This window comes from Hypanus sabinus, chromosome 2 (genome assembly GCF_030144855.1).
Source record: "Hypanus sabinus isolate sHypSab1 chromosome 2, sHypSab1.hap1, whole genome shotgun sequence".
Taxonomy (NCBI): Eukaryota; Metazoa; Chordata; class Chondrichthyes; order Myliobatiformes; family Dasyatidae; genus Hypanus; species Hypanus sabinus.
The window spans coordinates 19740310-19884488 of record NC_082707.1 but is presented as its reverse complement, the minus strand read 5'-3'; the positions used below and the strand labels follow the sequence as shown (position 1 = coordinate 19884488).

The 144179-nt window shown below is 43.4% G+C and overlaps 1 protein-coding gene and 1 long non-coding RNA gene across 3 annotated transcripts; one reads left to right on the top strand and one right to left on the bottom strand.

Moving 5' to 3' along the window:
* Window positions 1–74792: 74792 nt before the first annotated feature.
* On the top strand, window positions 74793–123782 carry LOC132406755 (arylacetamide deacetylase-like). 2 transcript variants are annotated; one of them, XM_059992706.1, is made up of 5 exons: window positions 74793–74904; window positions 104221–104443; window positions 106905–106974; window positions 110687–110858; window positions 120256–123782. In XM_059992706.1, the coding sequence occupies exons 2-5, from the start codon at window positions 104257–104259 to the stop codon at window positions 120865–120867; spliced, it is 1041 nt and encodes a 346-aa protein (XP_059848689.1). In that variant the 5' UTR covers window positions 74793–74904; window positions 104221–104256; the 3' UTR covers window positions 120868–123782. The 2 variants fall into 2 exon arrangements, with proteins under 2 accessions (XP_059848689.1, XP_059848681.1); XM_059992698.1 differs by lacking the exon at window positions 74793–74904 and adding an exon at window positions 75575–76125.
* Window positions 123783–123873: 91 nt separating this feature from the next.
* Window positions 123874–140510, bottom strand: LOC132406751 (uncharacterized). The gene is made up of 4 exons (XR_009516232.1): window positions 140385–140510; window positions 133082–133239; window positions 126214–127437; window positions 123874–123997 (listed from the first exon to the last, which is right to left on the bottom strand). It is a non-coding gene; the product is annotated as an uncharacterized LOC132406751 (long non-coding RNA).
* Window positions 140511–144179: the final 3669 nt, after the last annotated feature.

Here is a 144179-nt window from a genome sequence, read left to right as displayed (position 1 = left end):
GTTGTCTAGTCTGCCATGCTGCTCGACTGCCGTCTTATGTCAAGAGGTCTTGCAGCTACCTGCTGCCCACCAATGGGGTGTTTAAGTACTTTCTTTAGGTGCCGATAAATGGACCAATAAAGAACAATTCGGGTACCTCTCTCTCCCACTTAGCTGTTGCCCATTCCAGAGCGTTACTGGAGAGCAGGGAAATAAGATGTAACATGCTGTACGGTTTCACTGATAATGTAATGGTTTCTCTGTAGCAGCAATGTTTGGGTTATGACTTGAGATAATGGGATTTGGAATGCTGTTGCTCTTTCTTGAGAGTCTGGAAGATAAATTTTCGTGGTCTTTTGCCAGGGAGAGATGAGGAGAGATGACGCGAATGGAGAGATTTGGTGGACCGCTGTCGGATGGAGTGGTCTTGGAGCATGGGTCTGAAGGGCAGCAACGATTGGAGGGGGCCAATGGTGGATGATAGGCTTATCAGTGAAATCTAACAGTGCGCAATGGACTGTTTCATAAGAATGGGTCCTTTTTCTTTTATATTCTGTTTCTCTACTAACCATGTAAGAATTATAAAGCTTAATCGTTTAATCACATCTTTGCACTGTTTGTTATTTCTGGGTACTGATTTGTAACAGGGGACACATTGTGCAGCATCCACCCAAACGAGATCTCTTAAGTTTGGCTGGGCTGGGGGCTATCACCCCCTATATTAAGCCGCTAGCTGAAGCTAGAGATACAAATGTAAGCCACTTTACTTCGTTCAGTGAGAAACTTGTGCAGCCTCAGTTTGAACACCAGAGAACACTGGGTTATAAATGTTTGTTATGACTCGGCTCTCCAGAGTAAGCAAATTCAGGGAGCTCTCGGCAGTCTCCCTTTGAGGTCGTGGTGTACCTGATTCCTGGACTTCTGGATTTTTCTTGATAGCAGAGAGAGTCATGGCCATTTCTTGCAGCTGCTGCAAGAAAGAGTCATTCAATGCAGAAACCAGAGGCTGAGGAATGAATTCTAGTTCTTATTTTTGCCAGATCGTCATTCTGCTATTCTCCTTGTCATTCTTAACCCTGTGTGTTCTAATATTTATACTGTTTTGACACTAGATAACATCATCGACATAGGATGTTTTCTGTCAACCTATGCTGGGACAAAGTAATTCACACAGATGGTCTTTAAGCTCCTGAGAACAATAATGCAAATAACGTAGCTGTAGTTCCCTGGTTTAATGTAAGCCAATGAACATAACCCCATTTGTCTTGCATTTCAAGATCTCTGATGATCTAACCTGGTCCCAACGTATTGATGCAGCTATCAAGAAGGCAAGACCATTAGGGCTGAATTAGGCCATTCAGCTCATCAAGTCTGCACTGCCATTCCATCATTCTGATCCTAATCTCCCTCAACCCCATACACCTGTCTCCTCACCATAACCTTTGATGACCTGTCTAAGCAGGAAGCTATCAGTTTTCACTTTAAATATGTCCACAGTCTTGGCCTCCACTGCTGTCTGTGGCAGAGAATTCCACCAATTCACTACACTGGCTAAAATATCCTCCTAACTTTTGTTCTAAAGTGTTGTCCCTCAATTTTGTGTCCTCTAGTTCTGGACACCCTAACCATAAGAAGCAACCCCTCCACATCCACTATACCTAGTCCTTTCAACATTTGCTAGGTTTCAATGAGAACCCCCTGCATTCTTCTAAATTCTAGTGAGTACAGGCCCAAAGTTGCCAAATGCTCCTCATATATTAACCCCTTCAATCCCAGAAACATCCTTGTGAACATCCTTTCTCCAATGACAACACATTCTCTCTGAGATATGGGGTCCAACACAGTTGACAATGCCCCAAGTGCAGCCTGACCAGTGTCTTATAAAGACTCAGCATTATCTCTTTATTTTAAAATTCTATTCCCTTTGAAATAAATGCCAACAATGCATTTGCCTTCTTTACCACAGACTCAACCTTTAAATTCTGAGAATCTTGCGTGAGGTCTCTGAAGTCCTTTTGCACCTCTGATGTTTAAATTTTCTGCCCATTTAGATAATAGTTTGCACTATTGTTCCTTTTACCAAAATGCATTATCATACATTTCTCAACACAGTATTCCATCTGCCACTCTTTTGCCTTTTTTTCAATTTGTCTAAGGCCTGCTGCAATCGCATTGCTTCATTAGTACTACCTACCCCTCCACCTTTCTTCATATCATCTGTAGACTTTGCCACAAAGCCATCAATTCCATTATTGAAATCATGGACAAACAATGTGAAAAGTAGCTGTCTCAATACTGATGCCTGAGGAACACCACTAGTCACTGACAGCCAACCAGAGATGTCCCCCTTTACTCCCAGTCGCTGCCTCCTACCTGCTGGCCATTCCTCTATACATTCTGGTACCTTTCCTGTAATGCCATGGGATTTTATCTTGTTGAGCAGCTTCATGTCTGGCACCTTATTAAATACTTTCTGAAAATCCAAGTAAATGACATCCACTACCCCTCTTTTGTCCACCCCGCTTGTTACTTCCTTGAAGAATCCTAACAGAATTGTCAGGCAAGATTTCCCTTTACCAAAACCATGCTGATGTTGACTTACTTTATCATTAGTCTCCAAGTCCTTAATAATGGACTCCAACACTTTCCCCAACCACTGAGATTAGGCTAACTGGCCTATAATTTCCTTTCTTTTGCTTCCTTCCTTCTTAACGAGTGGAGTGACATTTGCAATTTTCCGCTTCTCTGGAACTATGTCAGAATCAAGTGATCCTTCAAAGATCATGACCAATGCATCTGCTATGTCTTCAGCAACAACTTTCAGGACTCTGGGATGTAATCCATCTGATCCAGGTAACTTATCCACTTTAAGACCTTTCAGTTTGCCTAGCAACTTTTCCTTTGTCATAACACCAGAGGGCATAGGTACAAAATTAAGGGAGGGAAGCTTAGGGGAGACATCAGGGGTAAGTTTTTTTAGACAGAGGGTTGTGAGTGCCTGGAATGACTTGCCAGGGATGGTGGTGGAGGCTAAAACATTAGGGGTATTTAAGAGCCTCTTTGACAGGCATATAGATGAAAGAAAAATGGAGGGTTATGGGGTAGTGTGGGTTTAGTACTTTTTTAAAGGATTATATGGGTTGGCACAACATGGAGGGCTGAAGGGCCTGTACTGTGCCGTAGTGTTCTATGGTTCTGTGGTTCTAACAATGGCACTCACTGTTGCTCCTTGACACTCATGGGCCTTTGGTACACTGCTAGTGTCTTCCACAGTGAAGAATGATTGTAAGTATTTATTAAGTTCATCCTCCATTTCTTTGTTCCCCATTACTACCTCACCAGCATCATTTTCCAGTGGTTCAATATCAACTCTCACCTCAGTTTTACTCTTTATATAATCGAAAAAACTTTTAGTATCCTGCATTATATTATTGGCTAGTTTGCCCTCATATTTCACCTTTTTTCTTGTTATGGCTTTTTAACTTGCCTTTTGTCGGGTTTTAAAAACTTCCCAGTCATCTGACTTCCCACTCAGTTTCGCTACATTATATGCCCTTTCCTTGTTTTTTATGCAGTCCGTAACTTTACGTGTCAGCCACAGTTGCCTACCCTGCCATCTGCGAACTTTTTCTTCCGTGGGATGTATCTATCCGGCAGCCAAATTTCATTAGGAATTTGAAGAGATTTGGTTTTTCACCAAAAACACTCAAAAATTTCCTTAGCTGTACCTTGGAGAGCATTCTGACAGTTTGCATCACTGTCTACCGCAAGAAGCTACAGAGAGTTGTAAAATTAGTCAGCTCCATCTTGGGTACTGGCCTCTGTAGTATCCAAGACATCTTCAAGGAGCATTGCCTCAGAAAGGCGGCGTCCGTTATTATCAGCCCTCATCACCCAGGATATGCCCTCTTCTCATTGTCACCGTCTGGAATAAGGTACCGAAGCTTCTGCCCCTCTGCCATCCAGTTCCTAATTGGACATTGAACACATGAACACTGCCTCACTTTTTTAAATAAATTATTTCTGTTTTGCACTATTTTAATCTATTTCATATACATATATGAGCTTACTGTAATTAATCTACTTATTTATTTTTTATTTCTCTATGATCATGTAATATAGAGATATTATGAAAATATCTTGTACTGCTGCTGCTAAGTTAGAAAACTTTATGGCACAGGCCAGAGATAATAAACCTGATTTTGATCCCTTTGGCTAGTGTCGCAAGGTTTGACATGGTCACTTCACTTTGTGTAACATCTCTTAGCAGACAATCCAGGTGTCCATTTCATTTCAAATAGATTACTACTGGAAATTTACATTAAGAACCAAAGAATGGTTTATGTTCACAACGAAAGTTCAGCAAGGAATATTTACCCGTTGTAAACTGTGGAACTGCTTTGTCAAGCACCAATGCTCTTTCTACCAAAAGGACCATTTTCAAGCAGCCAAACATTTTAATTCTGATTCCCATTCCCATTCTGATATGGCGTCCATGAGGCCACCCTCAGAGTGGAGGAGCAGCACCTTATATTCCATCTGGGTAGCCTTCAACTTGATGGCATGAAGATAGATTTCTCCTTCCAGCAAAAGAAATTCTGCACCCTTTCCCTCTTCTTCTATCTCCCACTCTGGCTTCGACCTCTTCTCACCTGCCTATCACCTCCCCCTGGGTTGCCTCCTCCTATTTTTTCTATAATCCACTCTCTTCTATCAGATTCCATCCTCTCCAACCCTTTACCTTTCCTACCCACCTGGCTTCAACTATCTATTCTCTTTTCCCTCCCTCTGACCTCTTATGCTGTACTCTTCCCATTTCCTTCCCGGTCTTGATGAAGGTTTTTGGCCCGAAACATCGAACGTTCATTTATTTTGACGGGTGCTCCTGACCCACTGATTTCCTCCGGCATTTTCGTGTGCTATTTTTGTTAGAAATTTTACTTTATCATGAACAACTCTGACCCTTTGGAAAGGGTATGCTGCTGTTCGTAGGAAGCTGAGGTTAGTAATAAACCTCTTGGGCCTAAAAAATGAACAACCAACACAAAACAAAATTGCATTGGGAGTCAGGTCGAGTTAAAGAAATTACCAGCCCATCCTTTGATTTTCACAATCCGTTCCCTTTGAGTAAGAAAGTGATTAAGAGGATGTTTATGAGTCCAGCTGCGTTGTAAAAAGGCAGACAGAGGAGAAAAAGACTTGTATCGCAGTATGCCACAGTGTAATGTTAACAATAACCCCTTAACAACAAATTGCTTTGAAATGCAGAGAACATTGCAGCAGCAGCTTAGAATAATTTCATTCACCTAAATCCTGTAAATTTTTAATTAGGCTTTTTTTTTGTTACGATTAAAGGAACTCATGTTAACCAAGGCTTGAAGGAACAGGCTTGATGAGGGACATGAGACCTTTACAATTAACATAGAACAGTAGAGCTCAGCAACAGGTCTGTTAGCCCACGATGTTGTGCTGAAATAATTAAGCAAATAACATCTACTTAAGCTAATCCCTTCTGTCTGCACATGATTCTTGTCCAACCATATTCTAATTTTCATGTGTCTGTCTAAGCTTCCCTTAAATGCTCCTATTGTTTGTGCCTCCATCACTACCAGTGGCAGACAATTCTCAATCTACCTCCCTAATTCCCCCTGTATCCCATGCAGCCTAACCTAATAAATTCCAATGTTGTAATATTACACTATAATCTCACACCCAGAGATCATTTTTAAAATTTAAAAGAAGATTTTTTTTTAGTTAATATGTGGATTGTATTTTAGAAATATAGAAAACCTACAGCAAAATACAGGCCCTTTGGTCCATGAAGTTGTGCTGAACATGTCCCTACCTTAGAAATTACTAGGTTTACCCAAAGCCCTCTATTTTTCTAAGTTCCATGTACCCATCCAAAAGTCTCTCAAAAGACGCTATTGTATCCATCTCCACCACCATTGCTGGCAGCCCATTCCACGCACTCACCACTCTTTGAGTAAAAAAACTTACCCTGACATCTCCTCTGTACCTACTCCCCAGCACCTTAAACCTGTGTCCTCTTGTGGCAACCATTTCAGCCCTGGGAAAAAGCCTCTGACTATCCACACGATCAATGCCTCTCATCATCTTGTACACCTCTATCAGGTCACCTCTCATCCTCCTTCACCCCAAGGAGAAAAGGCCAAGTTCACTCAACCTATTCTCATAATGCATGCTCCCCAATCCAGGCAACATCCTTGTAAATCTCCTCTGCACCGTTTCTATGGCTTCCACATCCTTCCTAAAGTGAGGTGACCGGAACTGAGTACAGTTCTCAGTGTCAGCGTCGCCGTCTCAGTGTCTCCTTGTGGGTATGCAGTGTTCCTTCAATTTTTTGTTTACCTTTTATGTCTAGTTGTTTGTCTTTGGACTAGTTCTGGTTTTTCACTTGGTTTTGCAGGTGTCTCATTGGGGGTCGTGGTGATTGGTAAACTCTCTTTGTATTTATCACATTTATTTGGTTTGGGATAATTTAATTAGCACAGTAATTTCAATGTCTTGCATTCCTACATGCTCCAGGGTGTATTCCAGAGGGGCATGCTAACCTCTCTTTGCTTGGTCTTTGGGTTCCTTGTCTGGTGTCCATGTGAGGAAAGCAAAGGACTTTCAAACTATAGCAGCAGTTTTCAAAATGATGCAAGTTTCCGACAGAGAAAATAAGACACAGGCGTTGGTACTGCACAGGACTGGAAAAAGCTGCAGGATGTTGCAAACTCTGCCAGCTCCATCATGGACACTAGTCTTCCCAGCATTGAGGACATCCTCAAGAGGTAATGCTTCAAAAAGGTGGCATCCATCATTAAGAACCTCCGTCACCCGGGACATGTTCTCTTTGTATTACTACTATTTCACAGGAGGTACAGGAGCTTGAAGATACACACTCAAGGTCTCAGGAACAGCTTCTTCCCCTCCACCATCAGAAATCTGAATGATCAATGAACCCAAGAACACTACCTCAGTAGCTTTGCTCTTTTTTGTACTACTTATTTGTTATTTTCTTTATGTATTTCTCATTTTAGTTTATAGTTTTTTTTTATAATGCATTTCAATGTACTATGCTGCAAAACAAGAAATTTCGTGACAAGTGTCAATGATGTTAAACATTATTCTGATTCTGTTTTTGGCAGAGGTCATTAGCAAAGGAAGTCAACAGAATGTGATTGTTTTGAAGTGCGAAGTTGCTAGGATCTAGAAAGAAACAGAAAGCATAAGGCCATAAGACATAGGAGCAGAATTAGGACATTTGCTCCATTGAATATACTCCAACATTCCACCATGGCTGATTAATTACCCTTGTCAACCCCATTCTCCTGCTTTCTTCCCATAACTTTTGACACCATTACTAATCAAGAAGCTATCAACCTCTGCTTTTATTATACCCAATTACTTGCCTTCCAGAGTAATCTGTGGCAATGTAAATGTCAATATCCAGGAACATATTTTATCACTTCTTAGTTTGTTTGTGGTAATATTATGTCATACATTGTGTGTGGGTTATATGTATTGTGTTGTACACCTTGGTCTGGAAGAACATTGCTTTGTTTGGTGATATACATGTAAACGGGTGAATGATAATAAACTTGGAGTTCCACAGTTTCACCATTCTCTGGCTAAAGAATTTCCTCCTCATCTCAGTTCTAAAGGGATGTCCATCTATTATGAAGCTGTGCCCTCAGGTCCTGGTCTCCCCCATTATAAGAAACATCTTCTCCATGTCCACTCTATCTAGGCCTTTCAACAACCAATAAGTTTCAATGAGATCCCACCTGATTCTTCTAAGCTCTAGAGAATAAACTACTCAGGAAGTCAGGCACAATCAAAATTGCTGCACTAGGAAACATGTATTAATGCGTCATCGCAATGACTTGTTTGCCTCAGAACATAAGTTAATGCATAACTTATTGGAAGCAGGTTCAATAGTAAAGGAAGCATTTATCCATTTAAATAATTAGATTTACATAAATTGTTGTAAGGCAGAGGAATGAACCCATTCTGTACTGGTTGTTTCTAAAACTCTATGAAATGCTGAAGTAATTGTCAGCATGACATTCCTAAACTACAACACTGCAGGTATCACAGCCAAAGCAAAAAAATGTGAACCATACAGTTACTGTTGGCATGCTCCACTCTACTTCACAGAGAGTTTGGACCTAATTGATAGACAGAGTTATTTAAAATAAAGTTTGACATTTTAAAACAATAATCTTAGTACTGAAATATAAATTGAGTAAAGCACATTCCAAAATATTAACATAAAATTTTCAATAGTTTTTAATGGTTTGCAAATTGTGCTGTGTATTACTTTCTAACATAATGCTGGCTGTAGTGAGCAGGAATTTGGCAACAAATCCACTTATTTAAGCAAATATTTTCTGAATCTGCCTTCATCTATGGTTTTGCCATCTGTGCAGAATTATTACTGATGTTTTTTTTCTTATTTTCACTTCAGAACACCAGATTTCATTTTCACAGAGAAGGCACGCAGGCAGTTCTACTTTGTTTGGAGTTTGAGGAGATTTGGTATGTTACGTATTTCTACGGATTACAGTGGAGAACATTCTGACTGGTCACATCACAGCCTGGTAGGGAGGCTCCAGTGCACACGATCACAACAAGTTCAAAGGAGTAATAATATTCCTGAACGCAGTGGTGTGAGTCCTGAGGCTCCTGTACCTTCTTCCTGATTGTGACAGTGAGAAGAGAGCATGTCCTAAGTGGTCGTGGTCACTGATGTTGGATATTGCTTTCCTGTGACAATGTTTCATGTAGATACGTTCAATGGTGGGGAGAGCTTTACCTGTGATAGACTGAGCTGTACCTACTACTTTTTGTTGGATTTTCTGTTGACAGACATTGGTGTTTCCATAGTCGGCTATGATGCTCTATATACATTCCATCACACGTCTATAGAAGTTTGTTAAAGTTTTATATGTCATGCTGAATTTTCGCAAACTTCTCAGGAAATAGAGGTGCTGCTGTGCTTTTGGCATAATCGTTGGCCCAGAACAGGTTCACTGAAATAATAATATCAAGGAACTTAAAGTTGCTGACCCTCTCCACCTGTGACCCTCTAATAAGCACTGGCTCAAGGACTAGTAGGACCATGCAGAGGGCTATAGATTCAGCCTGTTCTTTCGTGGGCACAAGGCTCCTCATCCTCATCATTGAGAACTTTATCAAGAGGCAGTGCCTCAAGAAGGTGCCATTCATCATTAAGGACCCTTGCCATTAGGACATGTCTTCTTCTTGTTACTATGATTGAGGGTCCAAATTCAAAGGCTCAGAAAGGCCTTCTTTCCCTCCACCATCTGATTCCTAAGTGGCTTGTGAACCCATGAATTATTTTTGTTGTTCATTTCCGTGGGGGAGCGGGAATGAAGTGCGAAGCTGGGAGATGATAGGTGAAAAGGTAAAGAGGGCTGTAAAAGAAGGAATATGATTGGATATGAGAGTGGGACATGGGAGAAAGGGAAGAAGGCAGGACACCAGAGGGAGCTGATGGGCAGGAGAGGACAAAAGAAGAGTAGAGCCACAATGGGGAATGAGAAAAAAGAAGAGAGTGTGAGGGAGAAATTACTGGAATTTGGTGAAATTGAGGATCATGCCCTCAGATTGGAGGCTACCCATATGGAATATGAGATGTTGGTCCTCCAGTCATTGTGGCAGTAGAGGAGGCTATGGACTGAGTTGTCAGGATGGGAATGGGAATTGGAATTCCATGGATGGCTACTGGGAAATGGGAAATCCTGCTTGTTGCGGGCAGAGCAAAGGTGCTTGAGAAAGTGGTGTGCCAAACTAATTCCATGCTGTAACTTTCTTTGACTCTACGAGCATATTTTATGATCTGGGATTCCAGTTTTCATTAATGATAATGACTTGTAACTCAAAGAAATTGTGGGTTCTTGTTCTTGTTTAGGACAATGGGAACCATCACTGGGGTTAGTCAGTGATGCAACTGACAACGTGAAATGGAGCTTATGATATCAAGCCAGCCTGAAAAGTGGTCTATTTCTTGTAGCCAAAACATTTTTATGAGCAACAAATGCCCCTTTGAATTATAGATAGTATTAATTGTGACCAAATGTCTCTAAAATTAATTACCTGAGCAGATTCATTTATCTTTATTAATTGGTTGGAACTGAATTGTGATATGAACTGTAAGTGTAATTGCTATTACTAAGGTAAAGGTGCTTGGGAAGCTGAAAGGTCTGAAGGTCGATGAGTCATCTGGAATAGATGGACTATTCCCCAGGGGTTTGAAAGAGATGGCTAAAGAGATTGCGGAGGCATCAGTCATGATCTTCCAAGTATCACCAGATTTTGTAATGGTTCTCATGAGGCAGTTGGGGGGGAGGGGTGCAGGATCTGGAAACTTACAAATGGCACTCCTCCCTTTCAGAAGAGAGGGAGGTAAAAGGCAGGGAAGTACAGGCCAGTTAGCCTTACTGTAGTGGTTGGGAAGATGTTGGGTGTCCATTATTAAGGATGAGATTTTGGGCTACTTGGCAACACATGATAAAATGGGCTGAAGTCGGAATGGCTTCCTTAAGCGGAAATCTTGCCTAACAAATTTGTTCGAAATCCTTGAGGAAGTAGCAGGCAGTGGGTGTTGTTTAATCGGATTTTCAGAAGGTCTTTGACAAAGCGCTGCATATGAGAATGCTAAACAACATAAGACCCCATGGTATGACAGGAAAGATACTAATATGGACAGGAGATTGCCTGACTGGCAGATGGCAAAAAGTGGGAATAATGAGGCGCCTTTTCTGTTTGGCTTCTGCTGACTAGTGGTGTTCTGCAGAGGTCATTGTGGGTAACATTTCTTTTCGCATTTTATGTCAATGATTTGGATGATAGAATTGATGGCATGTGGCTAAATTTGCATAAGATGTGAAGAGGGGTGAAATGGTGGGTAGTGCTGAGGAAGCATGTAGTCTGTAGAGGGATTTAAACAGCTTAGGAAAATGGGCAAAGAAGTGGCAAATGAAATATGGTGTAGAGGAATTTATGGTCATGCACTTTGGTAGCAGGAATAAATAGTTTATAAATGGGGAGAAAATTCAGAAATCAGAGGTGTAAAGAGAGTTGTGAGTCCTCATGCAGGGTTTCTGCAATGTCACCTTCCCAGTTGAGTCAGTGGAAAGGAAGTCAAATGCAATGTTAGCATTCATTTCTGAAGACTACAATATAAATGCAAGAAAGTAATGCTGATGCTTTACGAAGCACTGGTCAGAGCACACGTAGTGCATTGTGAACAGTTTTGGGCCTCTTATCTAAGAAAGCATGAGCCGGCATTGGAGAGAATCCAGAGGAATTCATGAGAAAGATTCCTGGAATGAAAGGGTTAAAGTATGAGGAGCGTTTGATGGCTGGGCTTGTGCTCACAGGGGTAATGGGGGTGGGGGGGTTGGGGAGGGGGAGGTCAACACACTGAATATTGAAAGGCCTGGATAGGATGGATGTGGAGAGGATATTTCCTATAGCTGTGGAGTCCAGTACCAGAGGGAACGTCCTGAGAAGGAACGACTCTTTAGTAAAGAGATGGTGACCAATTTCTTTAGCCAGAGTGTGGTGATTCCTTAGTACTCATTGCCACAGATGGCTTTGGAGGCCAAATTATCGGGTATATTTAAGGTGGAGGTTGATAATTTCTTGATTAATCAAGGTATCAAAGGTTATGGGTGGAAGGCCGGAGAATGGGTTTGAGGGGGATAATGAATCAACCATGATGGAATTCCAGACCAGACTCGATGGGCCAAATGGCCTAATTCTGCTCTTATATTATGGCGTTATGCTGGAAGCTCTCAGCAGGTCAGGCAGAAAGACAAATAGAATTAGCATTTCAGGTTAACGACTGTTTCTCTTTCTACAGTTACTGCCCGATCAGCTAAGTACCTTTGTAATTTTTTGCTTTTAAGAGAAGAAACTTTCTGCCAAATAATGCTAGAAGAGGTAGGATGATTTAAATTATTTCTACCACTGGAATTCCTATCAGCCCTATAGCCTCCTGTTGAAGAGAGGCCTCATAAATCTCACGGAGAATTATCAGGAAGCTGTCTTCACAAGAGAGGAAAGGATACGAGTCAAGGTTCATCGAGCAAAGTCTTTTCGCTTTGGAGTGACAGAGGATGAAAGGTGACTTGATAAAGGTGTATAAGGTGATGAGAGCATTGACAGTGTGGAAAGCTTGTTTTTCAGACTGGAAATATCTAATATGATGGGACATAATTTCAGGATGATTGGAAACACTATAGGGTTAGATGTGAGGGGTAGTTTTTTTTTATACAAACACTGATAGGTGTGTGGAAAGTGCTGCTAGGGGTGGTGATAGAGGTAGATACATGAGGCACTTAAGACTCTTAGCTACACACATGGATGATAGTAAAATGGAGGGCTATGTGGGAGGAAAGGGCTAGAATGATCTAGCACTAATTTAAAATGTTCAAACATCATGGGCCGAAGGGTACAATACCGTACTATTATACTGCTCTACGCTCAGTGGGCATTTTAATAGGTACCTCCTAAACCTAAAAAGGTGGCCGCTGAGTGTATGTTCTATATTTTAACACTTCAGTAGAGGACCTCAGGATACTTTGTTGTGCACATTATCTACTGTGAGGCAAAGTGAACCCATGTCGGTGACCTCCCACCTGGTACTGAGGCTAATGTTACACTGAGACAAGCCTTGGCCACTTGGAATTGGCTTTTATTTCTGATCATGTGGCTATAAGAGCTTATTCTTATTCACTTTCTTATTCTGGCTTCTTCCATCTTCTTTTCCAGTCCTGAGGAAGGGTCTCAGCCCAGATGTCAACAGTTTGTTCATTTCCATAGATGCTGTCTGACCTGCTGAGTTGTTGTAGCACTTTGTGTCTGATGCCACAGGAAAGCTTTTCAGAAACTGGAAATAGTGTAGTTGAGACTTATGAGGATGTTAGACACCAGAGATTCTGCAGATGCTGGAAGTAGCACATACAGAATACTGGAGCAACTCAACAGGTCAGGCAGTATCTTGTGAGAGGACTAGAGTCAAGGTTTTGGTCCAAGACCCTTCCTTAGGACTGGAAACTTTGTGTATTTTAGTACCATTTGAGTAATATGGCAAATAGTGTTTGATTAAACTCTGTTTGTTGTTTATATCATGAATTACAGGTTATCTAAAAAAAGTACGTAAATGAACATCATCACACAACTAGGTTATTAAGATGGCGCCGGTATCTGACGACTCTGCGTGTGCTCTCCCAAGCAAACTGCCCTCCACACTATCCTACACCCGAGAAACCCTTCTAAACCTCCAACTTGCTACATCTAGCAAGATCAACGACACCCGGGTGAAGTTACTGACCAGCTGGAGATCACCGACGTGCCAGAATTGCTTCTTCGACTCCGGACTGCACCTGGACCCGATTGTCGAGGCCTGGTCCGAGGTCCACCATGTTCCCGGAGACCCAAGGCCTGCTGCTGTGTCAGAGCGCCTGGAGACATGGCCCATTCTGACCAGCACCTCTCCGAAGCAGGAGACCACACAGAAGAGACAGAGACCTCAAGGTACCCCAGACGCTTCCCCGGAGCGACCACTGTAGAGCCCTGTTGGTGGCGATCCACAAGCTGCCGGAAGTGAAGCCTCCACCACCGACCTCAGAAATCGAGCCTGGGGCTTGGCTGGAGCGGAGGCCTCTGCAACCGTGACTCAGTTCACCGACTTGTTTCAGCCGGCAGCCCTGCCCTCCGGGACTAAATGTCGGCTTTGGGGCCCGACCCGATCGTCAGCCCGGGCCCCTGACAGTTGGAAGTGGCAGTGGAGCCTCCCCCGTCACTCAGCCCGACCTGGAGCGCCCGACAACGCGACCAACCGATCGAACCCCGCGGGACGTGTCCACCAACCTCAAAGTGCTGCCAAGAACACACTGCATCGATGGAAACCTGAAAAGATACACAATTTACCGAGGAGGCGTGGGAAAAGAGCTGGGATGCTGGTTAGATTGAAGTGGAGGGGCTTTAGGATCCCTCTGCCCACCATGCTACTAGCTAGTGTGCAAGCCATAGAGAACAAGGGGAGACTCACCTACTGCCGGGAGACGCAGAACTGCTGTGTTTTCTGTTTCACAGAGACCTGGCTGTCCCCACCACCCCCGACTGTGCCATCCGACCAGAGGGATTTTCGATCCATCGGATGGACCGCACGGCGTCTTTGGGCAAGACGAAGGGAGGTGGTGTCTGCCTACTGATCAACACTGCGTGGTGCTCAGACACATTGGCACTGACAAGCTCCTGCAGTCCGGACCCAGAACATCTGTCAGTGAAGTGTCGTCCCTGTTATCTGCCACAGGAATTCACCTCGGTCATACTGACAGCGGTCTACATTCCCCCCCAGGCGGACGTGGAGTGTGCTGTGAATACACTGTATGCCAACATCAGTGAACTTGAGACCAGGTATCCGGAGGCTTTGCTTTAACCAGGCCAACCTCAGAAGAGCGCTGCCAAAGTTATACCAACATGTCTCCTGCTCCACTAGAAACCCAAATATACTTGACCACTGCTACACAGCAGTCAAGGATGCCTACCGTTCCGTCCAACGACCTCACTTTGGAAAATTGGACATCAGGCTGTGCTCCTCCTCCCGGGTTACAAACAGAAACTGAAGCGGGAGGTCACGGTGTCAAAAGTGGTGTCGCGTTGGACAGAGGAAACGGTTGAGTCCTCCATGACTGCTTTGAATCGGTGGACAGGTTAGTATTCAAGGACTCGGCAGCTAACCTCGATGAGTATACCTCAGCTGTCAGGGACTTTATCTGGAAATGCACAGAGGACTGTATGTCTCGTAAGATGATCTGGGTATTCCCTAACTGGAAACCTTGGATGAATTATGAGGTCCAGTCCCTTTTGAAGGCCATACCTGCGGCTTTTAGGTCTGGGGATACCAGTCGCTACACGGAATCCAGGCATGAATTCCAGAAAGCCATTAAGGGCACTGAGAGGCAATATCGAGCCAAGTTGGAAGCCCAGGCTAACCAGAGGGATACCAGTATACTATGGCAAAATCTAAATGAGATCTCTGGGTGCAAAGAAAAGGCTGGGAATATCAATAACTGTAGCGCTTCCCTTCCTGATGAACTTAATGTATTCAATGCAAGATTCGAACAGAAGAGGAGCGTCCCGTCTCCTCCGGATGAACCAGACCTGGTGGCATCAAGCTTCATCGTCATCGAGGAAGGCATTAGAAGAGCCTTCCTGAAGATAAATCCAAGGAAGGCGACGGGCCCAGATAGCGTCCTGGGATGGGTTCTCCGGGCCTGTGCAAGCGAGCTAGCTGGAGTGTTTGCTGACATCTTCAACTGCTCCCTGCTTCAGTCTATGATCCCCTCATGTTTTATGAAGGCAACGATAATCTTGGAGCCGAAGAAAAGCAAGGTGGCATGCCTGAATGACTATGGACCTATGGCTCTGACATCAATTGCTATGAAGTGCTTCGAGCAATTGGTTATGGCACACATCAACCATAACCTACCAGTCAACCTCGACGCTTTGCAATTCACCTATCGGAGCAACAGGTCAACGGCAGATGCCATCTCTCTCGCACTACATTCCTCCGTAGAACTCCTGGTGAATAAAGACACATATGTAAGGCTCCTTTTCATCAACTACAGCTCTGCCTTTAATGCCATCATTCCAAATAAACTGATTCCTAAGCTCCAGAACCTGGGTCTCAGCACTCAGATCTGCAGCTGGATCTTCAACTTCCTCACTGACAGGACCTAGGCTGTAATGATAGGGGACAAGCTCTCCTCTGCAATCACTCTGTGCACCGGGGCCCCACAAGGCTGTGTACTCAGCCCCCTGCTGTACTCACTGTACACCCATGATTGTGTAGCCAAGTTTCCATCGAACTCAATAAATAAGTTTGCTGATGACACCACAATTGTAGGCTGTATCTTCGGTAAAGATGAGTCTGAGTACAGAGAGGAAATTAAGAACCTGGTGGCATGGGGCAAAGACAATAACCTATCCCTCAACATCAGCAAGACGAAGGAATTGGTTGTTGACTTCAGAAGGAGAAGCAGACCGCACGACCCCATCTACATCGGTGGTGCACAGGTGGAACAGGTCAAAAGCTTTAAGTTCCTCGGGGTGAATATCACTAATGACCTGACTTGGTCTAACCATGCAGAGTCCACTGCTAAGAAGGCCCACCAGCGTCTTTACTTCCTGAGAAAGCTGAAGAAATTTGGCCTGTCCCCTAAAACCCTCACTAATTTTTATAGATGCACCGTAGAAAGCATTCTTCTAGGGTGCATCACAACCTGGTACAGAAGTTATCCTGTCCAAGACCGGAAGAAGCTGCAGAAGATCGTGAATATAGCCCAGCACATCACACAAACCAATCTTCCATCTTTGGACTCACTTTACACCACACACTGTTGGAGCAGTGCTGCCAGGATAATCAAGGACACGACCCACCCAGCCAACACACTTTTTGTCCCACTTCCCTCCGGGAGAAGGTTCAGGAGCTTGAAGATTTGTAAGGCCAGATTTGGGAACGGCTTCTTTCCAACTGTGATAAGACTGCTGAACAGATCCTGACCCGGATCTGGGCCGTACCTTCCAAATATCCGGACCTGACTTGCACTACCTTACTTTCCCTTTTCTATTTTCTAATTATGATTTATAATTTAAATTTTTATTGTATTTAATTTGATTTGTACTTCAGGGAGCGCGAAGCGCAGAATCAGATATCGCTGTGATGATTGTATGCTCTAGCATCAATTGTTTGGTGACAATATAGTAAAGTAATAGTAATAGTAGCTACTTCATAAGTGCACACCTCTCTCAAAGTAAAACAAAAGTAAGACACGCATCTCCTGGCTCCATGTATTTCATTAGTTTTATGTTTTGGAGTTACAAAATATAACAGTGGAGATGAGAATGGGATTGAAAATGAACTCAACATGACTACTTATTTGCTAAAGCAGAGCACATATTCTCGCAAGGGAAAAAGAGATGTTTGAGTTTCTAAAAAGTGCAGAGAGATGTTCAAGTTCAAAAGGAAAGGCAGGAAACAGGCGAATTCATGGGTTCATAAACAGTCTGTTTCATGTGATAATGATTACAGATAAATTTTAAAAGAGCCGAAATGGCTGGCTACATTGAAAGAATAGATATGTTTGATTGTACAACGGATAACTGGCTGATATATACAGAGTTAATTGAGCTCCACTTTAAAACAAAATAAATAGCCAATTAATAGCAGGTGCCTGTATTACTGAATGTAATTAGTGGAAGCATACACAATTTGCTTAGAAGTTTATGTGCTCCAGCCAAACGAACCAAATTGAACTTTGCTGATTTCACGAAAGTAAAGATAGCACACTCAGAGCTGAAGTTATTGTTGATTGCAGAATCCTTTAGGTTTCATAAGTGGAATCAAAAGGAAGAGGAGTCCATTTTAACATACATGGCTGAATTGAAGAGATTATTTGAGCATTGTCAGTTTAGTGATGGGCATTGAGTTTGTTTAGGTTGCGGAATCTTACCAGAAAGCATTCAAAAGCAGCTCCTAACTGAAACAAAACTCACATTTGAAAGAATAGTTGAAATCAATGCTTCAGTGGAAACAGCAACCAGAGATGAAATTGAGTAGCAGTCAGGAATGAAAGCGAGCATAAACAAAATTGCAATGTTTAAATAGAAACCAGTCTGGCATAGCAAATTGTGTTTCTGTTCTGGTAACTTAATGTCCAAAGATACGCATTGTATCAAAAACACAGACAGGAAAGCAGAAAGGATGGTGCTGCTAAAATATGAATTCAAATCATAAGAAAGAGGTAACATATGGTTGTTGAATCATTGTAGAGCTAAGATATTGCAAGGATAGAAAGACCCACAAAGGGGGTAGTAAAGATGTGGTTTACAAATTTCAATGGAAAATTTAAATTGCATGCTGAAATAGCAATGTTACAATAGTCATAGTGGATTGAAAAAGCAGGTATATTGGGAAAATCAACTTGGTACTGGATTCTAAGAGGGTGAATTTCTAGAATGCCTACAAGCTGGCTTTTCAGAGCAGCTTGTGGTTGAGCCCACCAGGGGATCAGCATTTCTGGATTGGGTGTTGTGCAATGAACCAGAATTGATTAGAGAGTTTAAGGTAAAAGGCTCCTTAGTGGGCAAGTGATCACAATACAATCAAATTCACCAGGACATTTGAGAAGGAGAAGCTGAAGTCGGATGTATCAGTATTACAGTGGAGTAAAGAGATTTACAGAGGCATGAGAGAGGAATTGGCCAGAACTGATTGAAAAAGAACACTGGCAGAGATGACAGCCAAACAGCAATAGCTGGAATTTCTGGAAGCAATTCACAAGGCACAGAATGTATATGTCCCAAAGAGAAAGAAGTACTCTAAAGGCAAGATGACTCAACCGTGGCTAACAAGCCAAGTCAAAGCCACCATAAAGGCCAAAGAGACAATATATAATAGAACAATAATTAGTGGGAAGTTAGTGCAATGTGAAGCTTTTAAAAATCAACAGAAGGCAACCAAAAATGTCAATGAGAATGTAAAGATAGAATATAAAAGTAAGTTTGCCAATAATATTAAAGAGGATGCCAAAAATTTTTCAGATACATAAAGTGTAAAAGAGAAGCGAGAGTGGATATCGGACAACTGGAAAATTATGCTGAAGAGGCAGTAATGGGGAAAGAGGAAATGATGGATGAACTGAGCAAGTATTTTGCATCAGTCTTCACTGTGGAAGCCACTAGCAGTATGGTGGAAGTCCGAGGTGTCAGGGGTTATGAAGTGGGTGAAGTTATTATTACCAGGGAGAAGGTTTTTGGAAACTGAAAGGTCTGTAGGTAGATAAGTTAACTGAACCAGATGATATATACCCCAAAGTTATGGAAGAGGTGGCAGAAGAGATTGTGGAGGCATGAGTAATAATTTTTTAAGAATCACTAGACTCTTGGATGGTTTAGGAAGACTGGATAATTGTAAATGTCACTGCACTCTTCAAGAAGGGAGAGAAGCAGAAGAAAGGAAATTATAGGCCAATTAGTCTGGTTTATGGCTGGGAAGATGTTGAAATTAATTATTAAGGATCAGGTCTCAGGATACTTGGAGGAAAATGATAAAATGGGCCATGGTCGGCATTGCTTTCTCAAGGGAAAATTTTGCCTGACAAATCTGTTGGAATTCTTTGAAAAAATAAAAAGGATGGACAAAGATGATGTTCTGTACTTGGATTTTCAAAAGGTCTTTCACAAGGTGCTACACATGAGGCTGCTTGCAAGCTACGAGCACATGGTATTCCAGGAAAGATTCTAGCATGGATAATGCAGTGGCTGATTGGCAGGAAGCAAAGAGTGTGAATAAAAGGAGCCTTTCCTGTTTGGCTGTCAGTGACTAGAGGTGTTCCACAGGGTTCTGTGGTGGGACTGTTTATGTTATATGTCAATTATTTGGATGATGGCTTTGTTGCAAAGTTTGCTGACAATATCAAGATTATCTTGATAGAAGAGGCATGTAGTTTTGTGGAAGTAGAGGCTACAGAAGGACTTATACAGATTAGAAGAATGGACAAAGTAATGTCAGATGGAATACAGGGTTGGGAAGTATATGGTCATGTACTTTGGTAGAAGAAATGAAAAGGTCAACTATTTTCTAAATGGAGAGAAAACACGAAAACAAAGCTGAGTTGGAAGGAGACTTTGGAGTTCATTTGCAGGATTCCCTAAAGCTTAGTTTGCTGGTTGAATCTTTGGTGAGGAAGGCAAATGCAATGCTATTGTTTATTTGAAGAGGACAAGAATATAAAAGCAAGGATGTAATGTTGAAACTTTATAAAGCACTAGTGAGGCTTCACTTGGAGTACCACCAGCTAGTTTAGGATTCATATCTTAGAAAGGATGTGTTGAAACTGAAGAGGGTTCAAAGGAGATTCATGAAAATGATTCCAGAATTGAATAGCATTTCATATGAAGAGCGTTTGATATCTCTATCCCTGTATTTACTAGAATTTGGAAGAATGAGGGGTGACCTCATTGAAATCTAACAAATGGTGAAAGGCTTTGATAGAGCGGATGTGGAGAGAATGTTTCCTATGCGGGGAGAGTCTAAGACCAGAGGACACAGCCTTAGAACAGAGAAGATGAGGAATTTCTTTAGCCAGTGAGTGATGAATCTTTGGAATTCTTTGCCACAGGCAGCTGTGGAGCCCAAGTCTGTATGTATGTTTAAGGTAGAGGTTGATAGATTCTTGATTGTTCAGGGCGTGAAGGGATAGAGGGTGGAAGGCTGAGAGGAAAATCGGATCAGCCATGATGAAATGATGGAGCAGACTCGAGGAGCCAAATGGCTCCTATATCTTATGGACTTATGGTTTTGCGCCAAGACTCTTCTTCAGGACTGAGATGGAAGGGGTGAGATGCCTGAATTTGAAGGTGGAGGGGAGGGGTATGGGGAAAGAGGCTGGCTGGAAACAGAATCAGAAGAATCATAATCAGAATCAGGTTATTATCACTGGTATGTGTCGTTAAATTTGTTAACTTAGCAGCAGCTGTTCAATACAATGCATAATATAGAAGAGAAAAACCTAAATACAATAATAATAAATAAATAAGTCAGTTACGGTATATGTATATTGAATAGATTAAAAATTGTGCAAAAAACAGAAATAATATATTCAAAAAGTGAGGTAGTGTCCATGGCTTCTATGTCCATTTAAGAATCGGATAGCAGAGGGGAAAAAGCTGTTCCTGAATTGCTGAGTGTATGAGAAAAGGGCATGCCCTGGGTGCTAGGGGTCCTTAATAATGGACGCTGCCTTTCTGATACACCGCTCCTTGAAGATGTCCTGGGTACTTTTGTAGGCTAGTACCCAAGATGGAGCCGACTAAATTTACAACCCTCTGCAACTTCTTCCAGTCCTGTGCAGTTGCCCCCCACCCCCATAATAGACAGTGATGCAGCCTGTCAGAATGCTCTGCACAGTATATCTATAGAAATTTTTGAGTGTATTTGTTGATATACCAAATCTCTTCAAACTCCTAATGAAGTATAGTTGCTGTCTGGCTTTCTTTATAACTGCATTTATATGTTGGGACCACGTTAGATCCTTAGAGATCTTGACATCCAGGAACTTGAAGCTGCTCACTCTCTCCATTTCTAATATCTCTCTAAGGATTGGTATGTGTTCCTTCGTTTTACCCTTCCTGAAGTCCACTATTAGCTTTTTCATCTTACTGACGTTGAATGCCAGGTTACTGTTGTGACACCACTCCACTATTTGGCATATCTTACTCCTGTACACCCTCTCGTCACCACCTGAGATTCTACCAAGAATGTTTGTATCATCAGCAAATTTATAGATGGATTTTGAGCTATGCTTAGCCACACACTCATGGGTATATAGAAAGTAGAGCAGTGGGTTAAGCACACACTCCTGAGGTGTGCCAGTGTTGATCATCAGCGAGGAGGAGATATTATCACCAATCCATACAGATTGTGATCTTCTGGTTAGGAAATCAAGGATCCAATTGCAGAGGGAGGTACAGAGGCCCAGGTTCTGTAACTTCTCAATCAGGATAGTGGGAATGATGGTATTAAGTGCTGAGCTGTAGTCAATGAACAGCATCCTGACATAGGTGTTTGTGTTGTCCAGGTGGTCTAAAGCCAGATGAAGAGCCAATGAGGTTGCATCTGCCATTGACCTATAGTGGTGATGGGCAAATTGCAGTGGGTCCAGATCCTTGCTGAGGCAGGAGTTCAGTCTAGTCACGACCAACTTTCAAAGCATTTCATTACTATAGATTTGAGTGCTACCAGGCAATAGTCATTAAGAAAGCTCACATTATTCTTCCTAGGCACTGGTATAATTGTTGTCTTGAAAATGATGGAATGAGTTCCCGGTCGCCAAATAGTTTAATTCCGTTTCCCATTCCTTTTGCAACATTTTAATTCATGGCCTCCTCTTGTGCAAAATGAAGCCACCTTCATAGTGGAGGAGCAACACCTTACATTCTGTCTCTGTACCCCACAACCTGTTGGCATGAATATCGGTTTCTCCTTCTGGTGAAAAAAAATTCTTCTAATCCCCTCTTTGACATTTCACTTCTCACTTGTCTTTTACTCTGGATTCCCTGCTCCTTCCCTTTCTCCTGTGGTCCACTCTCCTCTCCTGTCAGATGCTTTCTTCTCCAGCCCTTGACCTTGTCCACCCACCCAGCTTCATCTCTCACCTTCCAGCTAGCCTTTTTCCCTCCCTCCAACTTTTTATTCAGTCTTCTTCCCCACTCTTTTCCAGTGCTGAAGAAGTATTTTGGCCTGAAAATTTGACTGTTTACTCTTTGCTGCCTGACCTGCTGAGCTCCTCCAGAATCTTGTTTGTGTTAATCAGTCATCATAACACTTTTGCCTCTGGATCAGTTGTTGCAAATTCATCTCCTTTCTTTCAGGTTACCTCACTGAACTCAATTGTGACCAGCTAATGTAAAAGATGGTGCCAAACTAGTTAATAAATTTTAATTTGATTAAGCACATTGTGCATTATATTCTACAATGTTTTTTTTACAACCTCAGCATACTTATGTCTGAACTGATCTCAATATATGTGATATTGTATAAAATTGTGATTGTCCAATATTATGAGGGATATAGATAGTGTAAATGCAAGCAGGCTCTTTCCATCGAGGTTGGTTGAGAGTAGAACTAGAGGTCATGGGCCAAGGGTGAAAGGTGAAATGTTTAAGGGGAATATGAAAAGGAACTTCTTCACTCAGTGGTGGGTCATCATCATCATTATGTGCATTTCAGATGACGTGAACGATCACAATCTAGACCAGGATTGACCTTGGCAAATCTTTTCTACAGAAGTGGTTTGCCATTGCCTTCTTCTAGGCAGTGTCTTTACAAGACGGGTGAGCACAGCCATTATCAATACTCTTCAGAGATTGTCCGCCTGGCATCAGAGGTCGCTTAACCAGGACTTGAGATATGCACCGGCTGCTCATACGACCATCCACCACCTGCTCCCACGGGCTTCATGTAAACCTGATTGGGTGGGGCTTTAAGCAGGTCATACACCTTGCCCAAGTGTGACCTTCGGGCTAACAGAGGGAAGGAATGCCTTACACTTCCTTCGGTAGAGATGCAGCTCCACCACGCCACTCAAAGGCGAAGCACATCACTTCAATTTCAATATTTAAGAGAAATTTGGATAGGTACATGGACGGGAGGGGTACAGTCTGGGTGCTGGTCGATGGGACTGGGCAGATTAATAGTTCTTCAGACTAGCTAGGCCAAAGGGTCTGTTCCTGTGTTGTAGTGGAGTGCTGCCAATCTTTGTTTCAATAGTTCTTCATTGATTCCATTGTGCTTCTTCATATTTACAGTGAATACCTGCAAGAAAATAAATCTCAGGGTGTTATATGGTGACATACATTTATTTTGATAATAAATTTATTTGAACTTTGATTTTTTTTAGTTTTCTGTGACTCTGTCTCTATGACATCAGTAAACTAAAACCAGTAAGATTGGAGATTAAGAATTAAGGATGGTGCGACTTAAACTTTAAAAATAACCAGTGGCTGTTCGATGGTCTGTAATAACTTTTATTCTTTAGTGCATGAATTCATAACTGAGCTTGGTTGATTGATGTTTCAATATATTAGAGGAATGATGTAAACTATGGATGGAAGTTGGTCCACCAGAGCTTTGCACACGACAGACACCGTAAAAGCTAATTTTAAACAGCTGCTTGGAGCCATACAGAGCTCTGAGAGCTGGTAAGGGAATGAACGCCCTCATGCAAACGACTGCAGCACAGTGCAAACAAGGTCGTTTAGAATGTATTATCCAGGAATGTTTTGCAAGCTGACTGCTACAACTGTCAAGGCAGGATGATCCAGGATGTTTCATCAAAGACGCTTGTTTATTAGAGCTCCCAGACTGGGCTGTGGAGGAAAAGTCTTTTCAATTGCAGTCAGTGTGGGGAGATCCCTTGGATATAACATGATTATTTTCTGCAGGGTTTGATTCCCATTCATCACATAACAAGATGACAGATATGGTTGACTGAAACCAATTGGACTCATCTAAATGGAAAGAATCAACAGGGTTGCTTGATTATTTCATCAGCTGTACATTGAATTACTCCATAGGGCTGGTTTTAAGAAACTCTTCCAGGAAATTATTGCATATGTATATTACTCTTCTTCTGAGGAATTTCCACCTTTTGAGACATCAACAATTCTCTTCATTCTTTGCAGTTTTCTTTATTTATTAATTGTGGGCATTGTATTTATTGTCCATTCCACATGGCCACTGGCTTATTTCAGAGAATAATTAGTTCGAAGTTCAGTGTGCGTATATGTCAAGAACTATCCTGAGATTCATTTTTCTTGCTGGCATTCACAGTAAAACAAAGACATACAATAGAATCAATGAAAAGCGACACACAAGTAAAGACTAGCAAGCAACCAATGTGCAAAGAGAAGACTAAATGTGTAAAACTACAGAAAAATAAATGCATAAATAAGGTGGGAGAGGGAAAAGGGGATGGGGAATAACGAAGGGGCAGAAGTTTGAGAAATCAATGTTCATGGCATCAGGTTGGAGGCTACCCAGACAGAAGATAAGGTGTTTCTCCTCCAACCTGAGTGTGGCCTCATCGCGACAGTAGAGGAGTCCAAGGAATGGGAATGAGAAGCGGAATTAAAATGGGTGGCCACTGGGAGATTCCGCTTTTTCCTGGTAGACAGATCCATTCACCATTCCCCATTCCCTTTTCCCTCTCTCACCTTGCCTGCTGATGCACCATCAATAACTCTTGGAGATGTGAGGCGAGATATAGGCTTTTATTGGCTGGAAGAAAGAACAAGCAGCAATTGACCACCACACTGCATCCTGGAGACTGAGGCCAGGGCGGTGTCTCCAATCACCTTTATACCGGGGTCCGTGGGAGGAGCCACGGGAGCAGTTAGCGGGGGGGGGGGGGGGGCGTGTCCAGACGTGTTATATGTAGTTCACCACACCTGACCATCTCTTTCTCCTCCCCCCCTTTTCTTTCTTCCAGGGCCTTATGCTCTCTCCTATTAGATTCATCCTTCTCCAGCCCGGCATCTCTTTCACCAATCAACCTCCCAGCCCTTTACTTCACCCCTCCCCCACCTGGTTTCACCTATCACTTTCTGTTTCTCCCTCCCCCCACCACTCTTTTAAATCTACTCCTTTTCATTTTTTCTCCAGTCCTGCTGAAGAGTCTCAGCCCATAACAATGACTGTGCACTTTTCCACAGATGCTGCCTGACCTGCTGAGTTCCTCCAGCACTTTGTGCGTGTTGATTAGATTTCCAGCACCGGCAGATTTTCTCCCGTTTGCTTTTGATGGACTCTGGTTGTGCTTCAATGTGGTTAGAAAATACCAGCAAGTAGCCGACTGCAACTTCAGGACTTCTGTATTTGTACACGCATGTGAGGAAATCACAAATCACAAACAGCCACAAGGTGGGAAATGTCAGCAAATTTGTCCACACTTCCTGGGAAATATGACAGATTTCTACCTCAGAAACTGCTTAAAATTTCTCATTCTATTTATTGCTTTGTATGAATGCACCAATTCACAGCATCACAGGAGGCTGCAAGACTCAACAATCTCCATCATGGACAAACCACTCGCCATTATCAAGAATATCTTCAAGAGGTGATGCCTCAAGAAGGTGGCATCCATCACTAAGGACGCTCACCATTTGTGACATGCCCTTTGCATCACTACATTGAGGGGGTGATACAGGAGCCTCAAGACCGACAATCAACAATTCAGAAACAGCTTTTCCCCTTCACTATCAGATCACTGAACGGTTCATGAACCCCGAAACACCACCTCACTATTCCTTTTATCATAATGTTTATTTATTTTTTGTAATTTAAAGTAATTTTATATTTTTGCATTGTATTGCTGACACAAAACAACAATTTTACATCACAGAAATTAGTGATAATAAACCTGATTCTGATATTGTTCTTTATATATTCATATCCATAGAACACTCCAGCACAGTCATAGAACACTGTGGCACAGAAACATGTCCTTAAGCTTATCTAGTCCATGCCAAAGTGATATTCTACCTCGTCCCATCCAGGGCCATAGCCTTCTATTCCCCTCCCATCCATGTACCTGTCCAAATTTCTCTTTGATGCTGCATTCACAATTAGGCTTATTATAACTGGAATGTGTTATGAAATTTATTAACTTAGCACCAGCAGTTCAGTGCAATACATCATAATGTAGAAAGAAAAAAACCCTTTAAAAATAAATGTGTATGTATGTGTGTATATATATATACACACACACATACACTCACATACGCACACATACACACACACTTAAAAAGATGCAAAAATAGAAATAATATATTTATATTTTTAAAATTGAGATAATGTTATGGGTTCAATATCCATTTAGGAATCGGATGGCAGAGGGGAAGAAGCTGTTCCTGAATCACTGAGTGTGTGTCTTCAGGCTTCTGTACTTCCTACCTGATGATAACAGTGAGAAAAGGGCATAGCCTGGGTGATGGGGTTCTTGAGTAATAACACGGCCTTCTGAGTCAATGCTCCTTGAAGCTGTCTTGGGTACTATGGAGGCAAGTATCCAAGATGGAGCTGGTTAATTTTACGATTTTCTGTAGCTTCTTTTGGTCCTGTGCAGTAGCCCCTCCTCCCCATACCAGACAGTGAGGCAGTCTGTCACAATTTCCTCCACAGTACATCTATAGAAGTTTTTGAATGTTTTATTTGACAAACCAAATCTCTTCAGACTCCTGACGAAATAAGGCTGCTGTCTTGCCTTCTTTATAGCTGATATATTGAGACCAGGTTAGATCCTCAGAGACCTTGACAGCTAGGAACTTGAAATTGCTTACTCTATGAGGATTGGTTTATGTTCCCTTGTCTTACCCTTCCTGAAGTCCACAATCAGCTCTTTTGTCTTACTGACATTGAGTGCAAGGTTGTTGATGAGACCCACTCCACTAGTTGGCTATAGATGGCTTTGAGCTGTACCTAGCCACATACTCATAGGTAGAGAGAGAGTAGAGCAGTGGGCGATGCAACCACCCCTGAGGTGCCCCGCTGTTGATAGTCAGTGAGGAGGAGGTGTAATCACCAGTCTGCACAGATTGTGGTCTTCCGGTTAGGAAGCAAAGGATCCAATTGTAGATAGAGGTACAGAGGCCTAGATTCTGTAACTTATCAATCAGGATTCTGGGGAGGATGGTATTAAATACTGAGTTATAGTCAACGAACAGCATCCTGACATAGGTGTTTGTATTGTCCAGGTGATCTAAGGCCGTGTGAAGAGCCATGGAGATCGCATCTGCTGTAGACCTATTGTAGCGATAGGCAAGTTGCAGCGGGTCCAGGGCCTTGCTGAGGCAGGAGTTCATTCTAGCCACGACCAGCCTCTCAAAACATTTCATCACCGTTGATCTGAGTGCTACCGGGTGATAGTCATTAAGGCAGCTCACATTTGTCTTCTTAGGCACTGGTATAATTGTTGCCTTTTTGAAGCAAGTGGGAACTTCTGACCGCAGCAGTGAGTGTCCCTGAGTATGCTCACCAATTGGCTGGCACAAGTTTTCAGAACATTATCAGGTTCTCCATCCAAACCCACATCCGCCACTTTCACTGGCAGCTCATTCCACGTCACCAGAAATATACATTGGTCTTAAAATTTGCAAGTTTTCAAACACTTTATCTCCATTAATCCACATATACAGTAAAAAAAACAAATCATTCTGTTTACTTATAAGATTCAGAACATTTCTGCAGTTTTTCCTTTTACTAATATTCCATGAGTAAACTGTCCATAAGACGTAGATTCGAGATTCAAGTATATTTATAATCAAAGAATGTATAAATTACACAGTCTTGAGAGTTGCTTGGCCACAGGTAGCCACAAAGCCAGAAATCCAAAAGAAACCAATTTAAAAAAGAAAAAGAATAAAAATAAAAGATCAACACGATGCACTAGAGAAAGTAAAAATAAAGGTACAAATCATGCAAACAATTGAAGTGAACAACAGCAGTTCGAACCGAAAATGAATCCTCAGATCTGAACCCCAGGAGAGCCTGATGCCTCGCCTATCAGTTCATCATATTAGCTGGCAAGGAGTGCAGCAGCTGGGGCAGTCTTCATAGCCTCGGTGTCATAGGAGCAGAATTAGGCCATTCGACCCATTGAGTCTGCTCTGCCGTTCCATCACGGCTGATTTTTTAATCCCTTTCAATCCCATTCTGCTGCCTTCTTGTTGATGCAGATTTTAAATTGGACAGGAACATGGTACGGTACTGTTTGGAGGGACAGGGATCAAATCTGTGCAAACGGTACTAGGTCTGATGGGTATTTTGTTCGGCATAGACCAGTTGGGCTGAAGGGCCTGTATTCATACTATATGACCCTATGTGCTGTCTCTTCTGGCCCTACTGAATTTGAATGACCAGCAGTCTTCATGTGGAATGGGGCATTCTTAAAGCTGAATGGCCTATTCTTACTTTTTTTCTTGGTTTCAGTCATTAAAACAAGGAACATACATTCTTTTACCTTATTGAAATGCAAGTTTTATTGTTGTCCTCAACTTTCAATCTATTTCACAACTTAACAGCAGAAATTCTGTTATAGTATTAGTGAAATCTCACTGAGTAATGCCACAGAGGAGATTTTCTCCTTGTTTAACTTGGCATTAGCGCCAGAAACTCAGGCTTTCTCAAAATTCATTTCACGGTCTGGTACTCCGAATGCTGTGATCTCAGCTGTGTAAGCCAGCTACTAACCAGTTGCACAGGGGAGATGACAAGGGTTGATTCAAGTTTCTATCAGTTTATCTAGTGCCTCCCCAGAAGCCGGCAGACACCAGCCCAAGGGTCCTGATCTCCTGCTGACAGCCCTACTCAAAGAATTTTGAGTATTAATAACTCACAGGAGGCGTGCAATTGGAGATCAAGTTAATAGTGCAGAGGTTACCATAAAACGGAATGTTGGCTGTAAGCCAAATAATGTAGAACACAGGGCACAATAGCACTGTACAGGACCTTTGGCCCATGATGTTGGGCTAACCTTACAACTTACTCCAAAATCAATCTAACCCTTCCCTCGTACATAATCCTCCATTGATCTACCATCCTCTGCATACCTAAGAGTTTCTTAAATGCCCCTAATGTATCTGCCTCTATCATTAGCCCTAGCATTTCATTTCACACACCCCATTACTCTCTGTGTAAGGAATTTAGCTCTGATAACCCCCCTTATACGTCCCAACAATCTCCTTAAAATTATGCCCTCTTATATTAGCCAGTTCCACCCTGGGGAAAAGTGTCTGGCTGGCCACTCTATATATGCCTTTTTTTATCTTGTACAGCATAAACAAGCCTCCTTTCATCCTCCTACATGCCAACAAGAAAATCCCCAGCTCACTTAACCTGTCTTCTTGAGACATGCCTGATGTAAATAGTTGTAACAACACTACACAAGTACGATAGTATTTCAGAGCATGTATCAATAGTCTATAGGCTGTATTACAATCCAACAAATCATGCATGTACGTTTAGATTAAGTAACATACAAATGAAACACAACCCCATTGTGAATTTTGTTTGAAAGTTGAATTTGTCTTTGGGACACAGAAATGCTTAACACTCTAATTAGAAGCATGATTGCTCGCTATGCTATTTTACTCAGACAGTCCCGCGTCTCAAACGTCCCTAATGCATCTGTCTCTACCGGCAACCCTGGCAGCAAATTCCACGCACTCACCACACTGTATTAAAAAAATTACCCCTGACAACCACCCCCCAAACGGATGCTCGAATCGTTTGTGATTCTCCAGAACTTCAGGACTTCCAATGTTTACGCAGTGCAGAGCTGTGATCTCTTGAGATCCACTGCTGCGATCACCTCACAGCCAAAAGGCAGAGTACAGAGGTTCATTGATACAATGCGCGAGACAGGGAGAGCTGAGTTACAAGCAGAGGTTGCATAGACTCCGACTCCATTCCTTGGGAGATGGCAGACGGAGGGATAGCGGGATAGAAGAATCATGAGGAGCAGGGACAAGGTGGAAGCAGATAGTCTTTTCCCCAGGGAGAGGGTGCTAAAAATGTAGCCCTAGAGGCATTAAGGGTTGATGCTTTTGCGAAGAGTGGGGAGGGAGGGAGGGGTTTCAATGTTCTACCATTCATTCTATGGGGTCCCTTGTTTTGTGGATGTCTGGGAAGAGTACAGATTTCAGGTTGTACACTGTATACATTCTCCAATATTAAAAGAACCTAAATCCAAAAACAAGAACGAATAGGCTTATGATAAGAGGCGAGATATTTAGAAGGGCCAAGTATGGGCAGTTGGGATTAGCTTGCTGGGTAACACAGATGGCATGAGTGCACTGGGCTGAAGGGCCTGTCTCCAGCCTGTATGAGTCTGGCTCCCCATTCTTCTGCAGGTCCTGGTTGTACAGTGTGGCACAGTACAGGGGCAGCACGATGGGCGAGTGGCCTGTGGGTGGCATGATTGCAATCACTGCACAGTCCAGCACTCCAGCAGTAACCCAGTAGTGTTTGATTCCCGCCATTCCCTGTAGGGAGTTTGTGTGTTCTCCCAGAGACCGCGTGGATTTTCTTCGGGTGTTCCGTTTTACCTCCATGTTCCAGAGGTGCGGGATAGGGTTCATGAGTTGTGGGCTTGATGCGTTGGCGCCGGTGACGCTTGTGGATGACATCCAACACATCTTGCTGATTTGATTTGATGCAAAACGACTCATTTCACTGTATGTTTTGATGTTTCAATTGTATATGTGACTCCGCAGGGACCCACAAGGGAACAGATACAGCAAGTTTCAAGGAAAGAGATTTCAGAAGCTGGAATATGGGGTAAAAAATAAACGACTTAAGGAACTGAATGGGTCAATAAGCATCAGTGGAGAGAAATGGACAGTGACATCTTGGGTTGAGGCCCTTCATCTGGAGTGAAAGGTAGTGGGGAGATAGTGAGTGTTAAGAGGTGAGGGAAATGTGTGGGGCAAGAGCTGGAGATCCAGCTGAGGAAGGGTGATAGGCAAATTTATTTAGTTATTGTAGGAGGGGAGAGAGGCAATAGTGACAGAGTGTGAGGGAGAGAGATAATAGACAAGACAGCCAGATAACTGGCACATCAATCCTGAGTTGGAGAGAGGAGGTGGCGCACAGGTCCGGGAGCAAAGTTTAAAAGGGGGAAGATTCGCAGGAACTCAGCTATAAATGACACACCAGAAGTGTTATTGAGGGCAGGGAAGGAAGACACTGCCTAATGGAGCGGTCATCAAAGGAGCAGTCTGAGTCAGGGTGGTAGGGCTTTGGCGAGGTAAATGGACTTAGTTTTTTCCTTTGAGGAATATTGTGAGGAATAGAGAGCATGTCTGTAGGGTTAGTATTTTGCTCTGGGTGTCAGATGTGGGAATATCCTGGGAATCTTCCAGTCTCCCAGACGGCCACATCTGCACCAGGTGCACGGAGATGCAGCTCCTAAGAGGCCATGTTAGAGATCTGGAGCTGTGGCTTGATGACCCCAGCTTATCAGGGAGAGTGAACAGGAGATAGAGAGGGACTGCAGGGAGTTGGGCACCCAGAGGCTGCATGAGTTAGACAAGTGGGGGAAGTGGAGGGAAGGGGAGGGACAGGATGGGCTCAGATAGTACAGAGCACCCCTTTGTCCATCCCCCTCACTAACTGTTATTGTGTTTTGGGTGCTGTTAGGGGGCGGGGGCATGACAGAGGACGACCATGGCGATCGGGTCTCAGGCACTGAGCCTGGTTCTGTGGTGCAGAAGGGAGAGAAGATGACGAGGAATGCGGGGATTCCAGATTGAGGGGAACAGACAGGAGGTTCTGTCAGCCTGTTAGTGATAACCGCATGGTGTGTTGCCTCCCAAGTGCCAGGATACAGGATGTCTCAGATCGGGTGCAGAGTACCCTGAAGGGAGAGGGTGAACAGCCAGAAGTCTTGGAACACTTTGGTACCAATGACATCAGCAGAAAAAGGGAGGAGGTCCTGAAACGAGAATTCAGGGAGTTGGGTAGGAAACTGAAAAGCAGGACCTCCAGGGTAATAATCTCAGGAATGCTGCCTGTGCCACGTGCTAACAAGCACAAGAATAGCATGATCAGGTATATTAATGCGTGGCTGAGAGACTGGTGTAGGGGGCAGGGCTTCGGGTTCCTGGATCACTGGGGCCTCTTCTGGGGGAGGTACGACGTGTACAAAAAGGGTGGGTTACACCTGAACCCAAAGGTTTCCAATATTCTAGCAGGCAGTTTTAATACAGCTGTTAGGGGAGGTTTAAACTAATTCGGCAGGGGGATGGGAACCAGAGTGATAGTGTTGAGGAAGGGGAAGACAGAAATAAATCAACGATAGTGTGCAACAGAGATGATAGAAAGGACAGACAGGAAATGAGGCATAATAACAACCAGTGGGATGATTTACAGGGCAATAGATGCATGGTGCAGTTAAAATAGAAAGCAACAAATACTGGACTGAAAGTGATATATTTGAATGCATGCCGCACAAGAAATAAAATAGATGATCTTGAGATTCAGCTACAAATTGCCGAGTATGATGTTCTGGCCATCTCTTAAACTTGGCTAAACAATGGCTGCGATTGGGAGCTGAATGTCCCAGAATACATGGTGTATCGGAAAGATAGGTTAGTAGGCAGAAGGGGTGGTGTGGCCCTGTGTATAAAAAATAATGTTAAATCATTAGAAACGGGTGACATAGGATTGGAAGGTGTAGATTCTCTATGGGTTGTGTTAAGAAATGTCAAGGTTAAAAGAACCCTAATGACAGTTGTATACAGGCCTCCAAACAGCAGCCAGGATGTGGATTACAAATTACAGCAGAAGGGAGAAAAAGTGTGTCAGAAGGGCAATGTCATGATAATCGTTGGGGATTTTAACATGGAAGTGGATTGGGAAACCAGGCCAGTACTGGACCTCAAGAGAGAATTTGTAGAATGTCTAAGGGATTGGCTGTCCTGTATTGGGTGTTGTGCAATGATCCGGAGGTGATAAGAGAGTTTAAAGTTAAAGAACCCTTAGGGAACAGAGATCACAATACGATTGAGTTCACTTTGAAATTTAAGAAGGCCAAGCTAAATTCCAAAGTGTTGGTATTTCAGTGGAATAAAGGAAATCAAAATGGCATTAGAGGGGAACCGGCCAAAGTTGACTGGAAAGGGACACTAGCAGGAAGGACGGCAGGATATCAATGACTGGAGTTTCTGTGAAAAATGAGGGAAGTGCAAGACAGATATATTCCAAATAAGGAGAAATTTTTGAATGGAAAAAGGACACTACTGTGGCTGACAAGTGAAGTCAAAGCTAAGGTAAAAGCAAAAGAGAGGGCATACAAGGAAGCCAGAGCTAGAGGGAAGATAGAGGATTAGGAAGCTTTTAAAAACTTGCTGAAGGAAACTAAAAAGGTCATTAGGAAGGAAAAGATGAATTATGAAAGGAAGCTGGCAACTAATATCAAAGAAGATACTAGAAGCTTTTTTAAGTATATGAGGGATGATTGATAAGTTCGAGGCCTAAGGTAGAAGGAGTCAATTTTAGAAAACCCAGCACATTTATTTTTCAACATAGTCCTCTCCTACATTTACACACTTAGTCCAGCGGTCGTGGAGCATATGGATCTTGGACCTCCAGAAAGTGTCCACAGTCGGGGTGATTGATAAGTTTGTGGCCTAAGGTAGGAAATGAGTTATACAGCTCTCGTTACATGCACATGCAGTCCAACTCTGAGTGATTATGCAGCAAGGCTGAAGTTAATAACTCATCAGGGGTGATTGATAAGTTCGTGGCCTAGGGTAGAAGGAGATGTTATTCTTCAAATTTTCTACATAATTACTCAAAGAGCTGAATTGCATGTGAATGTAACGAGAGCTGTATAACTCATCTCCTTCTAACTTAGGCCACAAACTTATCAATCACCCCTCATATAAAGGGTAAAAGATAGTGGAGGGTAGATATACTCCTCATCCCTTCACACTGGCTATCTCCACTCTGCAGCTTAAGGGATGTTTATTTAGAATGGACATTGAGAGGAATTTCTTAAACCAAAGAGTGGTGGTTCTGCAGAATTTGTTGCCACAGGTGGCTGTGGAGGCCTAATCATTGGGTATGTTTAGGGTAGAGGTTGATAGATGCTTGATTGGTCAGGGCATGAAGGGATACAGGGAGAAGGAAGAAGACTGGGGCTGAGAGGGAAAATGGATCAGCCATGATAAAATGGCGGAGCAGGCTCGGTGGACGAAATGGCCTAATTCTGCTCCTCTGTCCTCTGGCCTTACTTTACTGAAAGTTAATCGGAGTGCCAAAATCTAAAACAAAGCATTCTGTGTGTTCTGCATTACAACGGACTCACAGCGGTTGTCAGACTCTCTTTCCTCTTGTGGGACTGTTTCTCACCTCTTAAAGGAATATCTGATCCCAAAACTATGCACTTTACCATTTGCATCAACTTTGTGTCAATAATTAATAACACTACCTACCTTGTACACTTTTTTTTGTGTGCAGAATGATCAAAATGCCGCAGGCGAACAGGAAATACTTCCACAGTGTGCTCAGTGGAACAGAGTAAGGCCAGTGTGTTGTTGGATGATTATTGTCTTCCGTCTCCACAAAGGCTGCCGCTATTTATATTTATTTGCTTATGTATTTAGTAATATAACACAGAGTAGGCCCTTCTGGCCCTTTGATCCATGCTGTCTCAGTGACCCCAGAACCTGGACAACTAATTAACCCATTCAGTACGTCTTTGGACTGCGGGAGGAAACTGGAGATCTGAGGGACCCCCCCCCCCCCCCCCAAACCCCACCATGCAAACTCTTTGCATTTGAACATAGAATGCTTGGGAGGATTTTCCTTGTCCTCTGCTGCCCCAGTGTGGCCAACACAACAACTCTTTTCAAAAACTAGCTCACACAAAATACTGGAGGAACTCAGCAGGTCAGGCAGCATCCATGAAAAGGAATTAGTGGTCGATGTTTCAGGCCAAGAGGTATCATTGGAGCTCTTATTACTTCTCATCTTCTCACCTGCCAGTCACCTCTCTCTAGGTCCCCTCCTCCTTCCCTTTCTCCCATGGTCAACTCTCCCTTCCTATCAGATTCCTTCTTCTTCAGCACTGTTCAACTCCTAGCTTCTCATGTCATCCCCCTCCCCAATCCAGCTGGTTTCACTTATCATCTTCTAGCATGTACTCCTCCCCCATCTTTTTATTCTGGCTTCCTCCCCCTTCCTTTCCAATCCTGATGAAGAGTCACGGCCCAACACATTGACTGTTTCCTCCTTTCCATAGAGGTTGTCTGACCTGCTAAGTTCCTCCAGCAACTTGAATATTTTACTATGCATTTCCAACATATGTAGAAACTCTTCTGGTTTCAAAGACATACCACAGATTCTGGGGATCCTGAGCAACAAACACCCCCTCCCCCCCGGTAGTCCATTGGAATCCGATGACGATGTCCACCCCTTTAACGGTGAGATCTTTGATGACTATACAGTCCAATCCTGGACCCACAAGCTCTATTGCAGGTGGGACATGTATATGTGGTAGTGGTGGTGGTAGTGATGGCAACGATGGTTGCATTTCTCCTGGCTCTCTTCTGCTGTCTTCTGGTTGTTCTTTCCATCTCCAGAATATGAACCCCATCCCTACACAGCTGTTGCAAAGTGTTACGGTCAGCAGCAACATCCTCCTGGTCCTCAGGTCTGATCTTGCGCTTCCTTAAAGCATTCTTCATCTGATCCTTATAGCGTTTCTTCGGCCCTCCAGCTGAGCGTCGACCATAATGTAGCTGGCCGTATAACACTCTGTGGGGTAGCCGACATGGGGGCATCCTTATCACGTGCCCCAGCCACTGCAACTGACGCTGGGTGATCATGGCCTCAATACTCCTGCAGTTGGTCTTTACAAGTGTTTCAGTGTGAGGCACCCACTCACACCAGGTAATTCCCAGGATGCGCTGAAGGCAGCTTATGTGGAAGCGCTCCAAGGACTTGACGTGACTGCTGTAGGTTACCCAAGGTTCACAGCTATAAAGGAGACCGCTTGGTATACAACGACCTTTGTGGAGGAACGAAGGCTCCTGTTCTGAGAAACTCTATGCCAAAGTCTCCCAAAGGCAGCTGATGCCTGTTTAATGCGGCTCTGGATGTCGTTGTCAATGCCGTTATCCTCAGAGAGAATGCTCCCCAGATATTTGAAAGATGGCACTACTGACAGCTTTTCATCACCAACAGTGAAGGCAGGTAGGGTGGGTGGGACACTGGTACTGCATTGGCAAACCACTTCTGTCTTGGTAGTATTGACAGTCAGCCCCATCCTGCTGTACGCTCTCACCGCCACAGCAAGGACAGTCTGAAGATCCTCCGGAGTGTGGGACACAAGAGCACAGTCGGCTGCATACTGCAGCTCCAGGACCCGCTCTCTATGGAGTTTGGTGGTTGTGTGGAGCCTCCTGATGTGAAAGAGGTGCCATCTAATCTGACGTACACGGCCACACCGCTGCTATCCTCAATCTTGTTGTGGAGAAGCTTGGTAACACACAAGAGGAAGATGTTAAAGAGCACTGGCACTAGCACACACCCCTGCCTCACCCCTGTGTGTACAAGGAAGGGCTCAGACTCTTGTCCTCTTATGGTCACCCAAGCAGTCATCCCATCATGGAACTGGCGGAGAATGTTAATGAATTTATTGGGACAGCCAAACCTGAGGAGGACATCCCATAAGAGCTCTCCTTGCACAGTGTTGAATGCTTTGGAGAGGTTGACAAAGGCCCTAAACAGGTCCTGATGTTGCTCCCGGCACTTTTCCTGAAGCTGCCGGGCTGTGAAGATCATGTCGATCGTGCTCCTGTTCTTCCTAGATCCACACTGCGATTCAGGCACATTGACTCGGTGATGTTGCTGATGAGCCTCTGAAGCATCACCTTAGCCAGGACCTTTCCAGCAACAGAAAGGAGTGATATGCCCCTACTATTGCCACAGGTGGCCTTGTTACCCTTGTTCTTATAAATGACAACGATGTTTGCATTTCTCCATTGCTGTGGGATGTTCTCCTCAGTCCAGGCCTTGGTGATGTACTGGTAGAGGGTGCGCATACACATGTACCCTCCGTTCTTCAGTAACTCAGCAGATATTGTCAGTGCCAGGGGACTTGTTGTTCTTAAGGGAATGGACAGCTGATAGAACCTCCTGGTGGTTGGTGGTGGACTGAGGTCGTGGATAGGAGGAAGTTCAGGCAGTTCGTCCAGGATGGTGGGGTCTGCATCAGAATCCTGATTAAGCAGAGTGTTAAAATGCTCAGCCCACCTCAGCAGAATGGTATTCTGATTCTTCAGAAGTGTTTGACCATCTGCTGTTTTCAGGGGAGTAACGCATCGATTTATTGGGCCCTAGATGGTTTTGACAGCATTGTAAAAATTATGCACGTCATTATTATCAGCAAAGGACTGGATTTTATGTGCCTTTTCAGCCCACCTCCGAGCTGCCTGCCAATGCTGCCTGATGCTGGTGGATGATGGATTATCTAAAGTTGCCCGGTGTGCTTTGTGCATGTCCTTAAGCAAGTTGTGGATTGTATCTGAGTTATCGTTAAACCAGTCTTGGTGGTTCCTGCTCTTATGGCCGATGGATTGGGCTGCTGCCTCATAGAGTGCAGAGCTGATATAGGTCCACTGTTGTTCCATGGTATTTTTTTGAACTCAGTCAAGGTTCCAGCTCCCATAGTTTCTCAGCTAGGATGCGTTGAAACTCACTTTTGTGAGTTCTGTGTTTCTCAGGCGGTTGCAAGTCAGCCGCTTTTTAATTGGGATTTTGCAGCCACGGTGGGTGGGGGGGGGACGCACTTTCATACGGAACTCAGCCACAATCATATGATAGTCAGTCCAGCACTCTGCACCTCTCATGGCACGGGTGATGAGAACATCCTTGATGTCACTACGTCTCACAGTGTTGAAGTCGATTATGTGACAATGTTTAGAGTGAGGGTGCATCCACGAGGTCTTATATTTTGCCTTCTGCTGGAAGATGGTGTTGGTTATGGTGAGGTTACACTCAGAGCAAAGAGTAAGTAGCCTCATGCCATTTGCATTGACCTTGCCAACACCATGCCTACCGAGCACTCCACTCCATATCCTGTTGTTCTGTCCCACCCTAGTGTTGAAGTCCCCAAGCAAAAGGATTTTACCATCCTTAGGGATCCAGCAAAGAGCTTCATCCAGTGTCTGATAAAAGCATTCCTTGGCCTCATTCTCAGATGGCAAAGCTGGTGCATAGTCACTGAGAAGCGTGGCATAACATTTCTTTGCCAGGGGATATGGAGGGTCATTAGTCTTTCACAGGTGTTTCTGTGAGACTTGGTAGAAAGGTGTTCTTGATGGCCAATCTTACACCGTGGAGATGTTGTCCACCTGGGGAGAACCTTTTCAGAAGAAGGTGTAACCCATCCCTTCCTCTGTTAAAGAGCCTCCATCCAGGAGCCTGGTCTCACTCAGGGCAGCAAAGTCGATGTTGTAGCGCCCCAGCTCAGCAGCGATCAAGGCTGTTCTCCGGAGAGGCCTGTCAGAGATGCCATACGAGTTCAGGAGAGTCCTTACATTCCACGTTGTCAGTTTTAAGTTGTATTGTTTCTTATTTCATTGCAGCTCTGTCAGGGTATGATCCCTTAGCCTTGCCTCAACAGACTTACTACAAGGCAGTGGGGCTATTTACCCATAGCTGGGACAGTGGTTGACGGGCCCCAGGGTGTGTCCACATAGTGGTGGGCTTGCACGCCACGTCTCTGGGGCCCACTGCTGCTCCAAGATCCCTTGTAGCTTCGCCTGGGACCATAAGCTACCCAGTTTCTGCATGTGGCCCCGAGGAGGCACTGCAGGAGTCTCGGTGGTGGAGAGGCTCTGTACTGGCAGGAGGAGGCTTACACACTCGGCTCCTCTTTTCACCCTCTGCTGAGAAGGCTAGCCAGCGGCAATAGCTGTAAGCAGAGAGTAGTAAACAGAGAGCACAATGTGGCATATTGCATGCACTAACTACAAGTATGACTACACTACTGCACTAGGCACTTCACACACACACCCTGTGTGCAAATATTACACACTCACACACACAGACACACATCAGGCAGCATCGATGGAGGGGAATAAACAGTCAACTTTATGGGCCAATTTCTGATAACGGGTCTCAGCCTGAAACTTTGAATGTTGTTTCCTCTCCGTAGGTGCTGCCTGACTTGTTGCATTCCACCAGCGTTTTGGGTGTGTTGCCAGGCTAAATCACATAGCTTTGACATTGGAAATCTTGCTGTCCAACTTCCAAGAGTTTCTCTGACGTTATAAGAAATAGAGAGAATTCAGGAGATCAGCAAAAAATAAGCATATTGATTTTCAAAATTACATTGGATAGGTGCCTTTAAAAAAAGGCACAGCAACAGCTGTCACATAATGCTGTACAATAACACACACAAAATACTGGAGGAACTCTGCAGGCCTGGCAGCATCGACGGAAAGGAATAAACAGTCAATGTTTCAAGCCAAGACTTCTTCAGGACTGGAAAGAAAGGGATCACTGAGTCATAGAAAAAATGTACAGCATTAAAACTGGCCCTTGGCCCATCTAGCCTGTGTCAAATAATTAAAACTGCCTTGTCCCATTGACCTGCACCTAGACCATGATCCTCCATACCCCTCCCTTCCATATACCTATCAAAATTTCACTTAAAATGTTGAAATTGAGCTCACATGCACCACGCGCTGGCAAATCATTCCACACTCTCACAATCCTGAGTGAAGAAGTTTCCCCTCATGTTCCCGTTAAAACGTCATCTTTTACTCTTTACCCATGACCTCTAGTTGTAACCTCACCCAACTTCAATGGAAAAAGCCTACTTGCATTTGTTCTATTTGTCCCCCTCAAAATTTTGGATACCTCTGTCAAATCTCTCCTCAATCTTCTCTGATCCAAGGAATGAAGTCCTAACCTATTTGATCTTTCCTTATAACTCAGATCCTCCAGTCCCAGCTACATCCTTGTAAATCTTTTCTGTACACCTTCAATGTTACTTACATCTTTTCTGTAGGTGTGTGACCAAAACTGCACACAATACTCCAGATTAGACCTCTTGCATCTTATACAAGTTCAAGATAACGTCCCATCTCCTGTACTCAATTCTTTGATTTATGAAGGCCAATGTGTCAAAAGCTTTATTTGCATCCCTATTAACCACTAACAATAAATTATGTACCTCTATTCCCAGATTCCATTTTCCTCCAGCACTCCTCAGTGCCCTACTGTTCACTGTGTAGGGCCACCTGGTTGGTCCTACTGAAATGCAAAACCACTTGGCTGGATTAAATTCCATTTGTCATTTTTCCCAGCTGATCCAGGTCCCACTGCAAGCTCTGATAGTCTTTACTGTCCGCTACACCCCCAGTCTCAGTGTCAGCTACAAATTTGCTAATCCAGTTAACCTCGTTTGCATCCAGATCATTGATATAGATGACAAACAGCATTGGACCCTGTACCGATGCCTGCAGCACACCACGAGTCACAAGACTCTGATCACAGAGGCAACCCTCTACTACCACTCTCTGACTTCTCCCACAAAACCAAACTCTAATAAAATTTACCACCTCATCTTGAATGCTGACCAACTCCCATATGGGACCTTGACAAATGCCTTGCTAAAGTCCATGTTGACAACCTCCACTGCCTTGTCTACATCAATGTTCTTGGTAATTTCTTCGAAAAGTTCTGTAAGATTGGTTAGGCACCAGATACCACATGCTGACTATCCATAATCAGTCGCTGTCAAATACTCATTTAATTAGTCCCTTAGAACACCTTTCAATAAATTTCCCACTACTGATATCAGGTTCACCCACCTATAATTTCCTGGTTTATACTGAGAGTCTTTCTTAAACAGTCGAACAACATTAGCTATCTTCCAATCCTCTGGTACCTCATCTGATGCAAAAAATGATTTAAAATATTTCTAAGGCCACATAATTCTTGCATTTGCTTCCCACTGGGTCCGAGGAAACAATTTATTAAGCCCTGGGGATTATTCCACCAAATTTGCCTCCAGACAATAAACACTTCCTTCTGTGTAATAGTTGCTGCTTTGACTCACCCCTGTAGGCTCTGAAGACTATACACTATAGATTACGGGACATAAACTGTAAGAACATGGAGGAGCTGGAGGAGCACAAGGTGGCAGGTGATAGGTGGGACTAGGTGAGGGTAAAGATGGGTGGGTGTGGAGAGAGGGAATGAAGGGAGAAGATCGGTGGAAAAGGTAAAGTGCTGAAGAAGAAGCAGCCTGTTAGGAAAGGACAGTCGACAATGGGAGGAAGGGAAGGAGGAGGGGAACCAAATTGGCGAATGGAAAAAGAGAGTTACTGGGTTAGTGAAATTGATGCTCATGTCATCAGCTCAAAGGGTCAGAAGATGGAATATGAGGTATTTCTCTTCCAACAAAATGGATTAAAAAATAGGAGAATTCTCATACCAAGTTAATGTACTCCTCATACATTAACCCTTTCATTCCTAGGTCATTGTCATGATCCTTCTCTGGACCCTCTGCAATGCCAGCACATCCCATCTCAGGTAAGAGGCCCAAAACTGCTCACAATACTCCAAGTGTGAACTGACCAATGCCTTATAAAGCCTTAGCATTACATCCATTTTTTTAAATATTCTAGTACTCCCAAAATTAATGCTAACATTGCATTTGCTTTCCTTACCACTGATTCAGCCTGCAAGTTAACCTTTAGGGAACCCTAGAACTCCTAAGTCCCCTTGTACCTCTGATTTTGAATTTCTTGCCCATTTAGAAAATAGTCTACACTTTTATTCCTTCTACCAAAATGCATGACCATACACTTCCTGACTCTATATTCCATCTGCTACTTCTTTGCTCATTCTCCTAATCTGTGCAAGTTCTTCTGCAGACTCCTTGCTTTCTCAACACTACCTGCCTTTCCACCTATCTTTGTATTGCTTGCAAACTTGGCCACAAAGCCATCAATTCTGTATCCAAATTTCTGATATAAAATCCAAGAAGATCCCTGTGGAACACCACTAGTCACCAGCAGCCAATCAGAAAAGTTCCCCTTTGTTCCCTCTCTTTCCCTCCTGTCAGTCAGCCAGTCATCTAACTTCTGAAAGTTTTTTTCTTCTCTTATTCCAGTTCAATGCACTATGTAACGATTTGATCTGTATGAATAGTATACAAGACAGCTTTACACTCTTATGACTCTGCAACTCATGTTCTCGTCATTATTTATCTACTTATTATTATTGTGGGCCACATGGGAGTGTAATGGTTGTCATAATGCTGTTACAGTGCCAGCAATCCAGTTTCAATTTCACTACAGTCTGTAAGGAGTTTCTATGTTCTCTCTGTGAACCTGCAGATTTCCCCCAAGTGTTCTAGTTTCCTTCTACATTTCAAAGACATATGGGTTAGTAGATTAATTGGCTACACGGGTGTAATTGGGTGGCATGGTCTCATTGGGCTGGAGGGTCTGTTTCTATTCTGTATCTTTAAATAAAATCCATAAATACATACTTTTTGTATTTGCACAGTCTGTCTTATTTTGCACATTGGCTGTTGGTCAGTGTTTGTGTGTAGCTTTTAATTGGTTCTATTACACTTTTTTGTTCTCCTGTGAATGCCTGCATGAAATTGAATCTCAGGGTGGTATTTAGTGAAAATAAACATACTTCTATAATAAATTTACTTTGATCTTAACTTTGAACTTTCAAAATGATAAAACTTTAGATAGGTCATACTTGGAGTACAGTGTGTAATTCTGGTAACCCCCTTGCATAAAGATGTGGAGGCTCTGGAAAGGCTGCCGAGGAGGTTCACGAATACGCTGCTGGATTGAGCAAGGAGGAGAGCTCGAACTAATCAACAGAGGCCAAGGGGAAAACTTATAGAAGTTTATAAAATTATGAGAGGCTTAGATAGACAGTTAGAATCAGTTTCCCAATGTATAAATGTCAAATACCAAAGGAAATGCATTTAACTTGGAAAGGATATGTTTAAAGGGTCTTGAACCAAAGGGAATTTCTCTGAATTTCACTTGCCCTTTCATTAAAAATTTCCCACATTCAATGGACTTACTTTCAAGGATTCTTCATCTCATTTGCTCAATATGTTTTACTTATTTTTTATTATTATAGGGTCTACTTTTTGTATTCACATATTTTGTTGCCTTCTGCTTTAACGCCCTATATGGGCTGTCTTTCATTAATTCCATTATAGTTATGATGTACCATCAATAACTCTCTGAGACGTGAGGCGAGATATAGGCTTTTATTGGCTGGAAGAAAGAACAAGCAGCAATTGACCACCACACTGCATCCTAGAGACTGAGGCCAGGGTGGTGTCCCCAATCACCTTTATACCGGGGTCCGTGGGAGGAGCCACAGTCAGTGGGAGGAGCCACGGGAGCAGTCAGTCGTGGGGGCGTGTCCAGACAGGTATATGTTGTTCACCACAAGTTATTATTACAGAGATTTATTGATTAGGTCCCCAAGAGAATGAATCTCAAGGTTGAACATAGTGGCATGTGTACTTTGATGATAACTTCCTTAAAAATTTGAACTTTGAGGCATATTGCCACGGGGAGTGGTCAGTATCTAGAATGAATTGCAGTGGTTTGTGATGGAAGATAGGTGGCTGTTGGATTGATACATTGAATCTCAAGAATGGAGGAGTACGTGCAGGCAGAAGGGACTCAGTTTAATTCTGTATCTTGTTTGGTGTAGATTTTGTGGGCCGAGGGGCCTGTTCCAGTGTTGTACATTCTATTCTCTATCTTAATCACCATTATTGGATTTAGCTTTGAAATTATACGTGAATTCATTTAATAAACCACATTCAAATTGCATCAACTGCGTCAGTAACGATGGAATGCTGTCAGTGGATTAGAAATGTTGGTCTGTGGTTTTCTAAGCCAGACACATAGGTAATACTAAGTACCTATAAAATATAATAATCCCCCCCCCCCACTGGAAGTTTTTATGTTTTATAGTTTTACAACATTGAAACACTGTGGACTTAATTTGGCTTTTTTTTACATTGATCAACAGGGAAAAAAAAGACTCTGTGTCAAAGTGAAAGCAAATTTATACAAATTGGTCTAAATCTATTACAATTATTAAACGCAAAATAACTTATTGCGTAATTACTCACCCTCTTCAAGTCAGTATTTAGTAGATGCACCTTTGGCGGCGATTACAACCATTTTTCCTCCCACCTCAGCCACTGAGGTTTGTAACTCCTCCAGAGTTGTCACAGGTCTCTTGGTGGCCTCCCTCACTAGTCCCCTTCTTGCATATTCACTCAGTTTTTGAGGAGAGCCTGCTCTAGGCAGATTTACAGCTGTGCCATATTCTTTCCATTTCTTGATGATTGACTTAACTGTACTCTAAGGAATATTCAGTGACTTGGAAATTCTCTTGCATCCATTTCCTGATTTGTGCTTTTCAATAAGCTTTACGTGGAGTCGCTTGGAGTGTTCTTTTGTTTTCATGGTGTAAGTTTTGCCAGGATACTGACTCACCAGCAGATAGACCTCTTTAGAGATACAGATGTATTTTTACTACAATCAATTGAAACAGCTTGACTGCATACAAGTGATCTCCATTTAACTAATTATGTGACTTCTAAAACCAATTGGCTTCACCAGTGCAGAGTTGCAGTGCCATAGTAAAGGGGGTGAATACTTATGCAATCAATATTTTGTGTTTTATATTTGTAATTAATTTAAATCACATTGTAGAGCTCTGTTTTCACTTTGACACAGAAGAGTCCTTTTCTGTTGATCAGTGTAAAAAAAAAGCCAAATTAAATCCACTGTGATTTAAAACAATAAAACATGAAAACTTCCAGGGGTGGGGAGGGGTGGTTGAATGCTCTTGACAGACACTGTATTACTGCACACTCTGGGGAAAAAAGTGAAAAACATGCCTTAAAACATGCCTTAAAGCATCACTGCAAGATATTGGATCATATTGCATGTCATTTAACTAGGAATGATCTAAATTAGTAATAATCTCTCAAGAATCACTAGATCCTGGCATGGTTTCAGAGGACTGCAAATGTCACTCCACTCTTTAAGGAAGGGAGGCAGAAGAAAGGAAATTATAGGCCAGTTAGCCAGACTTCAGAGTTTGGGAAGATGTTGGAATCTTTTATAAAGGATGAAGCTTGCAGGCACATGATAAAATAGACCAAAGTCAACATGGTTTCCTTCAGGGATAATCTCGCCTGACAACTCTGTTCAAATTCTTTGAGGAAATAACAGACAGGATCGGCAAAGGAGAGTCAGTGGATATTGTTTATTTGGAATTCCAGAAGGCCTTTGACAAAATGCTGCACGTGAGCAAGCTAAAAGCCCATGGTATTATAGTACAGATGGATAAAAGGTTGGTTGATTGGCAGGAGGTAAAGAGTGGGAGTAAAAGGGGGCTTTTCTGGTTGAGTGCCAGTAACTAGTGACGTTCCATATGGGTCCGTGTTAGGACTGCTTCTTTTCAGGTTAATAGTTAATGATTTGGATGATGGAATTGACGGCTTTGTGGCCAAGTTTATGGGCAATTCAAAGTTAGATGGAGAGGCAGGTAGTGTTGATGAAGCAGGTTGTCTGCAGAAGAACATGGATAGATTGGGAGAATGGGCAAATAAGTGGCAGACGGAATGTAATGCATGGTTATGGTTATTCACTTTAGCAGAAGGAGTAAAGGTGTGGACTATTTTCTAAATTGGGTGAAAATCCAGAAATCAGAGCTGCAAAGGGAATTGGGAGTCCTCATGCAGGTACTTGCTGTGCACAATTTCATATCCATCTAAACTGATTGATCTACAATGAAAGATTGTGGAGTTGAGGGTGAAGTGGATTGGGCACAGAAGAGGAGATGAGGACTGGAGTTGATCATCCTTGGTCATAGTTATTGGTGGGTATATGGTCAATAGGTGTCGAATGGCCTTTTCCTGCTCCCATGTTCCAATGTATGGTAGTACCGCAAGAGTGTTAAAGGCAGAATACGATCTCAAAGCATTTTTATTGTACAGGTAGTTCTGTCTTTGCTGTATCTTCTACAAGAATTGAATAATATTATGCAGAATGTGCACAACAGTAATATGCAGAAGAACATTGCTGCATGTCAAACTTTGAAAAAGTGGGCTACAGTAGCAGAAGACCACAAACGTACAGTCAGTGGCTATTTAGGTACAGAAGGTACATAATAAAGTGGCCACTTAGTGTAAATCTGCAGGCCTTCGGCCACTAGATGGCAGTGCAGCTCTCGGCAAATATCTTGTGAGTAAGTCCGTTTGTAAATGAGATCAAATTTTCATCTACCCCTCACCCTCCTCCTCCCGTCATCCCTCCACTCCTCCATCGCCTCTCCTCCATCCTCTCTTCTTCATCCCCTCTCCTCCGCTTTCTCCTTTCCCCCTCCTCCTCCCCCTCTCTCCTCCTCCCCCCTCCCCTGAAGACTGTTCATGAATCCAGCAGAAAGCAAGAAGCTCCCCTGCCCCTTTTTATACCCTTCAAACCTTTCATCCTAGTAATTTCCCACGGTATTAGGTGGTGCCTTCTTTGTTCTTTTGCTCTTTCAGTCTGGACAAACACTTAGAACAGAAACAACCTATTTTCCACCATCGTCAGGCAATTAGCTTGTCCTTACTTTTATGTTTTGTGATTCCAAAACAAACTACTCAAATCATGGACATGAGCTGAGATTTATTTTAACTGCAGTAACTCTCTGTTTCCTTAACCATAAAACCATAAGACATAGGAGAAAAAAATTAGGCCATTCAGCCCATCGAGTCAGCCACGCCATTCCATCATGGCTGATCCCAGATCCCACTCAATCCCCATACACCGTCTTCTTGCCATAACCTTCGATGCCCTGACCAAACTATCAATACTTGCTTGAAATATACCCAAGGAATTGGGCTTCACAGCTGTCTGTGGCAAAGCTTTCCACAGATTTACTACTTCCTAGCTAAAAAAGTTCCTCCTTACCTCCATTCTACTTTACTTTACTTTTCCTTATTGTCACCAAACAATTGATACTAGAACATACAATCATCACAGCAATATTTGATTCCATGCTTTGCGCTCCCTGAAGTACAAATCGAAGTAAATATAATAAAAAGTTAAATTATAAATCGTAATTAGAAAATAGAAAGGGGAAAGTAAGGTAGTGCAAGTCGGGTCCGGATATTTGGAAGGTACGGCCCAGATCCAGGTCAGGATCTGTTCAGCAGTCTTATCACAGTTGGAAAGAAGCTGTTCCCAAATCTGGCCATACGAATCTTCAAGCTCCTGAACCTTCTCCTGGAGAGAAGAGGGACAAAAAGTGTGTTGGCTGGGTGGGTCGTGTCCTTGATTATCCTGGCAGCACTGCTCTGACAGCGTGCGGTGTAAAGTGAGTCCAAGGATGGAAGATTGGTTTGGGTGATGTGCTGGGTTATGTTCACAATCTTCTGCAGCTTCTTCCGGTCTTGGACAGGACAACTTCCGTACCAGGTTGTGATGCACCCTAGAAGAATGCTTTCTACGGTGCATCTCTAAAAATTACTGAGGGTTTTAGGGGACAGGCCAAATTTCTTCAGCTTTCTCAGGAAGTAAAGGCGCTGGTGGGCCATCTTGGCAGTGGACTCTGCTTGGTTAGACCAAGTCAGGTCATTTGTGATATTCACCCCGAGGAACTTAAAGCTTTTGACCTGTTCCACCTGCGCACCACCGATGTAGATGGGGTTGTGCGGTCCGCTACTCCTTCTGAAGTCAACAGCCAATTCCTTCTTCTTGCTGACGTTGAGGGATAGGTTATTGTCTTCGCACCATGCCACCAGGTTCTTAATTTCCTCTCTGTACTCAGACTCATCATTACCCAAGATACGGCCTACAATTGTGGTGTCATCAGCAAACTTATATATCGAGTTTGATGGAAACTTGGTTACACAATCATGGGTGTACAGTGAGTACAGCAGGGGGCTGAGTACACAGCCTTGTGGGGCCCCGGTGCTCAGAGTGATTGCAGAGGAGAGCTTGTCCCCTATTTTTACAGCCTGGGTCCTGTCTGTGAGGAAGTTGAAGATCCAGCTGCAGATCTGAGTGCTAAGACCCAGGTTCTGGAGCTTAGGAATCAGTTTATTTGGAATGATGGTATTAAAGGAAGAACTGTAGTCAATGAAAAGGAGCCTTACATATACATCTTTATTCTCCAGGTGTTCTAAGGAGGAATGTGGTGCAGGGAGATGGCATCTGCCGTTGATCTGTTGCTCCGGTCGATGAATTGCAAAGCGTCTAAAGGGTTACCCCTCAATTTTGAGGCTTTCTCCTTTAGTTCTGGCACCTTATCTAGTCTTTTCAAATCAGATCCCCCCACATTCTTCTGAATACCAGTGAGTACAGGGCCAAAGCTACCAAACACTCCTCACATGTTAACCACTTCATTCCTGGAATCATCCTTGTGAACCTCCTCTGGATTCTCTCCAATGACAACACATCTTTTCTTTGATATGGGGCCCAAAACTGTTGACAATACTCCAAGTGCAGCTTGACCAATGTCTTATGAAGCCTCAGCATTATCTCTTTGTTTTATATTCTACTACCCTTGAAACAAATGCTAATATTGCATTTGCATTCTTTACCACAGACTGAACCTATAAGTTCACCAGGGAGGCTTGCTCGAGTACTCCTAAGTCTCATTGCACCTCTGATGGGTGAATTTTCTTTCCAGTTAAATAATAGTCTGTACTTTTGTTCCTTTTACCAAAATGCATTATCATACATTCCCCAACACTATATTCAATCTGCCACATTTTTGCCCATTATTCCAATTTGTCTAAGACCTTCTGCAATCACATTGTTTCACTCCTCCACTTATTTTCATATCATTTGCAAACTTTGCAACAAAGCCATCAATTCCATTATTCCTTCTAAAGAATACTGTGCTGTGCTTCAAATGATAGGTAGTCGGGTATATTTTAAAACTTATCCGTCACCACTCTTAGGTTTTGTAACTCCGAAACATAAAATTAATTGAAAGCAAAACACTGAGCTGTGAATGATGTGTCTTCTTTGTTCTTTAGTGACGTATGACATGGTGGTGTAATGACATAAGACCTTCACATACTTTTTTATATAATCTGTAATGAATTATACAAACAGCAAAGAATGCTTAATCAAGCAATGTACTTACAATATCACACAAATATTACTGAAATATTAAAACACAACATTTAAAGCTTGTAATTTTGTTAATTGCACACAGCAGGGTGAGTGGACATAGAGAGAAGGAAGTTGCCACAATGCATACAGCACAGTTCCAGACGGACTAATTATATAAGCTTCAGCCAGGATATAGCAATCCATTTCAGAAGCATCTTTTTCTATAACCTTTTGCACATCCTAAGGAGGAATCAAATATCTCTTCCATAATCTGTAATTCTCTCCTCATGATTCCCTCTATTATGTGACATTTCAACCCGATGCTGGTTGTTCATCTGTGCCTGTCATAATCTTATAAACCTGTACAAATTCTTTCATTCACGGGGATGGTGGTAGAGGGAGAGATGCATTAGTGACATTTGGATGTCTCCTAGATAGGCACGTGGATGAGAGAAAAATAGAGGTTTGTGTGGGAGAGAAAGGTTAGATTGATTTTCAAGTAGGTTAAATGGTCAGGACAACACTGTGGACTGAAGGGCTTCTATGCTCTATGTTCTATCTCCCCCTCAGCCTCGAGCACCAGATAACATATAGGCAGATTGCTTTCCCTAAAGGAAACACACCTTTTATTCAACCTAGTTTAATGTGTTCTTTGTATTTTTTTTTTTGCACATGGCTTAAATTCGCATCTCCTCTTGGATCTGACCCAACGGTTTAGGCACAGAGTAGGTGGATTGAAGGGCCTGTTTCTGTGCTGTAGTTTCTATGACCCTGACAACACAGGTTCCGATACCAGCCACCCACTGGGGCATTTTATCATCTTCCTTCACTCATGGCGTAGAAGATGCAGGCTTGAGGACAGCTTGTATCTCACTGCTGTATCAGAATCAGACTCTGTATCACTGACATATGTCGTGAAATTTGTTGTTGCAGCAGCAGTAACAACAAGCTGTGCGAACTGAGAGCCAGAACCTCCTGCCAGCGGGAAACAAAGGAACGTAATGTTTAGTGCTTTGTGGAGACCTGGCTGACGGAGGAGATACCGCACCATGCTATCAAGCTCTTTGGATTCTCCCTGTGCTAAGCAGACAGCTCAAAAAACCTCTCTGGGAAGAGTAAAGAAGGTGGGGTTTGTCTCAGGGTCAAAAATGCTTGGTGTGGCCCCCGGAATGTGCATGCACTCAAATCCTTTTGTTCCCCAGACCTGGAATACCAGGTGCTGCTGTGCAAACTCTACTGGCTGCCTAGGGAGTTCATGGCTGTTATTATCACAGCGGTGTACATTCTGCCGCAGGGTGATACTGACCTGGCTCTCAAGGAACTGAACGAGACCATCAACACGCTGGAGACTGCACACCCAGAGGATGTTTTTATTGTCACTGGTGACTTTAATTGAGAGTCACTGACGAAAGTCTCTCTGAAGTTTTGTCAGCATATCCAGGTGAGCGCTCATGGAGACAACACACTTGACCACTACTGCACTCCCTTCTGCAATGCTTCCAAAGCTCTCCTTTTCCCAGCTTTTGGAAAATCAGATCACTCTTCAATCCTGCTTTTGCTGACATACAGGCAGAAGCTGAAACAAGAGGCGACCGTAGTTAAAACCGTCCGATCCGACCAATCGGCCTCCGTGCTGCAGGACTGCTTCGATGACGTTGACTGGAATGTCTTCCACGACGAGGATATCTCCGAGTTCACTGATGGAGTCACGAGCTTCATCTGAAAGTGCATCGGTGATGTTGTCCCCCAGAAATCGGTAAGGGTCTTCCCGAACCAGAAGCCCTGGATCATTAGCTCCTTGCGAGCAGCACTTACAGTGTGGTGTAGAGCTTACATCGCCGGCAATCAGCAGGAGCACAAGAACAGCAGCTACGATCTGCGCAAAGCTATCAAGGCTGCAAAACAACATACACAGACAAGATTCACAACGAATAGCACGCGTGACTTGTGGCGAGGGCTGCATACCATCGCAGACGTCAAAGCCAAATGTTGCGGTGCCGCCGCCAACATCACGGCCTCGCTCCCAGATGAGCCCAATCACTTTTACACTTGGTTCGATGTCGCTAACTCTGAGCCTCCGAGGAAAGCCACCGCTACAGCCTGCAACCTGGTCATCTCTGAGGCTGAGGTACGCAGATGTTTCCAATGAGTGGACAGTCGCAAGGCTGTGGGACTGGACGGCATCCCAGGGCGAGTACTCAGGATGAGCGAAGAACAACTGGCAGGTGGGTTTACAGACAATTTTAATCTCTCCCTCTCCCAGTGTAGAGTGCCCTCCTGCTTCAAATTATCCACCATTGACTCTGTACCAGAAAAGATGAAGGTAACAAGCCTGAATGACTGGCATCCTGTCGCACTCACCTCAATAATAAGCAAGTGCTTTGAGAGGCTGGTCAAGGATTACATCTGCAGCTTGCTGCCACCCAAACTTGACCCCCTACAATGCTCCTACTGACACAGTCAATCAACAGATGATGCAATAGCCACTGCTCTACATTCCATACACATCTGGAGAAGAAGGATGCTTATGTGAGAATGCTGTTCTTGGACTACAGTTCAGCGTTCAACACCATTGTTCCATCCAGGCTCGACAGGAAGCTCAGAGACCTCGGCCTTGACCCTGCCTTGTGCATCTGGATCCTGGACTTCCTGTCAGATCACTGGCAGATGGTAAGATTGGGCTCCGTCACCTCCACCCCTCTGACTCTCAACACAGGAGCCCTTCAAGGCTGTGTACTAAGTCCCTCCTTTACTCTCTGTATACCCACAGCTACCCACAGCTCTATTCTGCTAATTAAATTTGCCGATGACACCACATTGACTGGCCTAATCTCAAACAATAATGAGGTGGCCTACAGAGAAGAAGTCATCTCTCTGACACAGTGGTATCAAGAAAACAACCTCTCCCTCAATGTTGCAAAAACAAAGGAGCTGGTTGTGGATTACAGGAGGAATAGAGACGGGCTAACCCCTGTTGACCATTGTTGATCAATGGATCTGGGGTTGAGAGGGCGAACAGTTTTAAGTTCCTTGACATCCACATCACCGAGGACCTCATGTGGTCTGTACACACCAGCTGAGGTGAAAAAGGCATAACAGCACCTCTTTCACCTCAGACGGTCGAGGAAGTTTGGTATGGGCCCCCAAATATAAGAACTTTCGACAGGGACACAATTGAGAGCATCCTGATTAACTGCATTACTGCCTGGTATGGGAACTGTACCTCCTTTAATTGTAGGATTCTGCAGAGAATGGTGTGGACAGCCCAGCGCATCTGTAGTTGTGAACTTCCCAGGATTCAGGACATTTACAAAGACAGGTGTAAGAAAAGGGCCCGAAGAATCATTGTCTTGTCTTGTCCAATACTGCACCAACCGTTGCCGCTGGGCTGTAGACGTGCAGTCCCTCATGCATGCAGCTGTAATTGAAGTTGCAGTGTTTAAGAGCAGCGACTTGTAAGTTTTACTATCAGTGGCAGATTTAATGTGTGGTGGCAGGGAGTTCCGAACTGGAATGGTCCTAGAGTACAGTAGCAGTCCTTGTGGGTCTGGATGGTCTTGTAGTTCAGGGCTTGGTTTTGTCAGGTTGCTGGTCTGTTGTTCTGGTTACACAAAAGGTGACTAATGTTGGATGGAGTTAATGAATGAGTTTCCTTGTAAATTGTTGCAAACCTGGCTATTGTGCGGCATCTTTGGGGGGGGGGGGTATCCCATTTGACGTCAATTGGGGATCTGAGTCACCTTAGCCATGGTCTATTCCAGCTGCTACCATCGGGAAACGGTACCGCAGCATAAAAGCCAGGACCTACAGGCTCTGGGACAGCTTCTTCCACCAGACTTTCAGACTGATTAACTCATGCTGATTTGAGTGTATTTCTATGTAACATTTACTGTTCTATTTATTATAAATGATTATACATTACCATGATTGTACATTGCACATTTAAGCAGAGATGTAACGTAAAGATTTTTACTCCTCATGTATGTCACTGATGTAAGTCAATTCAGTAAAGTAATACATAATAATAGAAAAGAAATTAAATAAGTAGTTCAAAGATAAAAAAAAGTAGTGAGGTAGTGTTCACGGGTTCAACGTCCGTTCAGAAATCAGCTGGCAGAGAGTAAAAAACTGTTCCTGAATCACTGAGTGTGTGCCTTTAGGCTTCTGTACCCCCTTCCTGATGGTAGCAATGAGAACAAGGCATGACCTGGGTGATGGGGGTTCTTAGTGATGGAGGCCGCCTTTTGGAGGTGTCTCTCCTTGAAGATGTCCTGGATGCTGGGGAGGCTAGTGCCCATGCTGGAGCTGACTGAGCTCACAACTCTCTTTGATCTTGGCCAGTAGCACCCTCCCCCAATACCAAACCCTGATGCAGCTGGTTAAAATGCTCTCCGCAGTACACCTGTAGAAATTTGTGAGTGTTTTAGGTGACATACCAAATCTCCTCAAACTCCTAATGAAATACAGCCCCTGTCGTGCATTCTTTGAAATGCATCGATATGTTGGGACCAGGTTAGATCCTCAGAGATACTGACTCCCATAAATTTCTCACTCTTTCCTCTTCTGATCCCTCGATGAGAACTGGATCATGTTTCCTCTTTTTTATCCTTTCTGAAGTCCACAATCAGTTCTTTGATCTGATTGATGTTGAGTGCAAGGTTATTGCTGTAATACCACTCAACCAGCTGTACGCCCTCTCGTTACCAAATGAGATTCTGCCAACAATGATGTATCATCAGCGATTTTATAGATGGCATTTGAGCTGTGCCTCACCACACAGTCATCGGTGTAGACAGCGTAGAACAGTGGGCTCAGCAGACATCCCTGAGGTGTGTCAGTGTTGACCATCAGCAAGGTGGAGATATTATTTCTAATCCATACTGAATGAGGTCTTGCGGTTAGGAAGCTGAGGATCCAGTTGCAGAGAGAGGTAGAGAAGCCTGGGTTCTGGAGCTTTCTGATCCGAACTGTCAGAATGATGGTGTTAAATGCTGAGCTGTAGTCTATAAACAGCATCCTGACATAGGTACTTGTATTGTCCAGGTGATCTAAGGTCATGTGTAGAGCCACTGAGATCACATCTACCATAGACCTGTTGTGACAATAGGCAAATTGCAGTGGGCCCAGGTCCTTGCTGACAAAGGAGTTAATTCTAGCCATAACCAACCTCTCAAAGCACTTCATCACTGTAGATGTGAGTGCTACTGGACGTTAGTTGATAAGGCAGCTCACCCTGCTCTTCTTGGGCACTGTTAAGTAAGACTACTAACTAGTTTCCTTGTATGATAAATTGGAATCTTGACCTCACAATCCACCTCATTATAATCTTCTACCTTATTGCTTAGCTGTACGGCATTCATTATTTCTTACTTACTTACTGGCCATTACGCTTTTGGCATTTGGGGCAGCAAAGAAGATCCTCCATCTCCAGCAGTGATCAGGGCTCCCTTCATCATGTCAGTAGCTTCCTTTCAATTTTCTTCACTGTCACTCATGCAGATCCCAGGTGGAGACTCAGGAATACCGTCACACTGTTTCCACAGCAACTTTATTTTACCCTCAGGGCTACTAGCCCTGTATTGAACCCCCAAACCTGGAAGATGTCTGGACCACTCTTAGTCCAGCATCTACTCTTTAACCTGTTTGGCAGGCTTTGATCATACCAAAGGGCCAAAGAGTAATATAGCTCTCCAGGTCATTGAGACACACGCCCCTCCAAATCACCACGAGGTTGTGTCCCCCCTCTTGGATGTACATTCATTATGCACTCTGTTATTCCTTTACCTTGTCCTACCTCATTGTACGGTGAAATAATCTGATTTGTATAAATAGTATGTAAGACAAGCTTCTTTCTCTATGTCTTGCTACATGACAAAAATAAACCACTTCTAATTCCCATTCCAAATGTTACATACATGCAAAGTTTAATTATAGTTCCAGATATACAATTCTCATGTTTCCAATTAAGACCATAAATTCAGGAATTTCCTCTCTTAAACATCTTTGCCTCCACTTCTTCCTTTACACTCCTTCCATCTGGCCACCGTGCATGGCTTGAAACCTTGGGAAAGGTTTCTGTTGCCCAGTGGTTTATGGTTGGCTGATGGGCATCACATCGTCTTGCAGTTCATAGCCTGAGAATGCTCTGGTAACTTCGGCATTGCTTGGAAAAAAATTACGGATTCTCACAATGCAGAAACAGGCCCCTCCATCCATCAGATCGATGCTAACATTTTTGCCCTCTGCACGAATCCAAATAAGAACTGTATCATTCTGTGCCTTGTGGAGACACAAGAGACTGCAGATACTGGAAACTGAAATAACAAACTTAGCCCACTGAGCTCTGCCAAAAGGGTGACTGCTGTCTATTTAAGGGATCCGCTTGATGCCTCTTAAACACAGCAAAAGAATTTGATTCAACCATTTCGCAGATACATTCCAGATATGAAATACCCTTCACGTAAAACACTAACACCTCAGATAGGCTTTAGAAATTCTCTAAAAACCACCTCCTCGACACTGATCCTTGAGGCTCAAGCACACAAGGTCCTCCTTGACATTCCAATGCTCGAGGTCCATGAATCACAAAGAAAGCACACCAGCAGCTATACTTCATTAGGACTTTGAGGAGATTGGTATGTCACCGAAGGTTTTTACAAATTTCTATAGCTCTATGGTGGAGAGCACTCTGACCACAGCCTGGTATGGAGCCTCTTATGCCCTGGATCGAAAGAGGAGTCAGAGGATTATAAACTCTCTCAGCTCCATCACAAACACAAGCCTGCACAGTATCGAGTGCATATTCAAAAGGCAATGCCTCAAGAAGGCAATATCCATCATTTAGAATCCCCGCTACCCAAGACATTTTCTCTTTTCATTACTGTCATCGGAAAAGAGATACAAAAGCCTAAGGAACCTTACTGAAAGTTTTAGGAACAGCTTATTTCCCTCTGCCATCAGAATTCTGAACAGTCAAGGAACACAAGAACACCACCTCGTAATTCTTCTTTTGCACTATTTATTTATTTTGCAACTTACAGTAATTTTTATGTCTTACACTGTACTGCGCCCATGAAACATGACTTATGTCAGTGATAGAAAACTTGATCCTGATTTGGATTCTGATTACGCTGGAGAAATGTTAAGTGCTTTAAGACATAAAATTTGGAATATCCCTGGGAATTCCGTCTGGATAACCTCCAACCTAATAGCATGAACAATGATTCTCTAACTTCTGGTAAATTCTCTCCCTTTCCCTCCTCTTCTTTTCCAATCCCCACCCCGGCTCCCCTCTTACCCCTTCTCTTCTTCACCTGCTATATCACCTCACTGTGGTGTCCCTACGCTGCTTGTTCTCCCATGGTCCACTCTTCTGTCCTATCAGATTCCTTCTTCTTCCGCCCTTTACCTTTTCCTGTCAACTCCCAACTTCTCTCTTCATCCCTCCTCTGCCGCATATCTACCTTCCCTCTCATTGGCCTCACCTATCACCTTCCAGCTTGTACCCATTCCCCTCCTGCCACCTTCTAATCCAGGCTGCTGCAATTTTCTTTTCCAGTCCTAATGAAGTGTCTCAGCCTGAAACATTGGCTGTTTACTCCCCTCCATAGATGCTGCTGGGTTCCTCCAGCATTTGTGCATTCCTCATTTACAAGTGACTCACCTGTAGCCTGCACTGCCATCTAATGGCAGAAGGCCTGCAATCACATGCTGATACAAGTAGACAATTGAGAATTGAGTCACAGGTAGAAATAAGAAAACAACATCACAGTGCAGATGTGAACTGATATGAGCGACCTTGCAGTGAACTGCACTGGACTGGATTCTGTGAGGTATCCTGGTGAGGGAGGCATAAGGAAGGAAGTTATATGCCAGATAGGCTGACTTCACTGATTGGGCAGGTATTGGTGTCTATTATTAAGGATGAGGTTTCAGGGTATTTGGAAGCACATGATAAAAGAGGCCACAAGATATCAAGCTTTCCTTAAGGGGAAATCTTGCCCGACAAATCTGTTGGAATTCTTTCCCGGATAGACAAGGGAGAATCAGTGGATGTTGTTTGGATTTTCAGAAGGCCTTTGACAAGACACCGCATGTGAGGCTGTTTAACAAGATAAGAGACCATGTTATTACAGAAACAGTACTCACATGGATAGAAGATTAGCTGATTGGCAGGAGGCAACAAGTGGGAATTGCTTGCCAGTGACTAATTTTGTTCCACAGGGGTGGGTGGGTGTATGGGCTGCTTCTTTTCATATTATATTTAAATAATTTGGATGACAGAATTATGGTTTTATAGCCAGGTTTGTAGATGACACAAAGATAGGTGAAGAGGCAGACAGTGTTGAGGAACCAGGGAGTCTGCAGAAGGACTTAACAGATTGAGAGAATGGGAAAAGAAGTGTCAGATGGAATACAGTATAGGGAGGAAATTCCAAAACTAGGGGTGCAAAGGGACTTGGGAGTCCTTGTGCACAATTTCCTAACGGTTAATTTGCAGATTGAGTCAGTGGTGAGGAAGGCAAATGTGATGTTAGCGTTCATTTTGAGAGGACGAGAATATAAAAGCGAGGATGCTATGCTGAGGCTTTATAAGGCACTAGCCAGATCACACTTGGAGTATTCTGAACAGCTTTGGGCCCCTAATCGAAGAAAAGATATGTTGGCATTGGGGAGGATTTAGAGGAGGTTGATGAGAATGATAGCTTTAACCAATGAGGAGTGTTTGATGACTCTGTGCTTTTATTCTCTGGAGTTTAGAAGAACTAGGGGCATCTCTTTGAAGGGCCTAGACAGAATGGATGTGGAGAGGATGTTTCCTATCTTTGTTGAGCCTAGGACCTCAAAATAGACGGACATCCCTTTAGAACAGAGATAAGGAGACATTTCTTTAGCCAGAGGGTGGTGAATCTGTGGACCTTGTTGCCACAGACGGTTGTGGGGGCCAATTCACTGGTTATTTTTAAAGTGGAGCTTGATAGTTCTTGATTCGTCAGGATGTTAAAAGTTACAGTGATAAGGCAGGAGAACGAGATTGAGAGGGATAATGAATCAGCAATGATGGGCTGACTGGCTCATTTCTGCTCTGCTCTTATTATCTTATGAGTGGTGCTGGTCACACAGTGTATCTGTTCAACTGCCGGGGCCTGAATCCATCTTCAAAACATCCTCGGTGCTGGAGAACCTTGTGACTTCAGCACTCTTCATCATGAGAATCACATTATTTTTCCTCAAAACTTCACAAATCCTCCCTTGTTCAGCCCATTAAAGATCAAAACACGTCAAGCTTTTTGTTCAGAGGGTGTCATTGATGAACCCGATAATGTAATTCTTCTTCTGTGTCTCATGGTCTTTATGGTCTAATACCTGGAGTAGGTGGGTATTCTTATGAGGAATGGACGGACTAGATCGACAGCTTCAAAAAGCAAAAGGAATTTCAGTGGGAACATACAAGATTCTGAGGACTTTTGACAGGGTGGTGGTGGAGAGGATATTTCCTTTTATGGGAAAACCTAAAAGTAGAGGTTACTGTTTCAACATGATTGGTCACCCATTTACGACAGAGTTGGGGAGAATTATTTTCTCTTCGGAGCCATGCACTTTGTGAATATTTTAAAGACAGAGATACTTGATGAGCAAACAGGTGAGAAGTACAAGTTCAAGTTTATTGGCATTCAACCATATACAGCTAAAGAAAAAGAAGTTCCTCTGGAACCAATCAATGTGCAAATCACAGTACATATATGACATACAGTGTATAAAATAATAGTAACACAATGATATTAACAAATAATTTTTAAAAATCTGGATATGTTCAAATTAATAAAAAGTGCATTTAGGATATATAGTCTGTGGAGTGACGAGAATGAGTTGAAGTTATAATCATATTAGCCAAAATATGGATTTTGCAGACTTCTAGTTCATCCGTGAAATAGCTAATTCTTCTTTCCTCATGTCTTTCTTTTCTTTTCAAGGAGGCCGGGGTGCTATTGGAGTCTGAGATCTACAGCTGCAGTTCAAAGTACAGTTCTCTGCGAACAGGTTCTCAGACTTGTTGTGTGGCCTGGCATTTTGATATCTCCAGTTGCGGCCTGGAAGACGTGCAGCTTCAGGATGCGGTCACGTGGCCAACAGGGTTCCTCATCGGCATCACTGACTGAAGCACCGCTGTCAGAAAAAATCCCCTGAAGAATTCATTCTCTCTCTCTCTCTCTCTCTTTCTCTCCCTCTCTCCCTACTCTCTCCCCTCTCTCTCTCTGCCACCCTCTCTTCCTCCCTTCCCCGCTCTCAAAAATCAAAGAAGAGGCTTTTGTTGCCTCTTGTGTGTGAGGGGGAGGGAGGTTTGGGGGTTCTGACATTTCTGTCACTTATTCTTTGAGGTTTTTTTTTGTTTTGCGGATGGCTGTGAAGAGTAAGAATTTCAAATTGGGTACTGTTTACACTCTCTGAAATTAATTTGAACCATTGAACTATTGAATAGCCTGGGAGGTAATGGGGACAAGCTCCCACTCCCTATTAAATGCTCCCAATGGTGTGTGCCTCAAATAGCCCTTGACAGCCAAGTCCAGATTCTGGCCTCCATGTGTGGCTTAGCCACTAAGCCCAGTAGACAGGAGAAGGGGCAAAGGCGGGTTACTAGCTCTTTAAAACCAGTCGCTTCGGGCAGACGGGGCTCATCGGCCTCAGTTGGCAGCTCAGCCAGGAGAAGGAGTCTGTTCTCAAACCTCCACTGCCTCATGGGGAAGGCTTCGGGAGGAAACCCAGAGGGAAAAGTCTGGAGATGGAGTCTCCAAAGGAGTCCTACGTTGACTTCAACATTGATTAGAAACTCCTGCGATGCTGCTGGTGCCAGCGATCTGTGCCGTTCCTTTGGGTTCATTGGATGCATGCAGAAGGGGAGTAATGTACTGCCTATACTCACATATCTAGACAGCTGGGAATCAACATCCAGGGTCACCCCTGACTTAAGGGGCCCATATTAGCAAAAATTTTGGTATCCGATTTATCATCACTTATATAGCTTCTATGATGTGAAATTTGTTGTTTTGTTATGGCATTACAGTGCAAAGCCTTAAAATTACTTTACATTGCAAAAATAAATGATTAAGGTAAAAAAGGAGGTGGTGTTGATGGGTTCACAAACAATTCAGAAATCTGGTGGTGGAGGAGGTAGAAGTTGTCCCTGAATCACTGAGTGTGGGCCCTCAGGCTCCTGTACCTCCTCCCTGATGAGAGTGACGAGGGATGACATGAACTGAGGATGCACAGTGATGGACGCTGCCCTCTCGAGGCACTGCCTTTTGAAGGTGTTCTCAGTGCCATGGAGGGTTGTGCCTGTTGTGGAACTGGCTGAGTCCCTAACCTTCTGCAGCCTTTTGCAAGCCTCCAGTCTAGACTGTGATTCAACCAGTCAGAATCCATAAGATTGTGTGGTTACTCCTCAAAACTCTTAGAAAAATAGAACCACCTTCTTCATCATTGTATTAAGCTGTTTGTTAATCTGATTAAATCAGTTAGTTCTGTTCCAATTTCATATATATATATAGGTGTGATGGAGAGTGTTCGATAAACACACACACACAAACAACCATTGCCTTGTCATTCTGCTGTCGTTGCTGTGAGTGTGCACACTTCAATGTCATCGCCCCCGCTATATTCTCATAATAAGTCCTAAAGGGTTTGGCCATCTTTCCCGCCATACGCAGTGGAACATTCTACTTCTTTAGTGATGGGGATGTGTAAATATGTACATGTTGTCTGTATTTGAGATAGATACTTCTGCCTGTTTTGTAATATGAACGTAACTACATTGTGGGGTGCATCATATTCTAATTCATGTGTAGTCATTGCGGTTAATTGTGGATGGTATGTCCAGATGCCGAAGAAACAAAGAGAGCAGATTGCTCTTGGTAGGGGGGGAGAGAGAGATCAGGATGCTGGGAGCTCACACTGGACAAATTCTCTCTCTTCCCCAGCCACCTTATTCTATTCACCACTGTGACCTTTTACTTCTTCTCACCTAACTATTACTTGCCCTAGGTCCTCTTCTCCTTCCCTTTCTCCTATCAGATTCCTTCTTCTCCAGCCCTTGACCTTTCCCACCCACCTAGTTTCACCTATCACCTTCTAGCTAGCTTCTTTCCCCTCCTCCCTCCTTTCTATTCTGGCACCTTCCCCCGTCCTTCTCAGTCCTGAAGAAGTGTCCTGGCCCGAAACTTTGACTGTTTACTCTTTTCCATATTTGCTGCTGAGTTCCTCCAGAATTGTGTGTGTGTTGCTCTGGATTTCCAACATCTGCAGGATTTCTCATGTTTAAAACAGTATGGAGAAATGTATTGTATTTTCCAGTAGATATCTTTTAGTAAATATTGGCAGTTTTCTTTTTGCTAATTTCGCTAATTTTTCTAAGTTTTACTCTTGCACAAAAGCCATTTTTTCTTCAGTCATAACCCAGAATTTAATGAAAGCCTTGCAGGCATAGTACAAAATTAACATCAAGAGACTTAACTGGGACTTGTGATGTTTATTTGCCTTCTGTTGGATGCCCACATGTGGGATTGCGTTCACTATAACGATGTTGTTAAAGATTGTCACAGGATCCACTCCAGCCCAGTTCACTGCAAGGTCACTGATATCAGTTCACATCTACTCTGTGATGTTGTTTTCTTACTCGCTGTGATGTGAAGTTTCATTCCACAGCTGAAGTGCCTCCTTAGTAGTATGATCTAATACCAGATGGCTGAATGGAAAATACGCAAAGCATTCAGTTCAGTAATGTAAAACTTGTTTTTAGAAATCAGGATGTGTGTCCAAACCCACTGTAATAAGTTCTAAATGACGCCCCCAGAAGGAACCCAGCAGGTTAGTGAGCATCTATAGAAAGAAATAAGCAGTCGACATTTCAGGCTGAGATACTTCATCGGGACTGGAAAGGAAGGGGGACGAAGCCAGATTAGGAAAGTGGGGGGGGGGGGGTGAGGAAGAAATACAGGCTAGAAGGTGATAGGTGAAGCCAGGTGGGTGGGACAGGAAGGTTGAAGTGAGGGGCTGGGAAGAAGTGGGTAGAAAAGGAATAGGGCTGGAGAAGAAGGAATCTGATGACAGAGTGGACCAAGGGAGAAAGGGAAGGAGAAGGGGCACCGGGGGGTGGGGGGGGGGGGGAGGTGACAGCCGGTGAGCAGAAGAGAATTGTTGTTCCTCCAACCTGAGAGTGGCTTCATTGTGGCAGTGGAGGAGGTCATGGGCCAACATGTCAGAATGGGAATGGGGATTGGAATTAAAGTGTTTGGCCACTGGGAAATCCTCCTTGTTGCAGATGGAGCGAAGGTGTAAAGTCTGAAAGTGAGATCAATTTTAAAAAAAGATCAATGCATTAACAAAGTTGCGTTCAAGTCCACAGAGCGGTTTTTAAAACTATTTTTGTAATTTACAGCACAGCAACATGCCCTTCGGCCCTCAATCTATGTGCTGGACATACTGTCAAATTACATCTCTTCCACCTGCAGAACCCACTCACTTGATTGACTGACTGAAAGCTTCTTAAACACCGCCTCAATCACATTCCCTGACAGCCCGAACCAGGCGCCCACCACTGTGTAAAAAACAACTTGCCCTATGCATCTTCATTAACCATTTCCCGTCACCTTTAAAAACATATCTTCTTGTATTATACACTTCATACACACAGATTAAAATAACAATTGCAGGTTCTAGAAGACCTGAAACAAAACCCCAAACTGCCACTTGCACCCAGCAGGTCTCCAACAGTTAATACCCTTCAACCATCAGGAACCTGAACCAGATTGGATAACTTCACTGAAATCAACACCGAACTGATTCCACAACCAATTGACTTATTTTCAAGGACTCTACACCCTATATTCTCAATATGTATTACTCATTTATTTATTTACTGTAATTTTGTTTAGTTATTTCATATATATTTGCATAACTTATTGCCTTTTGCACATGGTTGTTTTACTGTCTCTGTGCACTTTTTCATTGATTCTTTGTATGATTGCAAGGAAATGAACCTTGGGATTGTACATAGTGGCATACTGTACTTTAATAATAACACTTACTTTGAACTTTGAAACAATGTTTACATCCTTTCAAATTTGCGGAGAAATTACTTCAGTCAGCGGGTGGTAAATCTGTGGAATTTGTTGCCACGAGCGGCTTTGGAGGCCAAGTCTTTGGGTATGTTTAAGGCAGACAGAGATAGGTTTTTGATTAGTCAGGGCATCAAAGGGTATGGGGGAGAAGACAATGGAGTGGGGGTGACTGAAAGAATTGGATCAGCCCATAATTGACTGGCAGAGCAGACTCGATGGGCCGACTGGCCTACTTCTGTATCTTATGGTCTTATAATTACTGGAGGCATGTAGAAAATTTGCCACAGAAAGCAGCTACATTAGTAGTTCAAATTTTGTTTTAGCAGCCTAAGTTGAGGGATAAATTGTTCTCCTGATTGTTTGGGTGGTCCATAATAAAATAGTGTGGACACTGGACTCTCCAGTTTCAAGTAAACTGCTTCCCCGTCTCTCCCTGTGATCTACCATGAACCTTACACACCCACCTCAGACCACCCTCCCATCATTCTGCTTCACTCTCTATCTTTCCTCTTCCCAATCACTCCATCTGCCTATCGCTTACACACCTCTCCCACTGTGTCCCCTCCATCTACTGTTCATAACTGCCCTCTCCATTTCCCTTATTTGTTTCCATGTCCCGCTTTACTTTTACATCAGATTCCATCATCTGCAGTTCCTTTGTCACCACCACCTATCACCCAGCTCTGACTATCACCGCCCATCACCTATCTTCTCCACCTATCACCCCCCTCCACCTATCACCCCTCACCTATCACCCACCTCCATCTATTTTCATCCACCTATCTCCCCAATTACCCCCTCTATCTCATACCCCACACCACCTATCACCCCCACACCACCTGTCACCCCCCACCACCTGTCACGCATCCTTATTTGAGTTACTATCACCTTCCTGTCAGCTTGAACCAGTGTGGCCTTTCTCCCCGATCTCGCTCATTAACCAGGTGTTTTCACTCGGAACTGCCACTCACTGGATGTTTTTTTTCATTTTTTTGCACCACTCTCTGTAAACTCCAGAGACTGGTGTGTGTGCAAATCCCAGGAGATCAGCGGTTTCTGAGATACTCAAACCACCCCATCTGGCACCAATGATTATTTCCCAGTCAAAGTCACTTAGATTACATTTATTTCCCATTCTGATTTTTACTCTGAACAACAACTGAACCTCATGACTTTGCTTGCATGCTTTTTTTGCACTGAGTTGTGATGATTGGCTGATTAGATATTTGCATTAACAAGCAGGAGTATGCCTTTTAAAGTGACCACTGAGTGCACAAAATATTAGAGCATAAAATAAAGGACCAGAATTAAGCCATTCAGCCCATGAAGTCTGCTCTGCCATTCCATTATAATTGATTTATTTTCCCTCTCAACCCCATTCTCCTTCCTCCTTGTAATCTTTGATGCCCTTAATAATCAAGAAGCTAACAGCCTTCACTTAAAATATACCCAATGACTTGGCCTCCACAGATTCACTAACATCTGGCTAAAGAAATTCCTCCTCATCTCTGTCCTAAAGGGGTGTGCTATCTGAGGCTGTGTCCTCTGGTCCTAGATGCCCCTCTATAGGAAACATCCTCTCCACATTCATTCTATCTCGGCCTAGAAACCATTGAAACACACCCGTTGTAATTTTATTCAATGCCGCAGACATCAGGTGCTAAAAGGCTTGCTCCGGCTTCAACGCTCTGTATAAAGTGAGGCTGAAGCTCAGCTGCTATCATAGTGAATGTCACTGCAAGCTAATTACCGGATTAATTTACAAATTCTTGCACTGGCATTCAAGTGGATAAAATTTAACAATGAGGTCATCCAGCCGCTGTTTCTTACAGGAATTAGATATTCAGTGAGCACAAGATCACCATGTTATTAAAAATTAACAATCACAAAGCTCTCAAGAAAACCAATGTGGCTTTATAAAACTCAGAGAATGATCAAAACTGAATGGAATATTTAGAGGCAAGTATAAGGAGATGGAGAAGAATGTTACTGACATTAATGTCAGAAAATCCAGTTTCAACAACTTGCTTCACGTCAAACACACAATGATATTTCTTATCGACTGTGGTAGACAAGATGGAGAATTTAGATCAAAGTAATGGAGGCAGTGGACCTGGAGCAATAATTATTCTGTTCTCCTTACACTGTGTACAGAAAATGATATTAAACAATCTTGAATCATTGAGGCATCATCTTAATACAGTCCCTTCCACCCTGACTTGCTGTACCTACTGTTTCTAATTACTTTCTGTAATGCATGCTTCAGGAAAATGCCCAAGTGCTTCCATCAAAACGAGAGCAGAAATCATGGGCTAAGTTATTTGAAGATGTTGCATTTATAGTACTCCCTTGAATTTGTGTCTCTTGAGCAATTAATGGCAGCTTAAGGAGAAATGAAAAGTTAGACTGCATGAGTGGGAAGTGTCAGTCCTTGTCTCAGGTGTAGTTGTCTTGACAAGTTTGAAAAGTTTGCAGTCTTGTCTGGTTGCACAAAGTAGTGTCAAGACAAAACTTCTGTTTCTTTTTGCTACAGTTAAACCATACATGTCTACATAAAGCCAAAAGACATAGAAGGAGAATTAGGCCATTCCTTCATAGCTGCTGTATACCCTATTCACCTGCCTTCTTCCCAATAGGTTTATTGAGATTCTCCCTTGTTCCGCTAGTCCTCGACTTGCCCAATATAGGGAACATTCTCTCCACGTCCACTGTATCTAGTCCTCTCAATATCTGATATATTTCAATGCGATCCCCTTCATTTTTCTAAACAGTGAGTACAGGTCCAGTGGCATAAAATGCTACTCCCTTTCGTTCTCAGAATCCTTCTCGTGAACCTGAACCAAAGCCAGCACATCCTTTCTTAGACAAGGAGCCCAGAGCTGCTCACAATTCTGCTCTGCAGTGCCCACATGCTGAAGGTCTGCAAGCAAGGCAGAGCTGGTAATGAAGCTGTGAGAGAAAATGCAATGGGCAACACAAAATTCAAAGTGCAAAGTAAATTTATCCCTCTCAACCCCTATTCAAACGTAAATTGATACCTCCCTCTGTGTCACAATGATTTTATTTCTGAGTGACCTGAGTCAGCATCGTTCAGACCTGGGTCAGCGCATTTGGCCCCAGATTGACAGTGTTAGGACCCGAGTTGGCGGCCAGTTTTTACGGAAGGACTGAGTTTGCATGGCTGCTCTCCACGCGTGCAGGCAAAGAGGTCTTTCCCATATTCTGAGATCTGTGTGATGATTGGACTGTATCTTTACTGGTTTCATTCCATTTTTGGTGTTTTCATTCTTATAGACGATTGGCAGGTGGGTGGTATATTAATTTTTGTGTGGGGGGGTGTTGGGGATTTGGTGCTACTGTCACTGTAATTCACTGCGAGAGAAGGTGTCGGTAATTGCTATACGTAAGGGATTGGTGAAAGTTATTGTGGCTGTTATTTTGCTGGGGGGAGGAGGATTTTGGGGTCTGAGTTTTTTTTCCTTTTCCATAATGGGGTGGGGGGGGGATGTTGATAACTTTTCTTCCATCGACACACATGGTCATTCTGCATTTAATGGCTATCTGGAGTAGACAAATATCAGAGTTGTATTGTACATAATTCAACAATAAAATGAACCGAGGAACATATGGACTTACATAATTGACATTTGGGAGCTGCGTGACTACTAATGAGGATTCATAATGAGGAACTATTTATAATCTGATTGGCACAGGAAGACAGGGCAGTACAGGCATTGAAGAACAAATGGTTATTGACTCGAAGCAAAGGATTATATAATCAAATTTCCAGCAATGTTTAAAACCAGATACAACTACAAAGGCTAAAGTGATTCTGCAGATACTGGAAATATTGAGAAATACACAAAAATGTTTTACAAACTCAGGTCAGGCAGCAACTACAAAGAGAAATGGACAGCCATCATTTCAGGCTGAGGGTATTCATCAGCTCCTCCCACTTCACCATTCCCCTCTCCCACCTTATCTCCTTCCCTGTCATCACCTCCCTTTGGTACTCCTCCCCTTTCACTTTCTTCCACAGCCTTCTGTCTTCCCCATCAGTTTCCCTCTTCTCCAGCCCTTTCTTTCACCAGTCAGATTCCCAGTTCTTTACTGAACCCCTTCACCCTTCCCAGTTTCACCTATCACCTACCACCTTGTACTGCTTCCTCCCCTCCCCCCACCTTCTTACTCTAACTTCTCATTCTGTTTTTTCAGTCCCGATGAAGGATCTTGCCAAAACGTTGGCTGTTTACTCCTTTTCATTGATTCTGCCTGGCCTGTTGAGTTCCTCCAACATTGTGTGTATGCTACTTGGATTTCCCAGCATCTGCAGATGTTCTCATTTTGTGCCTCCTGATCTGCTGAGTTCCTTAGGAATGCTGTCTCTGATTCAACTACGGCGGCATCAGTTCTGAAATGAGCCTCTGCGAGAATGGTTGACTGCTCTCAGCAATCCCCTGCCCTGCCAACTACCTAGAACCACATATCAGAGGAATCTTTCCAGATCAAAGTCACTCTTTTGCTCAGGGAAGCTTAGAATCACAGAAGAATGGATAGGTCTTTAACCTAAATCGTGAGTGACGGTTTCAACAGCTTGGAAAAGTATGGATAAAGTAAACATAAGAAATAGGAGCAGGAGTCGGCCATCTGGCCCGTCGAGCCTGCTCTGCCATTCAATAAGATCATGGCTGATCTGGCCATGAACTCAATTCCACCTACCTCCTTTTCCCCATAATCCTTAATCCCCTACTAGTACTCTGCAAAAATATATCCAACCTTGTTTTAACTATATCTACTGAGGTAGCATCCACTGCTTCATTGGGCAGAGAATTCCATAGATTTAACACTCTCTGGGAAAAGCAGTTCCTCCTCATCTCCGTCCTAAATCTACTCCCCCAAATCTTGAGGCTGTGTTCCCTAGTCCTAGTCTCACCTACGAGTGGAAACAGCTTTTCTGCCTCTATCTCATCTATCCCTTCCATAATTTTATACGTTTCTATAAGATCTCCTCTCATTCTTCCGAATACCAGCGAGTGCAGTCCCAGGTGACTTAATCTCCTCAGAGCCCAACCCCCTCATCTCTGGAATCAGCCTAGTAAATCTCTGCACCTTCTCTAAAGCCAGTATATCCTTCAAGAAAGCAGACCAGAGGATGTGGTCTCACAGTTGCAGCAACCTCCCTCTAGCAATGAAGGACAACATTCAATTTACCTTCTTGCTAGAGTGCTGCGCCTGCAAACCAACTTTCTGTGGTTCATTCCCTTTTGTAAAAAGGAATGGGAGGACAGGAAAGATTACAGAGGTCTTCAGAATTTTTTAAAAAAACAAGACGTTTAGCTAAGTGATCATTTCTTCAATAACAGCTTTGGATACTGTTGGGGATGGGAAAGGGAAAACAGCAGTGACCAGATCTTTGACACTGAGTCTGGTTCTGTGGCCTAGAAGGATGGGACTGGGGAGAAGAGGAGAGTGGTGGTGATGGGGGATTCAATAGTTAGAGGACCAATTCACGGTCATGAAACTACAGCACAAAAAGGAGTCTATTCCACCAATTCAGTCAAGGTCAGCTCTGTTAATGCTTTCTATTCACTTACTCTTTCCCTGCTGACCTGCAAGTTATTTTCATGAAAGCCTATATCCAACCCTTTAGAAAGCTCCCATTAACGTTGCTGCCATCACCCTCACAGCAGTGAATTCTATCCCTGCTTAAAAATATTATCCCAAGTTTTGGGTTAGCACAACACTTTACAGTACCCAGTGGCCAAGGTTGAATTCCCACTGTTTTCAATAAGTTCTCCCTGTGACCATGTGGGTTTCCTCTGGCTGCTCCGGTTTCCTCCCACAGTCCAAAGATGTACCAGTTGGTAGGTTAATTGGTCACTGTAGATTGTCCTGTGATTAGGCTAGGGTTAAATCAGTGGTAGCTGGGTGGCACAGCTCAAAGGGTCAGAAGGGCTTATTTCACGTTGTACCTCAATAAATTAAAAACATAAATAAATATTCCCCATGTACTGTAATAAGGTGGGTGTTGGGAACGGACCCAAATGCAAGACACAGACACTGAAGTACTGGGGAGGGGACGAGGTGTATCAAGAAAGCAAGGGAAGTGGGGAAGAAACAACGCTGAACAAGTCACAGGCCCTGGACAAGACTAGGAGACAGGGCATGGGCCAGGACTAGAGTAGGAAAGTGAGACCTGGACGAGGAACTAGGAGCCTGGACAAGACTCCGAGCCAGAGACTGGACAGGGACTTGGAACCTGGGTCTTGACTCAGGCTCCGGATCCAGGCGTGGACTGGACGTGGCAAGGCAACAGGATTGGATGTGGGGGTAGGATGTGGACTCCAGGGCTGGATGAGGACATAAAGCTCAGACTTGGTCGAGGACATGAAGCTCAGACTTGGTCTAGGTCAAGGGAGAGCAAAGCAGAAGTGGGGAGAGGCGTAGCTGAACACGGACGCTAGCCCTGGACAAGACCAGGACTCAGGGCCCAGGCTACCACTTGGACTTGGACACAGACTGGAACCTCCACGGAGCCTTGGGTTGGAGCACAGGAACACAGAACAGAGCCAGGACTCCTCCTTGGGGACAGGACATAGGACCAGAACTCATACACAGACACTAAACACAGGGACACAAAGAGACAGTTCCAAGCTCAACAATAGATAGTTCCTTCTGTTGGCATGGCAAGGCTCCAGTCTCACTCCAGCAGCTAAACTTGACAGCGATACAGGCAAGGACACAGGCAAGGTTGCCAGCAGGGCTACAGGCCAGGCTTCAGAGGGAAAGAAGGGAACTGTCCAGCCTCAGGATAACAGCAAAGACAGCCTGACTTACCCAACAGAGGCAAGGACAGGAAGGGACAGATCCCACCATAGGGTAACAGCAAGAACAGCCTGACTTATGTTCTGTGTGTTATTTGTTTACGTTTTTATTGTTTGCACGATTTGTACTTTTTTATGCACATTGAGCGTTTGACGGTCTTTGTTGTAAGAGGGGTTTTAATTGGTTCTATTGCGTTTGTTTGGTGGCTGCCTGCAATAAGATGAATCTCAAGGTTGTGTGTAGTTTACATACTTTGATAATAAATGTACGTTAAACTTTGATAAGCATTGACTTGAGGCACACAGCAGCAAGAAAACTGAGGCTGAAGTTAATGAAGTGGAAAAATAGCAGGCTGTTAGGAAGTCTGCAGGCTAATTAACAAACCTATATTTGAGTTATTAATGGTAATGTTCAAAACCCATAGATCTTTACTTCAAGGCATTTAATTACTTTGTTGAAAGAGGCTTGTGTGAGATTCCCTCCTGGCATTGTGAAATGGAACTGCAAATTAATGTATCAGACATTCATGTGCAAATAAAACTCTGCATCATTCATCGGGAATGACAAAAAATAGAAATGTAAAAGCAGCAGAGAGTTTAGCCAAAATAGGCAAAAGGAAGCATTTTGTCTTTAAAAATGAGGGTGGCATAGTAACATACTGTACTGTGCAGAAGTCTTAGACATGGATATATAGCCAGGGAGCCTAAGACTTTTAGGTACTGTATTTGCCAATGTGGAGCGGACAGTGAGTTTGTAAGCCCAGCAGCAGCTAAAGATTTTCAAAAATGGTGTGTGTGGAGCACCAGGGGAGGGGTGTGTGGGCAGGTGGCAGAGGAGTGCCAAGGATGGGGGGTGGTGTGGGTGCAGTGCAGACGCAGCCAGCCCTAAGGCACTAGGCAAGGTCATTTGACTCCGTACGACTGGTTTATTGATCACTACAGAATGTCACTTTGATGCTTCCTCTCTCCTCTCCCTTCCCCTTTTCCCAACCATGATTGCCCCCTCCTTGCCCACCTTCCCACTCTCTGTCTGCAATAGAGAACCCTATCAGAATCAGTTTTATCATCACTCACATGTGCCATGAAATTTGTTTCTGTTCACAGTACAGTGCAATGCATAAAATTACTACAGTACTTTGCAAACGTCTTAGGCAACCTAGATGTGCCTAAGCCTTTTGTACAGTACCAGTTAGTGCAACATTTACAGCAGCCGGCTGTAAGAGCAGTTCCTGATGCTGTCTGTAAATGGTTTGTATGTACTGCTGGTGGCTATGTGGGTTTCCTCCAGGTTCTCCTGTTTCCTCTCACATTCCAAAAGCGTACTGGTTATGAGCAGTGAGTTGTGGGCGTGTTATATTGGTACAGGAAGCGTGGTGACACTTGTGGGCTGACCCCAGCTGATTTGATTTGATGCAATATGACACACTTCACTGTACGCTTCGATGGGCATTTGACGAGTAATGCTCAGCTAATCTAATCTTTTTTTTTACGCCAGTCTGTAGTGTCTGAGAAATAGCACTCTGGAGCATCTGAACAGCACCTGGCCTTGAACACTGTAAATCACTGAAATGCTGTACAGACGTGGGGGCAGACAGAGGTCACCAACTGGACAATGGAAGGGTTTTCAGATGGCCAGCAAAGAGCTGGAGTTGTTGCAGGACAACAGGAAGATGAAGGGGTTCAGGAAGTGGTCCACAGTGGAGCAGTGTCCTGGAGAAGATGTGGGAGGAGGATAAGGAACATTGCGGGAGTGGGGGGAGGAGGGGTGGAAGGCATAAGATGAGATGAGGAAACTTCATTCAGAAGGTAGGGAGTCTTTGGAATTCTTCACTACTGAGCACAGCAACAGTAACAAATGGTGTACCAGGGTATCAGGTGCCTGGGCTATATTTACCTCTAATATCCAAAGTCAGTGTCATGTTTGTTGCCATACACATATATGCACAGGTGCAATGAGGAACTTAAAAAAGAGAAAATCTGCAGATGCTGGAAATCCAAGCAACACACTCAAAATGCGGGAGGAACTCAGCAGGCCAGGAGCATCTGTGGAAAAGATCATAGTTGATGTTTCGGGCGAGACCCTTCAGCAGAACAAATGAACTCAATACGATTGATTTCAACTCGAAATTTGATAGGGAGGAAGTAAAGTCTGACGTAGCAGTGGTTCAGAAGAGTAAACTAATGGAAGGAGGTGCTGGCAGGGGTGACAGCAAAGCAGCAGTGGCATGGGATTCTGGGAAAAATGAGGAAGGTGCAGGATAGATGCATTCCAAAAACAAAGAAATACTCAAATGGCAAAATAATACAATCGTTGCTGCCGAGGGAAGTCAAAGTCAATGTAAAAGCAAAAGAGAGGACATACAACAAAGCAAAAATTAGTAGGAAGATGGAGGATTGGGATGATCTTTCAAGAATCATTGGAGATTGGCATGGTTCCGAAGGACTGGAAAATCGGGATGCCACTCCACTCTTTAAGAATAGAGGGAGGCAGCAGAAAGGAAATTATAGACCAGTTAGCCTGACCTCAGTGGTTGGGAAGATGTTGGAGCCAATTGTTAAGGACAAGGTTATGGAGTACTTGCTACCACAGGACAAGATAGGACAAAGTCATTATGGTTTCCCTAACCTAGTGGAACTCATTGAGGAGTTTACAAGTAGGATAGATAAAGAGGATGTAATAGATTTTGTATATTTGCATTTTTAGAAGGCCTTTGACTGGGTGCCTCATATGAGGCTGCTTACCAAATTAAGAGCGCATGGTATTACAGTAAAGTTACTAGCATGGTTAGACCATTGGCTGGTTGGTGGGAGGTAGCAAGTGGGAATAAAAGGATCCTTTTCCAGTTGGCTGCCAGTAGTTTTCCACAGGGGCCAGTGCTGGGATCACTTCTTTTTATTTTGTATATCAATGATTTAGATGATGGAATAGATGGCTTTGTTGCCAAGTCTGCTGATGATACAAAGATTGCTGGAGGGGCAGGTAGTGTTGAACAAACAAGAAGGCTGCAGAAGGGCTTAGAGAGATTAGGAGAATGGGAAACAATGTGGCAAATGACATATAAAGTTGGAAAATGCAAGGTCACACACTTTGCTAGAAGAAATAAATGTGCAGATTATTTTTAAATGGGGAGAAAGTCCAAAAGATGCAAAGGGACTTGGGAATCCTTGTGCAGAACACTCTAAACGTTTAATTGCAGGTTGAGTTGGTAATGAGGAAGGCAATGCAGTGTTAGCATTCATTTCAGGAGGTCTAGAATACAAGAACAGGAATGTGATGCTGAGGCTCTTTAAGGCACTCGTGGAGCCTTACTTGTGAATAGTTTTGGGCTCCAGATCTAAGAAAAGATGAGCTGGCATTGGAGAGGATTCAGAGGAGGTTCTCAAGGATGATTTCAGGAATAAAATCCTTAACATACAAGGAATGTGTAGGCCCCTGGATCGTTACTCATTGGAATTTAGAAGGACTGGGGTATCTCATTGAAACCTTTTGAATATTGAAAGGCCTAGACAGAGTAGATGTGGAAAGGATCTTTCTCATAGTGGGGGAGTCTAGGACAAGAGGGCACCGCCTTGGGATAGAGGGGCGTCTATTTGAAACAGGTAAGGAGAAATTTCTTTAGCCAGAGGATGGTGAATTTGCGGCATTAGTTACCACAGGCAGCTGTGGAGGCTGGGTGTAATTAAGGCAGAGATTGATAGGTTCTTGATTGGCCATTGTATCAAAGGTTACAGGGTGAAGGCCAGGGAATGGGGCTGAGAGGAGAAAAAAGGATCAGCCATGATTTAATGGCAGAGCAGACTCGATGGGCCAGATGGGCTAATTCTGCTCCTATATCTTGTAGTCTTAAATATATTGGCCAACCAATAGCCCAAAGATTGATACAAAGTCAAATAAATAAAGTAAGATGAAAGGTTTGGAACTTTGACCAAATTGGTTGACTTTTGGTGATATTGTGACAATTACCTTAGATGTTTACGTAGCAGTTTTGTGATAAATTCTCACATGATGGTTCACAAGCTGGTAAAGTATGGAATCAAAAGCTTTAGATTCTGATATGTAGAACATTTGAAAGAGTGGCTCTAATTTAAAAGTTCCATCTGTCTGAGAGCTTGTGAATCCTCCCAGGAAAGGGAATCAAAAACTAGAAGGCACAGGTTTAAGGTGAGAGGGAGAAATTTTAAAAAGGTCTTAAGAGGCGACTTACTCAAGTAGAGTTTAGTGTGTGGTATAGAATGAGCTGTCATAGGAAGCAACATTTAAGACATTGATAGAAAAAGCTAACATAGATATGGGCTAAATGTGGCAAATGTGACTAGCCTGGGGGGGGGGGGGGAACCTTAGTTAACATGGAAGATTAGGGCCAAAGGATTGTATTACTCCCACAACTCTCAATCAAAGAAAAATTTGGAAAAGTTCCCGGAGGAGTGGATAACAGAGTCACCCTGTACCTTCAGTATCTTGTTAGATGATAGGGCACATAATCTGAACTATTCCTATTGGCTGCAGAAGGTCACGGTGCATTAATATGCAGAGCAGAAAGATTACTCCAATGTGATTTGTAAGGAATGTTCTTCCAGAAACTCTTGGGAGCCCACAAAGGTATCACTAGTGCTACTTCCGTCCTGTGAAACGAACAGCTGAAGAATTTAAACATGGAAACCAAGAGAAATGTGTAAGTATAGAAAGTGTAAAGCTTGTTGCTTTTCTGTGGTTGTTTGAGTTACTGTAACCTTCCTGTCACCTTGACTCAGTCTGGCCACTCGTATTAACAAGGTGTTTTGGGTTACTGAACTGCTGCTCACTGGATGTTTCTTGTTTATTTTTGTACCTCTTTCTGTAAACTCTAGAAACTGTTGTGCCTGAAAACCCCAGATCAGCAGTTTCTGAGATACTCTGACCACCCCGTCTGGCACCAACAATCATTCCATGGTCAAAGTCACTCAGAATGCTGCTCTTCCCCATTCTGATGTTTGGTCTGAGCAACAACTGAACATCTAGACCGTGCCTGCTGGCTTTTATGCATCTTGTGAGATGTGATCTAGGTGACCATGATGAGAAAGGCCAGATTGACAGGAAGGCGACAGTAATACCACGCTACAACAGGGATGTGAAATAAAAATAAACATCCTTGAAAACAACACGTCCAACCTTGAAGAGGATGGGCTACAGCAGCAGAAGACCATGAACACACACTCAGTGGCGATTTTATTAGGTGTAGAGATAACTACTAAATTGGTCACTGAGTGTCTGCTCTCCTGTTTCTGTCTTCCTTGCTTGGAGTTATTCCGGCGGTTCAGCAGCTCCCCGGGACTGTGTCAATATTTAAAACAAGACTCCGGGAATGATTCGCTAATGCTTCGCATGCGGGGAGTAATCAAGGGTCCCGAAGATTTAGCACCTCCCTCTCCCACTTCATCACGTTAAAGTTTTTTTAAAGAGCCGGCACTGCCCCGTTTAACTTGTTATAGGCGGCGTTATTCGCTGTACACACGTCGGTAGCTTCGCGTTGAGGTGAAGTTCTTCGGGTGCAACACAAATCCGAGAAGCTATCTCACCGACATGAAGTTGCTCCTGGACGGCTCCCAGTGACTGGACAATGCCAGCAGATCTCTATCACACCCGCTCAGCAAAATCCAATCTCACCTTTGCCTCTCCCGCGGCAGCTCGGTGAGACAAGTCGAGTCGGTTTATTTTTCATCCTCTAATCTTCGGGTGGTCCCTTCATGCGAGGTAACCTCTGGGGAGCAGAGCGAACATGGGGATTAGACTGCTTTCCCTCGCTGTGGCCGCGATGCTCCTGGGTTACTATGTCTACCTCCCTCTCCCGGAGACATTGGACGAGAGGTGGAAAGTGATGGTAGTCGACGCTTGCTTCCGAAGTTTGGAACATCTGGTAAGCTCTCTAAAGCGCTCCCGGACTGAAAGCGAAGTATTAGTACGCCTGCCGCATTTGTGTGATTGCATTGCAACTTTAACGACCGCGGTAGCCTTGCCCCGAGATTCCCAATAAGGCTGCTGGTGACTCTCCCTCCACTCCCGGAGCCGTTAGGGTGCCTCAAAGCCTCTGTTCAATTAAAATGATCTTTTGATGCACTTTGAATTATATTTTATTAATTTATTTCTGGCCGCAAGCCCTATGCGCGGCATGTGTTTTGCGGGTGCAAAGGAACGGTGTTTAGTTTGGTTGCATGGAAGGGGCGATATGGTAGCATAGTGGTTAACAAAACACTTTACAGTACCAGCGATGCGGGGGCAATTTCTGTTACTGTCTGCAAGGCGTTTGTAGCTTTCCCCGTGACTCCGTGGGTTTCCTCCAGGTGCTCCGGTTTCCTCCCAGAGTCTAAAGACCTACCGGTTGGTAGGTTACTTGGTCATTGCAAATTGCCCTGTGATTAGGCTAGAATTAAATCGGAGGAGAATTGCTGGCCCGTGCTGCTTGGAGGACCTATTTCGTGCTGTACCTCAATAAATAAATACAGTCAGGTGGCAATAAAGGTGAGCTTGAACTTGATGTAACTTTGTCTATTTGTAAAAACAAGTTGATACATTCCTGAACATCCAAAGGGTCCAGTATGACCTCAGTACAGGAATGACATTCTGAGATGCATTTTGAAGTTAACTTTGCAGCCCAGCACACTCAGGAGGGAATTAATCTCTGTTGCCTATTGTTCTTCACCTGAGTACTTGCCCTCTGTGAGATTCCCTGTCCTCTGAATAGAACAATACCAGATACCTTCCACTTCATACATCTTACACTCTCCTGAAATGTACATTGTACAGGTTATCAAGGAGTTTAAGTCAGGCCCCCTGCTATTTTCTTCACAATCTGGTTGAGGCTTTTTAAGCCGGTGATCAGACTGCACATGGAGTACTTTAAGGTACACAGAACGCTGGAGGAGCTCAGCGGGCCAGGCAGCATCTGTGGAAAACAGTCGACATTTCAGGCTGAAACCCTTCTTTGGTCCTGAAAGGGGCCTCGGCCCAGAGTTCCTCCCGCACCTTGCGTTTGCTGCTTTGGATCTCCAGCATCTGCAGATTTCCTCGTGCTTGGAGCAATTTTGAGCCCCTCACGCAGGCATCGGAGATGGTTCAGAGGAGTTTCAGAATAATGATCCCAGGGATGAAAGGGTTAACATATGAGGAGCATTTGATGGCTCCGGACCAGTCCTTGCTGGAGTTTATAATAACGGGGGGGATCTCACTGAAATCTATCGAATATTGATAGAGTGGATGTGGAGAGGATGTGACGGGTACCAGTACCAGACGGTACAGCCTTGGAATAGAGAGGCATTCCTTTAGGACCGAGATGAGGAGCAATATCTCTAGCCAGAGGGTAGTGAATATGAGGAATTCATTGTCACAGACAGCTCTGAAGGCCAAGTCATTGGAGATATTTAAATCAACAGTTAATCAGTGTTGATTAGTGAGGGCATCAAAGGTTACTGGGAGGTGGCAGGAGAATGAGATTGAGAGGGATAATAAATCAATTATGATGGAATGGCAGAGCAGACTTGATGGGCTGAATGGCCTAATTCTGCTCCTATGTCTTATGGGTCTGTGCTCTTATAGTTGATTTGCCTTTACTACCATCCTTAGTTAGAACATGGAGGGGTACAACACAGTAACAGGCTTGTGGCACACTAATTAAACTAGTCATTAAATGCCTAAATACACTGATCTGTTTTGCCTACCCAATGTCCCAAGGCTCGCCACCTTGTTGTGTTGTCTGGAGTTTAGCTCCTGGTACGGTCACCAATGGAGATAAGGTCAAGAGGAAAGTTCCAGATGGGCAATCCAAATAAGACCTGAACAGTGGAGCTGGCTGAAGATGATGACTCATCGTAATGGTAATGAAGATGGAGGAAGGCTGCAGCAGTGAAGGGTCCCCAGTCACTTTGCATTCCACGCAACTTGACCCTGACTCCAAGGACCACATGGTGGCTGCACATGCATCAGTCTCCCTACGTTAAAGTCACCCACGGGCGTTCTCCATTAAGGGAATGCCCCCTTGCATCATACTCAACTTGAATGGTTGCACTGCAATGCAATGCCCACATCTCTTCATATTCATGTAACCTATCAAAGAGTCTTTAAGGCACTTCTGTCATATTTGCCATCGTTAGCAGCGCATTCCAGGCACCCATCTCCCAGTGCATGTATATAAAACCACACACATCTCATTGGAATTTACCCACCTCCACCCCCCGCCGTCACATTGAATGCCCACTAGTATTAGACATTGCAATCCCTGGGGAACAGAGGATACCAACTATCTACTCTGTTTATGCCTCTCATAATTTTAGAAGCTTCTTACATTAGGTCTCCTCTCTGTCTGTGCTGCTTCAGAGAAAACAGACCAAGTTCAATTATCCTGGGGCTGGGGGTGGAGTGGTGGGGAAGCTTTCTTGTGCTACAATCCTTTAGATAAAGGCTCTTCCAGAGTTGGGACAATGTAGATCCAATTCAGGATTGTGACTTGGAGGACAACCTGCTGCTCTGTTACTTGTTGGTTGTACAGGTCAAGGGTTTGCGGGGGAATAGGAACTAGAACACCAGAGCAGGTAACGGAGTTGTTGCAGGGGAAGATGTTTTAAGCCAACGTACAAAGCCAGAAATCAAAATGTTGAGCATGGTGGGACTATATTCTGAGCTGTATCTATATCAATGCGATGAGTATTGGAGGAAAGGAGGATGATCTTGAAGCAAGGATCAGTACCTGGAACTATGACATTGTAGATATTAGTGCTACAGTGCCCAGGCTTGTGTATCTAGACAGCTAGGACACAACATCCAAGTTCGACCCAGAGCGATGGAGGACTCATCATCAGCAGCAGCCGTTAGTGAAACTTGGTTGCAGGAAAGTGCAGGGTTCCATTGTTTTAGTTGTGATAGAGCAGAAGGGATTGAAGGAGGAGAAATGGCATTCCTAGTCATGGAAAATGTCACAGCTGTGTTCAGTCAGGACAGATCGGAGAGCTCATCTACACAGCAGAAATCTGGCCAATGTTCACACGTGCATGGTGTTCTGCATAGGTATGTTCCATTGAGGCAGGGAGAGGATGGTGTAAAAGAACAATGCTGTGCGAAGGATGTAGTTGAAAAGAAAGGTCAAAAAAACTATAAGACCATAAGATATAGGAGGAGGAGTAGTTATTCGGCCCATCGAGTCTGCTCCACCATTCATTCATGGGCTGATCCAAACCTTCCAGTCATCCCCACTCCTCTGCCTTCTCCCCATACACTTTAATGCCCTGGCTAGGTACTATTAGGCTCTAGAAAATTACAAGGGTGCCAGGAAGGAGCTCAACAATGAAATTAGGAGAGCTAGAAGGGACTATGAGAATGCCTTGGAGAGCAGGATTAAGGAAAACCCAAGGGCATTCTACAAATATGTGAAGAGCAAGAGGATGAGCCGTGTGTGTATATGACCAATCAGGTGCGATAGTGGAAACACGTGCATGGAGCCAGGGGAGGTAGCAAAGGTAATTAATGAATGCTTCAGTATTTACCAGTGAAAAGGACCTTGGCACTTGTGGGGATGACTTGCAGCAGACTGAAGCACTCAAGTATAGAGACATTAAGAAAGAGGATATGCTGGAACTGTTGAAAGGTATTAAGTTAGATAAGTCACTGGGATTGGATGAGATGTACCCCAGGCTACTGTGAGAAGCGAGTGAGGAGATTGCTGAGCTTCTGGTAATGATCTTTACAACATCAATAGGGACAGGAGAAGTACCCAGAGGATTGGAAGGTTGCAAATGTTGTCCCCTTGTTCAAGAAAGGGAGTAGAGATAACCCAGAAATTATAGACCAGTGAGTCTTACTTCAGTGATTGGCAAGCTGAAGATCCTGAGAGGCAGAATTTTTGAGCACTTGGAGAGATCTATTTTGATTAGGGATAGTCAACATGGCTTTGTCAAGGGCAGGTCATGCCTTAAGAGCCTAACTGAATTATTTGAGGATGTAACAAAACTCATTGAAGGTAGAGCAGTGGATGTAGTGTATATGGATTTCAGTAAAGCTCACCATGCGAGGCTCATTCAGAAAGTAATGAGGCAAGGAGACTTCTGTGGATTCAGAATTGGCTTGTCTACAGAAGACAAAATCTGGTTGAAGATGGTTCATATTCTGCATGGAGGTCGGTCACCATGGGGATCTGTTCTGGGAGCCCTCCACTTTGTGATTTTTGTAAATGACCTGGATGAGAAAGTGGAAGGGTGGGTTAGTAAGTTTGCTGATGACATAAAAGTTGGGTATGCTGTGGATAAGTGGAGGGTTGTAAGAGTTTACAGCAGGGCATCGATAGGATGCAGAAATGGACTGAGAAGTGGCAGATGGAGTTCAACCCAGATAAGTGTGAAGTGGTTCATTTCAGTAGGTCCAATTTGAAGACAGAATATGGTATAAATGGTAAACTCTTGGCAGTGTAGAGGATCACTAAGACCTTGGGGTCCATGCCCATAGAACAGTCAAAGCACAGCATTGCTAAGACGGTGCATGGTGCGATGGCCTTCATCAACAGTGGGATTGAGTTCAAGAGCTGTGAGGTAATGTTAAAGCTACATAAAACCTTGGTTAGACCCAACTTGGAGTACTGTGTTCAGTTCTGGTCACCTCACTACAGGAAGGGTGTGGATACTATAGAGAGAGTGCCGGGGAGATTTATAAGGATTTTGTCTGGATTGGAGAGTGTGCCTTATGAGAATAGGTTGAGTGAATTTGGTGTTTTCTCCTTGGAGTGTTGGAAGATGAGAGGTGACCTGATAGAGCTGGGTAAGATGATGAGAGGCAGTGATCATGTGGATAGTCAGAGGCTTTTTCCTGGGGCTCAAATGGCCAACACAAGGGGGCATAGTTTTAAGGTGCTTAGGCATAGGTACAAGGGGGATGTCAGAAGTAAGTTTTTCACACAGAGTGGTGGGTGCATGGAATGCACTGCCAGTACAGTGGTAAAGGTGGATACAATAAGTTCTTTTAAGAGACTCTTAGATAGGTATATAGAGCTTAGAAAATTAGAGGGTTCTCGGCAGTTTTTAGAGTAGGTTACATGGTCGGTTCATCATTGTGGGTCGAATGGCCTGTAATGTGCTTTAGATTTCTACATTCTATATGTGTGGAACTGAGGATTAAGAAAAAGATGGCAACATTAATATATTATAGTCCGCTGGATTTAGAGGAGCAAATTTGTAGGGAAATCGCAGGCTATTGTAAGAAACATTTAACTTTCAACTTAAGGTATACCTATAAGGTATAGGAGGTTCATGAGAATGATCCCGGGAATGAGAGGGTTAATGTAAGTTGAATTTTTGATGGCTCTGAGGCTTTATTCATTGGAGTTTAGAAGAATTAGGGTGGATCTCATTACAATCTGTCAAATATTGAAAGGCCTAGGTGGGGTTGATGTTTCCTATAGTGGGGGAGTCTAGGGCAAGAGGGCACAACCTCAGAATAGAAGAATGTTCCTTCAGAACAGAGATGAGGAGGATATTTTTTATATAGGTGTATCTGTGGAATTCATTACCGTGGACAGCTGTGGAGGCCAAGTTCTTAAGTATAATTAAAGCAGAGTTTGATAGGTTATTGATTAGTAAGGGTGTCAAGGGTTAAGGAGAAAAAATCAGGCAAACAGGGTTGAAAGCAGTCATAAACCAGCCATGATAGAACTGTAGAGCATGCTGGATGGGCCGAATGGCCTAATTCTACTCCTATGCTTTGTGCTCTTGTGTTTGGGTCAGAATATTCTGCCTAATATCAGCTATCTTTTCCTATCCATCCCTTCCCCCCCCCCACTTCCCACATCTCTGCTTTTCCTACTGGTCTCACCCCCCACAATACGCACTTCCTGGAATTTCTGCTGTTGAACAAGTAAGTCAAATTGTTCCTCCTCACCAAAGAGCATATCTATAAGGAGCACTGCCACAGGAAAGCTGTATCCATCATCAAACAGCATCAGTATCCAGGCCATGCTTTCATGGTCTCAGTTGGCTATTGATCGACCATGAATGTTGAAACCTTGCTGTCTACATGATGTGCAAGCCTGGGCAGTATGATATGGAGAGTAAGCTGTTGCCCACGCAGTAGGCTCCACCTCTCCATGCATCTCAAGAATCCAAAGGAATAGCAAAGACCAATACAGATTGGCATCAGCAGCATTGCAGGAGTGGCTAGTCTGCGTTGACTCAACGTAGGATTGTCTGGGTTTTTAGACCATAAGGTATAGGAGCAGAATCAGGCCATGTGGTCTATCGAGTCTGTTCAGCCATTTCATCATGGCTGATCCAGTTTTCCTCTCAGCCCCAATGACCTGCTTTCTCTCTATATTCCTTCATGCCCTAACCAAACAAGAATTTATCAACTTCCATGTTAAATATAAATAAAGACTTGGGCTTCACAGCTGCCTGTGGCAAAGAATTCCACAGATTCACCACTCTCTGGCTAAAAAAATTCTTCCTCATCTCCATTCTAAAAGGATGCCCCTTAATTCTGAGGCTGTGTCCTCTGGTCTTAGACTCTCCCACCATAGGAAACATCAGCTTCACGCCAACTCTATCAAGGCCTTTCACCATTTGATAGGTTTCAATGAGGTCACCCCTCATTTTTATGAATTCTAGTGAACACAGGCCCACAGCTATCAAGCACTCTTCATATGACAAACCATTCAATCCTGGAATAATTTTCAGGAACCTCCTTTGAGCCCTCTCCAGTTTCCACACATCCTTTCTAAGATAAACATCACAAACCTGTTTGTAATATTCCAAATGTGGCCCAATCATTGCTTTATAAAGTTTCTACATCCGTGCTTTTATATTCTAGTCCTCTTGAAATGAATGCTAACATTGCACTTGCCTTCCACATCAAAGACTCAACCTGTAAAATAACCTTTAGGGAATCCTGCACATGGGCCCCCAAGTTTGCCTCTCAATTTTTAGTATTTTCTCTCCATTTAGAAAATAGTCAGCCCCTTCATTTCTTCTGCCAAAGTGCATGACCATACACTTCCCAACACTGTATTCCATTTGCCATTTCTTTGCCCATTCTCTTAATCTGTCTAAATTCTCCTGAGACCTCTCTACTTCATCAAAACTACCTGCTCTTCTAATTGTCTTTATATTGTCTGCAAACTTTGCAAGCCATCGATCCTATCATCCACAAACATACATCTTTGACATATAACATAAAAAAAATCAGGCCCAGCACTGACCTCTGTGGAACACCACTAGTCGCTGGCTGCCAACCTGAAAAGGCCTCCTTTATTCCCAGTCTTTGCCTTCTGCCAATCGGCCACCGCTCTATCCATGCTAGAATATTTCCTGTAATACCATGGGCTCGTAGCTTGTTAAGCAGCCTCATGTGTACACAACATCAACTGATCCTTCTTTGTCTATCCTGCTTCTTCTTTCTTCAAAGAATTCCAACAGATTTGTCAGACAAGATTTTCTCTTCAGGAAACTATGCTCTCTATGGCCTATTTTATTATGTGCCTCCAAGTACCCCAAAAACTGCATCTTTAATAATTGACTCCAACATCTTCCCAATCATGCAGTTCAGACTAACTGGCCTGCAGTTTTCTTTCTTCTGCCTCTCTCCCTTCTTGAAGAGTGGAGTGACATTTACAATTTTCCAGTCTTCCAGAACCAATCCAGAATCTAGTGATTCTTGAAAGATCATTGCTAATGCCTCCACAATCTCTTCAGTCATCTCTTTCAGAGCTGTGGAGTGTACAAAATCTTGTCCAGGTGACTTAACTACCTTCAAACCTTTCAGTTTTCCAAGAACCTTCTGTCTCGTTGTGATAACTTCACTCACTTCATGCCCCTGACACCTGCGAGTGTCTGCCATGGTGAAGTCTGATGCAAAATACTTATTCAGTCCATCTACTGTTTTGTTGTCTCCCATTACTACCTCTCCAGCATCATTTTCCAGTGGTCCAATATTGACTTTCAACTCTCTTTTACTCTTTATGGACCTGAAGAAACTTTTAGCATCAATGCTATTGGCTAGCTTACTTTTGTGTTCTATCTTCACTATTTTTAGCTGCCTTCTATTGGATTTTAAAGGCTTTCCAATCCTCTAACTTCCCATTAATATTTTCTCTATTACATTGCCTTCATTTTGGCTTTTATGTTGACTTTGACTTGTTAGCCACAGTTGTGTCATTTTCGTTTAGAATTCTTCTCCATCTTTGGGATGTATATATCCTGTGCCTTCTGAATTGCTTCCAGAAATTCCAGCCATTGTTGCTCTGCAGTCATCTCTGCCAGTGTTCTTTTCCAATCAATTCTGGCCAATTCCTCTCTCATGTCTCTGTAATTCTCTTTACTCCACTGTAATACTGATACATCTGATTTTGGCTTTTCCTTCTTCAAGTTTCAGGGTGAATTCGATCATTTATGATCTCACGCCCCTAAGGGTTCTTTTACCAAGCTCTCTAATCAATTCTGGTTCATTGTACAGCACCCGATCCAGAACAGCTGATCCCCTAGTGGGCTCACCATGAGCTGCTCTTAAAAAGCTATCCTGTAGGCACTCTAGAAATTCCCCCTCCTGCGATCCAGCACTAACCTGATTTTCCCAATCTGTCTGAAGATTGAGGTCCCCCATAACCATTGTGACATTGCTGTTTGCAATATATTCTGTGCCTTCTGAACTGCTTCCAGAAATACATGTATTTTTCCTCAGGGTTTGCTCTGAAAGGCACCCCCATGTGTGGATATAGCCACAAGGCAGGGGGCAGGGCCTCTGCGCCTTCTCCCGTCTGAAGAAATGCTTCTGCCAGGTTTAGTAGCGACGCCACACATGAAGGCAGGATTTGGACTTGGTTGTCAGAGGCTATTGAGTCACACGCCATTGGAAGCATTGAGTAGGCAGTGGGAGCTGATCCCCACCACCAGTCCCAGTTATGACAACCTCAAGGAACTATGCAACAATAATAAATCATTTTACTAGGGGATACATTTAAGGTGGGAGGGGGAATTTTTAAAGGAGATTTATGTAGATAATTTCCTTTTACAGAGTGGTAAGTGCCTGGAATGGGCTTCCATGGAACAGATTCATTGGAAACTCTTCCATTAGAAACAGATGCGATAATGGAATATCAAGCATAGAATGTACAGCAGTACAGGCCCTTTGGCCCACAATTTTGTACCGACTTTAAAACGTTCTGTAAGGTGAACCTAACCCTTCCTTACTGCATAGTCTACCATTTTCTTACATCCTTGTGCATATCTACAAGTCTCTTGAATATCTCTGATGTATCTGCATTTACTACTATCCCTGGCTGTGTGTTTTATATACCTACCATCTTTGTTACCTCGGATATTGCCCCCCATACTTTCTGCTAATCACCGTAACATGATGTTGTCTCCTATTAGTCATTTCTGCTCTTGGAAACTGGGTGTTGGCTGTCCACTCAATCTATCCTCTCGTATACCCCTATCAATTGTGCTCAAGAGGCTGAAAACACATGTAATAGAGGGATATGTATCATATGTGAACAGCAGAGACTTATCTGGTTCTGGCAATGTGTGGACCATGTGGGCCGAAGGTAGATTTCATTTTTTTTTGTTGTTGCCTTGGAAAAAGACTTCTCACATCCTTAAATACTTGTATTGATCAGTTTACTATTTTAAATGGTGGCGTCTTCCAGTAACATTGCAAATGATTTTCCCTTCCAAGCACTTATTTAAAAAAAACCTTTTCAACAGCACAGATGAATGAGTAGTTTATTGGCTGCTAAGTGCTTTAGAATGACTTGATAAATGCCGACTGTTTATTTATTTCCATAGATGTTGCCTGACATGCTGAGTTCCTCCAGCATCTTGTGCGTGTTACTTTTTAGAATGACCTGAAGTACTTACAAGAATGCAAAGCCTTTTCATTATAGTGTAGTCAAATCCAGTATCTGACATGTGCACAGGAAGGTTCTACGGACTGCAGCGATGGAAGTGACTGGTTAATCTGCTGTTACAAAGTACAAAGTGTGTGGGCATACCCAGCAAATCTATAGAATAGTAACTACAACAGGATCAATGAAAGACCAAGAGTGCAGAAGACTGCTCCCCCCTCTTAGGGTGCCACGGTAGCATAGTGAGTGGTTAGCACAACAATTTACAGTACAGGTGATCTGGGCTCAATTCCCACTGCTGCCTGGAAGGAGTTTGTACATCCTCCCCAAGACTGCATGGGTTTCTTCCTCTACGTGCTCTGGTTTCCTCCTATAGTCCAAAGACATACTATTTGTCATGTAAATTGTCTTGTGTTTAGGCTAGTGTTAAATTTGAAGGGCTGGAAGTGCTGCTCCATGCTGTATCTCAATAAAATAAAAAAATAAGACAACAAACTGCACATGTGCAAATGTAAATAAATAGCAATAAATAACAAGAACATGAAATAAGAGTGAGATCTTTGGTTCATTTTTATCGAGTGGCGTTATTTAAGCACTCTTTTTACTGGACTGAGGCTCGAATCTATAGCCTTCTCTCTCAGAAGGCAAGCAACCTACTGCTGAGCACTATAAAATGTTGCCTAAGCCACATTAGAGCCAATCTAGCACTATAATTTAGTGCTACATGCACCATTGGCAGAGCTCTATCCTTGTTTTCAAGGACATTGCCCAGTTTGTTGAGTTCTTAAACGCAGCAGTATTTCCAAGGTCAGGAAACAGCTTCAAGATCAACGGAATTGCTTCCAGTTTGACTGAGCTTTTCATAATACAATCAGGGGACATTTGTTAGGTATACTTGGATGCAAATATCTAATCAGCAAATCATGTGGCAGCAACTCAAGCAGAAAAGCATGCAGGATATGGTCAAGTGATATGGACAAGATCCAAGATGGCGGCGTCCTTTAACATCTTTGGACTATTTTTACTGTGCCCATAGTCTGTTTTTTTTTTATCAATTATGCTATTGTTTGCACTGTTGTAACTATGTGGTTTTGTGCAGGTCTTGTAGCTTTTGTTTTTGGTTTTGTCTGTCTGGTGGATTTGGAGCTCCTTTCCTGGGAATGCGCTAGATGGTAGCATGATATTAATATGCAGCAGCCTCTCCGGACTCTGGATTGGGGATTGCCAAACGTTACGTGGATTTTCTGGTGTAGTCTGTTTTGTCATATGCTTTTGTGATATCATTCTGAGGGAATGTTGTCTCATTTTTTAACTGCATTGCATTTGTGGTTTCTAAATGACAATAAACTGAATCTGAATCTGAAGTGATTCAGTTGTTGTCCAGGCCAAACATCAGAATATGTGCATGGAATGATTGTTGGTGCCAGATGGGGTGGTTTGAGTATGTCAGAAACTGAATGTAGCAGAGCAAACTGGAACATGCACTGAAAAGCAGGTTGGAGCAAAAGCATTTTAAAACACGGCACATCGGAGTTTAACTAATCACCAGTTTGATATGGAACATGTCAAATCCACAGCTATTCCCAAACTAATGACCAGCACTGTTCAACAATTGTGCTGGGGCAGCCCAGAAGTGTCACCATTCTTCCGATGCCAACATTATTTACCCACAACACAGTAACCCTCAGTAACTGGTACATCTTTGGAAAGTGGGAGGAAACCAAGTTGACTGGGGGAAACCCACACAGACATGGGGAGAATGTACAAACTCTTCACAGAGAGTGGTGGGAATTGTAACCCCAGTTGCTGACACTGTAAAGTGTTATACCAACCACTATGGTACTATAGAAGCACTGTGGCACTGCATTGTCGAGGGCAGGCGGGCATGTTCTCTCTTGTTGGAGATGGTCATTGTCTGACACTTCTCAGGTGTGATTATGACTTTCCAGTTATCAGTCATGCTTGAAGGTGTTTCAGGTCTTTTCCGAAGTTGGCAAAGGTTTGCTCCGTTGCTGAGGATTTGCAAACAGAGTTGAACATCATCAGAGTTGAATGCACATCCTTACAGTGACCTTTTCATGGATGAACTGTCATTGATGAAGCAGCTAACAATGTTTCAGCCCTGAGAAACTTATACAATCATGTCCTGGGGTTGGGATGCTTGACATCCAACAGCTACAAACATGTCTGTAAGGCTTGATGTGAAATATTGGAACTCTCTTTCTTCAATTCAGTGACTCCAGTTTGACCACTCAACATTATAGGAACAGCTTCTTCCCCTCCACCATATCTCTGTACAGTCCATGAACACACACTATTTTGCTCTCTCTTGGCACTAGTTATTTATTTGTACAGTGGGTTCTGGTTAATTGGGACAGAACGTAACTAGTACATTTTGGCCCAATTAGTTAAAGTTCATGGAAGTAGTTTTTTTAAAAGTTCTAAGCAAGACAAACTGAGTAACAAATTGTGTATTAATTGAAATGCAGAACAAATTGGAACGTTACCATTAATATCAAAAGTGCTACAGTACTATAAAACTGTGATAATTCCTCAAGAACTAAAACAGTGCTGATAATAGACTGCCTTCATACAATACTTTCAATGACAGCGTCCTCCAAATCTTAATTTTCATTATTACATTGAAGGTCATTGTTAAAGCCTTAATTCTTCATAGTCCCTAACTTGCTGAAGTAGTGAAATCATTTCCTTTTCACTCCCAGCCACTTCTGACACCTCCAAGTCTGAATACTGGAAACCACAGTGAGCAAAACAGTTCTGAATTGTCTTAATGTTAATTTCTCACCAACTATCAGTGACAAAAATCACTGCTTTTTGAATACAAACACACGTGACTGATGCTATTTTAAGAACTGCTTGCCCTGAGCACAGTGTAGTGTTTAACAGCAACATAAGTACGTACGGGTGCCTAATGCTAGTTAGAACCTAGATGAGAAAATCTGCTAATGCTGGAAATCCAAGAAACATGCACAAAGTGCTGGAAGAACTTAGCAGGCTAGGCAGCAGAGTAAGCAGTCAATGTTTTGGGCTGAGTTGCTAGTTAGAACCTGTTCAGCAGGTCCCCTGTTCAGTTAAGCAGCACAGTATATCAAGTAAACAAAGGGAATCCTAGATATTTTCTTGATTAGTGTTTGTTCTTTAACCAATAACCAATGGCCCAAATAACCAGAACCCACTGTATGTGTTATTATAATTGTAATTTTTATGTATTGCACTGTACTGATGCTGCAAAATGAGACATTCCATGACATATGTCTTTAATCAGAGTGGTGAGCACATTAAATGCCCTGTCAGGGGTGGGGGTAGAGGAATCTACATTTGGGGCATTTTTGAAAGTCTTGGATAGGGACATGGGTAATAGAAAAATGGAGGGTTAGGAGGGAAGAGATAAATTGATCATAGAGTAGATTAAGTGTTCAGCATATTGTTCAATACTGAAGAAACTTTATTGTTCTATGGTGCATACGTCAATGATAAATCTGATTCAGTTTCTGATCTGGCGTTGGGACCACATTCGATGAATGCTTCTTTGATGTGAAGGGCAGTCATTTCTATCTCCCCTTTGGAATTCTGTTCTCTGGTCCATAGGTGAACCAATGCTCTAATGTGGTCAGAGGCAGATATTAGGAATGACACGTTCGTGGCTGGCTTCCATCATTTGCTGCCGAAGGGTTTCATCCCGAAACGTCGACTGTACTCTTTTCCATGGATGCTGCCTGGCCTGCTGAGTTCCTCCAGCATTTTGTGTGCCAGTATCAGAGTCAGGTTTATTATCACCGGCATGTGCCGTGGTTTGTTAACTTAGCGGCAGAGATTCAATGCAATACGTAATATAGAAGAAGAACAAAAAGGTAATAATAATAAATTAATTAATTAATCAATTACAATATATCAAGCAAACACGAGGAAATCTGCAGATGCTGGAAATTCAAACAACAACACACACAAAATGCTGGTGGAACACAGCAGGCTAGGCAGCATCTATCGGGAGAAGCGCTGTCGACGTTTCGGGCCGAGACCCTTCGTCAGGACTAACCGAGAGGAAAGATAGTAAGAGATTTGAAAGTAGTGGGGGGGGGGGGGGGGGAGGAAATGCGAAATGATAGGAGAAGACCGGAGGGGGTGGGATGAAGCTAAGAGCTGGAAAGGTGATTGGTGAAAGTGATACAGAGCTGGAGAAGGGAAAGGATCATGGGATGGGAGGCCTCAGGAGAAAGAAAGGGAGGGAGGAAAGCACCAGAGGGAGATGGAGAACAGGCAAACAACTAAATATGTCAGGGATGGGGTAAGAAGGGGAGGAGGGGCATTAATGGAAGTTAGAGAAGTCAATTTTCATGCCATCAGGTTGGAGGTTACCCAGCCGGTATATAAGGTGTTGTTCCTCCAACCTGAGTTTGGATTCATTTTGACAATAGAGGAAGCCATGGATAGACATATCAGAATGGGAATGGGACGTGGAATTAAAACGTGTGGCCACTGGGAGATCCTGCTTTCTCTGGCGGACCGAGCGTAGGTGTTCAACGAAATGGTCTCCCAGTCTGCGTCGGGTCTCACCAACATATAAAAGGCCACACTGGGAGCACCGGATGCAGTATATCACACCAGCCGACTCACAGATGAAGTGTCGCCTCACCCGGAAGGACATTTTTCCCTCCCCCCCTTTCTGCTTTTCGCAGAGATCGCTCCCTACGCGACTCCCTTGTCCACTCGTCCCCCCCACCCCTTCCCACCGATCTCCCTCCTGGAACTTAATCCTTGTAAACGGAACAAGTGCTACACCTGCCCTTACACTTCCTCCCTCACCACCATTCAGGGCCCCAGACAGTCCTTCCAGGTGAGGCGACACTTCACCTGTGAGTCAGCTGGTGTGATATACTGCGTCCAGTTCTCCCGGTGTGGCCTTTTAGCGCTTCTCCCTATAGATGCTGCCTGGCCTGCTGTGTTCCACCAGCATTTTGTGTGTGTTGTTGTTTGCAATTACAATATATGTATACTCAATAGATTAAAAATTGTGCATAAAGCAGAAATACTATATATTTTAAAATGTGAGGTAGTGTTCATGGGTCCAATGTCTATTTAGGATTTGAATGTCAGAGGGGAGGAAGCTGATCCTGAATCGCTGAGTGTGTGCCTTCAGGCTTCTGTACCTCCTACCTGATGGTAACAGTGAGAAAAGGGCATGGCCTGGGTGCTGGAGGTCCTTATTAATGGATGCTGCCTTTCTGAGACACTGCTCCTTGAAGATGTCCTAGGTACTTTGTAGGATAGTACCCAAGATGGAGCTGACTAAATTTACAACCCTCTGCAGCTTCTTTAGGTCCTGTGCAGTAGCACCCCCCCCCCCAACTTCATACCAGACAGTGATGCACCGTGTCAGAATGCTCTCCACGATTATAGAAGTTTTTGAGTGTAATTTTTGACATACCAAATCTCTTCAAGCTCCTAATGATGTATAGATGCTGTCTTGCCTTCTTTATAACTACATTGATATCTTGAGACCAGGTTTGGTTCTCAGAGATGTTGACACCCAGGAACTTGAAACTGCTCACTCTCTCCATTTCTGATCCCTCTGAGATTGGTATGTGTTCCTTCGTCTTACCCTTCCTGAAGTCCACAATCAGCTCTTTCATCTTACTGATGTTGTTGCTGCGGTACCACTCCACTGGTTGGCATATCTCATTCTAGTCTCCATCTGAGATTCTACCGACAATGGTTGTATCATCAGCAAATTTATAGATGGTATTTGAGTTATGCTTAGCCACATAGTCATGTGCTGCTCGGATTTTCAGCATCTGCAGATTTTCTCTTGTTTCCATCATCTGCTGATATTTGAGAGTGAATGGTTACTAATCAGGTTGGATTTGTCCTTGTACTTGTGTATAGGAGATTCCTTGGCAATTTTCCACATGGTTGGGTAGATGCCAGTGTTGTAACTATGCTAAACAGATTGGCTGGAAGCACAGTAAATCTGAAGCAATGGTCTTCCATCCTACCATTGGACATAGCAAGGGACATGCCAAGCCCATGGGGTTATAGGTTACAGTGGGTTATACTTGTTCTGGTGACGGTTGATAAAGATTCCTGTTTGCCCATTCTTGAGCAGGCCAGTTTTGTTTGAAGCTAAGCAACACACACACACACACACACACACACACACACACACACACACACACACACACACACACACACACACACACACACACACACACACACACACACACACACACACACACACACACACACACAATATGCTGGAGGAGTTCAGCAAGCCAGGCAGCATCTATGGAAAAGAGTAAACAGTTGATGGTTCAGGTAAAGACCCTTCATCAGGACGGGGGGGGGGGTGGGGGGACAAAAAGATGAGAAATAAGATCAAGAAGCTGGGGGGAGGGGTGAAGTAAAGAGCTCGGAATCTGATAGGAGAGGGTAGATCATGGACGAAACACAAAGAGGAGGAGCACCAGAGGGAGGTGATGGACAAGTACGGAGATGAGGAGAGAAAAATGGGAATGGTGGAGGGGAGAGCAATTACCGGAAGTTTGATAAATTGATGTTCATGCCTGGTCTGTGAGTTCTTCCAGCATTTTGTGTCTGTTGCATAGACTTCCTGCATCTACAGATTTTCTCTTCATTGTTTGAATCTATCATATTTGTAGTATCACACAACCTGACTCTGGAATTCTTTGTCCCAGACACCTGTGGAGAGCAAACCATTGGGTAAGTTAAAGCGAACGGTGATGGGTGCTTAGGTAGTAAGGGTGCCAGTGGAGATGGAGGGGGGGAAAGGCAGGAGAAGAAAGTTGAGAGGGATAATAAATCAGCCATGATTGAATGACAGACCAGACACAATGGACTGAATGGCATATTTTTTGTCTTGTGGTCTTTTTATCAACATGATGTAAATTCCAAATCAAAAACGTAAGAGGTTCTGCAGATGCCGGAAATTTAGAGTAACACACACAAAATACTATGCTAGAAGAACTCACCAGGCCAGGTTCACCCATGGATAGGAATAAACAGTCCATGTTTCAGGACCTGGTGAGTTCCTCCAGCACTTTTTGTGTTACGATGGACAGTGGAGATAGCACTGTCATTGGATTAATCACTAGATGTGACAAGCCCAATGCTACCCAGATGTAAACAAGCTAATGCAGAGGGTCTTAGGAGTCCTTGCGCAAGACTCCCAGAAGGTTAATTTACAGGTTGAGTCTGTGGTAAAGTAGGCAAATGCAATGTTGGCATTTATTTCAAGGGGAATAGAATATAAAAACAAGGAGATAATACTGAGGCTCTGCAAGACACTAGTGGCTGTTTTGAGCCCAGTATCTCAGAAAAGATGAATGAAGTCTGACCAGTGCTTTATAAACACTCTGCATTATTTCCTTGGTTTTGTATTCTAGTCCTCTCAAAGTGAATGCTAACATTACATTTGCCTTCCTTACGACGATCTTTTGTTTGCAAACTATCCCGATAGATCATTCCAAAACAAAAGTACATTGAGGAAGTACAAAAAGAAAAACAATAACATAATGTACTGTAAGAGTTGCTGAGAAAGTGCAGTGCAGGTAGAGTAAGCACCATAGGGAGGTAGAATGAGATCAAACCTTTATCTCTATCAATTAAGGGGTGCAATAATGAATCATATAGCAGTGCGTCATGAATTGCCCTTGAGCCTGACAGTACATATTTTAAGCTTTTGTATCTTCTGCCTGATAGGAGACAGCAGTACAGAGAAGATGTACTTTGGTATACAACAGCATGCACCTTGCTAATAAATTTACTTGGACTTTGACTTGAATGACAGGGGTAGGAGGTGGTCCTTAATTATGTTGGCTGTTTTCCCGAGGCTGTGGGAAGTGTAAACACTGTCGGTTGAGGAGAAGCTGCTTTTCACAATAGATGTTCACAACTTGATATGAATTCCAAGAGTCAAAGTTCAATGTGTATTTATTATCAAAGTATGTATACCTTGTACAACCTTGAGATTCATCTTCTTACAGGCAGCTGCAAAACAAGAAACCCATTTTAAAAAAAAGATAGACCACCAATACCCAATACCCAATACCCAGAATGAAAACAAGTCAAACAATTATAAGTAAGCAAATAGCATTCAGAACTGAAGTTTTACAAAAGACACTAAGCCAGGCATCACTGCAGCTGGAGTAGGCCACAGCCTCAGTTTAGCGCAGAGATGAGTAAATGTCACAGAGCAGCTTGCAGAACCGGCCTGCTCCTCGCCTCTGTTCCCAACACCTTTACCTTGTCAATATGGCCTGGTGCTTAAGTTGCCCTCACTCTCGGCCAGCTCCTGGGTCTGGATGCCTCTGCCATGACTTGACCCATAACTGACCTTTCCAATTTGGCCCAGTGCTTCAATCGATAAGATATCGGGACTTTTCTCACTTTCACTTTCACTTGTCTCTGCTATGCCTTCCTCTTCACCTTGACCTCCACCTCTGCTCGCCTCTACACATCTCTTGGACAGATCTGCAATTTAGGTGCCAGTATTGGTGACTAAACAACCTTGACTGATGCTAATGCTCTCTAGAAAGGGAAATCTGCTCTTCATTCAGTGACTCCAGATTCATTTATAATGTCGTTGGGTCTTAACTTGAGCCCCCATTAAGACGATTGGTTCAAGGGCATTAAATACTGGTGTTGTCAACAACTCCAAGAGGACCACATCTTGTCGTAGGGTTTGGAGCCTTGCGTGCCTCAACGCCTCAATGTGGCTGGAGTCAGGGCTTTATGCTTTTCTTGTTAGTAGGGTCACCAAAGCCAACAGGTCAAAGAGTAGATGCCTTACTAAGAATGGTCCACAGATCCTCCAGGTCTGTGGTTCATCTCAGGGCTAACTACCCTAACTGGTAAAACAAAATTGTTATGGAAACAGCAATGAAAAATCCTTCTATATCTGTGTGTGATAGGCAGAGATGGAGGACCTTCATTGCTGCCCTAAATGCCAGCAGCATAAAAGGCAGTAAGTAAGTTGTCAACAACAGATAAATCTTGAAAGATATTTTAAAATGTATAGATTATAAACTGGGAATCTTAATGTAGTTGAATAATTAGTAATCAGTGCAGAGCAGAGGGAAAATGTGAACTTCAGATTTTTTTCTCAAAAGAGCAGTTAGACCATTATTTTTAGACCAACCCTGGATGGAGTCTCAGAAAGCGAAGTGCAGATCCAAAGTCAATTCTTTGGATTAAGTATGATCCTTCCGCAAAATGATACCAGGATAGATTCAATAGCTGTCAAGTCAGTTGGCGGATTGCCTTGTTTGCATCAAAGGTGAGAAGTCGCCCTCAAGAAACTATCTATGTTTGCAGCTTGTTCACACTGCACTGCTGTTCCATCTTCATGTAACTGGCAAAATGTGTGGTAGTTTGCGAGATTCCCTTTTCTATATGCAAAATATCTTCATTACAAATTCTGTGCTATATATACAAGCCAGTGACTAACACAATCACTTCACTATAAATAGACAGCACACATTAAACCAAAATGTTTCCATTTCTGTCAATGATGGCAATTACCCCTTGCAGAGCCCAATGGTCCCTGAACACCCCTGTGGTCACTGTGGACAGCGCGCGTTCTTTCTCAATATTTACCTGGGCACGGACATAACCCCTAAACATTGCTAGGCAGTTTGCCCGGGCAGATCGTCCCGCCACCCGTTTCCAAGGCCCACGGATGGCTGATTTTGCCAGCCCCAGGAGCAAGTTGACAATGATATCCTCATCTGTCCATGTCCCCTCCTCACTATAATGATCCTATATAAATAGGGTGGGGCTACAATGCAACCAGAAGGCGTGAAGCAGCCCACGCAGATATACAAAAAGGCGCTGCAGTCTCACACACTCCATGTACATGTGGTAAACGGTCTCCTCCAGCCCGCAGAAGTGACACGCGGCTGGGAGATCAGTATACAAACTAAAGAACTTAATGCAGGGCACCGCTCTCTACAGCACCCTCCAACCCAGATCCCCCAGGTGATGGGAAGAACTCCTTCATAAAGGGACCTCCATTGGGGACCTCCCTTACCTCCAGGTGGAAAGACAGACCGCCATGGTGTGTCAGGACAGTGGACAAGGCCTAGAAAGTGGAAGATGTGGTGCAGCAGCCCACACAGATACCTCCTACTTGCATCCTTGAATGGGATTGTGGGCATCGAGCGGAGATGGGTCAAGTTGTGTGGATTTGGCCCTCAGATAAGATTGTGTTTCCTGTTACCCCAGAAGAAATCCATTAACTTCCTCTGCATTCTTGCGACAAAAGGGGCAAGAGAGGCCAATGTGACCAGTTGGTACAACAATGTGGAGCCCACCAGCTGGATAATGACCACCACCCTGCCTTGATAAGAAAGCACCCTGAGGAGGCCTGACTAGCCCCAAGGCTGGGCCATGACTTTTGTCCCCTGGTCCTGCCAGTTCGCCAGCCAGGTCCCCACAGAAGGACTATGGTAGACTCCCAGATAGAGGAAATGGCTGATGCTCCACTCAAAAGCTCTCATCTCCTCTGGCAGGGAGTCCACCTGCTACTGACCCACTAAGAGTCCGGAACATTTTGCCCAGTTGATCCTAGTGGAGGACATCACTGAGAAAACCTCTTGGCACTTGCGCATCCTCTGCAGGTCACTGGGATCTGTCACCATGAGGAGTACTGTATGTCATCAACGTAGGCCAAGAGGATGACCTCCATGTCCAGTTTGTGCAGAACCAGACTTGTCAGCCTTTGGCGAAGAAGGCTCAGAAATGGCTTGACACAGATAGCATACAATTTGATGGACATGGGGCACCCCTGACACACTCCTCTTCCGAAGGGAGTGGGTGCTGTCAGTGATCCATTGATCTTAACAAGACACTCTGCGGCAGCATATAGGCCACAAAATCTGGCCACAAAGTGTTATCTGAGCCCAAAAGCCTGCAGAGTGCCCACCAATAAGCTGTGGTCTACCTGGTTAAATGCCTTCTCCTGGCCAAGAGAAAGAAACGCTGCCGGGGAACCAGTCTCCTGGAGCAGGCGGATCAGCTCCCGTACTAGGTGGACATTGTCCTGGATGGAGCAGCCCGGGACCCAGTCTCCTGGAGCAGGCGGATCAGCTCCCGTACTAGGTGGACATTGTCCTGGATGGAGCAGCCCGGGACCCAGTCTCCTGGAGCAGGCGGATCAGCTCCCGTACTAGGTGGACATTGTCCTGGATGGAGCAGCCCGGGACCCAGTCTCCTGGAGCAGGCGGATCAGCTCCCGTACTAGGTGGACATTGTCCTGCATGGAGCAGCCCGGGACCCAGTCTCCTGGAGCAGGCGGATCAGCTCCCGTACTAGGTGGACATTGTCCTGGATGGAGCAGCCCGGGACCCAGTCTCCTGGAGCAGGCGGATCAGCTCCCGTACTAGGTGGACATTGTCCTGGATGGAGCAGCCCGGGACCCAGTCTCCTGGAGCAGGCGGATCAGCTCCCGTACTAGGTGGACATTGTCCTGGATGGAGCAGCCCGGGACCCAGTCTCCTGGAGCAGGCGGATCAGCTCCCGTACTAGGTGGACATTGTCCTGGATGGAGCAGCCCGGGACCCAGTCTCCTGGAGCAGGCGGATCAGCTCCCGTACTAGGTGGACATTGTCCTGGATGGAGCAGCCCGGGACCCAGTCTCCTGGAGCAGGCGGATCAGCTCCCGTACTAGGTGGACATTGTCCTGGATGGAGCAGCCCGGGACCCAGTCTCCTGGAGCAGGCGGATCAGCTCCCGTACTAGGTGGACATTGTCCTGGATGGAGCAGCCCGGGACCCAGTCTCCTGGAGCAGGCGGATCAGCTCCCGTACTAGGTGGACATTGCCCTGGATGGAGCGGCCCGGGACTGTGTAAGATTGGTCAGGATGGATCACCTGTCTCAATACCGAACCAAGAAGCTTGGCCATTGCCTGGCCAAAGATCCTGTAGTCCATGCACAAGAGGGACACTGTTATGCCAGTTCTTTAGCGGGGAAGATCTCCCTTTTTGGGTCGTAGGACCATGACAGCTCTCTGCCATGAGAGAGGCATTTTCCCAGTGGTTAGGCTCTCCCTAAAGCAAAGTTCTTCATCAACCCAGGTGGGACTTGAACCCACAATCCCTGGCTTTAGAGGTTATTGCCTTACCCATTACACCCTGACTAGTTGGGACTGTGGGCACATTCCCTGCACGGTGCAGGTGTGCTGTCCTGCCAAGCTTGTGGTCCGAGATACCTAATTACTTGTTTGCATAAAGTGCACTGTGAGTACTCAGTGTAGAGACGGGTTATGAAATGCCAGCAAAACGGCCAGCAAAGATTTGTAATATCTCAAAGAAAATTGCATGTTTTGAGACTTGGCTCTCTGTCTAATCTTAAACAATTAGGTTCATGAGCCAGCGTGGATAACTTCACCCAAGTCGACATTGAAGTAATTCCAAAACCTAAAATCTCACTCACAAGGACTCTACAACTCATATTCTCTGTACTATTTATTTATTAATTATTGGGTCTTATTATTTGATTTGTTTTGTACTTGCGTAGATTGTCTTCAATTGCACATTAGTTGTTTGTCAGTCTTCCTTTGTGAAGTTTTTCATTGATTCTGTTCTATTTCTTTGTTCTACTGTGAACATCTGGAAGGCAGTGAATCTCAGGGTAGCCTACAATGACATATACATACTTTGATAATAAAGTTACTTTCAATTTTGATCTGAAATCTGACTGCAACATAGTGTAAATAGACATTGTAAAATAACCTTCAGTTTGAGAAAAGAAGAGGGCAAATAAACATTTACAAAGCATCTATATATGTACACTGGAGAGTATCTGAACTTGTTGCATCATTGCCTAGTATGGAAGCACCAATGCCCAGGAAGAGAAAAGTCTACAAAGAAATGGAGAAAGCCCTCCCCACCATGGAGCACATTTACATGGCGTGCCGAGTCCATCATCAGAGACCCCCACCATCCAGGCCGATCACTCTTCTCACTACTAACGTCAGGCAGAAGGCAAAGAGCCTTACGCCCCACATCACCCGGCTCAAGAATTAATAACCTACAACCATCAGGCTGGAGAACTTCACTCACCAAAACCCTGAACTGATTCTGCAACTTACAGGCTCACTTTCAAGGATTCATAACAACTCATGATTGGTATAATCTGTTGTTTGCATTTTGGGGCACCACTTTGTTGAGCACCTCTGCACTATCCACCACAAGTGGGACTTTCTGGTGGCCAAACATTTTTCATTCTGACTCCTATTCCTGTTCTGTCCATGGCCTACTTTTGTGCCAAGGTAAGGCCACCCTCAGGGTGGAGGAGCAACACCTTGTATTCCATCGGGGTACGCTCCAACCTGACGGCATGAACATTGATTTATCCTTCTGGTGAACAAAATTCACCCCCTTGTCCTCTATTCCCCACTCTGACCTCTCACTTCTTTTCACCTGCCTATTACTGGCCCCTGGGTCCCCTCTTCCTTCCCTTTCTCCTACTGTCAACTCTCCTCTCCCATCAGGTTCTTCCCTCTCAAGTCCTTGACCTTTTTCATCCACCTAGCTTCACTTAGTATCTTCCAGGTAGCCTCTTTCCCACTCCCCCCCCCCCATCACCTTTTTATTCGGGCATCTTCTCCCTTTTCAGTTCTGATGAAGGGTCTCGTCCCAAAATGTCGACTGCCCACTCTTTTCCATCGATGCTGCCTGAACTGCAGAGTTCCTCCAGTATTTTGTGTGTGGTGCTTTTGTTTGTATAAGTTGTCTTCATTTCCACATTGGCTGTTTGTCTGTCTTTGTTTATATATAGTTTTTCGTAAATTCTTTTCTACTTTTTCCTGTAAATGCCTGCAAGAAAATAATTCTGAAGGGGTAGTGGATGGTAATATAGACATACTTCAATAATAAATTTTACTTTGACAATAACAATGCAGAATAAAGTGTACCCAAAATGCTGGAAGAACATGGACACGGACCCATAACATCTATGGAAAAGAATAAACAGTCGACTTTTCTGGCCGAGACCTTTAATCAACTTTGGTCGAAAATTGAGGTTAGAGGTCAGAGGAAGAATGAGGGGGTGGGTGTGGAGGACAAGAGGAAATATAAGGTAGTAGGTGATGGGTGAAACCGGGAGAGGGGGAGGTTAACTCTCTCCCTACTATCTTACACTTTTTCCTCTCCTCCTCCCACCTTCTTACTTTGACTTCTAATCAAAGCCATTAGGGACAGGTCCAGAGGAGGTCCAGGAGAAAGATCCCAGGAATGAAAGGGTTGATGTATGAGAAGATGTTTCCAGATGATGCTTCCAGAAGATGTTTCTAGGACCAGAAGGCACAGCCTCAAAATAGAAGGATGAGGAGGACTTTATTTAACCAGAGTGTGGTGAATCTGTGGAATTCATTGTCACCAGTGGCTCTGGAGGGCACGTCACTGGGTACACATGACTCCTCATCTTTTTCTCCAGTCCTCCCGAAGGGACTCGGCCCGAAACAACATCAACTGTTTACTCTTTTCCATAGATACTGCCTGGCCTGCTGAGCTCCTTGTGTGTGTGTGTGTGTGTGTGTGTGTGTGTGTGTGTGCGCGTGTGCGTGTGTGTGTGCGTGTGCGTGTGCGTGTGCATGTGCGTGTGCGTGTGCATGTGTGTGTGTGTGCGTGTGTGTGTGTGTTGCTTGGATTTCCAGCATCTGCAGATTTTCCCTTGTTTGGAAGGCAGAGGTTGACAGGTTCTTGACTAGAAAGGGTGTCAAAGGTTATAGGGGAAAAGGCAGGAGAATGGGGTTGTGAGGGATAATGAATCAGCTATGGTGGAATGGCGGAGCAAACTCGTTGGGCTTAATGGCCGAATTCTGTTTGAAGATTAGCTTTAGTTGTTGCATATAGATCAAAACATCAAATCATTTTATTTTTAAATGCATTAAATAATTAGTACCTCATTCTGAAGGTTCCTTGATAAGGTTGTTTCTCTGCAGCTCACGAAACAGCTTCTGCTCTTGACCAGAAACCCCTTCTCACCATTGTTGCAGTGCCCCGAGATGACACCAGGTGTCGCCATGCTTCCAATGCCAATGTGACATGTCCACAACCTACTGACCCTCACACTAACTGTACACCTTTGGAATGTAGGGGAAAACCGGAGCACCCAGAGGAATCCCATGCTGTCAAGGGAGAATGCACAAACTCCCAATAGACAGTGGCAGAAAACAAACCCTGAAGTGCTGTATGACACTAGCTATTATGCTTCAGTGCCACCCTGGCCATCAAGCATCCATTTCTCCACTAATCCTACATTTTATTTTCCATTTACTTCCCCTCAGATTCTGCACCCTCGTACACACTCAGGGCAACTCACAGAAGGCAAATTAATCTACAAAACCAAAGGCTTAATGCAGGGCTTCCCAGCCTAGGGTCCATGGACCCCTCTGTCAATGGTAAGGGTTCATGGCATAAAAAAGGTTAGGAACTCCTTGGTTTAATGGAATGTGGGAGAAAATTAGCAGAGATAGAAAACTGGCTAACTGGCTAAAGATAAAAAGTGGGAATAAAGGGGGCCTTTTCCGGTTGGCTGCTGGTGACTAGCAATGTTTCACAGGGTCAGTGTTTGGACCGCTTCTTTTTCACACTATATGTCGATGATCTGGATGGCGGAATTAATGGATTCATGGCCAAGTGTAGGGATAACATGAAGATGCATAAGTGGGAGGTGGGGCAGGCAGCGTTGAAGCATGGAGTCTGCAAAGGGACTTGGATTAAGAGAAGGGCAAATAAGTGGCAGATGGAATATAGTGTGCACTTCGGGATAAAGCTGAAGACTGTTTTCTAAACGGGGAGAAAATTCAAAAATCCAGAGGTGCAAAGGGACTTGATGGTCATTGTGCAGGATTTCCTAAAGGTTAACTTTCAGGTTGAGTCTGGAAAGCAAACGCAATGTTAGCATTTGTTTCTAGAGGATGGAATGTAATGCTGAGCAGGCATTGCTCAGAATGAACTTGGAGAACTATGAGCAGTTGTGGGCCCCTTATATAAGAAATGATGTGCTGGCATTGAAGGGATATCAAAGGAGTTTCATGAAAATGATCCCAGGAAAGAAAGGGTTAATGTACGAGGAGTATTTGATGGCTCTGGGCTTGTACTCGTTGGAGTTTAGAAGAATGAAGCACCCATCAGAGGTTACAGGAAGAAGGCAGGGGAATGGTGGGTGTTGAGAGGGATATTAACTCAGCCATGAGCAGACAGTGTGCTGTGTGGGCTAATGCTGCTCCTATGTCTTACTGGCTTTATGGAAACTGGAGCACCCAGCAGGAACCCATGAAGAGATGGGAATTGCAAGCTATCTCCATACGGACAGCACTCAAGGTCAGAATTGAACTTGGATCACTGGACCCTTGAGGCAGTGCTCTGCATAATCTGCCACAGTGCTGCCCTAGGCTACTTGCGGTTTTCCTGAGAGATGACTGGTGAAGCAGTAAGAGCTTCTACACAGTCTTCAGCCCATGATTCCAGCCATCTCCCCTCTCTACTCACTCCTGCTGCAGTGTTTTTAGCAAAAACCCGGACAGTTCCTTTCCTCCAGAGATGCTGTTTGACCTGCTGATTTCCTCTGGCAGATTGCTTATTGTTCCTGATTGCAGCATCTTGTGATCTGAATCGAGTTTGCATAGATGCAGCATGTCATCTGAGACTTTGATAAGGTTGATAGATGCACTACAGTGCAGTGTGGCCTAACTGGTTGAGTCACAGCCTGGTATAGAAGTACCAACGTCCAGGAATGGAGAGGTCTACAGAAAGTGGTGGATACTGCCCAGTCCGTCACAGGCAAAGCCATCCCTGAGTACACCTACAAGGAGCACTGGCACAAGAAAGCAGCATCCATCATTGTGGATCCCCACCATCCAGGCCATGCTCTCTTCTTGTTCCCACGATCGGGTAGGAGGTACAGAAGCCTTGGGTCCCACACCACTGGGTTCAGGAACAGTTGTGACCCAACAACCATCAGGCTTCACTCACTGCAACATAGAACGGTTTCCACAACCTGTCTCATGTTCCCAGTATTATTTTCTTTCTTTTACACGCTGGTTGTCAGTCTTGATGTATAGCATTTCACAAATACTTTATTTTCCAGTGAAAGCCTGGAAGAAAATGAAACTCAGGGTTGTATATGGTGACATATATGTACTTTGATAACATTTACTTTGGTATTACCTTTGCTTTCTGTTTTGTTTTATGACCTTGATGTAATTATGTATGGCATGATCTGTCCTGATGCCTCACAGAACAAAAGCTTTCCATTGTATCGCGGTACAAGTGAGTATAATAAACTCATCCAGTCCAATAAACTGTCCCTTATTTTAAACAGCAGCTGCTCACATTAGATCCTCCCACAAGTGGAAACAGCTTTTCTACATCTGTCTTGCCACAGTGTTGTGTTTCAGTCCCATCCCATTTCTCTTTTAACCTCCAGTAGATACAAACCTAACCTGGCTCACCTTGTAAGGTAAGAAGCCTATTCCATAAGACACAGAAGCAGAATTAGGCTATTCGACCCATCAAGTCTGCTCTGCCATGGCTGATTTATTTTCCCTCCCAACCCCGTTCTGCCTTCTCCCGACAGTATTTGATGTTCTGAACAATCAGAACTTATTACCCTCTGCTTTAAATTTACCCAATGACTTAGCAATAAATTCCATGTATTTGCTGACATCTGGCTAAAGGAATTCTTGTACATTTCTGTTTTAAAGCGAATGTTCTTGTACTCTGAGGCTGAGCCCTCTGGTCCTAGACCCTCCCACCACAGGAAACGTCCTCAGCTTGTCCACTCCATATAGTCCTTTAAATATTCAGTAGTTTCAATGAGATTTCCCCTCATTCTTCTAAACTCTGGAGAGTACAGCCCCAGAGCCATCAACCTTCCTCAGATATTAGCTCTTCCATTCTTGCGCTGCATACATTAACCCTTTCATTCCCAGTGTTGAGTCCTTGGGGCCTCTGCAACTGAGGATACATCTGCTAATGGTGGGGTGAATGGAATGGGTGATAGACAAGAAAGTAGAATTGGAGAAGGACTGCAGGTGGTCACTACGTAAACGCCAGTGATTGGATTAACCTGGATGTCTCTGTTTCTTTGTCCGAATCTAGGCAGAGCTGACCGAGTTCATTGGGCTGAAACACTACATGGAGGTGATGATGCTGCTCACCGTCGCCGAGATGGTCGGGCCCACGTCTGACATAAACGTCACTGTAGTGGACACCACCTTCAATGGGGTAGCTGTTCGCGTCTTTGAGCCGGCCACTCGGAACGCGGGACTGAGGCGGGCAGTCATTTATATGCACGGTGGTGGCTGGTGTTTAGGAAGTGCGAGTAAGTTAGTAAATTAATCCTTGAGAGAATGGCTAACATTCATTCACATCTGTTATTCCTTTCCCTTTTACTACCTCAATGCATTGTCTAATGAATTGAACTGTGAGAATAGCACGCAAGATGAGTTTTTCAATCTACCTAGGAGCACGTAACAATAAGAAACAAATTTGGCTTTATCTACCATCAACTTCAGGATTGTCCCAGGCTGCTCAGCAACCAGTAAAATGCCTTAGAAGTGTATTTGTGTAGCGTAGGGGGCAGCACAGTAGTGCAGCGTTTAGTGCAACACTTCACAGCACCAGCAATTGGTGTTCAAGACCCACCACTGCCTGTAAGGAGTGTGTTTGTTGTCCTCGTGACCACGTGAGTTTCCTCTGGGTGCTTCAGTTCCCTCACACTTTTGAAAGGTGAATGGTTAGGGTTAGTAAGCTGGTGGAATGCTACGTCGGTGCTGAAAGAGTGGCGACACTCTCGTTGATGCAAGTAGCTCATCACACTTGATGTTTTGATGTGCGTATGAGCGGCTTATCTTCTGATCTTTATCTTTAGAAAACGCAGTAGCAAATTTACACACAAGCTCCCTGAAACTGAATTTGCCTTTCCAAATATTCTGTTTAATATCCTGGAAATAGATGCGTGCTTGATGCTAGGCTTTGCAAAGATTTGCAAACTCAAAGGTCAAAGATGGATTCTATGAGCTCCGAATCATTTTTCAGTATTGAAATGCACAAGCAGTCCCTTTGAGAAGCTGAATAATAAATTGCCAGAGCAATTTAGAATTTTATTCAATTCCATTTGTAATGAGGAAATTGGTTTCTATATGTACAGTTTTCACTTGTTGTAAATTGGATGTTTGTTTCTATGTTTTGCTTTGCTGAGGATGTATTCAGAGTTGTCCTGTACAGAACAGGCATTCAAACCAGCATATCCACACTAACCTTTATGCTAGTCCCAAATGCTCACATCATTACTGAATCTCCCCATGCTTTGGCTATTCAAGTACCCATGATGTCTAGTTTAGTCTCATCCGACTTCAGTGGAAAATGCCTGCTTGCACCAATACTGCCACCCCAACCACCAAACCTTAATTATCTGCACTATACATACTGAGGGTTCGCTTTAATTTTTGAAATGCTGGTGTATTCATATTCAGATTTGGTAGTCACTAGGCATATATTCTTTAACTAACTGCATTGTACCCTGATTACTTGGCACTGTGGTTGTCAGGAAGTGCAACAGCGCTGCATGGTGGCAAAACGAGGAACTGCGTTTGATCTGCCAATTTCATTCTGGGAGCATCAGCTGAACAGTATCATTTGAGTTTCCCAGCACTCTAGGATTTCAGCAGTTTCCCAGAAATTCAGAGTACTTCTGTCAGCATCACTGGCAAGCTATTATAGGGGCATTTCAGATCTGATTGCTTCGTAATAGTAAGGATATGGAAGCCTTAGAGAAGGTGCAGAGGAGGTTTATCAGGAAGTTTCCTTGAATAGAGGGCACATCTTATAAGAAAAGGATGAGTGAGCTAGAGCTTATCCCTTCAGAGTGAAGGAGCATGAGAAATGAGTTGATAGATGTATACAGGATAAGAGGCATAGATCGAGTGAGCACTGAAATATCAATCTCTCACCCTCCCCACTCAAACACACCCACCCTCTCCCCCTCTCTCTGCCTCATTCCAATAAAAGGACTTTAACCTGAGACATTAGCTCCATGTCTCCTCTTTCAGATGCAGCAGCCAGATCTGCTGAGTGTTTCAACAATTTCCTTCTTTTACTTTGACTGACAGATGGGTTGGCCATTTGAATTTGTTTGCGACTGTGGCCAAAAATGGTAGATGTTTTCTGCTAAAACCCTTCAGAACTGTTCAAGCAGAGCTGAGAATTCTACATTAATTTAAACCAGGTTTTTGTTAAAGTGTTACACTATCTGAATAAGTGGAGTCACTACATTGTGTCCTGCTTGACATCATTCATTTGACCAACACGGAGAGATTGCAGAGAGATCAATAATGGAGTAATCTCATTGGTTGTTGATTCAGCCTGGAGGGAAATTGTATTTGAAAACAAATTAAGTGATTTGAATTAGAAACAATTTATTAAGGCAGATGAAACTGCAAGTATTAATGCAACAGCAATTTTCATGTTTCTTGTGTTGGGAAACCTCCCAAGGGCCTTTATCAGAGGGAGTACAAGATTAAGTTATCACCAGGCCATAGAAAATTAAAGGCAGGCTAACAAGAACTTGAACAGCATCTACTCTGAAATTTTTGGAGACTTCCGGTAAGATGGTGGGCTCTATGGACAGTGAACCCAGTACTGTCCCAACTGATATTGCCGGGACCCTCATTATTGGGGGAGGTTGGCCACTGGTGGACAGCATGAATATAATTTGCCATGTATCGCCGATATTCTTGTGCTCTTTTGCCAGCCAATGACTGAATCTTTCATTTCCCTTTTAGAAATGCTGCCCTATGATGCCCTATCAAGAAGGAGTGCAACAGAACTGAATGCAGTTATTGTTTCAGTGGAGTAAGAGCTTTTGTCATTTTCCCCCCACACAATAGACTGTGATCGAGTTTGTACTCAGAAATTCCTGAAAGCTACCAATATACAGGGGTTCTCAGGTCAGAAATGGGTAGTTTTGTGGGTCATTTTTGACATGAATGGGTAACCTAGGCAGATATAAAGATTATTTCAAGCAGTTTATTATTGTAATTATCCAGACTTTTTATGACACGCTATACCTAATTAATGGGGCAGTCCCAAGGTGGAAATTAGCTATTGGATGTGAGCTGGGATTTAGTTCTGACTGCTCATAGCTGGTTCCAGAATTAATGCCTGCCTGTGGGATTGTCCTCTTTTTAAACTCTCCGTTTTTGGGAATTTGATGGTTATTATTTGCTGGCGGAATGGGATGGTGAGCCATCAGCTTGATTGAGTGCTGGTCTTCTGATGCACCAAAGGGTGAGTTCAACTGCCTCACAAAGCCACAGATCATCATCATCATCATTATGAGCCGTGTCATATGACAGAGACAATCATGGTCTTTCCACGAACATGATTGTTCTAGGCGAACTTCCTACAAAAGTGGTTTGTCACCGCCGCCTTCTGGGCAGTTTCTTAACATGACGGGTGACCCCAGCCATGATCAATACTATTCAGAGATTGTCAGCCTAGTTGCTTATACAATCATCCACGATCTGCTCCCAAGGCCTCACGTGACTCTGATCAGGGAGCTAAGCAGGTGATGCACTTTGTCAAGGATGACCTGCAGGCTGGTGGAGGCAAGAAGTGCCTTACACCTCCTTTGGTAGAGACGAAACTCCACCTTGCCACCCACAGAGAGATACAGGTGGAAAACAGACCATTCAGGGAACTTCCCCTTCCCTTTATCAGCTGATTTCATTAGTGTCAAAAATATTTATTCATTTTAGAGATACAGCATGGTTACAGGTTCTTTCAGCACATTGAGCACGTGCTGGCCAATTGGATCCATGTGACCAATTAACACAGCAATTGGTACGTCTTTGGAATGTGGGAGGAAACCAGAACACCTGGAGGAAATCCACACAGACATAGGAAAATGTACAAGCACCTTCCAGACAGCAACAGAATTAAACCTGGGTCACTAGCGCAGTAATAGTTTTGCAGTAACCGCTAGCTCCCATGCCATCATGGCCCCTGTCCTCCCCCCCCAAAAAATATTCTTACCGCTGCTTATATTTTTACCAATAAACATTATTATAAATTCAAACCACTACAGCGGTATTATACATTCACATTACAAACCAACACCAGGCAAATCATGACATTCCCATCCTCTTCAGGGATGACATGGTATACACTCATCAACAGTGTCCACATCCACCTGGGATAAGAGTTGACAGACATCTGTCGAAAGAAATTTGTCGCTGTACTAAATGAGAGGGGTATTGAAGACAATGCTTTGGATGCAGGTAAATGGGACTACATTGGTTAAAAGGACTCTTTCTATATTGTAGTATTCTAAAACTTTATAATTAACAAATCTAGACCTAAGACTAGGTCTGGGGGTCCTTGCTTCTCAACATCTGACCTGTCAAACCCTTTCAGAATTGTGAATATTTCAGTGAGATCATATCTTATTGTTGAACCAATGTGAAATGGTTCAACTTCCCGTGCACAACAACAACCTCCTCATTCTTTGGAATTTCATGAGCTGGGACTAAGTTCATCCATGAGATCATAAGACGTAGCATAATTACACCATTACACCCATCAAATCTGTTCTGCCATTCCACGATGGCTTATTTATTATCCCTCTCAGCCCCAAACCCTCACCTATCATGTCTGTACTAATCAAGAGCTTATCAACTTCTACTTTCAATACACCCAATAATTTGGCCTCTACTGCCACCTCAGGCACAAATTCTGCCGTGTTGGTAATAATTTTTCAAGACTCTTTAGATTCCTGCGTGGCTCAGGAGCACTGCAAGATTGCCAAAGCTATCCCACACTTCGAGAATGGATGGCGGGTGAAGAAAGGAAACTATAGTTAGCCTGACTACAGTGGTTGGGAAGATGGAGTCAATTGTTAACGGTGAGGTCTCAGTGTACTTGGAGGCAGATGATAAAATAGGCCATAGCCAGCATGGCTTCCTCAAGGGAAATATTGCCTGACAAATCTGTTGAAATTATTCGAGGAAATAAAAAGCAGGATGGACAAAGGAGAATCAGTAGATATTCTGCACTTGGATTTCAGAAGGCCTTTGACAAGGTGAGGCTGCTTAACAAAATAAGAGCCTGTGGCCCTACTGGAAAAATGATAGAACATTGGCTACCAGGAAGGGGGCAAAGAATGGGAAAGCTTTCTGCTTGGCTGCCGGTGACTAGTGGTTTGTGCTAAGGATTGTGCTAGGACCGCTCCTTAAGTGTCAATGCTTTGGATGATGGCATTGATGGCTTTTTGGCCACGTTTGTGCATTATATGAAGACTAGGTGTTGGAGCGTGTAGCATTGAGAAAGCAGGGAGGCTGCGGAAACACTTGGAGAGATTGGGAAAATGGGCTAAGTGGCAGATAAAGTGCAGTGTTGTTAAGAGTATGGTCATGCAAGTTAGTAGAAAAGTGGCAGGAAGTTCAAAAATCCAATGTACAAAGGGAGTTCTCGTGCAGGATTCCCTAAAAGTTAACTTGCAGGTTGAGTTGGTGGTAAGGAAGACAGAGGCAATGTTAGCATTCATTTCGAGAGGACTTGAATATAAATGTAAGGATGTAATTCGAGGATTTGTAAAGCACTGGTGAGGCCTCACTTGGAGGTTTGTGAACAGTTTTGGGCCCAGGAATGTGTTGACATTGGACATGGTTCAAAGGAGATTCACCACAATGATTCCAGGAATTAAAGGCTTATAATTTGAGAGCACTTGATGGCTCTGGGCTGTATTCACTAGAATACAGAAGATTGAAGGGGATCACATAGAAACCTATTGAATATTCAAAGGCCTCGATAGAGTGGACGTGGAGAGGATGCTTCCTATAGTGGGGGAGTTGAGGACCAGAGGGCACAGCATCAGTATAGAGGAGATGAGGAATTTTTTTAGCCAGAGTGTGGTGAATCTGTGGAATTCATTGCCATAGGTGGCTGTGGAGGCCAGGTCATTGGGTGCATTTAAGGCAGAGATTGATAAGTTCTTGATTAGTCAGGAGGTGAAAGGTTACAAGAAGAAGGCAGAGAAATAAGGTTTGGAGGGCAAATGGATCAACAATGAATTAATGCTGGAGCAAACTCAATGGGCCGAATGGCCCAAATCTGAAGGGTCTCGGCCCGAAACGTTGACAGTGCTTCTCCTTATAGATGCTGCCTGGCCTGCTGTGTTGCACCAGCGTTTTGTGTGTGTTGTCTGCTTCTATTTCTAATGGTTTTATGGTCTTATAGCAAACATCCTCTCCATGACCACTCTATCTAGGCCTTTAAATTTTCATTAGGTTTCAGTCAGATGCCTCATTCTTCTTCTAAACTCCAGTAAGTAAAGGCCCAGAGCCATCAAACACTCCCCGTACATTAGCCTGTTTGTTCCCAGGGCTATTCTGATGAAGATCCTCTGGACCCTCTCCAACGCCAGTACGTGCTCAAGTATCCTTAGAGATTTTGTTTCTTCGAAAGCGTTAATGATGAAAGTGCCGATCTAAATAGTCACATATGAGCTAGCATCTGATATTACTGATCATCGTTAGCAAAACTCAGTTCCTGTGTTACCTTTCAGATACCGATTAGCGCCACAGCATCATTTTCCCGACCAGTTCAATGATGTCTATGCTGTGGTGAAGTACTTTCTTCAGCGGGATGTCTTGGCCCAATACATGGTGGACCCAGGCAGAGTTGCTGTAGCTGGAGACAGTGCTGGAGGGAACTTGGCTGCTGCAGTGGCTCAACAGGTAGTTATGGGCGTCAATAATTGTTTGTGGCAGCTCTCTGTCAAAGAATGGTAGAAATGTACTCAACAGAAATGGACCCTATGACCCAGCTCACTCATGGGACCTACTAGCACTCAGTAGCCTCTTTATGAGGTGCACCTATTCATCATGCAAAATCTAATCAATCAATCACATGGCAGCAACTCCATGCATAAAAACCTGCAGACATGGTCAAAAGGTTCAGTTGTTGTTCAGCCCAAACATCACGATAGGAAGAAATGTGATAGTGATATAGAGATGTATACACGGGGTGCCTAAGACTTTTGCACAGTGCTGTACTAACTTTCTGTATTGCACTCTACTGCTGCTGCAAAGAAGAGACAAATTTCATGACTAATCTTGCAAGGAACAAGTCAAGTCACTTTTATTGTCATTTCGACCATAACTGCTGGTACAGTACATGGTAAAAACGATACAATTTCAGGACCATGGTGTTACATGACACAGTACAAAAACTAGACTGAACTATGTAAAAAACAACACAGAAAAAAACTGCACTAGACTACAGACCTACCCAGGACTGCATGAAGTGCACAAAACAGTGCAGGCATTACAACAAATAATAAACAAGACAATAGGGCAGTAAGGTGTCAGTCCAGGCTGTGGGTATTGAGGAGTCTGATGGCTTGGGGGAAGAACCCGAATGCTTTAGTGCCTTTTCCCAGATGGCAGGAGGGAGAAGAGTTTGTATGAGGGGTGTGTGGGGTCCTTCATAATGCTATTTGCTTTGCGGATGCAGCATGTAGTGTATGTGAGTGATGATAAACCTGACTCTGATATGGGTCTCTAATTATGGATTGAGAATATGAAGGGGACAGGGAGAGGGGCTGGTGGTGTAGTGGCATCAGCACTGGACTTCGGGGCGAATGGTCCCGAGTTCGAATCTGGCCAGCTCCCTTGCACACTATACATCTGTGTCTGGGTGAGTGTTGAGCTAGCAAACCCGTAAATAAAAAAAACCTGGAGAGGGATGGCAAGACACGCCGTATGATGAGAAATCACCAAAAAGATTGGTGCAAAAAGCTTGTCATGATGGCACCCCAACGACACCACCAGGAGTTAAGGGCGCGTACGCACATGCACACGCACACGCACACACGACTCATGACTGGGAAAAAGAGAGGGGAGATGGGGAGGGAGTGGGAAGCTTCAGAGAGCCATTCTGTAACGATCAATAAACCAATTGTTTGGAATCAAATGACCTTGCCTGGTGTCTCAGGGCTGGGCGTGTCTGCACCTGCGCCACCCCCACCCCTCGCCTGGACACCCTTCTCAGCCATCCTGTGGCACACCACCCTCAGCATTTCCAACATCCTTTGCTCCTGTCAGATTTACAAACTCGCTCTCCACTCCACGTTGACAAATGCGGTACTGTGTAAAACTCTCAAGCACCCGAGCTACATATATGTCCCTAAGGTTTGCCATAGTACTGAAGATTAAGCTCATACGAGAGGTCCATTAAATATCTTAGAAGAGTGGGATAGAAACTACTCCTGAAAGTATTGACCTCTACTTCTGTTGAATGTTTCCAGACTGATTGCACCATGGTCTGCTAAGACAAAAAGAATGAAGATCCAGCAATCGGATTCTCATTTTCCACGATCATTTGCTGCCAAGGATCAGTTTATCATAATCCTTGGCAACACAGCAATAATGACATCATCCAGCTCCACCCAGAGTCCATAGACGTAACATTTAGTAGGTCAATTGGTCATTGTAAATTGTCCTATTATTCAGCTAGGGTTAAATTGAGGGTTGCCAGGTGGTGCAGCTTGAAGGGGCAAAAGGGGCTATTTTTTTACCCTGTATCCCAATAAATAAATTTGACATTTAAGGAATCATTACACAAAATACTAAATAAGAATCAGAATGTACAGTGTTCATGTGAATAATGCTTGGCTGTGGTGTAGAACGCTACAAAGCAGCAGAGGTTATGGATGAGAGCAGATAGCAGCTTCAGGATTTCCCTTTTTGAACTGTGCCTGTATACAAATAGTCAGGCTGCCATCAACCCCGCACAGTAGTGATAATGAACAGCAAGAGTTTTGTCTGATACGCCCCAGCTGCAAAGCCCTACAGAGAGGATAGCAAAACACTAATGTCGAAATATTCATCCCTTTGCCAAGCTGTGCCTCTGTCTTCAAACTGATTGCTGCTTTCAATGAAGAACTGGGGACTTGTTCTTGTTTGAAATAATTTAAAAAAAGCTGAGTAAAAAGTATTTGTCAAATGTTGAACTTTATCACCCATGACTCTAACCCTTTAGAAGGGTCATGCAGCTACACTAGAAAGCTGAAAATAGCAATAAGCGCCTCTGGGCCCTGAAAAGTGATTATCCATCACACAAGATGATTAGTGAGTTCAAGTCCCCACCACAGCTTGTGGGAATTCTGATTATAAACCATAACGTTACTGGTTTGTGGAAACTTAAAACTGTACAGGTAACCAGACAGCTATGGAGTTGTTGTAACTGCTACTGTTGTGGAAATAACCATATATCCACCATACAGATAACCATGACACCACAGGCTTGTTTCATCTGTAGAGGTAACCATATGTCAGTCTTACAAGTATCATAAAGATATCTGATTCACTAATGTCTATGAAGGAAATCAGTTGATATTATTTAGTGCAGCTGCTATAAGCAGCAATGGTTGAGTCCTGATGAAGGGTCTCCGCCTGAAATGTGGTATGTACTCTTTTTCCATACATGCTGCCTGGCCTGATGAGCTTCTCCAGCATCTTGTGTGTGTTGCTTGGATTTCCAGCATCTGCAGATATTCACTTGCTTATGGTTGACTCCTATCTGCTCAGAAAAGCTACTCAGCAAAATCATAATTACCAATTCTCACAGCATAGAAACAGGCCCTTCAGCCCAACTGATCCATGCTGACTGTGTTGTCCAGTAAGTGAATGTTTTTGCCTTCATTTGGCCCATTACCAGATACAACTCTCCTATCTGTATACTTAGCTTGAAGGCGTTTAAGTGTGGCTAATGTGTCCGTGCCTGCCTGCACTTCCGGCAGCTTGTTCTGAATATCCACCACCCTTTGGTTACAGGGCAGAAGCAGGAGAATGGGGTTGAGAGGGATAATAAATCAGCCATGATGGAATGGCAGAGCAGACTTGATGGGCCATAAGACATAGGAGCAGAATTAGGCCATTTGGCCCATCAAGTCTGCTCTGCCATTCAATCATGGCTGATCCTTTTTTTTAATATCCTCCTCAACCTCAGTCCTGGTCTTCTCCCCATAACCCTTGATGCCATGTCCAATTAAGAACCTATCAATCTCTGTTTTATATACACCCAACAACCTGGCCTCCACAGCTGCATATGGCAACAAATTCCACAAATTCATCACCCTTTGGCTAAAGAAATTTCTCTGCATCTCTGTTTTGAAAGGTTGCCCCTCTATACTGAGGCTGTACCCTCTTGTCCTAGATTCTCCCACCATGAAAATATCCTTTCCACATCTACTCTGTCTAGGCCTTTCAACATTCGAAAGGTTTCGATGAGATCCCCCCCCATCCTTCTGAATTCCAGCGAGCACAGACCCAGAGCCATCAAATATTCCTTGTATGATAATCCTTCCATTCCTGGAATCATCCTTGTGAACTTCCTCTGGACCCTCACCAGTGCCAGCACATCTTTTTGAAGATGAGGGGCCCAAATCTGTTCACGATACTCAAGGTGAGGCCTCTCCAGTGCCTTATAAAGCCTCAGCATCACATCCTTACTCTTGTATTCTAGACCTCTTGAAATGAATGCTAACATAGCATTTGCCTTCCTCACCATTGACTCAACCTGCAAGTTAACCTTTAGAATGTTCTGCCAAGTTTCTTTGCATCTCAGAATTTTAGATTTTGGAAACATCCTCTCTACATCCATCCATCTAGGCCTTTCAACATTGAATAGGTTTCAAGGGGATCCCCCTTCAGTCGTTTGAATACCAGTGAATACAGGCATAGAGCCATCAAACCCTGATTCATACGTTAAGCCTTACAATCCCAGAAACATTTCGTGAACCTCCTTTGAACCTTCTTCAATGCCACCACATCCTTTTTTAGATAAGGGTCCCAAAACTGCTTTCAACGCTCCAAGTGAGGTGTCAGCAATGCTTTATAAAGCCACAAGATGCACGCTTGCTTTTATATTCTAATCCTTTCAAAAAGAATGCTACCATTGCATTTGCCTTCCTCACCACCAACTCATTTTGCAAATTAGCTTTTAGCGAATCCTATTTAGGGAAGCTTTAATCTATCTAAGTCTGTCGGTAGGCTGTCTGTTTCTTAAACACTATCTGGCTTTCCACCTATCTTCATACCATCTGTAAATTTGGCCACAAAGCCAACTTTCTGTCATCCATATCATTAACACACAACATAAATAGAAACAGAACCAGCACAGACTCGTGGAACACCACTAGCCACCAGCAGCCAATCAGAAAAAGCTCACTTTATTCCCACTCTTTGGCACTTGCCAATCAGCCAAAGTTCTATCCATGCTAGTATATTTCCTGTAATACCATGGGTTCTGAACCTGTTAAGTGACTTCATGTTTGGCACTTGTGAAAGGCCTTCTGAAAATCCAAATACACAACATCCATAATTTCTCCTTTGTCTATCCTGCTTGTTATTTCCTCAAAGAATTCTGACAGATTTGTCAGGCAAGATTTTTCCTTAAGGAAACCATGCTGACTTCAACCTATTTTACCATGTGCTTCCAAATATCTGTAAACCACATCCTTAACAATGGACTCCAACATCTTCTCAACCACTGATTAACTGGCTATAATTTCCTTTCTTCTGCCTCTCTCCCTTTTTGAAGAGTTTTCCAGTCCTCTGGAACATTGCCAAAGTCTAGTGATTCTTGAAAGATCATTACTAATGCCTCCACCATCTCTGTAGCCAGTTTTTTCAGAACCCTGATGTGTACACAATCTGGTCCGGGTGATATAGTCATTTCAGTTTTCCAAGCAGCTTCTCGTTAGTAATGGCAGCTTCACTCACCTCTGCCTCCTGACACCCTTGACCCAGGGGCATACTGCTGGCATCCACAGTGAAGAGGAATGTAAATGCTTGTTCAATTTGTCTGCTATTTCCTTTCCTCCAATTACTACCTCTCCAGCATCATTTTCTAGTGGTCCAATACCTATTTTCATTTCTCTTTTAGTTTTTTATATACTATCCTGAAGAAGTTTATGGTATCCTTAATATCGGCGGTTCATTTTTTTCTTATTTATGACTTTTTAAATTGCCTCCTGTTAGTTTTTTAAAGCTTCCTAATCCTTTGACCTACATCTCTTTGGCTTTTATATCCACTTTGACTTCCCTTGTCAACTATGGTTGCATCATCCTGCCTTTAGAATACTAGCTCTTTGGGATTTACCCATTCTAGGCCTTCCAAATTTCCCAGAAACTGCAGCCATTGCTGCTCTGCCATCATCCCTGCTAGTGTCTCCTTGGTCAGCTCCTCTCTCATGCCTCTGTAATTCCCTTTACTCCACTGTGATGCTGAGAAATCTGACTTTAGCTTCTTCCTATCAAATTTCACTGTGATTTCTATCATATTATGATCACAGCTCTCAAAGGTTCCTTTATCTTAATCTCTCTAATCAATTCCGGTTTATTGCACAGCACCCAATCCTGGTGGGCTCATCCACAACTTGCTCTGAAAAGCAATTGTGTAGGCATTTTATAAATTATGCTGCTTGGGATCCAGCACCAGCCTGCATATTTTCCCAATCTGCTTGCATATTGAAATCTGCATGACCAGCTTAACACTGGCTTTTGACATGCATTTTCTACTTCCCGTTGTAATTTGTAGCCCACATCTTTGCTACTGTTAGGAAGCCTGTATATAACTCCCATCAGGGTCTCTTTACCCTCACAGTTTCTTAGAATTACCGCAACTCTACATTTCTGATCCTGTGTCACCGATTTCTAAGGATTTGATTTCATTATTTACTAACAGACTCGTCCCATCCCCTCTGCCTACCTGCCTGTCCTATCAATCCAACATGTATCCTTAGATGTTAAGCTCCCAGCTACAGTTTTCTTTCAGCCATGACTCAGTGATGCCCACAATGTCAGAATCAGATTTAATATCATTGGTAACTATCGTGAAATGTGTTAACTTGGTGGCAATACATGATAATATTGAAAAGAAAAGTAAATCAATTACAAACTGCTATAATTTCATCTACCTTATTCCATATACTGCATGAATTTAAATTAAACACCTTCAGTCCTGTATTCATTATCCTTTTTGATTTTGTTCAATGTTTATATTTTAACATCCTGTTGACTAAAATGTTGTCCTATAATCAGTCTGCCTTTGCTAGCTGTCTCACTAAATACTGCCTCTGTTTGTAAACCAACTGCCCCATCCTCAGGCCTACTGTTCACTGATTGGGCACAGTTCAAACTCCAAAAACTTCCACAAAGCACTGCTCTTTTATTCTTCTATTGCGGACCTGTGTGAAGTCACCTCTTTTTCTCGCACTCTTGTTATGATGCCTGATTCACTCTCTTGGTTACCTACTCAAGGATACCAAGAAATTTGTCAGCCATCGATTTCCAGGACTTAACAAGCAGAAATCCAGCCAGACCACAGAACATGGAGAAAATTAGTTTTTTTTCCTGGGCACAGGAGATGTTGCAGATGCTGGAAATCCAGAGCAGTACACACAAAATGCTGAAGAAACAAAGGAGGACAGGGGGCATCTATGGAGGGGAGTAAACAGTTGCCATTTTGGACCGAGACCCTTCATTAGGACTGGAAAGGAAGGGGGAAGAAGATAGAATAAAAAGGGGAATACTGTTCCCCTCCTAGTCCTCCCCGAGCAATGACAATAGACATCTGGAGCAGGACAACAGCTGGTTCTGAACAGGAGTCTCCCAACATTATCATGGATGAAATGTGACCCTCCTCCTTCTCTTTCTCCCATTTTCCACTCTCCTGTCCTGTCAGATTCATTTTCCTCTTCAGCCCTTTACCTCTTCCAGCTTCTCACTTTATCCTCCCTCCTCCACCCATATGTGTTTCCCCTCACCTGTTTACATCTATCACCTGCCAGCTTGTATTCCTTCTTCTTCACACTTCCCCTTATTCTGGCTTCTTCCCCCCTTCCTTTCCAGTCATAATGAAGGGTCCCAGCCCAAAACATCGACTCCTTATTCCCCTCCATAAAGTTCCTCCAGCATTTTGTGCGTTGTTTGAGCTTGTCATGTTTCATTGGAGTGGGACTCATCCGGGGAAGAAGAGAAGTTTCCAGCTTTCAGCTTACTTGTCAAAGTCAAGTTTATCATCATCAGTACAAGTATATTTATGTACGGGTACAATGAAGGCATTACCTGCAACAGCATCACAGATACATATTATATAAGGAGCATCCACAAGAAGAAAAAAGCATATATCAAATACAAATGATATACCCAGGTTTTACAAGAAGGAGCATAATTTAAAACAAAAAAATCAAGTTCATTTAGTGACGGGTTCAAAGTGACCATAGTGTTGTTAGATTGAGGTAGTGATTAAGATTGGTTCAAGAGCCCAATGGTTGAAGAGAAGGAGCTGTTCTTGAAAGTAGTTGTATAGGACGTCTGTACCTCTTGCCCGATGGCAGCTGCAAGGAGATGACATGGCCTGGATGGTGGGGATCTTTGATGATGAACCCTTTGCCTTCTTCAAAGTGAAAGTCCAAAGTACATTTATTAACGAAGTATGTATACACTATACAACCTTGAGATTCGTCTCTTAACAGGCAGCCATGAAACAAAGAAACCCAAAAGAACCCATAAAAAAAAGAACGTCAAACACCCAATGTGCAAAGAGGGAAAAAAACAAACCATGCACCTGAGACCCTTAGTTCAGTGCAGAGCCTGGGGAACGTTGTGTGGCAGCAAGCAGAACTATCCCATTCCTGGCCTCGGGACCCAACACCCTGACCCTTTCACTCTTGGCCTGGTGCCGAAATCAATGTCCAAGCATTGGGTTCAGTTGCCTCTCTGCACCCTGTAACCTGGTCCCTGCCACCTTGATTCAGCCTGTACCTGACCTTTTTGATCAAAAGCAAGAAAGAATCTGCAGATGCCGGAAATCCAAGAAACACATACAAAATGCTGGAGGAACTCAGCAGCCAGGCTGCTGAAGAACCGCCCAAAACGTCAACTGTACTTTTTTCCATAAATGCTGCCTGGCCTGTAGAGTTCCTCCAGCATTTTGTGTGTGTTGCCCTAACCTTTCCGATTAGGCTAGTTACTTAAATCGATTGATCCCTGGGTCTTCCTCACTCTTAGCGACAGACCCACTGCCTCGCCTTGACTTGGACTGCCTCATCAAATTGACTTCCAGTCCAAAGGGAAGCTTGCGATAATCGTTTACCAGAAAAAGAGAGGTTAACAATTTAGTTGGTTTCCTTGACTCATTGGCCACCCACCAGATGTCACTGAGATTCACCAGCTCCATTTGAAACTGGAAATACTTTAAGGCAATTCCTCCTACAGGTACTATTGATGGGGGGTGGGGGGGGGAGGGAGATGCCCATGTTGCGCTGGGGAGAGTTCACTACTCTCTGCAGTTTCTTGCATCCCTGCACACTTGGATTGCCACACCAGACCATAATGCAACCAGTCAGGACACTTTCAACAGGACATCTGCAGAAGTCCGTAGCAGGATCAGTGACCAGCGTGTTGCATGTAGAAAGCTTTGAGGTGGTAGGGGTGGGGCGAGACCTGGAATCCTGCCTGCTCTTGCTTCTGTAATTGTGTTGCCAGGCCAGCGAGTTTGAGAGATATAGGAAGGTGGTTATAGTTTTTCATTAGAACCATGTCCACAAATAAATAGGAAGTGCATTAGAGCCAGTTAAAAGACAGGAATATATAAGGATGCAAGACAAATGAGATTTTGTGGGAGCAAAGTGTTAGATTGGAGTAGGTTAAAGGGTTGGCCTAACAGCATGGGTTGAAGAGTCTTTCTGAGCCTTACTGTTCTATGTTCTACAGCAGGGGTTCGCAACCTATTTTTATGCCTGGACCCCAATATTGCCAGAGAATGGTAAATTTATGGAATTCATTGTCATAGGTGCTGTGGAGGCCAAGTCATTGGGTAATAAAGGTTGATAGGTTCCTGATAAGTCAGGGCATGGAGGAATATGGGGAGAACATGGGAGACTGGGGCTGAGAGGGAAAATGGATTGGCTACGATGAAATGGCAGAGCAGACTCAATGGGGCAAACGACCTAATTTTGCCTCTGTATCTTATAGCCTTGTGGTCACTCACCGAGGGGTGTAAAGGACCCACGTTGGGAATCCCCGTCAGTGACGGACACCAAATAATGACAGAAATGTTTTGCAGATCAGAGAAGAGCCTGGGGTTGAAGTTGAAATCAAGATTCAAGCCTTGGTGTACCCTGCACTTCAGACCATCGATTTCAATACTCCTTCCTACCAGCAGAACGAGAACATGCCCATCCTGCCCAAGAAGCTGATGGTCAGGTTCTGGAGCGAATACTTCAGTCCGGACAAGTCACTGCTGAAGGCCATGGGGGCCAATGCCCACACTGGCCTTGAAGCCAGAGGCCTGAGCAGCCTGGTGAACTGGAGCGTCCTTCTGCCAGAGAAATTCAGGAAGGAGTACAAGTACACGCTGCCCGCTCGAGGGAACGAGGGGACCTCCCACGCGAAGGTCCCCGGGGTCTTTGACCCAAGGGCTGCTCCACTCTTGGCCGAGGACAAGGAGCTCCGGGCGCTCCCCCAGGCCCTCATCATGACCTGTGAGTTTGACGTCCTGAGAGACGACGGGACCATGTACGCCACGAGGCTGCAGCAAGCCGGTGTCCAGGTAGCTCTCGAGCACTTTGAGGACTGCTTTCATGGTGTCTTGATGTTCATTACGTGGCCGACCAATTTCGCCATTGGCCACAAGCTGATGGACCGCTACATTGACTGGCTGCGGGAAAACTTATAAACACAGCTTTAGTTTTAATTTTCACTGCCCCTCCCCCACTATTTACCACCCTACTTCCATGCCTGTGAATTATCAACAAGTGATTTTGTCTCTTAATGATCCACTGGCCTGATTATCATTGAATTTAAAATATCGTTTAACTGAAGAGCTGTTAGTCAGGGATTATTATCACTTGAATTAAAATATTTAAAAGAAGCTTACTAGGTACGGAAGGGTGGGGAGGTTGATGTTACGTGGCTCAGGAACAGGGGTGCAAACCAGGCCACAGAGTGAAAGAGTCATACGGCTCAGAAAGAGGCCGTTCAGCCCCATTGATCCATGCTGACCGAGACTCCCATCCAAGCCAGTCCATTTCGCCCATGTTTGGCCCATATCATTCTCAACCTTTCCCATTTAAATGTCCCTTTTAAGTGTTGTTACTGTACCTTCCTCAGTCTCTTCCTCTGGGAGCTCATTCCATAAACTGATCACCCACTGGGTAAAAAGCTTTCCCTTCAGGCTTGCATTAACTCTATCCCTTCTTGTCTGAAACCTATAGCCCTATTTCCCCAGCTGTGGGGAAAAGACTGTGAAGATTGTCCCTATCTGTGCTTCTCATGATTTTATACACCTTGATACGATCCCCCCCCCCCATTTCTGTCGCACACTTACTCATTCTGTTTTCATAACTCAGTCCCTCAAGACAGCAACATCCTCCTGACTCTTCTCAGCACTGTTTCAAGCTTTATGGTATCTTTCTTATAGCAGGGTGGCCAACACTGAACACAGTATTCCAAACGTGGCCTCACTAGTGTCTTGTACAACTACAACATAATGTATCATCTTCCCAATTTGCTCTCTCCAAAATCATAAATGGAAGAAGGGTGTTCATGCCTGCCCTACCATTCAGTAAGAACACAAGAAACTGGAAGCGGGTGTAGGCCACTCAGCCCTTCAAATCTGCTCCATCATTCAATATGATCATGGCAGATTTCTGCTGACCTCATCTCCTCTTGCGCTAGTTCCTCCCCTCCCCCCCCCACCGTGCCCCATAACCCTCAACTCCTCGTTTTTTTTCCAGCTAATTTCACTGCCTTGGTTAGATATCTCTTGTTTGTCTAACAAGCATCTATCAGGTTCAGACCTGGTAGTATAAAAGGCAAAATACTACAGATGCTAGAAATCTGAGGTAAAACTGAAAATGCTGAGTAGGTCAGGCAGCAGTTGTGGAGAGAGAAGCAGTGTCATCATGCCAGGTTGGTAACTTGATAGAAGGTCATTGACCTGAAACATTAATTCTGATTTTATCTCCGCAGATGCTGCCTGACTTACTGAGTATTTCCAGTATTTTGTGTTTTATTTCAGCTTTGAACTTTTCTTTAATGCCCGGCTTTTTGGGGGAGAGTTAGCATCCTGTCATTGCCACTGGATAACCTGGTTCCAGCTTCAAGCTTCCATCTCCCTGTCCTTCCAGAGGAGACCTGCCCCCCTTACTGATTGTCTCAAACAGCAGATCATTTCTTAACTTTCCACCCCAAAGGAATGAAAAGACTTGTCCGAATCAATTCAGCTTACTTGCCTAACAATCTCATTCAGAAAGTGATCATATCTGCTGTATCCATTCCAAAAGCTCACAAGCTGTGATATAACCTTCATGACACTGAGACTTTGATACCAAAGTGGCTATGTCAGAGCCGAAAATTAATGCATGCTTATGACCACAGTTGGGTTGGGAAAGTTGGCATGTCCACGTTGACACTCACCAGTTTTTATAGATGCACAAGAGAAAGCAACCTATCTTCATGCATCAAAACTTGGTGGTCCCCAAACCAGTTGAATGCCTCGTTGCTCATGACCCTCTCCTACCATAACACCAGAAAATCCAGCCCCTCCCACTATACAACGCCCACCTATGCTGTTCAGGTACTGAAAGCCTTTCCACTGTCACTGTACTCCCGATGAAGGCTAACTGCAATGGGGTAGTAGTCGAGTTCCATGTTGTGTATCAACCCCACTTCTCTATTGATATGCTCTGTGTGTATATCTCCTGCCCTATTTGTATCACAATGAATAAACTGTTGTGTGAAAAGGCCTTTTCTCGGTTCAAACGTCTCCAATCTTGTTGTTTTCCTGAGAACACAGATATGTTAGAGATTCAGATTCAGATTTCTTATCATGTGTAGATCCAAACATAGAGTGAAATACACTATTTGCGTTAGCAACAGGGATGTGCTGGAGGCACAATCAGATTTAATATCACTGCCATATCTTATGAAATCTGCAGTTATGCGGCAGAAGTACATTGCAAAATATAATACAGTTTTTATAATTATGTATGGGTGTTACTTATTGAAATATAGTGCAGAACAGGCTCTTTCAGTCGTTCAAGTTGCACTGCCTAGCAGTCACCTAATTTAATCAAGGGACAATTTACAATGACCAATTAACCTATCAACTGGTATGTCTTGGGACTGTCGGAGAAAGCCAGAGCACCCGGAGGAAACCCAGCAGTCACAGGGAGAAAATAAAAACTCCTTACAGGCAGCAGTGGGAATTGAATCCGGGTTGCCCGTTACTGCAAAGCTTTGTGCTAACCACTATGCTACTGTGCTATCATTATCAAAGGGCGTGCAAGATTCTCCTTCCATCTGCTAGCCTGTATGTCACCCTTGTCAAGGTGTAGCACCTGGCTGGCACACCTGATCAGGTTCATGTGGAGCCATAGGAAATGGTCATATAAGCAGGTGGTGCATATCACAAGTCCTGGTTATGTGACCACTGACGCCAAGTGGACAATCTCTGCAGAACATGGACAATGGCCAGGGGCACCTGTTTTGTAAAGACACTGCCCAGAAGAAAGCAATGGCAAACCATTTCTGTAGAAAAATTTGTCAAGAGCTATTACAGTTATGGGAAGGCCATGATTACCCACATCATACCACACTGCACAAAATGAATGAATGAACAAAATTACATTAAGATGTTTATATATATTTTAAAAGGTAATTTAAATAAGTAGTGCAAAAAGAAAGAAAAAATGTAGTGAGGTCGTGTTCATGGGTTCAGTGTCCATTCAGAAATTTGATGGCCGAAGGGAAGAAGCTGTTCCTGATTCATTTTGTGTGCGTTTTTAGGTTCCTGTACCTCCTCCCTGAGGGTAACAAAGAGAAGAAGACATGTCGGTGATGGAGATCCTTAATGAAGGATGTCACCTTTTTGAGGCATCATTCCTTGAAAATGTCTTGAATGCTTTGGAGGCTAGTGCTCGTGATAGAGCTGACTGAGTTTACAACTTTCTGCAGCTTATTTTGATCTCGTTCAGAGACCACGTCCCCTCCCCCCCCCCCCACCAGAAGATGATGCAGCCAGTTAAAATGTTCTCCATGGTACATCTGCAGAAATTTGCAAGTGTCTTGCAAATACCATATCTCCTCAAACTCCTAATGAAATATAGACCCTCTCGTGCCTTCTTTGTAACAGCATCGATATGTTGGGCCCAGGATAGATCTTCAGAGATGTTGACAACCAGGAACTTAAAATTGCCCACCCTTTTACCTATTGATTTCTCAATGAGGACTGGTGTGCATTCCCTCAACTTACCCTTTCTAAAGCCCCCAATCAATTCATCAATTCTTTGGTCTTACTGACATTGAGTGCAAGCTTATTAGAACTTTCTGCAGCTTAATTTGATTCTGTGCAGTGACCCCCCCCCCCCCCCCCCCCCGCATACCAGAAGGTGAAGCAGCCAGTTAGAATGTTCTCCATGGTAAATCTGCAGAAATTTGCAAGTGTCTTAGGGGACGTACCATATCTCCTCAAACTCCTAATGAAATATATCCACTGTTATGGATATATTATTAACTATGGCCACCTTGCTCAGCAGAACAACTCAGAATAGAGCAAGCTACAACCATAAAATAAGCCTCATTCTTCCCTCCTACCTACCAGCCATCCATCTGCACAAACAGTCCTCTAACCCAAGGACAGACTGCCTTCCTTGGCCTCCTGCATCCAGCAGACATGTAGATTCACAGACATTGAGCTTTCGACTTCCTCAGTGGACTTGCAGAGACATGCAGAATTGGGGCTCTGGCCATTGGCCTCGATGTTTGGACTTTCAATCGACTTTTGGATGTTGATCTTTGATACTAACCCCAGAACTTGCCAATGGCAACAAATGACGGCCCTAAGCACTAAGCCTCGAATTCCAGTCTTGCCGATGATGGGACCCTAAATGCTAGGCCTCAAGCTCCAGTCTTCACTGATTCAAGTGCCTAAGTAGTCACAGGCCCCCATGTATACTGTCTGCATGTGCCACCGATCAGGATCCTGCCAATGACTTGCTAACCTGAGGGCCCACCAACCCTCATCCCCAATGGCCTGCTGGCTCGACATACAATCATGAATGTCCTTCATCACATGTCCATGTGTCTGGCCATCAAATGCAGAATTTAGTCTGACCTCTAACTCTACTGCATGGCTATCTCTAAGACCTAGGCTGACACCTTGGTCCCCTCTCTTTCTTTTTTTTATTTTTTTTTAATACATTTTTTTATTGAATTTTCAAATGGTTACAGAAGGAAAAAAAATTATCAACCCTTCCCCCTCCCTTTAACCCCTCCCCCCTAACATATCCCTGTAGAAAGAGGAAAAAAAGAGAAAAAAAAAGAAAGAAAGAAAGAATGCCTGAATATCGGAAGATCCCCACATGTTCCACAGAGTTCATAATAGCTTTAGTATATATATTTATTTCTTTTCCCAAATAACCAGTAATTTTATCTTCTGAGCACCTATATATTTAATCCTATCTTTTGTAAATAAGGGTGCCAAATTTTCTTAAATTATAAGTAATTTTTTCAAATGGAATGCAGCTAAAAGCTATATCTATTTTCATTTTTTTAATGTATGTTAAAATTCTTTTTCATTTCACGGGTACATTAAGCCCATTAACATTAAAACATAAAAAATTCAGTAAATTAGTCATTATTTTTAACAGGGTTACTCCAGTCTTTAGTAATACCTAAATTTTCAACTTTCGTAGTACCTTGGGGAATCTTTTTAAAATTCTCTGTGTTGCTATGTGTCTCTCCCCGCCCCCGATTGTCCAGGCAAAGAAAGAAAGATTAAAGAAAAATAGATTATAAAGAAAAAAAATAACAAACTACCCCCCTACTAATGTTGTGAATAAAAAAAACACAACATTACCCCCCTCCGTTGTACAGGTCATGGCAGTCGCCATGATTACACACGTGAATCCCGTAGCAATCGATCCGAGGTTCCTCCAGCTCCCCCATAATATAAAAAAGTATATATAAGAGAAGAAAAAATAATATCACTACTCTTGATAAATATTTCTCCAATTTTTACCTTTCTCCCCCTGTATCATATAATTTAGAATATATTTAAATATTCTTCTGTCCTTAAACATCCATCAACACCATTCACTGTCCTTGTCTTCATCTTTAATCCATTTCACTTTTAAATTTTTGGCTGTGTTTAGTGAATATTTGGGAGTCCTTGTGCAAATTCTCCCACATTCCGATAATCAGTAAAAGATCTTCTTTTTCCATCATCCAAAAAAATTATCAAGGTTGCCGGGTGGCACAGTATGAATTTATAACCCTTTTCCCATAAAAGTTTTTTCACTGGGTTAAATTCCTTCTTTCTCTTCAAAAGGTTATAACTTATATCAGGGTAGAAAAGAACTGTTTTCCCTTCTATCATCAATGGCCCGTTTCTCTTTCTGGCACGTTGGGCAGCCGCCTTCAGGATCTTTTCTTTATCTTGATATCTTAAGCATTTTATCAGGATTGATTGTGGGTTTTGATCAACTTGAGGTCTTGGTCTTAAGGCTCTGTGAGCACTTTCAACTTCAATTAACTGGGTTCCTTCTTCCATTTCCAAATTTTCCGGGATCCATTTTTGAAAAAAAATTTATTGGATCCTCTCCCTCTATACCTTCTTTAAGTCCAACAATCTTAATATTATTTTGTCTGCTAAAATTTTCAAGTACATCCACTTTTCCAACAACCATTTTCTTTCTGATGTCCAGTCAGAAATATTATCTTCCATTTTATTCACTCTGTCAATGGTGTCCCCCATTGTTTCTTCCAAGTTTTTAATTTTCTTGTCCATTTTGTCCTCTTTTCATCATTTTATCAAACATAATCTTCATATTTTTATTTTTTTTATTACTTTTAATGCTTTTAATTCATGCACTATTTGCACCAAAGATTTTTTAATGTCTCCAATATCACCTCCAACCTCTTTCTGTTGCTCTTCTTTGTTTGTCTCTTCATCTTCGTCTGATTTATCCAGAGAATCTGATTCCACCTCATATTCACTTTCACTTTCAGTTCTGATCATAGCTGGGATTTGTAGTTTGGGTTGCTCGTGTTTGCGTATGCCCCTTCCTTTACGCATGCACAATTCCTGTTGCTCTTTTTCTTTGGAAATGGTTGATGTTGCCGCAGTTTCCTGTTCTGTATCGCCGGAGGTAAATTGCACTTGAGCCCGAGGCTCTTTCATGGTGGCGGGCCTTGATTCTTTTCCAACTTGTGTTGTCTTCAAAGTAATAGTTTTCTTCTGCTTCTGTTTAGGAGACATATATTAAGACAATCCTGAGTAGTTTATAAGTAATTTTAAAAAAGTATTTACTAACTTTTCTTCACTTAAACATTATTTTACTGGTTTTTTATGGGAGAACTGGATTTCCACGTCTCGATCCTACGTCATCACGTGATGGTCCCCCTTGCTCCCCTCTCTGTCCCTGAACTATTCCTAAGAACCTAAAAGACTTTAAGTGCAACAACTAAATCTGAACCATGACCTCAATGGAGACCACAGCTTGGCGCCATCTTGATCAGAACTGCACAGTACATGCCCTTCAGACTACAATATTGTGCTGAACTGTTAACCTATTCTAAGATCAACCTAACCCTTCCCTCCCTCCCACATTCCCCTCTACTTCTCGTTCATCCATGGGCCTGTCTAAGAGTTTCTTAAATGTGACTCTACCACCATATCTGACTATGCATTTTGTGCACCCACCACTGTCTGCAAGATAAAACACTTCTGACAGTTCCCCTATACTCTCATCCAATCACCTTAAAATTATCCTCATATATTAGCCATTTGTGCCCTGGGCAAAAGGCACTGGCTCTTTACTTTATATCAACTTGCACACCTCTATCAAGTCACCACTCGCCCTCCTTCGCTCCAAAGAGACAAACCCTAGCTTACTCAGCCTATCCTCATAAGTCACGCTCTCTAATCCGGGCAGCATCCTAGTAAATCTCCTCTGCACCCTCTCCAAAGCTTTCACATCCTTTTTATAATGAGACAATCGGAACTGAACGCATTAGTACAAGCATGATCAGCATTTTACGGAGCTGCGATATTACCTTGTGGCTATTGAACTCAGAAGGCCAACAGACCATGTGCTTTCTTAACCATTTTATCAACGTGCGTGGTAATCTATCAGATTCACTGAACCAGTGACTAGAGTCCTGGGCCATTGATGCCACCCTTGAAGTTAGGAAATTTACATCCAAGGCGATAAATATAGATGAAGAGATTTGACACACGTACATCGAAACATATAGTGAAATGCTTTGTGTCAGATCTAATCAGCAAAGATTGTGGCGGGCAGCCTGAAAGCATTGCCACATTTCCATTACCAATGTAGCATGCCCACAACTGACTATCTCTAATGGTACATGTCTTTGGAATGTGGGAGAAAACCTACGCCATCACGGAGAGAGCGTACGGAATCCTTACAGATAGCAGTGGGAATTATACTCTGACCTTACTCAAACACTGTTTAAGAAATAATCTTGATAACGCTAGCTATTCAGGTTTTTACCAAAGGAGGTGTAAGGTGCTCCTTCCTTCTGTTAGCCTGCAGATCACCCTTGGGCAATGTGTAGCACGTGCTTAGCCTCCTCCTTCCCCACATAATCAGGGTCACGTGAAGTCACGGGAGCAGGTGGTGGATGGTAGTATGAGCAGCTGCTGCATATCACAAGTTCTAATTATATGACCACTGATGCCAGGCAGGTAATCTCTGAAGAGTATTGATAACGGCTGGGGTCATCTATCTTATAAAGACACTGCCCAGAAGAAGGCAACGTCAAACCACTTCTGTAGAAAAATTTGCCAAGAACAATCATCTTCATGGAAAGACCAAGGTCGCCCAAGTCATACGACACAGCGTGTAATGAATGAATGATAGGCATGAATCTATCAGAATGTTGTACAAAAAATGTTATTTGATTTGCTAACATCCTTCAAGGATGGCTTCATCTGTGTTGGCCTGTGTGTGATATCAGACCCACTAATGTTGCTCAGTTTAAACTGAGACTATGTTCCGAAGCACAGAGGGATGAATAATAAAACTTGACCTTGTAAACAATCATGTTCTGTAAATGATTTAAAGAAAGAAATAGGGTTGACTAAATCCCATTCCCTCTTAACTTCCATCTTTACCTTCATAGTCTAAGAGTTATAGATCACTACAGAAGAGAAACCCATCTAGTCTATGCCAAGTTGTTATTCTGCCTAGTCCTATTGAATCACACTGGGTCAATAGGCCTTCATTCCCCTCCCATCCACGTACTTCTCCAAACTCCTCTTAAACGCTGAAATCAAACCCACATCCACCACTTCCATTGGCAGTTTGCTTCACATTTGCTCCCCCTCTGAGTGAAGAGGTTTCCCCCTCAGATTCACCTTAAATATTTCCCCTTAATCTATTACCTCTAGATCTCATCTCACCTAGTCTCAGTGGATAAAGTCTTCTTACATTTATCCTATCTGTAGCCTTCATAATTTGGTATCATCATCATCCTTATGTGCTGTGTTATATGACGTAGGTGATCATGGTCTTTGACTAGGATTGTTCTTGGCAAATTTTTTCTACAGAAGTGGTTTGCCATTGCCTTCTTCTGGGCAGCATCCTTACAAGACTGATGACCCCCAACTATTAACAATACTCTCCAGAGATTGTCTGTCTTCAGGACTTGTGATATGCACCAATTGCTCATTTGACCTTCCACCACCTACTCTCGTGGCCTCACGTGACCTTGATCGATAGGTTAAGCAGGTGCTATACCTTGCCCAAGGGGTCCTGCAGGCTAGCAGAGAGAAAGAGATCCTTGCACCTCCTTTGGTATGGACATATCTCCACCCTGCCACCCTACTTTGTATATTAAATCTCCCCAAATTTCCTATACCAACTTAAAGAGCCTTGGATTGTTTTTTTTTTTGAGGCCGGGTTGAGACCTTATAAAAATTTATGATATTATGAGAAGGATAAATAGGGTAGAGTCTCAGGGGAGTAGGAATGTCCACTACTAGAACACATGTATTTAAGTTGAGAGAAGGAAAGTAGAAAGGAGATGTGCAGGGCAAGTTTTTTACATGGAGAGTGCTAGGTTCCTAGGAGTGGTAGAAGCCATTATGTTAGGGGCATTTAAGAGGCTGTTAGACAAAGAAAAGAAGTATACAGGGAATAGGAGGATATGGATCACATACAAGCAGAAGAAAGTTAGTTTATTTCGGCATTGTGTTCACCAGGACTTGTGATTTCAGGATCAGAATCAGATTTAATATCACCGGCATATGTCATGAAAGTTATAAACTCAATGGCAGCAGCACAATGAGATACATGATAAATAAATGCAGAGAGAAAACTGAGTTGCATTAGGGCTATGTATGTCTATTAAGTTAAAATAAGTAGCCCAAAATAAAAAAATAAATAAATAAGTAGCGAGGTACTGTTGATGGGTTCAATGTCCATTTGGATATTTCTGAATCATACAGCAGAGGTGAAGAGGCTGTTCCTGAATCACTGAGTTAGTGCCCTTGGGCTTCTGAAACCTCCTTCCGGACAGTAGCGGTGTGAAGAGGGCACGTCCTGGGTGGTGGGGATCCTCGATGATGGACACTGCCTTCCCAAGCTCCTGTTCCTTGAAGATGTCTTGGATACTATGAAGGCTAGTACCCATGATGGAGCCGACTAATCTTACAAGTTTCTGCACCAGCTCCTCGTGCACCCATCCACCACCTGCTCCCATGGTTTCATGTGACCCTGATCAGGTGGCTAAGTAGGTGCTACTCCGTGCCCAAGAGGGACCTGCAGGCTAGTGGATGGAAGGGGCATCTTACATCTTCTTTGGTAGAGACCACCCAGCCACCCAGGAAATTCAGTAAAAAAAACCAGGAAAGGTGCCCAGCGATGATGCCTATGTAGTAGGAATTCCTGTATGTAACTTTGGGCCTGTGTTCACTGAAGCTTCAAAGAATTAGAGGTAAGCTCATTGAAAAACAGGATTTGATTTTCAAGATGGCGCTGGTCATAGCTCAGACCATTGCCTTTTTGAGTTTGTAGGGATGGTTTTAGGCAGAGAAGGGAGTTAGAGGTCAGGGTGAGGTTTAGAGATGATAATATGGGTAAGGCAGGGGTCTGATTTGGGTTTAGGGACTGGAATGTGGAGGAATTAGAGATCAGGTCTCCACTCTATGTTCTACTTTGAAGGTCCAGCAACCTGGTTGCATGATGAAGGAAATCCACAGCCCAGTCCTTCGCTGTGTATCCAGCAAGAAGCACGAGGGGGTGTGATGGCCAGTCAGTTAGTGAGGTGTTTGGAGTCCCATCATTGGCTAGTGTGAGGGTCAATACAGAATATCAGAGCCCAAATGCCAATCGATAGTCCAGATGATGACGTCTAATGGCTGAAGCCTGGAAATTGGAGGCCCGGAGGCCTGTGCTGGAGATGGGGGACTGTCCCTGTGTGTGGGTGGCTGGGAGGGAGGTAAGAGCTTGTTTTGCTGTTGTTGTTTTGTTGCTTGTTGTGTTCTGTGTTGTTCTGTTGAGCATTGTGGGTATGCTGTGTTGGCACCAGAACATGTGGCAACACCAGAAGCATATCATGACATGGTGTTGGTTGTTAGCACAAACAAAACATTTCACTGTATATTTCAAAGTGCATCTGATAAATAAATCTCATCTGAATCTGGAAAATATGTTTCTAAGAGAAGTTTGATAAGATTTTTTGCTGAGATGTTGCTTTCAGGGGATCTCAAACCTGAGTAATTCTTTCAGAATAAGAAATCGTCTCTTCTAATGAAGAAAATGAGAAATTTCTTAGAATGTTTTGAATCTTTGGAACTTATTTGAAAATCTATAGGGAAGCAAGAAACTTTTCTTTGAATGAATCAGTCCTGGGCGACTAGCTGAATCATTTACCCTCCATGGTCAGATGTGTGTTGTTTCTCAAAAGAGAGTTATCCATATGTCTGTGAATGCTAAAGTGCTGAATCCGTTCCTGGCAGAATAAGAGAGATTTTTGAACAATAGAAATTAAGGCATAATAGAAATGTGGAATTGAGGCCAGAATCATGGAGTCAGAGTTGTATAGCACAGAAAAGGTCCTTTAGCCTGCCCTTATCCATGCCAACCAAAATATTGTTTCAAGCCAGCTCCACTCCCAGCACCTGGCCCATATCCATCTAAACTGATATCTATAAGATCATAGGAGCACAACTAGCTCATTCCCCATCCTGTGGATGCCAGAAGAGGCGAGCAGTTTGCCCGAACACTGTGGGGGATTTCCGGGACCAAGCTGTGTCTCGATTGCATTCTCGATGTGTTATAATTTGAAAGCATAAATAGTGTGAATCACGGAGCTCCGTAATGTTGTAATAATGTGATGCTGTAATCACTGAACGAATATCCTTTCGACAAGGAAAACAACCCAGGCTGTATGACTGGATGATTCATTTATTGTCGTCATATCATGACCCTGAGCTTGGAAATGTGGCAAGGGAAAACATTCCAAAGTAGTTCTCCGCAAAGAGAGGAAATCATGAGATCATAAGACATAGGAGCAGAATTAGGCCATTTGTCCCATTGAATCTGCTCCACTATCCCATTATGCCTGACTTATTATCCCTTTTAACCCATTCTCCTGTCCCGTATTCTCTGACGTCTGCGGAATAAAGTCCTCATCTATTCAACCTATCCCTGTAACTCTGGTCCTCAAGCCTTGGCAAAAACCTTGTAATTTTTCTCTGTGTTCTTTCAATCTCATTGATATCTTTCCTGTAGGTAGATGTGAAGGAAACAGCTTAAGTGTGCCCCTTTCCCCCTTAAGTATCTTCCCCTTTCCTTTCCAGTTCTGATGAAGGGTCTTGGCTCAAAGTATCGAGTGTTGATTCATTTCCATTGCCTGACCTGCCGTGTTCCTTCAGCATCTTGTGGGTGTTGCTCTGGATTCTGGATCTCCAGCATCAGCAGAATCACTCAAGTTTATCTTAAATGTTCCCAAGAGTCCAGAAATGTAAACTTCCTCGAGTGTTCAACTCATTGACAACATAACTGCACCACTTGTTCTGAGAAAAAAAGAGAGAAATTTGGGAATATTTCTTCACTTACGATATTTATGATATTTTTTGATTTGTATTTATGCTATTAACCTTAAGTCCCACACAACCAAATTTGGGAACAGTTATTACCCTTTAATCATCAGGCAAATGAACCAGCGTGGATAACTTCACTCACCCTGACACTGAACTGATTCCACAACCTATAGACTCACTCTCAAGGACTCCACAACTCACATTCTCAATTTTATTTATTTATTATCAAATTATCATGCACAATTTGTCATCTTTTGCACATCGGTTGTTTGTCAGTCTTTGCATATGTGTACTTTTTCCCTGATTGTACTGTATTTCTTTGTAGCTTCTCTGAATGTCCATAAGCAAATGAATATAAGGGTAGTATATAGAGACGTACATACTTTGATAATACATTTACTTTGAACTTTGAACTTTGTGGAACCTGTGGTTTCTAAAATGCTGAGCAAAATGTTCTTAACTCGCAATGTTCTGAAGAGAGTCAAGGCCTCTGTGGGATTTGAGGCTTTTCTTTGAAATACGGCCTCGACTTTCAAGTCCATTTCTGACCAGGGTTTGACTTCAGATTTTTCTCCCTCATCACCACCTTTGAGTTGAATAATCAGTGTTTTTTTCATAGTAAAGTCCAATACTTGGTAATCAGAACCGCCTTGTCTATTGCTGGTAGGACATCTCCTGAATAGGACATCACTATGTAACACCATGGTCCTGAAAAACCTTGTCTCATTTTTACTATGAACTATACATAGCAGTTATGGTCGAAATGACAATAAAAATAACGACTTGATCACTGTATCTTAGAAACTTAGAACATTGTTTGTTTATGAACAGCCACTGTTTGTTCCTGAAGTGGAACAGGAAGGGATTCCACAAACAATAGATGTTATACAGAAAGGTGGGACCAGTTCTTCTTTAACAAGTTTGCAATGACACCACTGTAGTAGGCCAGATCTGAAACAGTGACGAGATGGAGTACAGGAAGGTGACAAAAAGCCTAGTGGTGTGCCACTCTCTTCCTCTATGTCAACAAAACAAAAGAGTCGGTCATTGATCTGAAGAAATGGGGCAGCGTACATAACTGTGTATGCATCAGTAGTGCTAAGGCAGACATGGTTGAAAACATCAAGTTCTTGTGTGCACATACAGTACTGTGAAACAGTCTTGGGGCGCACACATACACACAAACACCCCCCCCCCACCCCGTTATTCTTTTACCTTGTTCAACCTTAGTGTCAGGAGACTAGAAAATAAAAGCAAAGATGTAATGATGAGGCTTTATAAAGAGCTGGTGAGGCCTCACCAGTTATAAGCCTCTTATCTAAGAACAAACGTGTTGAAACTGGAGAGGGCTTAAAGGAGGTTCGTGAACATGATTCCAGGCTTGTCATATGAAGAGTGTTTGGTGGCTCTGAGCCTGTGTTCACTGGAATTCAGAAGAATGAGGGGTGACGATTGAAACCTATTGGGTGTTGAAAGGCCTTGATAAAGTGGATATTTCCAATGGTGGGTGAGTCTAAGACCGGGGAATACAGCCTCAGTATAGATGGGCATCCTTTTGGAATGGAAATGAGGAGGAATTTCTTTAGCCAGTGAGTGGTGGATTTGTGGAATTCTTTGCCACAGGCAGCTGTGGAGGCCAAGTCAGAGGGTATATTTAAGCAGAAGTTAATAGATTCTTGATTAGTCAGGGTATGAAGGAAAATAGGGAGAAGGCAGGAGATTAGAGCTGAGAAGGAACATGGATCAGCCATGATGAAATAGCAGAATGACTTGATGGGCCAAATGGCCTAATTCTGCTCTTATATTTAATGTTATTATTGAGTTCATTTAAAATAGACACTGACAGACTTCTAAATGTTCAGAGAGTCAGAGGATATAGGGACAGAATGGGGAAATGGTGGCAAGGTAGAAGATCATGGACCAGAGGAAGTTCACAAGAGTGATCCCAGGAGGGACAGGGTTAATGTGTGAGGAATATTTGATGGCTCTGGGCCTTTACTTGGTGGGGTTTAGAAGAATGAGGGGTATCTCATTGAGACCTAACAGACATTGAAAGGCCTGAGTAGAGTGGACATGCAGAAGGTATTTCCTATAGTGGGGGAGTCTAGGACCAGCAGGTACAGCCTCAGAATAGAAGCACGTCCTGTTAGAACAGAGGAGGATTTTTATTAGCCAGGGTGTGATGAAACTGTGGAATTCATTGCCACAGACGGCTGTGGAGGCCGAGTCATTGAGTATATTTAAAGTGGAGGTTGAAAGTTCTTGATTAGTAAGGATGCCAAAGGATATGGGGAGAAGGCAGCAGAATACGATTGAGAGGGATAATAAATCAGCCATGATGGAATGGCAGAGCAGACTCGATGGGCTGAATGGCCCAATTGTGCTTCTATGTTGTATGGCCTTATGGTTTTATTTGAATGAATGGCAGAACAGATTTGAAGAGTTAGTTGTTTCTCTTACCCCAGTTCTTATGTTGTAATACTTTCATGTCCTGCCAGCTGATGACAGTGTGTTGAAAATAACTTCCTTCCCAATCTAAAACTTGTTTACTTAGCAGATTTTTTCTGGATAAACCCAATGCCCTCTTGGGCACTGGGTCTTCTTCCCTTCACCAGCACCTCACTTGCACTACAACATTGCAGATCGAAGGCTCTCAAAATAATGATAAGCAATAAACCTTAGGTTCATTTGTCACACGTTCATCAAAACAGACAGAGAAATAAATACTCAGCAGGTCAGGCAATGAGCCAAGGAGAAAAGCAGAATTAGATGTGGTTGCAAGGGTTTCAGAAATGATCACTGTTCCCCATATCAGAACATTCAATGATATCTAAAGAGAAGAATTTATTTTTTGTGTGTGTGATCATCTCTTAGACTCGTGGAATGGCTAGACTCATCAATAAATCAACTAATTGCTTTTATCTCAGTAACAGCAAGAATTAGTGCATACATAGTCAAAGGCAGCTTCAATCCCACTGTTGTCTGTCTCCCAGTACAATAAGATAGACCCTTGCCCTCACAATTTACCTTACAATGGTCTTGCACCTTAATGTCTACATGCACATTACTCCTTCATAACTGTAATACTATTCTACACTCGTCTATTGTTTTCCATTTCACTATCTCAAACCACTGTGAAATGAAATGATCTGCTCGGAAGCTTGGCAGAGGAAGTTTTTCATTTTACCTCAGTACATGCGACAACAATAAACCAATTGACAGATTAACCCTGTTTTATTTTTTAAAGGGCTCCTCGTTGGGTTTGGAGGATTGTGTATCTCAGTGACCCGGAGAGGTTTGTTGGCTGGAGTCAGGGCTTTATGCTTTGGCTCTTGGTAGGGTCACCCAGGCCAAACAGATCAAAGGGTAGAGGCCCGACTAAGAGAAGTCCACTGACCCACCAGGTTTGGGGGTTCATCTCAGGGCTAACAGCCCTGAATGGTAAAACAAAATAGTTACAGAAACAGCAATGAAAAATCATTCTACATCTGAGTGTGATGGTATTCCTGATTCACCACTCAGTACTTGCATGACTGACAGTACTGAAAACAGCGAGAAAGCCACTGACATGATAAAGGAAGACCCGAACACTGCCAGAGATGGACGACCTTCATTGCTGTCCTAAACTCAGTGGCTTAATGGGCAGTAAAAAATGTTTTTTGGAAGGGGAAAAATGGATATGACCATGAGCTGGCAAATAATAAAATGGTGTTTGTGGAATAAAATTAAATTTGGTAGCATTTCATGTTGAATTACTGAAAAACTTTTTGAGGTCTATATTTCCATGTTTGTTTTATTTTACTGAACATTGCTTGAAGAAATAAAAGTGTAAAACATGGCAAGGTTCATTACTAATAGAATAAACATCACCTCAAAAGCTTATAGGGGAAAAACAAAATAGATTTTATCATAAGAAAGGAACTTCCTTTGAAGTTCTCAAAGGTAGGAAATTAAATATATATATGTTGAGATTCATAAACAATTCTAGATAATTCTTAAATACTTCCACAGTATTGATAGGTTTGGCTATCCCTAACATGCAATTTTATTTTTCACTTTGTACTCTAAGATCAGGAGAAGTTCCTCAAATGTAGAGCATTGAGAACAGGAACAAAATGCAGATTTGAAATATAAATAGAAAATGCAGGAAATGCTTGACATCACGAAAACGTGTTAATGTTTCAGGTTGCAAACTTTCAGCAAAACAGGAGAATATTAGCATTGGGTTGCATTTGAGTTCTGGAGGAGATGAAGGGGTGAAGGCAGCAAAAGGAATGGTTGTGAAGGGATGGATAGCAGAGAAAATGACCAAATGTCACAAGTGGTATAAGCGGTGGCTCAGAGATCAGAAAGTCAAGAAGCCAAGAGCAGAATTAGGCCATTGAGTCTGCTCTGCCATTTAGTCACAGATGATTTGTTTTTCAAGCCTTATCAGAACATAGTAAAGTACAGCACAGTACTGGTTCTTGGGCCCATGACTTTGTGTGAAGCTCTTTAACTTCCAAAGTTAATTGAAACTTTCCTTCCTACATAAGCCATAAACCTCCATTGTTCATTTATCTCTGAGGCTTTCTAAGAATCTCTTAAATGCCAGCCCCAGCAATGCATTCTGGGCACTTTTCACTGTGTAAAAATTCTCTGATGTCTCTCCTAAACTTTCCTCTACTCACCCGAAAGGATGTTCTCTGGTTGTAGCCATTTCCTCCCTTGGAAAATGGCACTGACTGTCAACTCTATTTATGTTTCCTACATAAACCTATCAACTTATCTCCCACCCTCCTTCGATCCAAAGATAAAAGGCCTCTTCCACTCATCCACCTTCATAAGACATGCTCTCTAGTCTAGGGAACACCCCCATAAATCTCTCTAATGCTTCCACATCCTTCCTATAATGAGATATTGAACACAGTATTTCAAGGGTGGTCTTACTTACTTACAGCCCATTGTGGCACTGGCATTTAGGCAGCAATGAAGGCCCTCATCATGTCAGTAGCTTTGTCTTGGTCTTCACTACTGTCAATCATGCAAACCCTGGGTGGAGATGCAGGAATGCCATCACACTCAGATGTAGAAGAAATCTTCATTGCTGTTTCTGTAACAATTTTGGCTTACCAGTCAGGGCTGTTAGCCTTGAGCTGAACCCCTGAATATGGAGGACTTGTGGACCACTCTTATCCTGGTCTCTGCCCTTTGACCTGTTTGACATGGGTGACCCTACCAAGAGCCAAAGCACAAAGTCCTGACTCCAACCAACATAGATCACTGAGTCATTGAAGCATGAAGTCCCCCAAACCATGACAAGGTTGTGGTCCTCTTGGAAGAAGTGTGGTTTAAACTGGGATTTATAAAGCTGCCCCATTACCTTGCAAGTTCTTGAACTCAACTGCTCAACTACTGAAGTCCAACACTCCACATGCCATTTTAACTACCCTCTCAACTTAGGGAGATAGGGGTATATAGTTACAGATACTTTTTTTTACCCAGAGTGAAGAATCTATAACGAGAGGTCATAGGCTTAATGTGAAGAGGGAAGATTTAAAAGGGGTCTGAGGGGCAACATTTTTCACTCAGAGAATGGTGGGTTTATAGAATGAGGTGAGTGGATGTGGTAGAGGTGGGTACAGTTTCATCATTTAAAACATTTTTGGACAGGTACACAGATGGGGAAGTGTGGAAGTGTTGTAGGGGAAAGAATAATGATGACTATTCACATTAGTAAATTAATAAATAGGGATGTGGATTGTGCTAATGTGGTAACAGGGAACTGCAGACAAAAATAGAGACATAGAATGCAGCCATGACTAAGCTTCAGGAACTTCACCTGTTATGTTACAGTGCACACCCATTGTTGTAATAGAAAACTGGATTTACTGCTATCAGTACCTATCCTGTTACATCATTAAATATTCTTGTAGCCCCCATTCTGTTACCAAAATGTAGTTTTACTAGTAATCTCATCAACTGAGACTGTAGAAGCTGTATCAAATGCATGCACAGGTAGATCAACTTTGACTGGCCTCCTGGTGTAACCAGTTTTCAAGTACCTACTCTATGTGGTCTTTCCTACAGAATGGTATAGAATTAGGGGGTCCAAGTGCAGGCAAACAGGATTTGCTTAGATGGGCATATTGTTCAGCACGGACAAATTGGGCTGAAGGGCCTGGTTTCATGCTGTGTAACTCTATGAATCTAGACAATCAGAGGAGAGAAAATAGAAGATATGGTCACTGTGACAGGCAGATTTAGAAAGCTATCAGCTTCATCTACAGCCAGGTATAGACGATCTGGCCAAATAGTCAGTTGTGCATGGCACGCTCTGAATGCTTTGTGAGTACATCAAGTCAAGTCAAGTCACTCTTATTGTCATTTTGACCATAACTGCTGGTACAGAACATAGTAAAAATGAGACAACGTTTTTCCAGGACTATGGTGTTACATGACACAGTACAAAAACTAGACTGAACTACGTAAAACAAAACACAGAAAAAAAACTACACTAGACTACAGACCTACCCAGGACTGCATAAAGTGCACAAAACAGTGCAGGTGTTACAATAAATAATAAACATGTCCCTTGCATCTCAATTGCTTTCAGGGGTTCGTGAACAATGGCTTCTGATAAAAGTATTTGTTCTGGATATTTAGCTCAGAATCAGAATCGAGTTTAATATCACTGTCATATGTCATGGAATTTGTTGTTTTGCTGCAGCAGTACAGTGCAACACATAAAAAGCTATCAATTACACTAAGATATATATATATTTAATTTATTTAATCATATTAATTAAGTAGTGCAAAAAGAAAACAAAAGAATAGTGAGGTAGTGAGAACACGGGTTCATTGTCCATTTAGAAATCTGATGGTAGAGGGGAAGAAACTGTTCCTGAAATGTTGAGGGTGTGTCTTCAGCTCCTGTACCTCCTCTTTGATGGCAACAATGAGAAGAGTGTCCTTAATATCAAAAGTCGCCTTTTTGGGTATTGCCTTTTGAAGATGTCCTCAATGCTAGGGCTCATGATGCAGCCCCTCTGGTAGATTAGTGAATCAGTAAATCTGCACATCATGTCTCCTAGCTCAAGTCCAACACAACACCGAGTCTGACATAATGCATTACATACCTAAAAAGAAATGCCAGTGCTGCTCTGAATTGGTTTGCAATTCTTCTCACACTTTAAGACAGCATGTTTTCAAACTGAAACACTTTAGTCATGACACCTGTCTCTTCAACCTTATCTTGTTCCAGCCGATCAAACAATTTAGCTTCGGAAAAAGAGAAACCATGTTTCAAGTCAAAGTCACCATCTTCGTCAGAATCATTATCTTCATCAGCCCTGTTTCTCTTTCCACAGATACAACCTGAAGATAAGGATAGATATGAGCTTGGAAGTATATGTCGTTTCCAATGACACAATCCGGGAATGTGCCGGGGGGCAGTCCCCAAGTGTTGTCATACCTCTTGCCTCAACAGAGCATGCCCACAACTTACTAACTCTTACTAAGTACATCTTTGGAAGGAAACTGGAATACTCAGAGGCAGTTACTGTTGTTACACAGCAAAACACAGTGAAAAGCTTTGTTTTGTAGGCCACCCAGAAAGATCATGTCATACGTAACGTTATCAGAGTAGAAAAAAGAAAACAAATTGCAGAATATTGTGCTACAGCTCAAGAAAATGTGCAGTGAAATAAACGGATAAGGTCCAAGAAGAACAAAACAGTAGAATGAGAGAACAATAGTTCACTTTGTGGCATATAAGAGGTCTATTCAAGAGTTGATGTAATGGGATAAAGCTCTCCTTGGGTCTGATGGTTCAAGCTTTTGTATCTTCAGCCCTGTGGGAGAAGGGAGAAGACAGAATATTCAAGGTGGGAGGCCCTTGATTATGTTGGCTGCAGAGAATTTACAATATTTTCTTTCACATCTCCAGTATCTGTGTGTGTGTGTGTGTGTGTGTGTTTTTAAAATTTCTCATATTTCAACTACCAAAGTGAGATGAGTACTTCTGGGATGGATCCTCTCACTAAGTTGATGTGGATGGATTTATTTTGTATTTAGAGATGAAGTGTGGAACAGGCCTCTCCAGTGAAATGAGCCACACCACCCAGAAACCTCCAGACTAATCACAGGACAATTTACAATCTTTCTAACCGGTATGTTTTTGGACTGTGGGAGGAAACCGGAGCCCCTGGAAGAAACACATGTGGTTCACGGGGAGAAAGTGGTGAACTCCAAACTTGAGAATGACCCAAGCTGTAATAGTGTTATACTAACCATTACACTAGCCTCGAAAAGATTAAAGTTAAGAACCTTGCTCAACTGGGTTTCAAATTTTGGCTCAATGAATACCTTTTGAGATTCCAGCCACAGAGCTAAATTTAGTTTGAGGTTTCCTGCTGCGGTGAGAGTACAATTATATCGATAAACATAGACTCTGAGGCCACCTTATTAGGTATTAGGTACATATTTAAGAAAGGACATACTGGCTCTCGAGGCAGTGCAGAGAAGGTTCACTAGGTTAATTCCGGGGATGGGTGGGTTGATGTATGATGAGAGGTTGAGTAGATTGGGACTCTACTCATTGGAGTTCCGAAGAATGAGAGGCGATCTTTTTGAAACATATAAGATTGTGAAGGGGCTTGATTGGGTGGATGCAGGGAGAATGTTCCCAATGATGGGTGAAACTAGGACTGGGGGCATAATCTTAAAATAAGAGGATGCCGTTCCAGGACTGAGATGAGGAGAAATTTCTTCACTCAGAGGGTAGTGGGGCTGTGGAATTTACTGCCCCAGAGAGCTGTGGAAGCTACTACACTCAATAAATTCAAAACAGAGATAGACATTTTCCTGGATAAAAATGGCATTAGGGGATACGGTGAGCGAGCAGGTAAGTGGACATGAGGCTAGGTTTGGATCAGCCATGTGATCTCCTGGATCAGTTTTCGATAGCCTGGATGGGTTGGAGAGGAATTTTCCAGATTTTTTCTCCTCAATTGGCAAATCGTTTTTTTCTCCCCGGGTGATCACATGGGTTTGGGCGGGATGAATAATAAAATAAAATGGGCAGCATGGTGCCCTGTTGGTTGGCACTGTTGCCTCGTGGGATTCGGTGATAACTAGAGTTAAGATTGGATCAGCCATGATCTTGTTGAATGACAGAGCAGGCTTGAGGGGCCGATTGGCCTACTCCTGCTCCTATCTCTTATGTTCTTATGTTCTTATGTACTCCTGTACAGCTGCTCGTTAACGTAAACATCTGATCTGTTAGTCATGTGGCAGCAATTCAATGCAGACATGGTCAAGAGGTTCAGTTGTCGTTCAGACCAAACATCACAATGGGGAGGAAATGTGAGCTAAATGACTGAGACTGTGGAAAGATTGTTGGTGCCAGATGGGGTGGTTTGAGTTTCTCAGAGCTGCTGATCTCATGGGATTTCCACACACAACTGTCTCTAGAGTTTACAGAGACTGGTCAGAAAAACAGAAATCATCCAATGAACCATGAATACAAGAAACTCTGCAGATGCTGGAAATCCAAAGCAATGCACACAAAATGCTGGAGAAACTCAACAGCTCAGGCAGCATCTAAGAAAAAGAGTAAGTGATTGACATTTCGGTTTGAGGCCCTTCACATTAGTTCTGTGGCTTAAAAACGCCGTGATAATGAAAGAGGTCAGGGGAGAATTGCCAAGCTGGTTCAAGGTGACAGGAAGGCGACTATAACTCACATAACCAAATAACTTCAATAACCAGGCATTACAACAGTACTGTGCAGGAGAGTATCTCTGAATGGTCAACATGTCGAACCTTGAAGTGGATGAGCTACAGTAGCAGAAGACCACAAACGTACGCTCAGTGGCCACTTTATTAAGTACCGGAGGTATCTAATAAGAGGCCACTGTGTGTATTTCTTTGAGTATTGCAATTGAAGGTTATAAGCAACACACACACACACACACACACACACACACACACACAATGCTAGAGGAGCTCAACAGCCTCAGGCAGCATCTACGGAGGGAAATGGCAGTTGATGTTTGACGCTGGGGCCCCTCCTTTAGCCTCACTGAAGATTATAGTTCTTCAATGGGTCAACTAGATACTCAGCATGAAAAGTGGCCAATGGGACAATGTTGTGAAGTAGAGCCTATATATTCAGAGCATGCACCCTTCACAATAAATCTAGGAATGTAAACACCATGATTTAATCTAAAATAACTGCTAGCACTTCACATTTCTATCTTGAGTTGCTTGGGTGTGTTAGCTGTAATGGAACCACAAGATAACACTTGTGTCTGGAATATCTGTCAACTTCACTGCATTTCAGATTAACCTAGAAATTCTTCCATTGAATTTAGCGGGGGTTAAGTTTTCCTCCTAATTTCTCTGTTCATTCCCGCGTCCCCCACTCTGGCTTCACCTATCTCCTTCAAGCTTGTACTCCTTCCCCTCCCCCCTACAATCTTAGTATTCCAGATCCTTCCCACTTCCATCCCAGTCCTGAAGAAGGGTCTCAGCCTGAAACATTGACTGTTTATTCCTCTCTATAGATGCTGCCTGACCTGCTGATTTCCTCCAGCATTTTGTGTGTGTTTCACCCTAATGCTGCTTTGAAGTCTGGTAGGAATTGCAGTCTACAGTTAAAAGGTTCACAGAAACATTGTTGAGATTCTCTATCTAATGCCATTATACAATGGAACTTGATGACATTTCTGTGAACCTATAGCTGAAGACTACAGTTCTGACAGGACGTCAAAGGTCAATTGAAACTGGTATTTCATTATCACGTTATTGAAACTTGACAATGCTTCTGGGAACCTTCTAAGTTAATATTGCAATTCTTACCAGACTTGAAAGGCAGCAGCAGAGTGAACCATGTCTTTCCAATCCCATTAACATTCAGTGAAGCGTTACTA

What these genes read in the sequence shown, in the direction of transcription:
- LOC132406755 (XM_059992698.1), top strand. Translation starts at nt 75,988, where the DNA reads ATGGGGATTAGACTGCTTTCCCTCGCTGTGGCCGCGATGCTCCTGGGT. An exon ending in TCCGAAGTTTGGAACATCTG is followed by an intron (nt 76,126 to 104,220) that starts GTAAGCTCTCTA and finishes GTCCGAATCTAG; the next exon opens with GCAGAGCTGACCGAGTTCAT. An exon ending in CTGCTGCAGTGGCTCAACAG is followed by an intron (nt 110,859 to 120,255) that starts GTAGTTATGGGC and finishes AATGTTTTGCAG; the next exon opens with ATCAGAGAAGAGCCTGGGGT.